At 46.7% G+C, this 144179-nt stretch overlaps 4 protein-coding genes across 6 annotated transcripts in view; 3 read left to right on the top strand and 1 right to left on the bottom strand.

Annotated features, from left to right (window-relative positions):
- Positions 1–24344: 24344 nt before the first annotated feature.
- Positions 24345–45127, top strand: LOC119431428 (serine/threonine-protein kinase haspin). The gene is made up of 9 exons (XM_037698916.2): positions 24345–24611; positions 27372–27517; positions 28029–28184; positions 29247–29309; positions 31284–31378; positions 34520–34593; positions 35786–36023; positions 41352–41451; positions 44262–45127. Exons 1-9 carry the CDS (start codon positions 24480–24482, stop codon positions 44371–44373), a joined length of 1116 nt encoding a protein of 371 aa, XP_037554844.1. The 5' UTR covers positions 24345–24479; the 3' UTR covers positions 44374–45127.
- Positions 45128–48837: 3710 nt separating this feature from the next.
- On the top strand, positions 48838–68659 carry LOC119466536 (ras-like GTP-binding protein Rho1). Its single transcript, XM_037727060.2, has 5 exons — positions 48838–49080; positions 55800–56019; positions 59375–59575; positions 62683–62865; positions 67867–68659. Exons 1-5 carry the CDS (start codon positions 49067–49069, stop codon positions 67915–67917), a joined length of 669 nt encoding a protein of 222 aa, XP_037582988.1. The 5' UTR covers positions 48838–49066; the 3' UTR covers positions 67918–68659.
- Positions 68660–69410: 751 nt separating this feature from the next.
- LOC119466537 (ras-like GTP-binding protein rhoA) lies at positions 69411–127030 on the bottom strand. Of its 3 annotated transcripts, none has more exons than XM_037727061.2 (5): positions 126256–127030; positions 77981–78135; positions 76154–76357; positions 72773–72955; positions 69411–70071 (listed from the first exon to the last, which is right to left on the bottom strand). In XM_037727061.2, exons 1-5 carry the CDS (start codon positions 126257–126259, stop codon positions 70024–70026), a joined length of 594 nt encoding a protein of 197 aa, XP_037582989.1. In that variant the 5' UTR covers positions 126260–127030; the 3' UTR covers positions 69411–70023. The 3 variants fall into 3 exon arrangements, with proteins under 3 accessions (XP_037582989.1, XP_037582990.1, XP_037582993.1); XM_037727062.2 differs by lacking the exon at positions 126256–127030 and adding an exon at positions 103176–104310; XM_037727065.2 differs by lacking the exon at positions 126256–127030 and adding an exon at positions 93230–93472.
- An 11768-nt stretch (positions 127031–138798) lies between these two features.
- The window catches only part of LOC119466111 (ras-like GTP-binding protein rhoA), a 6688-nt gene continuing 1307 nt past the window's right edge, over positions 138799–144179 (top strand). The window contains exons 1-3 of the mRNA XM_037726597.2: positions 138799–139257; positions 141777–141977; positions 142868–143056. Coding sequence (XP_037582525.1) covers positions 139093–139257; positions 141777–141977; positions 142868–143056 — 555 coding nt within the window. The 5' untranslated portion in view covers positions 138799–139092. The remainder of the gene's footprint in view (positions 139258–141776; positions 141978–142867; positions 143057–144179) is intronic.

The raw sequence follows: 144179 nt of genomic DNA, 5'->3' as shown, positions 1-144179 counted from the left end.
GCTGCTGAACGACGTGGACTCCAAGATACGATTCTTTGCGAATTGCGATCAATGCGAATTTCAGGAAGAACAGTGCAGCGGTGAGCGCAAAATCTTTTTTTCCAACACGCTAAGCGAAATATGCAGGGTCCCGTATACGCCCATTGGAGCAAAAATTGGGGCGAGGTACTGAAATTAGTCGAAACTCTCTTTAAAAATTTTACCAGTGAAGCTTGCTGCCCATTTGCGTCAGAACAAAAAAATAAGAAGTTCCCTAAAAAGTCGCTAAGACTCCAAAAATCCTAAAGTTGGTTGTCGTTAAGGGGACCGAAAACTGGCTACGTTAAGCAATTTCCTCGCTAAGTTACCGACACTGGATTACGTGCACCTTGACACCAGATACCATACTTCGTTCTTACGTGCGCAAGGATGCTCCGCAAGAGGAGTTCAACACACGGTAATCTTAACGAGCGGAGGGTGTAACCAAGGAGGTTTAAAAACCTCCTTGGGTGTAACCCAGTCTGTCACCCGTGTGGAGCGGCGGAAGACATCGCAAAAGGTCGGAAGGTATAATACCGTTTTCCACGTCCAGTTTTGCGCATGTGAGTCGGTGAATAGGCCAAGAGCCCAACGTAGACACTTACGCCTACATATTTGATCAAGGAGTGAAGGACCAACGCCTCAGAAGGACCATTAGGCGTCGGCAAACTGTCGACCCTGTTTTGAAGGGTGCCGATAACCCGTAATTTCTTGAGTGATTTATTTTCTTTAGCCAGTTCCGAAGCAAGCGCCCTGGAAACGAAGCAAAAGCGATCGTTATTGCTACGAGAAATTCTGAAAAATTTTAAGCCTGCAGTCGTCTCGGCGTACAAAAACGCCATGGGTGGGGTGCCTGACCTCGTGTAGCGAAATTTGTTTTATCTTCCACTGAAACACGCCTTCGGCTACGACGAAGACTTGTCGTGTCATACCGCCCATGGCAGGCAATGTTCGAAGTAATGGACGGGCCGTGAAAAATGAACCAGCTCGAGGCAGAGTGGACGAAAGTCCCCGGGGACGTTGGCGTAAGTATGAACGACGTGATCAAATTATGGTCAACGCCTGAGCCAAGAAAAGCCAACGATGAAAAAAAAAAAATTCGCTGAACAATTTCGCCCGAAATGTTTTCATTGCGTCAACAGTGCGAACAAACATTCGGCCAATAATGTGAACGTACGTGCATTATGTCAACATAAGAGCGACGAGGTCCTGAACAGTTGTGCAAGAGCGTATAATTCGAACGCGAGTTTTTGTTGCTAGAAGTAGGGTATTCGCACACTTGGAACTGTTTGAGAATAAGACTGACGGACACATTGGTAAAATGACTGTCGTTCAGGCGGTATGTTTGTGAAGAACAGCCATCTCGCAAATTCACTTAACTGCCTATATCAATCAATTGAACGGTGTGTTCGTACATTTTTTCACCACAATGCTCCTCGAGATCTACTTTAAAAATCATAAATTTTATGCCTATCTCGTGAATTGTGAAGAAAACTAACATTTTTTTCTGCTTGAGCGGGCCTTCTCCCAAGATCTAATATAGCGTACTGCGGTGCTTACACGTTGATATTGCATTCGCTCATGAGTGCCCCTCTACCATACATATAATTAAAAGGGTATAACATCCCGTAAAGCTTTTTATCAGATGAATTTGTTTCCATGTTCCTACCTCGTCTACTTTCTGGCTTATACAAATGAAAAAAAAATAGCTCCTTTCGTATTTCATGCTTTATTTATTACTGCCTCTACCTCTCTTTCCCCCGGCTAAGCTATGCTCTCTGCCTGCGTCAGCAAAGGCACTTAGATTGCAGGGTACAGCTCGAAGCGCTGAATGCCGTTATTGAATGAATGCGCATTGCTTGCGCAATCGGCACCAAGCAATATTACCACCGCGTGACTACTACGATCCTTTTTTTTTCCTTTGTTGTTGTTGTTTTGTTTTGTTTTTGTTTTTATCAGGCAACTAGGCACACAGTCGCACTCTTCGCGAAAGTTAGCCACTCGCTTCTCTCCTCGCTTTTTGTCTCATCTTGCCTTTTTAGTAGCACGCCGGCGTGAATGCAATGTTAGGATGCCCGGGCCTTTCCATCTCTCCACCGATCGGCAGCAATCGCAGGGCAGAAAACGATGACGCGCTGCTGTCACAAGTAGCTTGACGAGTCTCTCGCTGAGTGCGAAGCAAGCACTCCGCTAAGTGGATGCGCGTCATTGCTCGCAGGAGTCGCGCAGCTTGGCGTTCCCGCCGCGCCGTCCCGGCCCGTTTCCTCGCTATATACCGCGTCGCGCTCTTTACTCCATCGCTCCGGTGCAGGCGTGTACACGCCATCAGCCGGCTTCATGCGTTCGTGACAGCGCCGCGCCTCGGATTTCTTACACAAGTGCTGACAAGTCCGCCACGCCCTCTATACTATACGCGCATTGCCCGGATGCGACACGCATTGTCGGAAGCCTGACATGCCTGCAGGGCCAGGCCGGCCGGCGTCATCTGGAATGGCCTTGCCCTGGTCGCACGCTGACGTCGCGCCTGCGTCACAACGAAAGTCCCCCCCCCCCCCCCCCTGTACGCACTTTGAAAGTGTCAACGCGGACACGCGGTCGAGCGGAGTATTTTGCATGACGTCACGCGCGCCATACTGTTGCGATATTCGCAACTTCCACTGTGATGCTGGAGGTAAGGCGAACCGAGAAAACGCGGAGAATTTCACCGTGCTGTCTGCACGTACGACAATATGGTGGCATCGATGACGACAGTCCGTACACTGGTGGTGTGTTCGTTCGTGATGCGGTATGAGCACAGCGCAGGGAGGCATATCATAGGGGGCAGGCAGAACGCGAGCGCTGAAAAATCAGCAGCTTTGATTCTTTGCTGCTTCCTCATTCTTCCATTCAATTTGTACCCGTGACCTCGTGGTGCCTTCTGAACCTTAACACTTGTGTGAGGCTTGCGCATTATTGGAGATAGTGTGGAGCTCTGTAAGCGCATGTTTTATTGCGATAGCAATTATATGGACACTTCAACCGGATTTCTGCCGTCGCCGTGAGGTTCCCTATAGATTCCAAGGGCGATAAAATCGTCGCTGCACGCCGTATGCGCAAGTGAAAGCGCGCGGGGGGCGCGCGCTGTCACGGAGTGTCAACGCACGGCGGAAAGCAAACGCGACCGTCGCGCGAAAGGCCATGGGGGTGCGGGAGGCGGGGCAACGCTGTGCTTGGGCACCAAATGCGTATCTTGCAACCGAGCGCAAGGGGAACTGGCCGAGCCGCGATACATACCGCTCGAACGGACGCCTCTCCGACACCCGGCAGCACACCGAGAGACATACTTGAGCCACAACGACTAGGAAGACGAACCAAAGCTCCACCTCACCCCAGGCTCAACAGGCGACAGGCGAGGTACTGGCGCCGAATACAGACAAACACCTACCTACATTTACATAGACTCCACAAAATATTTCCTAACAAACACAGCGACAGATGTCCATGGTGCGACTCCACCCCGACACTAGAACACATCACTTACCAATGCACGCAGCGTCCGGCAGGCGCCGTCTCACCGCTACTTAACGATACACTTAGCAATTGGTCGTGGGAGGCGCGACTCTCCGAACTGGACTTGGGAAGCCAATTGGCGACCCTCGACCAGGCCCGGCGCGCCGCAATAGCCAGTAGGGCCCTGGAAGAGGGGCTCCACCCACAGTGACCAATCACGATCTTTATTTCAATAAAGTTGTTTCTCTCTCTCTCTCTCTGGCAACGCAATCTCCTACGCCAAAGCAAAAAAGCGGGAAGGCAGCGCGGGAGGGAGGGGGGGAGCAGCTTCTACTCCGCCAACAAATACGCTTGCACTGGCTGTGGTGGCGGTCGCCCGCACCGTCTCTTATCTCCACACGGCTCTGACCTTTGTATGCGCTGTGCATTCGCCGCCCAGTTTCCGTTGAAGCGATAGACCACACGATTCTTCGCCCGCTGCAGCGCCTGCGCTTGCTGCCAGCGTTTTGACCGTCGTTGTCTGCGGTCATTCATGTTTGCTTGTGAGCGATGACACCACGCTTGTCAATTCAGTTAGAAAGCGAATGTGTCCACGTTTATGCAGCGGATAAAACTACTATCCCTACTCCGAATAGTTCTCTACCAATATGCTATCGCAATTGATGCTTCGCCTTTCGGGCGAAACTACGACATTTTTTTTAGGGGCGAAGCTCCTTATAGCGGCACCCGTTCCGTCCCCGTCGTAGTAGTAGTAGTAGTAGTGTGTAACCAGTCTGAGAAAAATGAGAAAAAAAATTGCCGCGTATCTGCGTGCTTCGCTGCAAATGTCGTCGAAAGACTATAGTCTTCTGCCGGCCGTACTACATGAGTGCTGGTCTGATCCGCGGCCACCCGTGATGCTGTTCTCGTACCATTTCCGTCCTGGCATGATAAATGCAATGGAGGTTTGTTAGAACAGATTTCATTTTACCGCATTATTCCATCAAGCGGCCATTTATGTTTTGCCCTTACTCAGACAGCGCTTCCTTTATGTTGAATCGGCCGCATCTGGCTGGCATTGATAAAATTTAGGAGGCGCTGCGTGAGACATGGACGCCATCTGGCAATACATCGGGAAACATGAGCTTGTGCAGAGGGTTTCCTTCCTCCATGGCAGAGGGCGCTCGTCGGCGCGCAGTCGGGGAACGTCGTTCGTCGGCGCGCATAGCATGGCATTTTCAGCGCAGCTTAAGCAACTAGGGTCTTTAGAGTTACGCATCTATGTATTTTCTATTAAAGGAACACACCTCCTAATACTTACCTAGTGATGTTGCGCCTCAGATATGCGTAATATTTACTTTGTGATCGATAACGTTCACAAGTATGAACAGGCGTACCAGTTTAAGTAGTGTGGGCGGTAAGCAAGTGGTCCAACTTTGGCCGGGTGGCTGAATCGGGTGACAGACAGACACAGACAGACCAAATTTTCAGCGTTTAAGTTCCCTAAGAAAGACTATCGTCTTTAAAATTCCGAAGTTGTGTCCGTAGCGCGTAATCGAACCAGGGACCCCTCGCTTCCGAGCGCGCGGCGTTAGCCCACTACGCCACGAAGCGGACATGGACAAACGCACCACGATGGCTATAAATACCCAACATTAACGAAAGGCCGCGTTTCTAGCGCGTTTCTAGCGCGTTTCTAGCGCGTTTCTAGCGCGTTTCTAACGCGTTTGTGCTAGCGCGTTACGGCCCGTGTAAGAAGCTGGTGTAAGACGCTGTGGCCTCTCCACATTACCTTCAACGCGTTTCGAACGCGCTGCCCAAAGCGGTGGCAAGTCAAGTTCAAGTCGAGGAGCGTTTATGAATACGGGGGGTATACTCTCTCAGCAGTCATGTGATGGCGTGGGCAAACGCGGTGCACGTTCCGGCATGTGTAAATGGCTGCGTAAGACGCTGTGGCCGCTCCCCCTTACTAGAGAGTACTGCACGTTTCTAACGCGTTTGTGCTAGCGTCCCCTTAAGCGGGAGATCCGATGATTCCCTCCGGAGCTTCGCCCACTCATCATCATTCACCCCGTGGATATGCTGTGATTTTTTTTTTTTTTTTAGGGGCAATCACCTAGTTTCAGGGAGACCGGGGGGGGGGGGGGGGGGGGGGGTTGTAGACATTGCTCCTGGACACTTATGCACTTGTGATATTTTTAAATCACCTGTCTGTATTTTGCAGCAGAACGCGCTTTGAGACAGGATGTCAACGGTTCATCCAAATTCACAATCGCATTCCGCATTAGGTTCCGTAACGTTGTTTGCAATTTGGCGTTTTGAACTGTAAAGTTGTGCAACAAAGCTGGCCACCTGATACTTTGTAGTATATCTTTCACATGTTTTCACCACTTAACAAACAAGAACGACAACAACAGTGAACGTCTCTGTAACAGTTTTTATGTCTGACCCAGAAATCGTTGTCCCGGGGTGTAAAGCGGACAGCCGGGTTAGTCGGACTGTCGACATTTCATAAATTTCCAACGCTTTAACGGAATAGAAAAAATTGAGAGAAGAGCTAGGAAAAACGAAAGAGGAGGTAGGGCGCTGGCGAACGGACGAGACAGCAAGAAAGGAATGCCCTACCTGCTCTTTCGTCTCTCTTCTTCTCTATTTTTTTTTCTATTTCTTTAAAGCTCTGGAAATGCATGAAATGTTTTAACGAGGACTACGAGGCACTGGGGGTCGCCAGCTAAACTCTTGTGAACAATGGTCGCGCTGTGTATAGTGTAAGGCTGTAACAAATCCGAAAACCTCATACGTTGTAGCCATTTTTTTCTTTATTCTTTTATGTTTTCACTACTAAGCAAATCAGAATGTGCACCACTGTAAGCGTTTTTGTTAGCGATACTGCGAGCGCTTTCGTTGAAAACTACGAATCTTGCTTCGCCGGTCCAACTCGTCACGGCTTGTCGAGTTTGCGTCACCGCGCGTCTGTTCGCTTCTTAGCAACAGCGTCGGATAACAGTGACGGTGATGGGTTGTGAGAGGAGCGTCTTCCGTGTTCCTTTTCCCATGGCAACTCGGCGCTTTTTTGTTTATGCGGTGCTCACTGACTGAATAGTGGCGCCAGTAGACGTCGTACAGACCCGGGGGGCCGAGGACAAGGCTAATTCAGTGCTTATAGGATCAAAGGTCAGTCATGGCGGTGCCTGGTCCGACCATACGAAACATGTCAGAGGGACGAATAGGCGCTTCCAAGCGAAACGCTTCTCGGATCGCACTTTGCTATTTCTTCGCCCGGGTTTCTCAGATACGACGCTAATGCAGGACGAAGAAGCCGAGGTAATATATCGAAGCTATTAGCAAAGTGGATGTGACCGTGGTATAGTGAATGAAGGCGTTCTTAGTACACATGTAATGTTAGTTGACTCCAGTATAACGTCATCTTTCCTGAGAGGGTCCCAAAGCCATTTAGCTTAGAAGATATCCTCGTTATACATATACCCTGAGGCAACTGCGCAATACAACGTCATGCCATAAACAAAACTTTTTTTACTAGAGGGAATTCGAAAGGCGAGAGGTATGGGTGAGCGAAAACTGGAGAATTTCGAACACGAATCGAATAATCTTCGCTGTTCGGTTCGTATTAGGCTCGTATTCGATTCGAGAATTCACTCGTATTCGATTCGAGAATTCAACCTTTCTTGTCAAACTATACGAATCGGTTGTCTCGATATCGGTCTCACAAAACCTTTCTTCAGTCTTACCATGTTTGGAATCCCATTAAAACTTGTGCGTTGCTGTAGCATTACGCTTAGCTCTTTTATTTCGTTAATTTCATTTTATTACCATAAAACACAACGTAGGGGTATCACGTAAAGTGCGTGCGCACATCATTATAATTTAGTTGGAAATCGCAACATATAATTGAAGTCATAATGAATCCTTTCAATGAACCCCAACACCCCATGTGCACCTGGGGCCGTGCTGTTCCCGTATTTCACAACACACTGGTGCACCCTATAATTGAAAGCGGCTGTTTATCCCGTACAAGCTCCCCTGTTGACCGGATGGCCGTATATGAACGGCATTAAAATGCATGTATCAAATAATGTAGCCGTTCCTTCGCCAAACGGAATCCACGCATGCTTCAAATTTCACTTTTTATTTATTTATTTATTTATTTATTTATTTATTTATTTATTTATTTATTTATTTATTTATTTATTTATTTATTTATTTATTTATTTATTTATTTATTTATTTATTTATTTATTTCCTAGAAATGAGAAAGCGTCGTGTTTTCCACTCGATATTCGAAGGTCATTTCTCTCTAATATGCTTGCTCGATTGGATTCATGAAATTTAAGCACTCGATCACGACCCTAGTGAAAACACAAATTACAACGACAACGCATTTTCACGCCATCCGACGTGGAGCTTCATCAGCAAGACATCTGCGCTTTAAATTCTGAGATTTTCCGCGCCAAAACCACGACGTGATTATGCGACAGCCGAGGTTCCCTTAACGTGAATCTAAACCTAAGTGTACACGAGAATTTTTTGCACTTCGCACCCATCGAAATGCGGCTGCCGCGACTGGGATCCAACCCTCTAACTCGAGCTGAGCAGCGCAATTCCGTAGCTATACTGGGCTACGGCGTAGGGTAAGACGCCCGTGCTATGCCAACGGGTGTCTGCACCCCCATCAGTGCAATTCTGCACTCCGAATCCGCAGTTAAAATTGCGGCGACGGGACTGAGTACAGAAGCGACTTAGCGTGGAATCTTGGGCGTGTTGCTCTCTCGTGTCCCTGTCTTTTTTTTTTTGCGCTGTGTTTTTTTCCAATGAGTCCAGAAAGCACCATGCTGTGACCGCGTGTCCCAGAAGTGACTGGAACCAGGGATCCGGCACGTGCTAGCACCTCTACAACGAAAGTCTCTATACAACGAAATGACCTGTATAACGAAGGAATGATTTAGTCCCGATTTTATTGTGAACTGTGTGGTGCGCGACTTTTACAACGAAGTTACCTGTATAACGAATTATTTAGAAGGTCCCAAGCACTTTACTATAAAGGCGTTCGACTTATACCACGCGAAGGCGATACTATCGGCTTCGCGTGACGTAAGGCTCAACCAACACCACCTAGATAGCACAAAGAGGGTTCACTCCGATCCATGACGTCATGCTAACTGGCCCGAAATTTCCATGGCCAAGCCCGGCGTGACGAAAGCAGTGACGTCGAAATCACCACTGCTTACTCTGGAACAACCCCATTAAATTCTACGGCAGTCGGTCCCGGTAGCCTGACGTCATGGATCGGAGTGAACAGGAGTTGTGCTATCTAGGAGGTGCTGGCTCAACTATAGCCGATCGGCTCATCCGATCTCGCTCAATTAACAAACCAACCAGCGCGCGTCTGATGGCGACACTATCGCTGCAAGTGATCGCCGCAGAATGCGTCCCCTGATCACTCCCTTTGCGCAGCTGCGACACGCGGCACTTTCGAGCATCTATGCACAGCGTGTCTCGGCCAATCGGCCTAGATTTTATGCTGAATCGATGCTCCAAGGTTAGCGAAATCAAAACTGCAGGCTCGTCCGAACATTCAAAAGCGTTCGCTTTAATCCCAGGAAAGATTTCTCCCCCGCTTCACCGCCCCCGTACTTTCCACTTTCCCGCAGCCCAAGATGGCCACGAAATTTAATGGCCTCTTTCTGCGCGTTTTTTGTTTTTTTTTCCTACCATTCCAATTTTCCCGGATACGCTTGCTTCTCTCTTCGAACTCTCTTCAAAGCTAACTTTCCGGTTGTCCATATATATATATATATATATATATATATATATATATATATATATATATATATATACATAGCCGGTGGATAACGGCTTTCGTTTTATGGAACGGCGAGGAGGCGCAGTCGCGCTCGGAGCTTGATTTACGTTCCGACACTGTGCTACGTGCTAAAACTCTGAAATTGAAGCCTCCTTGAATTTTTCTTTTCATGTCGCAGCCTTTATTTTCTTGCTGTTGCTGTACTTTCGTAATTCTTAGTCTGTAATCGATGCTACGATTCGAGGACATTTCCCTTCCTTCGATTCAGCCGACCATGCACGCTACCGGCACGATGCGGCAGTTGCTTATAGCCGCAACCTCTGGCGTTTGAAGTTTGAAAGTGAAGCGGAGATATTTGCAAGATGGATATTTTCCCTGCCCAAAGAACGAGAAAGTGCAAGAAATCTCATCGTAGTTTGAGCGGGAAGCGCATTTGACTTTGGTTTTTGACGACCAGCAGGCTTGTAAGCTTGACCACTTGATTTGACTTGTCTCGACTAGCTTCACTTGGCTTGATCACTTCTGTCGAGGAGCGGCGCTGCCATCAACTGCTCTGTTTTTCTTTTTGGTATGGTTGTTTATTTGTATATAACGCATAGACTAGGTGGTTGTGTGTCCACCCGTATCATCATCTTCTTCTCCTTCTTCGTTACCGAGTTGATGTGGAGTTTCGTGGGGAGAGAGAGAATAAAACATTTATTATGGAAAATTAATAGCCGTTTTGTGGTCGGACCTCCTAGTCCGGAAGACCATTGGCTTTTGCCGCCGTCCGGGCTCGGTTGACCAGGGCTTGTTGCTGTTCTGGGTCCGAGCTGGACAGGGTCGCCTCCCACTCGACTGTCGTCGGATTATGTTTGGCAGATATTTGCGGATTCTGTTGGCACGCCCAGACCATGTGGTATAACGTGGCCGTCTGGGTACAGAATTTGCATTGCGGATTGTATGTCATGGAATCTATCTTTGATAATACATAAGGATTTGGAAAGGACAATGTTTGTAAGCGTCTCCATGCTACCTGCGTTGCCTTATCTAATTTGGGATCAGGCGGGGGTAAAGTGCGTCTACTCAGCCGGAGGTGTTGTAGGATGTCAGAATATGAAAGAAGGGGCTGAGGATCGTCCTGGTCAGCGAGAAGTTGTGCTGTGGAGGAATCGGCGGAGCCCCGGTGTAGAAGTTCTCGGGCGGAGGCATGAGCAATCTCATTGCCTCGAACTCCCGCGTGCCCTGGTACCCACAGCAGCTGTTTCCACTGACCCTCTTGACGATTGGCCGCAGCCTGTTGCAGTATTGAGTGTGCGAGGTGGCCGACTTGACCTCTTGCGAAATTGCGATACGCCGCCTGGGAATCCGTGAGAACAAAGGTGGCTCTTGGATTACGCATGGCTAAGGCTATTCCGGCCTCTTCCATGGCTGTGATGTCCATTCCGGTGGCCGAGATGCAGTCTACCACCTGTCCCCTGTGTACAACGGTTGCCGTGGAGCGGTTGTGCAGGGGTCCGGCGGCATCTACAAAGAAGGCACCTGCGTGATCCGAATACTTGTCGTAGGCTTTGGCTCTGGCAGTTCTCCTGTTTTCATGGTGGACGGGGTGCATATTACGTGGCAACGGGCGAGTGATGATATCCTGCTGCCATTCTGGTGGTAGTGATCGCTTTCTGGCGACATGAGTGGGTGGATTGATGCCCAGTGCTTCTAGCGTGGTGCGACCTGCTTTGGTGCGTGCGAGCCGAATGACTTGGTTCATGTAATGAGCTTGGAAGAGTTCTGACGCTGTATTATAGATGCCCATTTCAAGGAGCCTGTCATTCATGGCCCATGGTGGTAGAGTGAGGGCTTTCCTATATGTAAGTCGGAGTAGACGGTCCAGTTTGAGTTCGTCCTTTTTGAGAACGCGCAGGTACGGGAAGCTGTAAGTGACACGACTGATCACAAAGGCCTGTACGAGACGCAGTATGTCCGCTTCTTTAATGCCACGGTGTCGATTGGCAATCCTGGATATCATTCGGGAGATATTGGTGCAGGTAGTGCGGAGCTTTTGAATTGCTGCGTTGTTGTTGCCCTGATTATTAATGATTATCAACGGAAGCGCCGCAATCCGCTCAACCACGGGTGCACTGCGAAGCGCCGCGGTAGCGAGCTCCACGAGCGAAGGAAAAGGTACGTCGTTCGCCCTTTAAACCCGACGAGTTCCACTGTGTACTAGAGAACTGGGCAAAGTGCGCTCAAATTGAGCATCCTGTCCACATCGGAGGTGATTTGACATCTGCGAACACCCGATTCGACAGACTAATAATCATTTAATTAATTAATGTTTCGTGGGGAGCAACACGTTCTAGAAAACGCGGGTATGTTGGTGGGCCAGGTGGGTTTCAAGCAGCGTTTCAAAACTCCCACTGGCGTACCCACTATGCTACAGTTTTCCTAACGAAGTCGCGTAAGGACACATCACCGTCAGTGTGCTTACCGGACTTCTTTAGGAAAACTCTAGCATTGGGACCAAAGTTCGCAGCCAGCGCTCGTTCTCGTCTTTCCTGTCCTTGTCCCCGGTGTACGCTGTAATCCACCGTAACATGGAACACCAACTAGACTGGTCTCTAACCTTGTACCCACCAAGCCCCACGTCCGGGATTTTCCGCAATTATTACAAAGAACATTACCACACAAAAAAGCTAGCAACGTAACAAGCACTGGCTCAATACAATGTTCACTCCCTTTCTCCTTAAGCCTCTCGTGGTGTTTCTGTATACGTGTGCATTTGGCGCGAAAGAAGAGGACAACGAAGATGGTCAGTCTGGGCGGCTGCGCTGGCAGCACGCGCGGTTCGGCGACGTGGGGCCCGCCAGTGGCCGCCGAGCTGGGCCTACATTTTCATCCCAGTTCGCTGCCACTGGGGCCGCCCGAATCAAGCCCCCCCTTAACATCTGCCCAACACAGGTATCAACGGAAGCGCCGCAATCCGCTCAACCACGGGTGCACTGCGAAGCGCCGCGGTAGCGAGCTCCACGAGCGAAGGAAAAGGTACGTCGTTCGCCCTTTAAACCCGACGAGTTCCACTGTGTACTAGAGAACTGGGCAAAGTGCGCTCAAATTGAGCATCCTGTCCACATCGGAGGTGATTTGACATCTGCGAACACCCGATTCGACAGACTATACTTCCCCAGTGGGAGTGTGCTCATTGCATGAACTGTGTCCTGGTGCAAAGTGTCGCGACAGCAGGGAACCGGCGCTGAGCTGTCCTGGACTGCTACCCTTGGCCAGTGGTTTCGCGTCTTCGAACGGTGTTTTGCTTCGTTTTGAGATGATCCGCAGGCAAGACCTAGCGTCATCCTAGCGAGGTTGTCCCGAGTCGCCGTGTTCACGCAGTGTCCTTCGTTACATAGGCAAGTTCTCGAGCCACGATATGATCATAGCGACCTTGCTGTCGACGCTGGTGATCGTCGTCGTCCTCAACTACTTCTGCCGCAAGCTGCAGAGCAAGCAGGACGGCTCCGAGTCTCGCAGTGAGGATCAAGGTGCGTGGTCAACTGTCGCGCTCACCCGTTCTTCGCCGGTGAAGCCGACCACGACGACGTACACCGTAACCTCGGCGCTCTGTTCTGTTCCCGAGGAGGTCAAGGCCTGGATGGCGGCACCTAGGATGGCCACGGGCGACGTGGCCCCGTTCGAGCCGGCGCTGCAGCGGGTGCCGGACCGCGCCGGAGGCCCGGCCTTTGACAAGGACGAAGACAAGCACGACCCCGAGGTGCTGAGCCAGGGCGAAGGTCTCCAGCAGCAGCCGAACCGAGGTTAGTAAGGGAGCATACGCTGACGTTGTCGAGGCCAGTTAACTTTGTGCTGCATTGCATAAAACAGCGTTTTCCTCCAAAAGTTAACTGGAACGCCTATGCATTTCGTCGGACACTTTGAAAATTGATATCTCGAAACTGGTTCAGCCCTGAGAATTTGTTCCAAGTGGATACGCCTTGCGAACTCAGCGGCTATAATTCGTAGATTGAAAGATGTGCCGTAAAATAATTAATTAAAAGTTCATTAGGGTAATTATGTTAATTATTCAAATAAGCATTTTGATTTCTCGTGGGAGTAATGAGCACCTCGTAGAGTAGTTTAGATCAAGGATTATTCAACTACTTCTGCCGCGAGCTGCAGAGCAAGCAGGAAGGCTCCGAGTCTCGCAGTGAGGAGCCTGCTATCTGCCAGAGGCAATTTAAAAAAATTTGGTGCAGCTAAAATGAAACACCCTGTATATATGGACAACATGGGCGCTTCGGTATGTACTGATTACTGCCTTGCCCAGCAGAGAACTTCGGTCACTGCGATATGTGCCATTGGGTACGTACCCGAACACACGACTTCGCCACTGATTGTGTTCCCATTGCTGGCCAATCCCCCAGAATGCATGTGCCACGGTCACTCAAGGCGAATACGAGCCTTAGATGTATTTAGATATGTGGTGCACTTCTCTGTGCCCCATACACCCCTCAGCAACGCTCTTCCCTCAAAAAAATATCACAAATGTCATTCACTCTCGTGACGCGTATTCCCTTGACAAACACCATACATCGCAATTCGATTTGTGACGCAGATAACCAGCAGCTACAGGCGATGACGCTGTGCGCGTGTCAGTGTTGCTGCCTCGCTAACTCAAACAAGCTTCGCGTCGTTTAGATTCCAAGCTCGCGTTAAATCTGTGCGTCTGTCTTTTATTGCGATAGCAATTATATGGACACTTGAACCGGATTTCTGCCGTCGGCGTCGTCGTCGGCGTCGTCGTCGCCGTCGCCGTGAGGTTCCCTATAGATAAAATCTTCGCCGCGCGCCGTATGCCCGAGAGGAAGCGTGCGGAGACGCGCGCTATCACGGAGAGCGAACGCACTCAATCTCCCACGCGCAAGCAAGGAAGCAGGAAGCCAGCGCCGGAGGGAGCAAGGGGGGGGGGGGGGGGGGGGGGGGGGGGGGAGGGCGCACTTCTCTGCCAACAACCGCGCTCGTCGCTCGCTCGCACCGTCTCTTATCTCCACACGGCTCTGACCTTTAAGTGCATTCGCCGCTCAGTTTCCGTGGAAGCGATAGACCGCACGTACCTTCGCCCGCTGCGGCGTATGCTTGCTGCCAGCGTTTTGACAGTCGTTGTCTGCTGTCATTCAGTGTGATCTCTTCGTGTTTGTGCGCGCTCACACCACGCTTGTTCATTCAGTTCGTAATAGTCGGGCCACATTTTCCAACGCACGCTACACACGCAATGCTGCCCGGATCGGCAGTGCAGCGCTACAGGTGTGTCCCTTCGCACGCGCTGCCCACGGGAAGCGCTTCTCATCAACACCACCGTTTCACACGCGCCTTCTCGTGGTCATCGAGTCTCTCTTCATGTCGGTCTACTTACGCCGCAGCACACCTGCTTACTTAATCAGCTCATGTTTACTACACTTCATATTGCTACCAAAGCCGTTCACCTTACTTCGTATGACCTTGCTGTGTTGCTATCGCATTCATTGCTTCGCCCTTAGGGCGAAACTGTGAAATTTTTTTCTTTAGATCCCAGATTGTAGGCGCCCGTCCCTTTGGCGAACGTCAGCATTGTTCCTCGTAACCGAGCGAACAAGCACAACGAAGGACGAAAGAGAACGCGGAGCGCAGCGGGGAATGAAAGACGGCGATAGCGAAGAGAGCGCAAGGAGAAAAGCGGAGGAGGAGGGTATGGCGAAGGCGTGAGAAGAAAAGCGTGGCGCCGCGCAAAGTGGTCGTTGCGATGACGATACTCACGAGGTCACGCCAGAGTAGCGCGCGTCGTCTCTATATGGAAACAAAGCGCTGCATGAGGGGAGGTCTGTCTGCGGCGCGGCTGCTGTGAATCGCGCCCACGCGCCACCCCCGTGCTGCCTCTCGCGATCCATCGCGATTAACGAGGCAGTCGCGCCACACTTCGCACCGTTTGCAACATGCCGCACGAGACAGATTGTCTCGTGCGGATTGTCCCGCGCCAGCCAATATATCGCGAAATGAAACCACCCATCGAGCTGCGCTCAAAATGCGCATTACAGAGTATCGTAATCGTCAGTGAATTGTTTCTTTCTCTTTCTTTAACGCGAGAACAGTTATATCGTGCCATATAAGAGGAATAGGTGGGCCCTCGGATCCGATATGAGAGAAGGATATAGAGGAAATTTATTGGCGGGCACTAGTCCAGGCAACGAGGAAGGGTCTCTGTGGCGGAGAGGATAGCTGGCCTCCTCGCCCCATTGTCTTACGACATTTTATTCCTTGTATGTCGCCAACTTTTCAACCCTTCTTAGATATTCTTACGGTAGAAGTCTCTCGGTTGGATGGCCCATTGCAACTAGTGGTGCATAACCGTAGCTTCTGACGGGGCTTGGTGAAAGGTTTCTTTAATTTCCAATTGTACAGCTAAATCTCACTGAGGTTAAATGGATGCGAATTAGTAGTATGTACTACGGTAGAATCTCGTTGATACGATTTTGCATAATACGTTTTTGGGGGATAATACGTTTCTTATTTTTTTCAGCCAACGTGCCATAGCAACCATGTATTTTCATACCGCTATCGCGATCGCGTTTTCAGATGAAATTGAATAACACTACTGCAGAAGTGGGCTTTTACTCGTATTTCTAAGACTCGTAGCTTTATACTCCAGTGTACTAACTTAAATAAAATTCCAATGACGCGGCGGTGAAGCGCTGTTGCGGCAACACCGACTGGCGGTGCGCCGCTGTTTGGTCGAGTGAGGAAATGGCGGCCTCTTAACTTCCACTAGAACTTTTACGGACATTAAAAAACGAAAGTTCAGCGCTAACTAACGAGCGATTTCAACGTTGCTGAAGAAAGTGCGTTGGCTGTGGTTTGTTTGGCGTGGAGTGATGCTGCTCCGCATAACGTGTCATGCGGAGCAGTATCATTCCACGTCACACGAAACTTTGCTACGGTGTTTGTTCACCGAGTAGGCCTATTTTCATCCATTTTGGAGCTTTCTTTGGATAATACGATTTTCGGATGACACGCGTTATGTTACGGTTCCCGTGAAGATCGTTTTAACGAGATACCACTGTATGTAATCAATCTTGACAGAGCTGCAGGGGCTGGTAATTGTCATTTTCCTCACTTTTTGGCCAGCTAGCACAAGCAGATGACACGCGAAACTTGGGCTTAGAGAACGGGACGTACGCTCCGGCTCGTCGCCTCCAATATTATTCAGCGTGCCGAGGACGCCGCCTAATATCTGAGGTCATGCGAGGGAGCTGCGCGTCCTGGGTTGTGCGTGACCTCCGGTGAGCGGTAATGGCGAGCGTTTCTCTCCTTTTATTGAGTTTCGGTAGCAAAACTTTTTTAGCTAGCTTTTCGTGACACATGCGCTGCTATTTGTAACTCAAAATGTTTTCTCGGAGGCTCCCTTACATCTACACTATCTGAAACTAAACTTTTTACGTGGTCCGAAATTTGGTTGCAATTTTCTTTAAAGACGAACCCGGTTACTCTGTTGAGACTGTTTTCTGTGATCTAGCGCAGATCTCCATTCATTTTCTTTTTTTTTTCAGCTTTAAGCACGTCGGGGTAAAAAAGCAAACGATATCTTTAGGGGAAGGTGAGGGGGGTCATCGAATAATTTACTCTGAAGGAGTTACCTTGTTCTCGACAGGCCTACCACACACTACGGCTGTGGCATCCCTGCAGAAATATGCCTTTGACGCGAACGTGGCGTCCCTGGACACGGCGACATACAAGTGAGCCTATTTTGTCGCGTTATTTTCGGTTCTTAATTATTCGTTTCTTTCCAGTCTGCACCGGTCGTTCCCAAGAAACAACGGAATGCGCAGCGGTATTCCCGGTCGAATCACTTTCGGAGATACGATCACTTTTCGAGAGATTTCGCGTGACTTGGCAACGGACCCTTCAGTCAGTAGGCGGGAGACAACGTTCTTCACATAGTGTTGAGTATACTGTCATGGCCCAGTGCCAGAAATGCTTATAGATGCCGACATATCCGGGGCCAAGTAAGGGCGAAATCTCGCTAAGGTGATCGCCCCGAAAATGGTTCGACCGGGAATACATCCCCTGGGCACGTAATCTGCGACGATCCACTTCAGCGATACTATCGCCTTGGCCACACCTTGGCCATCAGGCGCGCGCTTATTGGCTGGTTGAGCAAAATCGGATGAGCTGATTGGCTGATTGAGCACTACGTCATCTGATTTTCCTCAACCAGCCAATCAGCGCGCGCCTGATGGTGATACTATCGACGAGACGACACTTTCGCCGAAAGTGATAATCGCAGAATACGTCCCCTGATGTACCCATTGCAAGGTAACGTGGCGGCGGGAGCCTAGCCGCTGTTATGCACGAAGAAAATGTGCACGGTCCAAACGGAAAGCGAGAACAACGGAAAGGCATTTGTTGCACGCATATATAACTAAAGTGGAAAGGGAAACGTAAGAGGGAAATATACAGTCAGGGCAAACTTGGTGTATGCGCACTAAAAGCGAGTGCATGAAGTAGCGGGTTGATACCACATTTTGCTACTGGTTCATTCTGTGACACGATACGTTATGTCGTCATGTGTGAACTACGGTGTAGGAGTGCGCGACGTTGGGCTTGATGGTGTATATGGCTTCTGAAGTGTGAGCTAGCGTAGTAAGACGAGAACAAAGAAAAAAAAACAGCGCTTGTGTTGTTTCCGTTACTGCCCTTGTCTTGCTGCGCTGTCTCGCACTTCATGAACCACGCTGTACTTTACTATTGTTACGCGACAGAGCAGGCGGTAGGGATGCTAAGGTTTGCAGTTTTTTGCCGCACAACTGCTTGAATAACGCAAATGGTTGGGGGCACTTGATCAAAGGTGCCGTCAAGTGGTCGTGGGTAAAGTGGGGCCGGATTCGCTGCTTCAAGCTCTCGGCGAACTATCCGCATGGCGTTTTCTTGAAATGGTCGTGTCGCGGTAAGATCGGAGCAAGAGGACGTGGCAGGTGTGTTTGGGAGCCGGTAAAACTGTGGGACGACGCGGCGGCTGTCGGCTACCTCGAAGCGGCGGCATTCTTTGACAATGGCGTCGACAGTAGAAACGTCTTTATAGGTGAGGAAATCCAAGACGTCGTCCGCGATTCCTTTCAGTATACGTCCCCCCTTGTAAACATTGGCCATGTGCTCATCGACTTTCGGGCAAAGCGCGAGCATTTCCTCTATGTAGGAGACATACGATTCGGTCGACTACTGGACACGGGTAGCAAGCTCTTTTCGCGCAGCCGGTTGGCGACCTGACGGGTTGCCAAATAGGTCGCGAAGACTCCCTCTGAAAATCTCCCAGCTGGAGAGCTCGGCCTCATGGCTGTGACACTAGACAGGCGGTGTCCAGTCCAGATAAAAGATCACATTGGCGTTGTGCTTGGCGCCGCAGATGTAGGTGGCAACGCGGTGTTTCCATCGGAAGCCATGGCTGAGAAGACGGTGCGGCCGCTTCGGAGCTCCGTGGCGAGGACGGGGAACGCTCCACCTCCACCACAATGTTACGGGAAGGACGAATCAATTGAACGAGAAACTATTTACAGATTATATTTACAGCAGCGGTTGCAGCGCTGACTGGTTGGATTCACAGCGCGAGCCCCAGTTCATTCTTCCTCCTCTTTGCTCGAGTGATGGCGCCCGCGCGCCTCGTTCAAACGACCAAATACAAGTGTGTAGCAATGTGCTACTCTTTTCTACGCGTCGTTAGTTTTCTCTGATTTGCTGCGCTGTGTTGTATTACAATGTATCATGTTAAGCTGCGCTGCGCTGTGTTGTGCTGGGCATATGCTACTGATATTTCAATCATTCCAAATAACGTCTGTGATGCTATCAACGGACTAACAAGCACGTGCACCAGTTTAAACGGTTGTAAAAATACGACCTAAAGTAAACTTCAATTCGCGTAACAGGACGAATCGTTGCTTTGAAACGGTGATGGTGCGTCACGTAGGTTGACGTCAGCGATAAGCACCAACCTTTTCACGTCGGTGACCACCGCGGACCAGGCCAAAATTGTAGATCCTTTTCACCTTAAGGTCCTGGGCCGCTATCTTGTCCAGGCCGCGCCGATATCGCGGCCTAGGCCAATCTAGGCCTACCGACGTCGGCTTTTCGAAAGCGTACAAGATGGCGGCCCTGGTCGCTCACAGACGCGCATTCGGTGCAAAGAACCGCTTCAGGCAATACGGGAACGGACGTCACTGTCTAACTGCTAGAGGCCCGTAATGCTACTTATGAAGATAACTTTTTTTTCGATCGAAACTTGGCGAATGTACTCCTGTTTATTTGAGACACTGCAACAGAATGTACGAGCTTGAAATGCTGACGGCTGCGATTAGGTGAGAGCGGATTTCAATATGGGCCGTGCGCTGCGAAAGATTTATTACAGACTTGAGACATCATTAACTAGAGCGAGAAAGACAAGCAAGAAGCACACAGGACAGAACAAACAGACATTGATTCTTATTAACGAATGGCGGCGGAAGAAGTTGTCATCTCACCATCCCTGGATATTACGTGACTCGTATCACCGGCGCAAGTTTGGAATGTCGGGTCAACCAACCTGTGACGGTTGGTTGACCCAGTTGGTTGTGTACACTTGCAAAATCAGTAGAGCCGACTATACTAGGACGGCCACGGCTGTGTCGGTGTACATTGTACATAGCACGTAAACACAGCACGGAACGAAATTTGTGCGCTCAACTCACCCTGCTGCTCCGAGTGCTACGTTGCCATGACTCGCAGATGTCGATGCACCATGGCCGAAGCGACTACTGTTCCGCCAATGCGTCCTATAGACCAGAATCTGTTGCTTCTCGCCCACCCGTTAAGAGCAAGCGCATTTAATCTCGACCCATGTCGTCAGCTGTCAGCCGGCGCTGCAGGCTTCCTATTTGAATGAAGTACGTGCAACTGACGACAAAGTTACGGCCAGCTTGCTTTGGCCGTGAGCATGAATAAAAACAGGCTCAGGGTTTTTTTTTTTTTCGCCAGTTCTCGCAGTCCCGGGCAAAAGACGGCTGCCCCTTGAAAAAGCTGCACATCCTGGTCTATATACTGATGTTGCATAATAATCTGGCTCTGCAGTTGCCACAATAAGCTGCGCTTTGGCGCTCGGAACTGCACGCTAGTCTGAGCAGCCGGCACTCCGAGATCAGGGAACATGCGGGCCAAGGCCACGTGCTTTCGCAGGATCGCAGTATGCTGTGTGCGAACGGATAGCTTCAACTTCCACTAATGTGCTAACGGGTTGCAAAAGAGCATGCAAGTTGCCTTCGTGTCATGAGAAAGGACGTCATCGACGAAGGTCGACGGTGCCATTTCTAGTATGCTGTACTGTTCCCTCTCTTTGCTTTTTGAATTTTTGTGTCCTTAAATCCCCCCCCTCCCCCCCCCCCCCCCAAAGGGGTATTACATAAATGGTAAACTATTGGTAACTGTTGGCTGACATTACGTGTTTACGGTAAAGTCTTTAACGTATTTTATTGTATATATATATATATATATATATATATATATATATATATATATATGTGTGTGTGGGGGGGGGGGGGGGGGGTGTTACGTGTTTCTTGAAAACACGGTGCGGAATTCACAGGAGGCACATTTCTACACCGTAGACTGGGCATAATAAAGAGATGACTATTACTTAGGGCAACAGATCCCGAACGTTAGGTTGCGGTAGATGATGATTTGCTGCATGAAAATAATTAAGATACTTCAACTAGAAGAGTAAGAAAAATGGCTGCTCGGTGCTCTGATAATGTAACAGCCGTTTTCAACAAGCCGTCACCAACTGGCAAACCTAGTAGCGTCTTACGGCAGCATTGCTTGGCATTACTCTACCCAGTGAAATAACTTACGACATTGCCTTTCATTCAACATTCATTACACTCATCGCTATTTTTTGCATTCTTTTCCTGATCCCTACCCGCCACCAGCGACAACATGTACACACCATGAATATGAAGGGGCTATTGGCTGTCGCCTTTCCGCGAGAAGCCGACCTGGAAGTCATGCAAAATGGACTGCTTGAACAGCCGTGGTGCGGCAGTGGTTACGGCGTTTTGTCGCCGAGCACGATGTCGCGGGTTCTTTCTTGGAAGCGGCAGTTTCATCATCATCATCATCAGCCTATATTTATGTCCACTGCAGGACGAAGGCCTCTCCCTGCGATCTCCAATTACCCCTGTCTTGCGCTAGCGTATTCCAACTTGCGCCTGCGAATTTCCTAATCTCATCATCCCACCTGACTTTCTGCCGTCCTCGACTGCGCTTCCCTTCTCTTGGTATCCATTCTGTAACCCTAATGGTCCACCGGTTATCCATCCTACGCATTACATGGCCTGCCCAGCTCCATTTCTTCCGCTTAATGTCAACTAGAATATCGTCTACCCCCGTTTGTTCTCTGATCCACACCGCTCTCTTCCTGTCTCTTAACGTTACTCCTAAGATTTTTCGTTCCATTGCTCTTTGTGCGGTCCTTAACTTGTTCTCGAGCTTCTTTGTTAACCTACAAGTTTCTGCCCCGTATGTTAGCACCGGTAGAATGCAATGATTGTACACTTTTCTTTTCAACGACAGTGGTAAGCTCCCAGTCAGGATTTGGCAATGCCTGCTGTATGCACTCCAACCTAATTTTATTCTTCTGTAAATTTCTTTCTCATGATCAGGGTCCCCTGTGAGTAATTGACCTAGATAAACATATTCCTTTACAGATTCTAGAGGCTGACTGGCGATCCTGAATTCTTGTTCCCTTGCCAGGCTATTGAACATTATCTTTGTCTTCTGCATATTCATCTTCAACCCAATTCTTGCACTTTCTCGATGAAAGTCCTCAATCATTTGTTGTAATTCCTCTCCCTTGTTGCTCAATAGGACAATGTCATCTGCAAACCGAAGGTTGCTGAGATACTCGCCATCGATCCTCACTCCTAATCCTTCCCATTCTAAGAGCTTGAATACTTCTTCTAAGCATGCAGTGAATAGCATTGGAGAGATTGTGTCTCCTTGCCTGACCCCTTTCTTGATAGGTATCTTTCTACTTTTCTTGTGGAGAACCAAGGTAGCTGTGGAATCCTTGTAGATATTTGCCAAGATATTCACGTATGCCTCCTCCACTCCTTGATTACGCAATGCCTCTATGACTGCTGATATCTCTACTGAATCGAATGCCTTTTCATAATCTATGAAAGCGATATAGAGAGGTTGATTGTACTCCGCAGATTTCTCGATTACCTGATTGATGGCATGGATATGGTCCATCGTAGAATATCCCTTCCTGAAGCCAGCCTGTTCTCTTGGTTGACTGAAGTCAAGTGTTGTCCTGATTCTATTGGAAATTATCTTGGTGAATATTTTATACAATACTGAAAGCAAGCTAATGGGTCTGTAATTCTTCAATTCTTTAACGTCTCCCTTCTTATGAATAAGTATAATGTTGGCGTTCTTCCAGCTCTCTGGTACACTTGAAGTTGTGAGGCATTGCGTATAAAGGGCCGCAAGCTTTTCAAGCATGATATCTCCTCCATCTTTGATTAAATCTACTGTTATTACATCTTCTCCAGGCGCTTTTCCCCTGGTCATGTCTGTCAAGGCCCTTCTAACTTCATCGCTAGTTATAGAAGGAGCTTCTGTATCAGGTTCATCACTATTTCGAATGGAAGAAGCTTGGCTGTTTTGGCTACTGTACAGGTCAGTATAGAATTCTTCTGCTGTTTTTACTATGTCATCGAAATTGCTGATGATATTACCATGCTTATCTTTCAGTGCATACATCTTACCTTGTCCTATGCCTAGTTTTCTTCTTACTGATTTCATGCTGCGTCCATATTTTACGGCTTCCTCAATTTTTCCCACGTTATAATTTCGAATATCTCTTACTTTCTTCTTGTTGATCAGTTTTGACAGTTCAGGAAATTCTATCTGATCTCTTGAGTTGGACAATTTCATGTTTTGTCGTTTCTTTATTAGGTCCTTCGTTTCTTGGGAGAGCTTCCCTACAGGTTGCTTTGGTGCCTTACCTCCCACTTCAATTGCTGCTTCTGAGATCAGCCTAGTTACGGTTTCATTCATTAGCTCTATGTTATCCTCATCTTCCTGTTCTAAAGCGGCAGTTTATTGCATACTAATTGTGTGCAGAAGAAAAAATGCTTCCGTCCTGCGCTTTGCGCTCCCGTTAAGAAAATTACTTCGGAGCTTTCCACTACGGCATGTCTCATGGCCCACTATATTCCTACAGGTACGTTAAATCCAATCAACCAATCAACTGTCCTGTCTATAAGCGGGCTGCCTCCTCAAACCATTATGATCGGGCCAGGAGCAAGTTACACCTCAGTGGAAAACGAACAAAACGGTGCTTGTTTTGTGCAATAAAACCTAGCTTTAGGCTTATTTGGTTCATTCCGAAACTATACACTGGGCTTCACATAAAAACGCGGACGAAGGAGGGACACGTCAAACAAGGACTCTCTTTGTTGTACAGTACGGTCCAGTCCTAAAGGGAACATCTAGCTGGCAATGAAGCCTGCATAACGGAAACACTTTTACTTCATCGAGGAAACAAATGGTTGATCGGACACGCTATCTTGACGTCCATGCATTCAGCTGTCATTGGTCGGTAGAAACTAAATGCGTGTTCACTTTAATACTGGGCTTTACTATACGTGTCCCTTCTTCGGCCCTGTTTTTACGCGCAGCCCTGTCTACAGATGGCTTGCACTGACATCATCGTAGTCGCAATGCTGGAGCCTTAGCAAGGTGAGAAGCTTTGCCCGTGACGTCATGTGAAAGGCATCAAAGCATCGCGCGGAGGCGTTCTGCCGTTAGTCTGGCTCAGACTTCCCAACAACGTTCGGGCCGCGTCTTGATGACGTTGCAGCAAGTTACCCGCAGCTGTGAACATTCTGCATTGACGTCATCGTAGCCGCCACGTTGTAGCACCAGCCCGGTGAGAGGCTGCGTCCGTCGCGTCACGTGAGGGCTATCATCCAATAGCCTTTCTCTGCGCAAACGTCGCGCAGGTGGCTCGTACAGAAGGTGGTGGGCCTGCAGGCGATGGCCAAGGGAATGCTGCTCCGACGCTCGCTAGTCCGAGGCCCTGCGCAGGCGTCACGCGGCCGCCGCGCGCATCCAGGCCTGGTGGCGCCGCACGCAGTCGCGCCGCATGGATGCCACGGGCGACGCATTCTTCAGCAAGTACGAGTCGATGCTGGACGCGCCCATCTACCGCGTCTACCAGTCCGAGGAGAGCGAGGTCACGTGGTCCGCCGACGAGACCGACATGCTGATCGAACACGTGCGTATGTTCTCGTATACCGCATGCCACGTCGATCCCGTCATACTATATAGACAGAATCCGCAGTCTTTGTGAACAAGCCAAGTGACGATACGTACTGCAGGAAAGAAACGCCGGGCAAATATACCGTTTTCGCTCCTTTTTCTCTTCGCAACTTTCAACGACAATTTAACAGCGAAGCTGTTTATGTGCCGTCGTTGTCATTGCGTTAAAAAGGGGCCACTTGACCTAGCGGGAGAGGAGAGGAAAAGAAGAGCTCAACAGGGGAAAGGGGTTTGGAGTGACCCCTTTCCCCCTGTGAGAATGCTGTGAGAGGGTGCAGATGAAAAGGATAACAGGGAGGGAGGTTGACGTAAGTCACGCCGTCCAATACTCGCGTTGGAGGGGGAGAGCGTGAGGCACGCCATCCAATGTTGGTGTAGGAAAAAAAGTGGGTCAACGAAGAAGTGGGGAGTGACAGGAGTTCGCGTTAGCGTTGGTTGTATGTACGGAGCTTTGGTCAACGACTCTAGTCTGGGAACGTCGTAGAAAAAGCGTGAGGAAGGTGCTAGGAACGCCGTCGCCCATGGACGCCGACGCGTCCCATCCCCCGCAAGTAGCGCCGTTCACAGCTTCGCTGTTCGGCCATCTTCACGGAGTGGTAGGGGCGGTGAGTTTTCCTAAAGCAGTTCAGGAAGCCTCCCCAAGTATTGCGTGTTGCGTAAATACGAGCGCAAGATTTATATGACTCTTCCAGCAAAACCGCTGGATGATTTCGACTCATATTTCTCACAGAGATACCACTTTGCTGCAGGCTCAGTTTATTAGCCTGTTATCAAGCATTACTTGCTTCGTCTACAATAAAGGCAAAGTGGGCGTCGAATATATGCGATGACGCCACTCAAACCATGTTGATTTCTCTGCAACGTAACGGTGGTGCCATCTGTGACCGTTGCAGTGAACGGTGCGCTCCACCATATCAATGACATTTGGCGATACGATTCCGTTACAGCAAAATTATTTTTTTCAGTGGCGCTGTCACCGCACACGAAACGCACTTGAATTTTGTGAACAAAACGTGCAAGTAACGTTCGTAAGCGCGGTATTAAGCCAAACCCGCAGCACGACGCTGCGTCTGTGTGAAATTTGAGCAAATATGAGGCACGTTTTAGCTAAAATAATCGTGGAAGCTTGACGCTCGTATTTATTAAACATACAGGACTAACCTCGCCTTCTCTGCAAATTCGCATTACTAGACTTTGTTATTTTTTTTTCCTGTGTGTGGTGAATATGATTTAGTGCTGTCGAATTTTGGTGACGTGACGCTCAGCAGGCTGTCTTTAGAGCTACAATTTAATTTATTCATCTTGCTGCTACCATATTCTTAAGATATGTGCTGTAAACGCATGAACATCACTGCTGACGACGAGGCGGCTTCTTTGAATTTGCTCACGCATCGTCATCGCCGTCATCAGTTTAATTGTCTCGGGACAAAAAGGTCCTCCGACAGAGATTTACAATTAGCCGGGTCCGGCTGTAATGCGAGCCCGCCCTTAGGTGGCAGCTTTCCTTATCTCATGATATGACAGTGTTTACCAGCCACTCATCTCCACTGCATTTCTTTCCTTTCTACGCACGCTCATTTATCATAGTCGACTACAGGTTACATGATCGCCTACCCTTTCAGGCGGCTCATTTTATCCTGAATCTATAATATCATACGTGCATACTTGTGCCTGACACCTAATATATACTGCTACATTTCTCTTGGGTTGTCTGAGTCACATGCCGTTGCTTATTACGCGGTGCTGTGTCGCTTCCCCTGTATCCTAATTGTTAACCCCTCTTTTCAATAACAATGACTGGTACTGGCAGAATAACTTGGTTTCATATACTTCAGTAAAGAATATCCGACAGTTTTCAATCAGTGTGCGCGTTACCATTCTTGCGACTGGTAGATCCCGTGTCTCAGAAGCTGGACATATTGTGCACGAACTAAAGGCCATCGCCCAAAGCCGAATTCGTTTCCACAGGCGAAAAGTCTCTGTTTCAGAGATTGTGGCTGGGAAAGGACGAACTTCGAAATACCAACTCCCATTTATTTACTATAAGGTAACGATGTGCCCTAGCGGGCATCGTAAACGCTATAGAGTTCATCTGATTACGAGGCACGCCGTAGTGGGATACTCTGGAATGATTTGTACCACCTTGGGTTCTTTTTAACACGTGCAGCTATATCTATAAAGTTGGAATCAGCTAGCACAAGACACGGGTAATTGGAGATCGCAGGCAGAGGTCTTCATCCTGCAGCGGAGATAAATATAAGCTGATGATGATGATGGTGATGATGATGATTATGATGATGTCAATGAAGTACACGAGTGTTTTTTGCATTTCGTCCCCATTGAAATGCGGTCGCCGCGGTCGGGATCGAACCCGGGACCTGGAACTCAGCAGCGCAACGCTATAGCTTTCAATGTAGAGAGAGAACTTGAAGGAAAGATAAGCGAAAAGTCTAAACTACAATAAATGCAGTGAAACCTGATTGAAGCAGGCTTATTAGATAATTTATCAGCGTCACGTTTCAAAGGGGATCCCAATAGAAATCATCATCATCATCATCATCATCATCATCTGTCTCTCTATGTTCCGGTATTCCGTTAGCTGCGAGAACTTTACCGTAAACTGCACTGCGTTTACAAGTAGGCTAAAGCTTACTGGCGTCGAGCAAGAGGTTCGAGTCTGGTTGTTTGTATAGATATACGGTGTACACGGGCGCAGAGCGACGACTCCGGCGCTGAGAGCGAGATGACGCTGCATCCGTCACCGGAGCAACAGACGGAGGAGAGTCGCCTCATGTTCGGCGACTTGATGGGCGTCACTGGCCAGAGCTCGCCGCTCAAGTTCGCCGACCTCATGGAAACAATGTGAGTGCATGCCCTCTACCCACACCGAAGGTCTCGTGGCACACTGCTTATTAAACACTCTAACGCCTTCATGGGTGTATAAAGGGTGCTTGTTTTTGTCCCACGGCTAACACCCTCACCCTTTAAGGTGTCAGATCGAGTCGTTGATAAGGACTTTATTTTATTTTGTTTAGCGACTTTTTCTGTGGCAAGTAAAGAATGACAGCTGCGACAGACGACACGAAAACAGCCTTAAGTAAGCGTTATCAGCTATCGCTGTCATTTGCAGCTGTCGCTGTCATTTGCTTGCACGTGTGAGTATACACTCGGAAAAAGTTTACACCCTTTGAGGGTTATCTTCTCCCACAACGATAATCGTGATCTGCCTTGCTTGCGCTTCCTTTCATGAAAGCTCGGCGCTCGCCACTTTCATGTCGAGAATGCTCACACAGCCCTATTCATCTTCAAATGATCCATTCGTCTTCCTTGGATTTGTATGAAGCTTTGGTTATGAAGTGGACGTCGCTTGCAGGAAAGAGCCGCAAGGTTTCGTGAAGATCGCCGAGGGCACACATTGCGACCTGTTTCGGGTGCACTCGAGAGAGGGCACGAGCGTGCTCAAGGTGGTCAACCTCGAGTTCATCGTCAAGTACTGGGACACCCTGTACGCGGAGGCGGTCATCAGCTTGTGAGTGTATGCTAGTGCGTAGGATGCGTAGCATGACCGCCAGTGGGCGCTCACAGGAAGGAAGAGTTGTTCAAAGGTTTAGAGAAGACAGTTGGGCTACTTGGTGCTGATTACAGACTTGAGACATTGTCAACTAGCGCGAAAAAGACAACGGACCACAGACGCCAGTGGGCGCTCACAGGAAGGAAGAGTTGTTCAAGGTTTAGAGAAGACAGTTGGGCTACTTGGTGCTGATTACAGACTTGAGACATTGTCAACTAGCGCGAAAAAGACAACGGACCACAGTAAGAAGCACAGGGGAAAGAACGCTAGATTTCAACTGAAGAATATAAAATCTAAGCATTTCTAAGAAGTTCTCAATACATAAGAAGAATTCTGGAAAGCAACAGGTCCGGAATCTTCTATGTGCTCTCTAACAACACTAAACAGCTCAGTTTGCGGTAGTGAAGTAAAGTTTAGCGTTCTGTCCTGCGTGCTTCCTGCTGTCGTCCATTGTCTTTTTCGTGATATAGTTAACGATGTCTCGAGTATGTTAAAGGTTTAGGAACACACCCGACAGTTTCGGAAAAGGAGTTTAATCACGTGGGTTGCAACCCGTTTTTGAAATGGTGCGCTCAAATAATCATCATCATTATTAAAATGGAGGTACACTAAGTTTGTGTGTTAGCTGACGGCATAAAACTTGTTTAATGTGTATCCGTTTTGGTAACTATCAACCGCGGATTGCAACGCTAAGGAGAATACGAATGGGTGCATATTCTAAATGTCTGCATATCAGACTGATGTTTCTCACATAGAGAAGCCCCATGGGCACTGATTTAATTGTGATGTATCTGCCCGCGTTGCCATCACACCATTACACGTTAAAGAACCCCAGGTGGTCCTAATTATTCCCGAGTCCCCCCACTACGGCGTGCCTCATAATCAGCTCGTGGTTTTGGCACGTAAGACGCCATATTTTTTTTAAGTCACTCGATTATTTCGATGAGACCACTTATATCATCCATCGTTTCGTCCGTCCACAATAATTTACTTAGATCTCTCGATTCGTCCTTGTTCCAGGGAACTGGCGAAGTTGCGAAAGTCGGGCGACTACCATGCGGCAGGTTTCTCCGACACGAAACGGTAAGAAGGGGGAAATGATTGAAAAAATTATCGAAGACCTATAATCCGGTGCCTTCAGGCTTTGAAAGAGCCCTGCCTTTTGACACGGGAAGTTGCCCTGGATGTACTTAGCTGAGGGCAGGACGGGGAATGAGCCAGCTCCAGATGGCATGTGGGGCACAGGCGGCGAGGTATTCTGGACAGGAAATCCTTGAGCATGGCCTCTGAGATCGGGCGGTGATCTCGGAGGTGATGGTTTAAAAAAGGACGTTTGTGAGTGAATGCAGCTTTATTAAATATGGGCGTTATAGGGTTAATCGTCACAGTGCCTGCATTGTGGGTGTCTCGCAGCATACCCTCAATATAACAGGCGAGTTGAAGAGTTAAGAAGGAATAAAGTCTGTGCAGCCCTTCAGGAAAGTTTTTTGGAGCTCCTGCATGCACGATGACTCTATTGTTAGAGTATTGATTAGGACTTCTCGAATCAAATATCGGCTAGATACGAGCCATGCCTGGAAACAGATTTCCATTTATGTGCCACAAACATCCACGAGCTTCAAACTCGCATATAGTGCTTGAAATGGTTACTTGTTTTTATTGGGTGAGATTATACCACCTGCAACGACACATAATAGCGCCGACGAAGTATCATACATGCATGTTTCCGTAAAGTCCCTCGCACGCCAGAAAGTGAATTTAGTTCTCAAGTAGCACCCCCTGCACAATTTTTTCAGTTGGTACAGTTAAACAACGCAATAGAAGCTTTTCATTTGCCGTGACAAAAAAAAATATTCTAATCTTTTTTTTTTTTTTTTTTTTTTCACAGTGCTAACTTAAAATGTCTTGCACAACAATTTTCCAGCGTATTGCCAAGAAACTGCAGAGTCGAGATGCCAAGAAACTGCAGAGTCGAGATGTAGAGCCCGACAGGTGGGAAAACACACTGTGAACGAAAAAGGTACAAATTCCTCTGATACACCAGGGTACAAGTGCATCGGAGAGGCTGGCCAACCCATTAATCGGTGGCCCAATTATTTGTCAAATCCAGCCATATCATCCCCGGAGTGTTGCAGTCTCCAAAGATGATAGTGCAGAAAGCACGTCCACTTTATTAAACGGCAGCCAACCGGCGTTACCAATCAATGAACCGTGGATAGCACTCAGGTTGCTGGTTCGTTCATCCATGTTTGCTGCGGCAGCACGTTAGACGGTTTGTCGCGGGTTTTCGTGTGCGGTCACTTCGTGATGATATGCAGCGAAAGCATTTGCACAAGAGTTTCAAGTGTTCCCTATAGACATGGGAATTCAGATAGTAGGGTGTAACATATTGCACATATGCAGTTAGGAGTGCCTACGCTCTCAAAGTGAAGTTACACTTTTTAGGGCTTAATTGCCATGACAATCACTGTCCTCACTCTTGAGTACGCATCCTTTAACTCTATGTTCGCTCCTATTCTACCAGGAACGGTATGTCATGCTGATACGAACATACCGGGAGCGCAGCATTGAAGAAAGGAAATTTGCTTGAAAAATAGACGACAAACAATGTTGGTGGGCAAGACATGCCTCAAGCGGTGCAAACATTTTAATGAGAGCGCACGTAGAATCGGTCACAGAAGTTCACATGACATGGGTTTACCGACAAGTTCGGATTTCAGCTCTGTCAAACACATGACGGTTCAACATAATGGGGTTGCAACTGTAAGTCGTAAAAAACAACTACAAATTCAAACGTTGAATTCGAGCTAGTGTGCCCAAACTATGGCGGAAATTAATCTTTTTTCGCAAATCCCGTGTCACGGATACTTTTGCGACAGACTTCATGTAAGGTTCTTTCAGAAATATCAATCCCTTAAATTAGCAATTTCAGTGATTTCAACCCATAGCTTCCGGCCACATGCACCAATTTTGCTGCTTGTTCTTGCGCAGCCCGCTTTTTTTGCATTACATTCATCACTTCCCCCACCGTCGTCTTTCCTTGTTGTCCCAAACCAGGATATTCTGCGTCCTGGATCGGTATCCTCGAGAGTTGATCCAGGCCTGGAAGGACTACACCTCCTGGAAGCGGACTGACCATCTACATGGACCCGGTAAGAAGCCGAGCCGATGTGCGATGACGCTTGCAGCAGTGCAGAGGGCACGTAGATCGCGATCTACGTCCGCACTATATGAGCCCAAGCGTCCCGTGATTTAAGATAGCGCTGGCCTGACAAGTGAATGGGCAGCGCCTTGGATGCGAGACATTCCCGAAGTAAGGGAATTCCTAACATACGCACCACTGCTGTTGAGTGCTGAGGAGGCTTTTGCAACTGGGCGATCGTCTACAATGGGAAGGGGAAAATACGTTATTATCGTGTAAGTTTTCGGCAGCGACGCGATCATGCCACTGCCGAAAATTTACGCCAGCAGCGAAGTAGAATACACTTGGTTGCTGCAATATTAGGCTCTATGCTTGTCTGGTTGAGCTCTACACCTCCGGGTGGCTGGGCAACGTTCAGGCCATCCACGTTTGCGCCTCCGCTCATCCGGTAAAACGCCCAGTCCGCTTGCGTTTACCCGAATACCGGACACGCTGAAACTCTGTAATGAGTGCTGGAGAGGTTGACATGGACACATATGCTAGTCAGCGTACTAGAGCGAAAGATTAGAGATATACTGACATAAAGTTTTTCTTATTTTTATTTTATTGTTTTCGTGAACGAAAGTTCTGGACCTCGAAACCCAAAGAAAAATTCTGGCAAGCTTCGGAGCACTCACTGTAATACCTTTTCTACGAGCCAGTTTGGGTTTCGCTTCTCAGAAGGCGTATCGCAGGCAGGTCACATCGCAACGTTTTGGCACTCGCTCCAACTCGCTCGCTGGTCCCTTAGGCTGCTCTACATCGGGCAGCATCGAATTACATCAAAGCGCCATTGATGGACATACCAATTGGCTTCAATTCCGAATGTGAGGCATAATTGCCTTAAGCTGATTCAGACAATTGCCTTAACAGTGGGGGTGACTGGAGACAACTGACTGTCAGTGCCAGTAGCCTCCAGTCAGTGCGTAATTTTTTTTAGTCCTACCACGTCGCGAGGAAGCCAGGTGCAGTTGTTGCCTTGGTAACATAGTACCAATACAAATAGAGGTCCTGCGAACGCTCAGTGCCTACAGCAGAACTAGAACTACGACAAAAACGAAACCGCCTTTATCTTTATGGCTATGCAACCAGGACAAGAGATAAGAATGTAGAACCGATCGATCTAGCTGTCAGGCATTATAAAAAGGTAATCTGGCGTACTTATTGTTATTCCCTAGAAAAAAAAAGAAGTCTGGACATTTGGCCGTCCAGACTGGGTCAGATCGAGACTCGGGACTTTCCCTCCAAAAATTAGGGACCGTCCCGGTAAATTCAGGATGATTCACAAGCCCTAGGTTGGACAACGGTGCCTAGATATCTCTGTATAGGGCTTCCTTCGAGGTGCGAGCATCTGCAGGTAGCCGAGCACCAGGTCGGGGAAGGGGGGGGGAGGGGGGCGTGCATCTGTACCCATTAGAAACGGTGGGTTCATGGCGACACCGAGATTCAAACCCAGTGCTTCTTCCTGCATTGGAGGCACATGCTCTACCACTAGATCACCGCTGTGGTCACAAGGCCAGGAGGTCGTCGGGTTGGATTCCCTGCCGCGGCGGTCGCGTTCGGACGAGGACGGAATGCAAGAACACTCGTGTACCGTACTTTAGGACGCACCTAAAGAGCCCCAGGTGGTCCAAAATAATGTGAAGTCCACCACAACGTCCCTTACACCTCACCTGCAGTTTCGGTGCTTTAATCCTCACAATTTCTTAGATCTGGTTCTACTTAGGATATCACCCCGTATATTGATCCATTGCACGACCTTCTTGCAACGTCAGGTAAGAACCGTTACAAATAGTGCAAGCCTTCTTAAACGCATACATCATACACTAACTTTCATTACCAATACTCACCAAAATACCCTCGGCACACAATCTAATTACTTTCTTTTTTTTTTTCAAGGCTCGCACCTAGCAGGGTATTGAATGCCAAGGCCCGCGCGATCTCGATGAGCAGCGAAGCACAGCTCAAGTCAGCGCTTTGCCCTTGCGTATATTCGCTGGCCTTGTCGTTATTTTGATTATTTAACGACCCAGTTTCGAGCTTCCTGTTCCGCGCTTCCCGCACGTGCCTCGTAACGTCATCGTTAATTACTTCCCTGCTTTTACGCCTCATTAAACTCGCTTCGTCGGAGATTCCCTGTATTCACAAATGTATGCTCCGCCCTTTCAATACCAAACTTTTTTTTTTTTCACTTTTCTCGTTTTTACAGGTACAAGGCCGACGCACGACGATAGCACGTTCAAACAAATGTTCTGGAAAGAAACAATTTACTAGCCCCAGGGGGCCTGCGCTAAACCGCAGCTTAATTGCTGGTCATCAATATTTAGTCATTACGCGTGATGAAGGTTCGCCGAAAAACGGCCCGGCAATAATTCGACGAACACGGAAACTGCGCGGTTGAGTTGAGGGTCATTACGTGCGGGCGCTGTGTAATTATAATGTTTAAGTAACTGTAGTTTACGCAATTACCATTCAACGTGTATGGCTTTCCCTGCCTATTCGCGCGCTTTTCACTGCGGCCTACGCTAAATAAACCACATCGGCTACCTCTCTCTTATAGTGCTCATAATTAAACAAAATTCATTCAGGGCATTTGCCACTAGTAGCTGTCGTGGGGCCACTAGGCGTCGTGGGGCCACAATGCTTATGTCACTCCGCTGTCAAGCGCGAGGCCTGGTTTCGGTATTCGGCGACCGCATCCCGATGTGGAAGCAATTCAGAAATCTTCGTGTAAGCGATGCATTGAGTGCACGTTAAATAAAAAATAAATAAAGTACCCCGGAGTCATTTGCACCACCCGCTTCTACTGTATGTGTCATTGCTTTTTAGGGCGTTCAGCCCATTCATTTATTCATTCGTTCGAATCAAGTATTCAATCAATCAATCATTTGGCACTCGTGTTCTGTATTCGAGAATATCCTTACCTGGAAGTATAACGCCCTACTATCATGTTTTTCAGGCACACTGGTTGCCCTAGAAAATCCCGTAGCCCAATCAATCAATCAATCAATCAATCAGGCAATTGTCATTCGCGTGCACCAAAGTATTCGTACAGCGATGTATAACCATGCAACAACCATTCTTTCCTTTGTCTTTTCATTTTTTTTTTCAGACACCCTGGATACTGCGCAACCATACCTGATCTTTCGTTTTGCCTACGCTGGCGTCCCTCTGACTCAGGCTAAGGTGAGGACGATGCATGAGTACGGCTGCTTTGCGATTCACTCGAAACTGAAAAAAAAATGAAACAAAAAACTAGTTCTCATCTTCAATTTTCTTTTGACGAAAGTGAAACCGCACAGATGTCGAGCAAATTCGCGTAAAGCCAAACAGCAAATGCTTGGCAAAGTCTCAGAGTCATCCGTCCGGATGACACAACACTTCATCGCAGCCAAAATAAAATTAAATACGAATGAAAGGCATGACGTCACACAATTACGCAGACGCAAGTATTGTGAATCTGTTTCACACCCGCATATTGTAAATGAATAGCCGTATTCGATAAATACGAGATCGGAACCTACGGGCAATACCGGTCGTACATTCAACTTCAAATATTGAAATAGATGTATTACACACAAGATCTCACCAGAGAAAGAATGGCTCATACCCTACGCTCAATTTGAATTTTTGAGTGTCGTTGACATTGAAAGAAGTTCTGACGTAATAAGGAAGCACATAGAGCATACAGATACCGGTTATGGCTACATTAGCCGTACATTACTGTCGTATATCACGCGGAAAAAACAAGTGTTTAACTAAGTCGGCCCCTCTATTGGAAAGGTGTCGGCACTTTCTCACCGTCTGTCGCTGACGTCAGCGTCAGCGGAATACAGCGACCATCTCGAGGCGAAAAAGCGTGGCGATTTGTAGTAGGTAATCTTCTAATAAATGTTCATTTAGACAATCTACAGAGAGTGTGTAGACATTTGTCTATAAGCTCAAAGACTTCGCTACGAACAATTTCCTGAGACTTGTCCATACAGTATGGTCCATAGGACTTATGGCCTCGCACTTTTTCTCGACTGCCGTCAACAGACTTTCATAGACAATCTTATAGACAGTCGATGGCAAATCCTGCGACCTTGTCTTTACAAATCCTGAACACTTACGAGTTTATTAACTTTTTTTTTGTTGACCGATGTCAACACACAGATGCATAAATGGCCTACACTGAACTCTGAACGATTCCACTTGGCATGATCTGAAAAGTAAGCCAAATAAATTGAATAGGCATATCTACCGATCTGCAAGAGCCTAAATATAAAGGTTCGCGTCTGTAAACCTTCAGTTTTGCACTTTTTAACATCAAGCCCGTACCGAGTAGGTCCTGCCTCCTGTCATTGGCGCTGATCACTTTTCTACGCTGTCTGTGCAGCTGGACAACGCGCTACAGCTTCGCAGCATACTGCAGCAGGTGGCCCTGTCGCTGGCCGTCGCTGAAGGTGCGCTGCAGTTCGAACACCGCGACCTGGGGCTCAACCACGTGCTCGTGGACGAGACGAGCTTCCAGCTCTACCAGTTCTGCATGGGCGGCAAGAGCGTCTTCATCAACAGTTGGGGCGTGCGCGCGACCATCATCGACTTCGCCGCGGCGCGCGTCAGGAACGCAAACAGTGAGCGTCGCCATTTCCATTGCTGGACATTTAGAGAGATACTAAGAGCAACTCACGTTTACGTTAAACAGTTCTGCTCGTTGCTGGTGCTGCTGCATGTCCAAGTTTATACAGCTGGTAAAAATACTATCCTTACTCCGTACAGCTGTCTACTAATTTGCTATCGCAATTGACGCTTCGCCTTTCGGGTGAAACTGCGACGAATTTTTTTTTAATCGCAGTCGGCGTACATGTTGTGGTTCTGACGGCTCTCAACATCGCGATATTGTAACACAGGGCCTTGAATATCGCGGTTTTGCTCTTTAAGTATTTGCATTAGTCGCGTTGAGCTTAAAGGCTTTAATTGCCGGTAGAGAAATTAACAAAAGCTATTTTGCCGTTGTCCTTATAAGACAGTGAAAAAAAATATTTGTCAGAGACTGACTAAAATTGCCAGAACAACTGCGGTGGTTATGTGTGATAACATCTAGCGTTAAGGGTGCATTCTTCGGCTCGAAGGAAGCCCTGCCTGGTATGATTCACTCTCAGTAGCTGTGGATTCAGTCGAGGTGCCGCACCCAAAAGCGGCACAGTACACGACGAAACTTGGCTCAAGGCTGGACATGCGAAGTGAAATGTCTGGGAGGACGTGAACGTCGTTACACGCGAGGGTGCCTTTTGGGAAGGTTTGAAAAGAGGCCTTCGCGCACCCAGCGGCAAAGGCGGCAGGCAGGCTGATCCTATTACACACCGGGGGCGAGGATGGCTTCGTAAATGGTGCTTGCCTCGTTTTCCAAGCAGAGAAAGGAGCTGGTGACTACCACAAAGAAATGGATAGGCCACGGTTTGAAAAGTGGTTCTCTGAGCTTCTTCTACCAAACATCAAACCACGCATCCTTATAGTAACGGACAACGCACCCTACCACAGTGTTCACCTCGAGAAAGTTCCTACAGCATCAACACGAAAGGTTGATATTCAGCCTTGGCTAACCGAGAAAGGCATCGCGTTTTCATCCGGGTCAATTAAAGCCAGAGTTGCGTGAGCTCGTCAACCAACACAAGATGTTTTCGGCCTATCGCGTGGATGTGGTTGCTAAGGCTTCCGGTCACAACATTGTGAGGCTTCCTCCGTGCCTCTGCGAGATGAATCCCATCGAACTGATTTGGAGCCAGGTGAAAGGTTGTGTGGTGGCGTGGCTTGGTGCTGGCATGGAGCAGAGGTAGAACACCCGGCTTCTAATCTGAAGGTCATAAGCTCGAATCTTCCTCCAGTCCACTACATTTTCAGGCATGGAGTGGCGCCTGACACCGGCAAAAAAAAAGTATACATTGCCGAGAGCTAGTGGGGCTATACTAGTACAGGTGCAACCAAATTGGGAAGCTATACTAGAACAAGTGCAACCAAATTAGGACGGCCCAATAAGCTTCACCAAAGTCACTCCCTCACCAGAACAGGAATTGGCCTCCCTGGTGCAGTATTCGGTCACTACCTCCCTCATGACTCCTACAAATAACCCATGGCCCTCAGTCCCAGCGGCTTCGGAGCACCTGACCAAGGCGGCGGTCAGACCTGCGACGCGGCAGAGGGCGCTAAGAATCTCTCGGTCCGGACAGGCCGCCACTGGAAACTGGACCGGGCAACGTTCAACACGCGCACCCTATCGCGTGAGGCTAGCTTTGCAGGGCTATTTGAAGAATTATCAGGTATTGCCTGGGATATTATTCCCCTTAGTGAGGTTAGAACTGGTGAGGATTATACAGTGCTGACTAACGGCCACGTCCTCTGCCACAGCGGTCTTCCAGATAAGAGAGAATTCAGAGTAGGACTTCTAGTCCATAAGGACATAGGCGGACAACATTGATGAATTCTACAGCATAATTGAGAGGGTAGCAGTCGTTGTAATAAAGCTGAATAGGTGGTATAGAATGAAGGTAGTACAAGCCTACGCCCCAATCTCCAGTCACAATGATGAAGAAATAGGACAGCTTTATGAAGATGTTGAATTAGCAATGAGAAAGGTGCAGTCATGGGCGACTTCAATGCAAAAGTGGGGAAAAGGCAGGCTGGTGAGCAAGCAAGTGGCAACTACGGCATCGATTCTAGAAACACTAGAGGAGAGATGTTGGTAAAATTCGCGGAAAGGAATAGGCTTTGAATAATGAATACCTTCTTCATGAAGCGCAGCAACAGGAAGTGGCCCTGGAAAAGCCCTAATGGAGAAATAACGCATGAAATAAATTTCATACTCTCTGGCGACCCCAGCATAGTGCAGGATATAGAAGTGTTAGGTAGAGTAAAGTGCAGTGACCATAGGTTAGCGAGGTCTAGGATTTCTCTCAATTTGAAGAGAAAAGCAATAAAATTAGTGAATAAGAAACAGTCCAACCTAGACGCAGTAAGGGTAAAAGCAGGCAAATTCAGGCTGGTGCTCGCAAACAAATATGCAGCTTTAGAACAGGAAGATGAAGACAACGTAGAATTAATGAATGAAACCGTAACTAGGCTGATCTCAGAAGTAGCAATTGAAGTGGGAGCTAAAGCACCAAGGCAACCAGTATATAAGCTCTCCCAAGTAACAAAGGACCTAATAAAGAAACGGCAAAACATGAAAGTGTCAAACTCGAGAGATCAGATAGAATTCACTGAACTGTCGAAATGGATCAACAAAAGAAAGTAAGGGATATCCGAAAATATAACGTGTAAAATATTGAGGAAGCAGTAAAATATGGACGCAGCATGAAATCAGTGAGGAGAAAGCTAGGCATAGGACAAGGCAAAATGTATGCATTGAAAGATAAGCAGAGTAATATCAGTAATTTCGATGACATAGTAAAAGCAGTGGAAGAATTCTATACTGACCTGTACAGCTCCCAGAACAGCCGAGCTATTTTCATTCCAAGTAGTGATGAGCCGGATACAGAGGCTCCTTCCATAACTAGCGATGAAGTTAGAAGGGCCTTGAAAGACATGACTAGGGGAAAAGCTGCTAGAGATGATGGAATAACAGTAGATTTAATCAAAGATGGAGGAGATATCATGCTTGAAAAGCTTGCGGCCCTTTATACGCAATGCCTCACGACTTTAAGTGTACCAGAAAGCTGGAAGAACGCCAACATTATACTCATCCATAAGAAGGGAGACGTTAAAGAATTGAAGAATTATAGACCCATTAGCTTGCTTTCAGTATTGTATAAAATATTCACCAAGATAATTTCCTATAGAATCAGGGCAACACTTGACTTCAGACAACTAAGAGAACAGGCTGGCTTCAGGAAGGGATATTCTACGATGGATCATATCCATGTCATCAATCAGGTAATCGAGAAATCTGCGGAGTACAATCAAACTCTCTATATCGCTTTCATAGATTATGAAAAGGCATTTGATTCAGTAGAGATACCAGCAGTCATAGAGGCATTGCGTAATCAACGAGTACAGGAGGTATACGTGAATATATATCTTGGCAAATATCTACAAGGATTGCACAGCAACCTTGGTTCTCTACCGGAAAAGGAGAAAGGTACCTATCAAGAAAGGGGTCAGGCAACGAAACACAATCTCTCTAATGCTGTTCACTGCATGCTTAGAAGAAGTATTCAAGCTCGATCTTAGAGTGAGAAGGCTTAGGAGTGAGGATCAACGGCGAATATCTCAGGAGCCTTCGGTTTGCAGATAACATTGTCCTATTCAGCAACAATGGGGATGAATTACAGCAAATGATTGAAGGCCTTAACCGAGAAAGTGCTAGAGTGGGGTCCCAGATTATTATGCAGAAGGCAAAGATAATGTTCAATAGCCTGGCAAGGGAACAAGAATTCAGGATCGCCAGTCAGCCTCTAGAGTCTGTAAGGAGTATGGTATCTATATGTCAATTACTCACAGGGGACCCTGATCATGAGAAAAAAATTTACAGAAGAATAAAACTGGGTTGGAGTGCATACGGCAGGCATTGCCAAATCCTGACTGGGAGCTTACCACTGTCGTTGAAAAAAATAAAAACTGGACAACCACTGCCTTCTACCGGTGCTAACATATGGGGCAGAAACTTGGAGGTTAAGAAAGAAGCTCGAGAACAAGTTAAGGACCGCACAGAGAGCGATGGAACGAAAAATGTTAGGACTAACGTTAAGAAACAGGAAGAGAGCGGTGTGGATCAGTGAGAAAACGCGGATAGCCGATATTCTAGCCGACATTAAGAGAAAGAAATGGAGCCCTGTGCGTAACATTTATACCACAGCAATTGAACACCGATTGGCTGAAACAGCCCCGTCGACACTCGACGACCTTAGCAACCGCTGTGACAGGAAGCCTGCATGCAACGCTGCGGCAAGTACCCTTACAAAGGCTGTCACTAACCTAAAACAGCGTTGCATGTAGTCTCCCTGCGATGTGAGAGTACGCCGCGCCACCTAACGCCTTTTACGCAAACCTAACATAACCTATCGTGGGCGACAGGCAAAGGCAATAATCCTCACGGCGTGACATCAAAGCGTCGCCGGCGGCTTTTCAGTCAATCACGTTCAACCGCAGTTGCTAAGGCGCTGTGTCTTCCAAATGTTCAATGTACGCACCTGGGCCAACTCCCATATCGCTATTCAAATACATGTAAAAAGCAGAATGAATTTGAGACAACCGCTCGACCGATGTGAATGAATTTCTTTTTTTGCAAATGAGAGTGAAAATTGAATTCTAGTGACTAATAAACAAAGCTTTGATTTAGGGTCTGGTATTTTTTACGAAAATTTTCTAAAATTGGTATGTTCTAAAAAAAAAATCCGTAACTCTTTCCCAAAGCCAAATGTTGAAGTTTTCTAAAAGGCATCCGTTAGACCATTTTAAGTTCTTGGTAAATTTAACACCAAGAATTCCCACATGAGTGGTGTATCTCAGAGCAGGCGGAATATTACATTAAATTTGTCCGCTTTAGATGTACTGTAAGGCCTAGTTTACAGAATTGTAGCATCGTTTTGCATTGCTGAGTTATCGAGTTGTATACTTGATAGTTGAGGTTGTTGAAATTTTGCAATTTTGAATATTTTTTTTAAAGTTTGATGGTCTAAATAAGAAATGTGCTTGCTACCTGCACTAAATTTAAAATGTATCTTATAAAAGCAACAACCCTCATCAAAATCGCTGCCGTGGTTGTTGAAGGAGGACTGAAATTTGCGTTTCAGTTTGCATAGATTCACACCGTGATGTCGTAGGCGCCATTCTCCGCTCTCTTCCATTCGTATTCTGCTGGGCGCATAATAAGACATTACGATGAACTTGCAGCCGATATGACTGCATATAATTACTGCTCAATTAACTTCAATTTATCGTTTCTGCTGGTTTTCGTTTCTCCGCAGCCGGCCACGTCGTGTTCTCAAACCTTAACCACGCACACCCATGCGAGTCCAGGCATTCGAATGTGTACTCCATCTACAAGGAGATTGGAACCATCACAAAGTAAGCCATACGGGGCGTCTCTTTTTTCAAGCGAAGCTTGTATTGCCTCACAAGTGTCAGTGCCGTTGTAGGTGTGACCGCAAAAAAAAAACTCACTCTCAAGCCGCGCGACAATGAAAATTGCTCGTCGGGCTGCGGATTCAAGCCACCCACCTCCGGGTTGCGAGACCACCATGCTAACCGATGCATCATATGCTCCCTTAAAATCGGGGTTTTATGTGCACAGGTGGTCGGCACGCGCTCGTGCTCGGCACGCGCTTCGTTCCACAGCACCCGCGTTCGTCGTCGTCGTCTGCTTTCACAGCTGGCTGCGTTACCGCTAATCATTCCAGCGTAGAATTTTACTTCTGTCGTCGTAATGGAGAGGCCGCGTTTACGGGGGTATGAGCCATTGCTTAAAGGGGTATGAGCCGTTCAATGTATTACGTAACGGACAGATTTATTTTGAAGAAATTTCACGGAAATCCATCCAGAATGAACGCGCTCGGGAAAGGCCTCGTCGTCGACGTGGCGATTCTAGCGTGAGGGCCTCCGAAGCCCAGGCGAAACGTCATCGAAGAGCCTTGGACCCCGAGTTGAGGGAGCGCGATGTTGAGGCCAAACGTCATCGAAGAGCCGCCGATCTTGAGTTGCGGGAAAGCGATGCTGAGGCCACATGTCAGCGTCGTCTAGCCCTCCAGGAATCCGACGAAGGTGTTGCACGCATCGGCGAACTAGCGCCAACTTTCCCGGGGCGACGGCCAGGTTTCAACGCGATTTTCTCAACCGGAACTTCGGAGCCAGCTGCAGTTCGTGTGACCGGTTGTGGTTCGAGCACAACATGGTACTCGTCAGTGCAATTCGTTCGGAGGAACACCGAAGAAACACCCGACAAGCTTCGCTTACTTCCATTTCCTTGACAGGGGAAGGGCTACTAATTGTCTTTTTTTTTATGTAGTGCTCTTTTTTGCTAGAAAACAGCACTAAAAAAATGGCACTATCGTCGCCTAGTATTCTTTGTCCCCTGCCATTTTTTACCGCTCTTCGCTTCCAAATCATGTACGAACCAGCTCAGCTAGTCGCATTATTTCTTCGCGAACCACTCTGTAGTTTGATGCCGGCTGACTTTTTTTCGATTTCTCGCTTTAAGGGTCACGCGATTCACGCTCCAGAACAGACAATGTGATGTTAATGAGCGTCCCCTTGTCCCGCATAATCAAACTATAAATCACGAATAAAGTCCTGCACGTATTGTGTCAGCTAGGTATCTCTAAAGTACACACCCCACTTAGTGAATTAGTGCATGACGTTCAGCGGCTTCTTTGGTCTTCATAATTTTTCCTATATTAGGGCTGGCCGCTTTGAGCCATTAGGCACGGAGCCATTCTTGGGTAATCCTCTAATAAGGGACTGTTTATGCTCAAGCCGCCCATCGCTTGCCGCGATGGGCGGCTCGCAGTGTACGCAGTATACGCGATGTACGCAGTGTTTATAAACCGTACACATGTACACAGTGTGAACCGTACACAATGTAAACCAAAGTTTGTGCACAGGTGTTCGATATGTGCAATTTTTCGCACGACCACACGCGTGCGGTGCGGCTTGCGGCGATAAGCGGCTCGAGCGCAAAGAATCCCTAGGACGGTCATGTGCACTGTGAAAAATAAAAGTGGTATGGAAGTGTTAAATATATATATATATATATATATATATATATATATGATGTACCTCTCTCTGCGTACATCTTTTATATCGCCATTCTTCCTTCGAAAAGCATCGTACATCGTCATCGTCTTCGAGACATCGCCGCGTATGCGACTCACACTCAGTGCATCCACCTTATTTGGGTGCTTGCATTTCGGCATAGTCCGTGAATGGTTGACAGCATAAACATTGTGTGGCGTTAGACGGTGCATATGGCATGAAAATATCCTGTACAGGATGTTTCAGCGAACACTTTCAAAATTTTTTAAAGGTTGCCTGTGGCAGATAGCCCAATTCCAGTTAATGAGTTTGTCTACTCGAAAACAGTTGGTTTTGTGCTTCAATGCATAAAGCGACGTTTTGTTAAGCAAGTAACTGGAACGCCAAGCACCGCAAAGTTCGGGAATTGATATCTCAATCCCGAGAACGTTCCAAGTGGATCCGCTTTGCGAGCTCCACGGCTACAATTTATAAATTGCAATATGGGCCATCGGGTAATTAGTTAAAAACTCAATTAGTGAATGTGAGTTAATTAGTCGATTATACCTTTCAATTTATTGTGCAAGTAATGTTCGCCTCTTCGAGTAGACCAGCTCACGAACTAGAATTGTGTTATCTGCCACAGGCAACCCTTAAGAATTTTTTTAAATGTTCGCTGAAAAACCCTGTATATATATATATATATATATATATATATATATATATATATATATTTAATTAACCACTTAACCAAACATTGCTTTATATAGATGCCAACATGTGTCTTGGATCTGCATAATGTTTTGCACCACATTTTTAAAGTTAGAGCAAGGTAATTTTCGGGAGCTTACGTTATCCTAGCAGTACGGGGGATTTGGACTAGATGGAAAGCTGCAGACGGCAGCTGTGTAATGTCTGACACCTAAAACGACTATACAAAAAGAAAGGAGGAGGGGGGGGGGGGGGGCACAGTGAGGCAGCATTCACAGTAGCATTCGTTGTCCTTATCGGGGCTGGAGATAACAGTAATAAACACGGAAATAGCGTTATATCATGGGTCGTTAAGAGCGGAATTTGCGTATCGCTTCGGCAACGATTGAGCCTGCCGGACTTCTCGATGTCCCACCGGGCTTTCTCGGTGTGTCCAGGGGCAACTGGGCCGGCTACTACCCGAGGACGAACGTGGCCTGCCTGGCGCACCTGACGAACCAGTTGTACCAGGCGTACCAGGGCAAGTTCGCGCGTCTCAGGCGACCGTAAGGAGGCCGAGGCCTGGAACGAGATACACACGTGGCGACTCGCACTGCCCGAGTACCGATCGGTGTCCGACTTCGTCGCTGCCAAGTTTTGAAATTTGAGAAGCGAGACGAGCTCCTCTTTGTATGTTAACGGTGTCTTCTTTTTTTTTACTGCTTTCCTCTTTCTCTCAAATAAATCTTCTTTCCTCAGGGGGCCCTACAATTGTTTCTCTTCGTGCAGACGCTCGTGAAACTATATATAGAGCTTGCAAATAAATCTATAGTCCTAATACTATAGGTAGCCTGTTAAAGTATTACAGTAATTTGTATAAGGCGGCCCGTTAAGTTCCTTTATACTAGGCTTAATTAAGGCATTCCACTTGACGTAGCCCCCTTGCGAACCTAATACGTATTAATACGTATATGATCGGCATCTTTCAGACATTGCTGTATTTCCACTGCATCTTTGTTGTGCACAAGGATCTCAAAGAATCTAGTGGTTTTTGTTGACAGTTTTGGTGCTGTAAAAATTGGCAGATTTTGGCATTCCTAGGAAAACTGTACATTTACTTCTACCAGTCCCATATGATGCAGTGCCTGCGCGCCATTAAAGGACTTTTCAACATGGTCATTCGTTCGCGTTTAATTAAGGCCCATACGCTCTAAACCATAGTACGGAAAATTTAGTTATGGGGTTTTACGTGCCAAAACCACGATTTGATTATGAGGCACGCCGTAGTGGGGGACTCCGGAAATTTGGACAACCTGGGGTTCTTTAACGTGCACGTAAATCTAAGTACACGGGTGTTTTCGCCTTTCGCCCCCATTGAAATGCGGCCGCCGTGGGCGTGATACGAACCCGCGACCTCGTGCTCAGCAGCCCAACACCATAGCCACTGAGCAACCACGGCGGGTAAAACCATAGTACGGAATACAAGCATGCGCCAGCGTCCTAGCTAACTTAGAGTAGTCTTTACACGATATAGTTTCGGTTTCGGTCCACTGGAGGTGGGGGCGTCATGACATCACGATACGATGCCTCGCGCCGTTTCTTGCAATCGCTGCGCCCGCGGCACGCGAACGCAGTCGGAAGAAACGCACGCAGAGCCCTTGTCTAATTTTTCTTGTTTATGAGCAACATCATCGTACTTAGCTTTGTTGCTACACAACGTGAGCAAATTTCGCTCCGTGTCATATCACGCCACACACGATGTCGATGACACAATTTCGAGATCAACTTCGACATGAAACTAAGATATTGTAAGCGTTTCCCTGCCTTCACACTTGGCAAAAGCTTCTGGGGTTTCGCATGCACTCTAAAAACAGTATACGCACTTTTGGGCGTATCATCGCCTCACGACAGTAATCATTATCTCTTGCTTGCGCTTCTTTTTTTTTTCTTTTTTTTTTTGAAGCCCTGCGCGATCGTCAATCTCTTGTCAGGAATGGTATGTCACGGTGATAAAGAGAGTGTCCTTCATGATCTGGAAGTACCGGGTGCGCAGCGTTAAGAATTTGCGAACGAGTGTTGCCTACAGGCAGCATTGCAGAAGCATAAAACTACAGAAAGTTGAGATAGCTGGTATGGATTCATCGTAAAAGAAGGTAAGGCGTACAGATAGGGACACAACAGAAGAGAACCAGACGACACAAACGCTGTTTGGGTTGTCTGGTTCTCTTCTCTTGACCTTCTTATATCAGAAATACATTTTATTTTCGATGCCGAGCTTCGGCATTGAGTACGAAGTTGGTTCAATGTCTTCCACCCACACTGAGTCACCGGCAGCAAGCGCTATTTGTTGGTTTAGAGAAAGTGCAAAGGCCGAGGAAGAACAAGTTTGGCACGCGACTCGCCCTTTTTTTTTTTCTCTCTTTTTTTTTTTTTTTTGAAAGCCCGGTCAGAGGAGTCGGACCGATGCAACTTCACCGGCTGCAGTGGTGTCCCAAACGCTACGTAAATCAAATGAAATGTACACCTATTGTTCCTATGTAATGATAGAATTGTGTTCAAATTCCAAACGGAGCCATGTGTGGCTTGGGGTGAAACCCACTTCCAGTTTTCTGTCTGGTTTTTCTCCCTATCGATGAAAAAGTTCCCACACGGATAGAAAATAGAAAATATTTCCAGGTATTTACATGTCTCGTCTGTGAAGAGTTAAGGAAGATCATGATTATTGCTGTGGGACAAGGAAATTCCCCAAATGGTGTAAATTGTTTTTAGAGTGTGCGAGAACTACGGTCTAATTTATGAAGCCCGCCCTAGATCCAAATTTATTTTGATCGCCTGGGTTCTTTACGTGCGGCTAAACTTAAAACAAAGCGTTTTTTGCATTTCGCTTCCATTGAAATCCGACCGTCACAGTCGGGGGCCTAACCTGCGACCTCGAGCTCAGCAGCTTCGTACTTTCTAAGCGTCATCCTTTTTCTTGGGAAAAGTGGGTGGTAGAGCTTCTAAGACTGATTTGATTTGATTTGATTTGCTTTATTTGTCTTTCCAAGGAAGAAAGGAGCAGTCACAAAAAGCTACTGCATCTGCAGTCACATAAAGCTACTGAAAGTATGATTAAATTACTTCTTTTTTGAAAAGCACAGAGCTGATCTCAAGTTGCAGAAGAGCATCGGCAGTGTTATTCAAAACTCCGACGAAGCTTTCAGGTACTACGTCGTAGACGAATTGCTTTTCTCCGGTGAAAGTGAAGTCATCCTGCCTATTCCGCGTCAATTAATAGGGCTTTTCCAGGAAATCGTGCACCCAGCACCTTAACGGTGGCCCTGCATGCAGTCCAGCCTCTGCACCCGCGATATTGTAGATGCTGTTTACCCCGGAATAAAATGCAGGTATATATACTTCGAAGTTTATTAACCCAGGTATCCGCTCGCAACGTGAAAATTCCGAGTAAAGTCGGCGGCAAGAGTTTACGAGGCAGCGACACAACGGAAGAATTTCGATATTTCCGAAGCCGGCTACGCACAGCTTGGAACTTACAACTGCCCGCCGCGGTAGCTTAGTTGCTACGGCCGTTGCGCTGCTGAGCTTACATTTACATGCACTTTAAATAACCCCAGGTGGTTAAAATTAACCGGCATGTCTCATAATGCCGGTTAATTTAATGCATGTCTCATAATTCCATTAATACGGCGTGCCTCATAATCAGATGGCGGTTCTGTAACGCTAACTCTTCTTTTAGACCAGCAGCCGGGGCGGCATTTGTGACCAGCACAGTGCTGTGCTATTAGCGACTGCCGTCCAAAATATGAGCGCGAATATTTATCGTGAGACAAGCGAATCGTCCCGCATATACCGCGTGGGCGGCTACTCTACGCGCATATTACGCAGAGTGTATGTTCACTTTTAAAATGGAATTCGTGTACGGTGATAAATTTTGTCGCCTGCTAAGCTAGTCGGTCGTGAAGTCGACCGAAGAGAAGAGCGCCGTCTGTCGTTCCGGGTTCTTAGTCTATCGAACATGTGCCATTCAAACCAATAGATGGCGCTTGCATCCAATCACCTAACCCAAAGGCTGTTTAATACACAGCGTAGTGTTTGGAACTGCGAGCTGCAGTGCCTGTATATCCATTCATCTAACGTACTGACGCTCCCTCTCCTATCCCCTTTAATGAGGGGCATGGAAGCGGCGGGGCATTGCAATTCGATAAGGCGCGTGAAATGCCGTTGGGGATCCCGTTAGAGTTTCGTGCAAAAATTACTACACGACTTATCGTACAGTGTATGGACTCGCCCAATTTTCATAGCTGTGGGCTTCAGAAATTCTTGCGGCGTTAATTATCACGCTTTGTATCTTTCGGAAAATTCACTAAATCGTATTACGTACGGTACTCTAGACGAATGAAGGTCATGAGTTTCTGCACACATGCATGGTCGCTGCGCATTGTTCCATTTGTAACGTAATATAGCACGATACGGAACAGTTATAAGCGTGGCGCCGAATGTGCAATTCATTGTCAACAAAAAGGTAAAAGAAAAACAATTTGGCGGAACAGCCTGCAAATGGTTTTGGCGGCCATCCTGATTATTATGCATCCAGCTTCTATGTAACCTGTAAATACACCTTTCTTGCATAATCGCTATGTTAAATATTTCCTCCACGTCACGATATTACTGAAAATGATTGATGTGCTAGATCACAAGACCGAGCCCAGAAGGACGAAGTTTAGGCCAAGGGTTAGTGTACTAAAACATTATTACGTCATAGAGAGGAGAGACTTCCTCCACGATTTCCAATTTTCAATTCTGGCTTACGTATACGAACCACCGCATATCTTGCAGGTCCCGTCGATGCAATCGCCAGCGTTCCCTCTAGTAATTTTTGTACGAAACTCCATAGTGCGATCCCACTTTCTGCTTCTCTCGTATGCCAAAAGGTGTCGCCACAAACGCCAGTTTTCGAGGCGCTTGACCCTACAAACACACACACATACACACGTACGAAGCTGGGGGCGGGTACTTTCAAAAAGGCTTATCTGATAGCAGTAAAACAATCCGCTGTCCCCTTATCGGACGAACGCGACTTGCGCGGCGGCCTTGAAAGAAGCCGGCGTGGCCCGCCTGCAAGAGCGCTCTTGTCTAGTTTTCACGTTCAAGAATCGCCAGCAAACATATTTTGTTTCGAGAGCCTCGAGGGGAAACTCGGGGCAGGAACGCCTCCAAAACTGCACAGCTCTCGGATCCTATATGGCAGTGCCGAGGATTCCCGATGTCGAGTAACGAGTAAGTAGGAAACGAGGAAGTGTTTTGTTGCAGCACCGGCGGTATTGTGCGCTGGGAATGATGCAGTGTTTGTGTGCTATTCATTCTGGGCGAATAATGGTTTCAGTGAAATCGGATCAACGCTGTGGCGTTGCAGCTTAAAATCACTCGTGACAAGCGCTTGACGCCGACAAAATTGATCGCGTAAAAAAAAAAAAAAAAAAAAAAGGTGCATTTCTTGTTCCGTAAGTATAGGCCCAAGTTCAAACGAAAGAAGTTGATGCCCAAAGGTATTTGTCGCATATTAGACATTCCAGGCGGAGGTAAAGTACTTCATATTGAACGAGTAGCATCGTTACCCGTAAAGTGCCATGATCTAGCTACCTTTTAGGATTTCTTTCGTTTTGTTCTTGTTTTTTTTTTTTTTTTTTTTTCATTTGTACACATTGTAGACAATCTCGGTGCAAACATTCGGGAAAACCGTAAAAAACTCCAATTTTGAATAGTATGTCAATAATGCGCCTTTAGGTTCCGACGGTCGACGCATCGAAATTGAATGCTAGCGCACCTAACATATCAACACGGCCGGGGGCGACACCTCGTAGTCTGTTTTTCATAGCGCGAAAGTTTAAGAAATATCAAATCCGCCATTGTTGCTTAGTGCACCAATTTCTTAAGTCTCATCCTAGTTGGGCTTGAACTTTGTTTCATCCGTGATAAAATGTATAGTACAGATTCGCTGGAGCATACTATCGCATCGCGCACGCGCATACATGCATACACATACACGCATGCATGCGTACACAGCCACTATAGCGCCTGTGCTGTGTTCTTTCTTCTGTCCTCGTCTTTTGCGCTGTGCATTCATGTCGATATTGAATCGCAAACTCGTCCAAGCTTCCACTTCATCATAAAGACCAAAGCTTTAAAAATCAGCGGTACCGTATATCGCAACGAGCTGCCGTCATTCGCGCCACTAAGGCTGCACGCAGATTATTCCACCAAATGATAAGCACATTCTAAACCCGGTCACTTTAGTAAATGTGCGAATTTTCACAATTCGTGGGCAAGCTGCGCTCATTACCGTAAGTAACGGGCTATAGGACGCTTTGGTCTGTTATATTCACAGAATGCGTGCCAAGGGAACGTAAGCGCAGAGGACTAGGTGACGTGACAAAACGAGGGAATTGGCAGGCATAGGGTAGACAGTCATCTGACGCAAGACACGGGTAATTGGATATTGCTGGGACGGAACTTCGTCCTGCAGTGGACATAAATTCGGTTGGTGGTCGTGGTGGTGGTGGTGATGATAGTATCATGTTAATAACGTTTAGTAATGACAATGTACATTAAACCTTAGCGCCACGCATCTTGATATACACGCACGCAGTAACATGGCACACGGCACTGCAATTTATATTGTTGTATACTGGACATGTTATTAATGCGAAAGCATTATATTTCCCATGAGGCAGAAAAGCCGGCGTTGCCCTCAAGGAGTGCTGGCAAATATCATCAGCGTGGATTAAGGTGGATTAATGTTGGTACAAATTAGAACAAGGTGGATTAAGGTGGATTAAGGTTGGTACAGATTACAACAAGTATGATTAAGGTAGAGTTGTGAAGGACAGGTGACAATGTATGACGACACGTATCATGGACGTAACCAATTAAGAAGTCGTAATGCTTTCGCATTCAAATCATGTGAAGATGATTAGGTGACTGACAATTTTTTTCTAATGGTGCAAACCTTAGGCCTTAGATTACGTCAGGCTTCACATTGAGATTATTTAGCGCAGGTCAAAATTACTTTTCGCGAAGAGTGACGGTTACCGACAAAAATTCGAGAAACGTGCGTCCTTCATAATAGTTGTAAAAGTTATCTGTGTAGTGTAGGAATGCTTGTTCATTTGTCGGGCCTTGTTCGAGGGAAGTCTTTTGGTGACTGCGGCACAGTTGCTGACAACGCCCGGAACGATAAGCAAAGATACTGAAGCTCTGCTAAAGAATGTCAGCAGCTGGTCCAGAATCAAGGGGGCGATTTTGAAAAAGACAAATTGATCTTAGTTTAACTGTCTCGTACTTTTCATTCTCCTGCTAAGGTTACACTTTTACCATCCCGTCAGCTTCACTAAATCTAATAATGATAGAAAGCAATAGAAGATTTCATAGCTTACGTAGTCTTCGTGGCGCGCTGGGATCGAGGCACCCAAGGCATTTCAAACTCTGACGTGTACCACGGCTCAGCCACAATACTGCGCCGGGCTACTGAGCCAATGCCTTCTATTAGCAGGCCTGTACACTCTGTTTTATGATGTCATGCTACTCGGACCGAAATTTACATTGCCAAGCCGGGCGTGACGAAAGCGGTGACGTCAAAATCGCCGGGGCTTACTCGGGAGCGTCCCCATTAGATTCTGTGGCAGTCAGGCAAGGTAGCGTGACGTCACGGATCGTAGTGCACAGACCTTGTGCTATCTAGGAGGCGGTGGCTGAGCAACGCAATGTTACGTATAGTGGTGTGCGAATATTCGGAACTTTCGAATGGAGAATCGAATAATAATTATTCGGTTTGACTCGGTCTACGAATCGAATAGTCATTATCAGTGAATTCTAATATTTCACGAATAGTTTTTGAGTATTTTGCGTTGTCAACTGTGCCCCATCAAAAATATTTGGAGCAACGAGTGCGATGAAGTTCATCCCGACGACCATAGCAGTGACGAAACACGAGAAGTTACAAGCACCTCACACGTCGCTCAGGGAACCGGGCGTCTCCGGCTGAACACCAATCATTCGCACTCGCCGAAAAGTCCCGAAGAACGCGAACAATTTACTGCTTATTCGTTCCTGATTTTCCATTGCTGCATTTAGTAAACACTTTCTAACCTGCCGCGTAATGGCAAAAGCTGGCAAACGCTGCGAATATACTAGGATATGAACGTCGTTTTATATTATTGGTGAAAAGTGGCTGCTCATTCAGTCGAAAACACTTAAAAAGCTACTACAAAAAAATCGCGACCCGATTTCTTGCCCCTTTTATATCGCGCTGTTCTTCGTCAGTATTCGATTGACTCTAAAAAATTACTATGCCCGCACCCCTAATGTTACGGTTTGTATTCCAGATATCGAAGGTCGCATTGCGATAGCGCAGTACAAAAAGCCCAGGTGGCCAAAGTCATGCCCGGAGCTCTCGATTCTATGCGTCCTGCCATTCAGGTGCACAATTTGGACACAAGTCCCAGTAATCAGTGTGTCTTGCAAGTCAGTACCCAATTATCACCTGGTGTATTTGCTGCATGCAATAATCTTACCATGGCTATAGCTTCTACCAAACAGCAGCCGAGGCTGAAATGTTTATTTATTTATTTATTTATTTATTTATTTATTTATTTATTTATTTATTTATTTATTTATTTATTTATTTATTTATTTATTTATTTATTATTTATTTATTTATTTATTATTTATTTATTTATTTATTTATTTATTTATTGTGTATTGTATCGTTTAGCGTCCTAAAGCAACACTGCGGTTATGAGAGCCGCCGTGCACTCCTAATCTCATTCCAGGTATGTTCCAGCTATAAGTTGAACATTCTTACAAATATTTGTCACATTCATAACTGGAACGACCTTTCGCATAAAACCACGACACATATAGAAGGGCGTTTTATATATGAGAGCATTTTAACCGAAATAGTGTTCCTTACCCACATGTCCCAGATACTTAAACGTAGTTTCAGTGGCAGGTGTGAACGAATGAAGTTTGCAAGATAAAAGGTACAGGTATGCAAAACACTGCTCCGGACAACAGTGGGTGTTTCACTCGAACGTAGTGCGGCATAGTCATTGTTATGGGAATGTAAAAAGTAATTAGCTTAAGTGGTTAAGTTTGGAACGCCGCCGATTGGCGTAAAATACAGACTGGGGTATTCCCCCATTTAAATTTGCTAAATGCCATGTATCCCACTCGTTATAGGGCCAACTGTCCTTGGTGCGGTGGCATACCTACCCTAATTCACGTAACTTGGGAGTGCGCTAAGCACCCTCATAGACCAAATACCAGTGACACAATGGAGCAGTGGGAGGCACAGCTCGCCCGCTCCGACCTGGCAAGACAAAAGTCTTTAATTAGCCAGGTCAGGCAGGCGGCAGAGGCCAGTGGGGCCCTGGACTGAGAGGCTCCGGCCACCCCTCCTTAATATCTTTTCCATTACAATAAAGTTTCTATTAAAGTTTCTATTGGAACGCCGCACCGTTTAAGTGGAAAATATTTTCAAAAATGTATGCTTAAAGGTATAACTATAACCTAAGAGAACAAGTATTCGGTCCGTGGCACTTTCAGTAATACGGCGCCTCAATTTGTACGTCACAAAGCATTCTTAAAAGACATAACGCTTCGCGAAGGCACCATTACGAAGAACGACAAATGTAAGCACACCCTGTCTTTTTTTCTTCATGGTGTTTTCGCGCTGTGTTACTTTTGTTCTTAAGCAAGCCAGCCGTCCCATCAATGTAACCTCCCAAAGCATTATTCTTTTCTGCTGATCAAAAGGTGATCGCCCTCTCGATTACGAGAATATGCTTGGTTTGCGGCGCAGAATGGGGCCGTGTGCAAAGCGTGGTCCGAGCCGTGAAACGCGATTAGATGTCGTGCGAGTATCGGACAACAGCGGGAAATCGATTCGTTCCAGCTTTAGCGACCCTTTCGCTGCTATAGCGATGGTTTCCGAAGTTGCACGTCGGTTCCTGTTGCATACGCTTCTGGTTCTATTGAATCCACATACTCACAAATAAAGAAAGAAAAAAGAATATGCCAAATTGAAAAAAAATGAATCTGTGCAAAGCTGTGAGCTTCATTAATCGTGTCTATATGATCACTGACTGGTCCCCTATACAGTTCCCATCCCTCTAAGATTCAACCTGTCACTCTCTATAGTCGTCGCGCACGTCGCGTCCTTTAAGAAAATATTAAGCTCTGAATAAGTCTGCACGATTTCTTATGCTCAGCATCTACACCACAACCGCCAGACCTACATCCACTAGACACTATCAAGCGTTGCATACATCTTTTTATCTGCGGCGTGAAACCTTTAAACAAAACATCTTTTTTGTCCGCATTATACAACAGTGGAATGGTTTCCCTGTTTTCATACCCGATGTGCATCTCCAGCGTTCCTCTGTTTCAGCGAACAGTTTCAAAGTGTTTCAGCGAACACTTTCAAAAATTTTAAAGGTCGCCTGTAGCAGATAGCACAATTCTAGTCCATGAGCTGGTCTACTCGAAGAGGCGGACATTACTTGCACAAGAAATTGAAATGTATAATCGACTAATTAAGAAAGGTTCACTAAACAAGTTTCTAACCAATTACCTTATGGCCCATATTGCAGTTTACCGTTTCTAGCCGCGGAGTTCGCAAGGCGGATCCACTTGGAACGAATTTTCAGGATGACACTAGTTCCAAGATATTAATTCCCATATTTTGCAGAGAAATGCATTCGCGTTCCAGTTACTTTCATGACAAAACGTCGTTTTATGCATTGAAGCACAAAAGTAACTAATTCCGCCGAATAAAACATTCAGCGGGAATCAGTTAGATTCATTTGTAATTCTTCTCCCTATCACACATCAGTTAGCACTCTTCTGCTGGATGCGAACCTCGAAACTCTAGAGGTAAGGCGGTATCGAGAGAGTCTAAATATGTTATACTTTATTAATCGCTCAACACGTAAAGATAGAAAAAAAATGTATATGAAACCATGTAATCGGCACCAAACGCGTTCATCTCGTTCACTGAGGCTAAACGAGTATTCATGCCGAACGAACTTATTCAAACAATCGTTTTTCCCCCGATCAATTCATGAATGGAACTCGCTGCCTGATACTGTACTCGAAAGCTCAACCACATCTTCATTCGTGCACTCACTCGCAAAGCTATGAACTAAACTGTTTGCCATAGTATCTGCTACATACTAGATAGTGTACGATATAGATAAATAATGCAGACATGCAAATGTACTTCGCCTGATACGCTCTTTCTGCTTTGTGCTTTTGTTCTTTGCGCTTTTATCGCTCATTTGTGATGAAGTGCTTTCTACTTGCCGTTGTGCTTACACATGCCGTGATGCTTTCTACCATGTCATTGTTTCTGCTTGGGCTTTTGATTTTTTTTTCTAATTGCGATATCCTACCTTCTTTAATGAGATACAGCTTTTTCTCGATTTGTGCTTGCTGTTATATTTTCCTACATATTTTGTATTGAATACCCACTATTTTTGTACCTTTGTACTACCCGTTACATATTTTTGTACTACCCACTCCTGCCTATGGCCTCATAATCAGGCTGGCAGTAGGAAATAAATTTTTAAATATACCATACTGCACGATCCTTTCACTCCTCTCAACAACGGTCCCCGAAGCCGTGGCATTGGTGGTTATAGGTCGCCAGTCTAGGCATCGGGGAAGTCGCTGGTTCGAATGCCAGCACCACCAAGAAGCCGCCGGCAAAAACGGGTATACAAGTGCTCTCCCCTAACATGGAGCATGACTCCTATTAGAGGGTTGTGCAGTTGGGGGAGGCGCCGATCAGTCTTCAAACCGCCTTCAAAGTGGTCCGCCGAAGCAGGACGCTCTGCGTTTGTAAACGTGAACTCAATCGGCTGCAAACCAGAGTGGCACGTCTGGCAAAGCCGCGACTTTGAATTTTAAGTTCGACTACCCGCAATGCGCCATCGCAGGATAGGAGCACGCGCCTCGTGGACGTCGATGAAAGGCGAGCAGCAGCAGCAGCAGTCCGAGGTGACCGTCGACTTCTACAAGAAGCTGGTGGCCGTGGGTGATGGCGGTTGCGGCAAAACGTCCCTGCTCAGCGCGTACGTCACCGGGGTCTTTCCGGAGCACATGCGCGCCACCGTGTTCGACACTGTGATCACAGAGGTCACTGTCGGCAAAAAGAAGGTAGTTTCGCATTTGTCCTTTATTTTACAGCGCAACTCTAAGGCGCCCGTTCCTGCTAGCGTCGGCGTCGGCGTAACCGAGCGAACGATCGCAGCGAAGGATGAAAGAGCGAACGTGGAGCGCCGCGGAGCGCCGCGGAGGATGAAAGACGCGAGGAGGAAAGCGGAGGAGGAGGGTGCAGCGGAACCATGAGGCGGAAAGCGGAGGAGGATGATATGGCGAAAGCGTGAGAAGAAAGGCGTAGTGCGGCGACGATAGCCACTAGAGGGCGCCATAGTAGCGCGCGTCGTCTGGGAGGTCTGAAATCTGAATGCGGCGGTGGCTGTGAATCGCGACCACGCGTCACCCACGCTGCTGCCTCTCGCGATCTCCACATTAGCGAGGCATGTGGCGCCACACTTCGCTCTATTTGTAACGTGCCGCACGAGACATATTGTCCGCGCCAGCCAATATATCGCGAATTGAAAACACGTATAGCTGCGCTCAAATTTCGCCTTAGGGAGTATCATAATCGCCGGTTAATTTTGTTTCTTTTTTTTTTCATTCGTTTTTTAGTGCGCGAGAATAACTACGTAGGCGTATACATGTCCTGGACAACACAATGTCGAACTAGAAAATTAACTTTTTATTATTCTTCTGCGTGAACATTGAAGTACTAGCGATGGTACTGACGCGCGATAGCTGGTATACCATAATACATCACGTAACAACAGCGCAATACAAGACACTGAGACGAAGAAAGGCCACGGGATGAGCGCTGACTCTCGAGTAAGCTTTATTCGCACGCGACAATCAATTATGTGCACGCACATATATCAAAGCAAGGTCCCGTAAATATGAACAAGCCTGTCGCCACCTAGTACAGTCAACCGCAAAATACCACGGACCGTGAAATCTGAGAAAAAACTTAATATCTCCGCAGCCTAACAACGCGGCCTGGTATTCGCATTTCGGGCCTCGACTAGAATATGCCAACAACATCGGCGTATGCAGTTTTACTGGCTACTGCTACAGGCTGCTCGGGAATTGAACGTTTTCTGCGATCCCGTTGTCCGTAAGCTTTCGTGGTTGACTGTACATACTTTCGCCCAGGTGTGCCAGTTACTTTTGCGAGGGCGATATCGAAGACTGTCTAATGCAGTCAGTGTACCTTTTCGTGCGGTGGGAGCGGCTTCGGCTATCACTCTGTCTCTTGTGATCTCTGTGTTTGAACAGTATTAAGCCTGTCGGCAAATGTTGGATAGCACTTGCAAGCAGGGAAACTGGCTAGCATAAGCGCATAATCACTTTTGTTATTCTAAAAATTCTGCTCTGCAAGTATAACATTAATGCATCGGTTCGTCTGGCTGATGCACTCGGCTATACGGGAAAGCACACCACGGTGACTCGACCACGGGAAAACAGAAAACGCGTACACGACATTCGTTTAGCGGGAGACATGCTTATTACCACATTTTACCTTGCGGCCAACATGTTTTTCACTTGTTTGTGTCTCTTGTTTTCTGGCGCTGTTACAAAATGCAGTCGACCAACTCGCATAACTTTCAATCCTTTTGTAGCTGGTAACTACGTCCGAGTCAGACCAACGCACGAACATGGGACGAGAGGCGAAAATTGCAGCGCTGGCCTCCAACAGGCCTTATAATTATTAATTTTTTTTTCTGCGCGCTACGCACGGAATATAAGTACACTTGAAAAAAGGAAAGCAACAAACGCGAAGAAAAGTCTGGGAGGAGATAATTTCATATGATTGTTTAAGTTAGGCACCTGCTAACCTACCCAAGCAAGTTGACGCCCATTCATAAGTAAGATCTTTTATCAAGCAGATTAACTAAAGGTGCAATAAGGGCTAGCTTTGCGAACCCGCTTTAAGGGCTAGCTTCGCGCAGACAGTTTGCAAAAAGAAAAAAAAATAGCTAGTGGTATAGGCTAGACTTTTATTTTTATTTCACAGGAACACGCACATATAGGGGCTCACGTTTACGAATGTGCATAACAAATCACACTTACATCCATGAGTAAAGAATGTCAGACAATCAAACCTAATTCGTAGATTTCCACTATGCGTCGCTCACAGCTTCATTGTTTCTTGGGAACGTTAAGCAGCGCGAATAACTCAACAAATAAGAATTCTGCTTCCATCTGTTTCAAATGGAAATATAAATAAAGGAAAGTGGAGATATGTTTATTTTTATTTTTTGGCAACGCAGCAACGGCGGACATCCGCGAAGTTTGATAATCATGGAAATAACAATTTTTTAAATTGTTAATTACAATTTTATTCATTATTTTAGTGCATATGTGATGATGGAATTGAGTCCAGTCAGTTCTTGAGGTGTGTCCACCTAGAACCAATCCTGAGACTAACATCAGTCCTAAGATGTTCGCCCTCAAACACCGCCCCAAAATTTATTAAATTTCAACTTAGCTTTGTCCCAGGTTGCTAAATAGAGTCAGTGTAGACGAATAACATGCAAAACGCTATAGCAATTGTCAATAAGGCCTATCACGCACGCGGTTCAACTTTCCCGAAACTCTATGTTGCCAGCAAAGGTGACGTAAAAATTACGAACTGAGTTTACCCATAGTGTATAAAAGATGGCACCACATAACTTAAATGAAATATTTCGGTGACTACCTCCCAATCAATGTTCCTGAATACATGGAAGTGCTTCCGTCTTAAGCACATCGATGGACAGCAAATCTGTATTCATGCATGGCGAAATCCGAGAACCTGAGTCTGATATCAAAGCCCTACATCAGACATCAATTTGGGAACCAATGCTTCAGTTAGTCCAAGGTGTTTCACACCTTGACAGCGAACACACCTTAAAAGGTTAAGCATGATGAAGTGTAGTTATGTGCCGAAGGCGCTTGAAGTCACATAATATAAACACACTTACATGTACAGGCTACTTTTACAGGCGCGCACGTATTTTCACACAAACATTTACGTTGCATCAATCCAGGAACAATTTCTTCAAAAAAAGTATGTGCGTTCATTTCATTGTAAACGGTGCTCTATACCGCCCGGAGCGCTCTTGAAAAAGTTTGCACCCTTTGGAGCTTGTCTTGTCCCACAACAAAAATCCTCATATATGCCTTGCTTGCGTGTTCTCTCTTGAAAACTCTGCGCTCGCTATTTTCCTGTCGAGAATGCTACGTCACGCTGATGACGCGCATGTCGTTCGTGTCCTAGAAGAACCGGGCGCGCATCGGTAAAGAAAGGAAATGCGTGCAAAACAGATGATGATTATTGTTGTGTGACAAGATAAGGCCAAAGTGTGCAAATTTTTCTTGGAGTGAGGCAAAAGCTTGACGACCCTTCAGACGTGCGTTCTGTTCTCGGTGGCAGGTTCGTCTCAGCCTGTGCGACACGGCCGGCCAGGAGACGTACGATGTTCTGCGCACGCGCAGTTACGCCGACACCGACGTGGTCGTCATCCTGTTCTCCATCGACGCCCCCGAGAGCCTGGACAACGTCGAGGCCCGCTGGAGTCCCGAGGTGAAGCACTTCAGCCCCAAAGTACCCGTACTGCTCGTCGGAAACAAGAAGGTGAGAGACCGGGGTGCCGGATGATGAAGCTGAGCCGACACGCGAACAGCTGTCTCCGAATGAACACGCGTGACGTGTCCAAAACAAAACGGTCTATCCACAATACTGATGCAAAACTGTCTGCTATCAGTAAATGTTTATCGATAATATCGATAGCTTTTTAAGCTATCCGTAGTGCAAAAGAAGAAGACTATCTGTAGTATTACTATCGATAGCACAATCGATAGTATTACAATATTTCACCGTGAAATTATCGATGGTGCAACAAAAAAAAATCACTGCTACGGTCGATAGTACTGTCGAAAGTACTAACGATAGTGTTGAGATAGGTCACTATAGGCATTGCTATCTATAGTCTTGCAAACCTAAGCTAGTGATATCACCAGAAATTTTGCGATAAGTCACTATCAGTAACACTCAGCCCATGCTATTACGAACAGGAAAACGTCGCCAAGCTTATGTTGCAGTGTTACCGTAAGGCACGTCGCATGATTTTACATTAACAGTGCAGTATCGATAGTATAGTACTTTCGATAGTTTTGTACTATCAGTGGTCAATAATAATTCTACTATCGATAGCATAAATAGTACTATCGACAGTCTTGGATCACCGCCATCCACTCGCCTCCTCCCGAGGAAAAACAAAATGGAAGAATATCATCGAAAGTGATCTCCTTCGTAGAACCACGTCTTTCTACGTATTTTTACTCATGTTGCTTTTAAAGTGCAGCGCAGTTCACTTCAGCATCTTTTATACCACTCTTCAATAAACAAGAATCACGTAGGTTACCTCGTGGAACATCGCCAACAACGCCTAAAACTATTCGCTACCCTCTGTGCGATAAAATTTATAAATTCCGTGAAAGAGGTGCAAAAGTCCATAGTTTTCAACGACTCTCGGTACGGCACAAACATCGCTTTGCATGACGAAAATGAAAACGTGTTATGCTGTTATAATTTACGGGGCACTCAAACAGCTCACACAAAGGCAAACCAAGCGCAGCAAGACGTATTTTAATGGATACCGGGACTATTTACGCAGTAGCGCAGAAGCACACCGATGGCGAAAGAAACAGACGGACACAGTCTGTTTCTTTCGCCGTCCGTGTGCTTCTGCGCTACTGTGTAAATAGTGCCTTAGCAGCTAGCCCACCATTCTGTCATTTTGATAGCGGGACATTGTAATATTCCAGGCAACACAGTAGCCGATACAGCAGCACGACAAACACATTGCAAAGATTCATACGATTTCCCTCCCAACCTCGGGAAGCTGTTGGCGGCTCTACGCCACTCTTACGAGTATCAGAAACCAGTTCGTTTAAAAACCGGAGCTTCAGTGAGTGTGATTTCGTGTGATGAGACACGTTCAGTCTCGCTACGATGTTTTCTTTTTTTAATCCTTCCCTCCCCCCTCGACCTTCTTTGAAGAAAGGATGTTGCGATAAGACAACCGAGTGCGCAGACACGATATCAGAGCCGGCTGCCGGATAACGATAAACAAGATAACAGCTGTTCCGGAACTTTCTGCACTCAGCAAATTTTGGCACTGACTACGAAACGACGAGCCCTCAGTACGCGGCCCGACGTATAACGACAAGATCACAATGGGTGACGAAATGTAGCGCCGCTTCGCTTTCCACGGCTTGTACGCATGCGCCGACAAAGCAATACAATGTAAGGTTCGTTACACCAATAGAAAGAACGAAAGCACTCTTTTGCTCAATTGGTGGAAAGCGTAGCTTCCACAAATCAGCAAAATCAAGAGATTTGTGTGGTTGAAACTGAAAACCTCCATCGACCTCGCATACCCAGCGTTCATATTCGCGTGATAGTAGAACGTTCGAGGACAAAAATGAAAGAAAAGAAAGTGGGAAAGAAATGATTACTATTGCCAGACGCGGATGTTCCACGACTATGACGTTGCTCTGCTGAGCTTCAGGTCGCGGGTTCGCTCCCAGCCGCTGCGGCCGTACTCCAATGAGAGCGCATTGGGGAAAAAAAAAAAAGAAAGAGAACAAAGGAAAAAAATGGTCGTGTACTTGGGTTTAGGAGGAATAGATTTTAATGAAGAGAAAGGAAGAGAGGTCGACCTGGAGGGCCTGTGTCTAGCTGCTGCAGACGATGTTCTGTGTCCGATCGTGGATTCAGGTCCACGTTAAAGAACGCCAGGTGGTCATCAAAATTAAGCCGGAGTACCCCACTGCGGCGTGCCTCAGAATGAGATGGTGGTTTTGACACGTAAAATGCCGAAATTTAGCTTAACTGATTACGTGTATATTTGTTACTTCCTGCTGTAGTTTTGTATACCAAAGAAGACCTGTCCTCGTACCTTGTGTGCTCGATTATTTTCTTCAATAGACAATGTTCGCTGTCTGGAAGTGTCGAATGAATGTTGAAAGCCAATTAAGCATGAACTTATATTTGGTGTTTGTTTAAAAGGGCACTAGAGGGAAGAATGATTTCAGCTCTATTGGTAAATTGCCTTTCTACAATATATCAGGGAAAAGGCCTCTCCCAGCGATTTCCAAATACCCTTTCTTGCGCCAGCTGACTCCATCCTACGCCTGCGTATTTCGTGATTTCATCACACCAGCTAATTTTCTACCGTCCTCAACAGCGGTTCCCTTCTCTTTGCACCCACCTTGTAAATCGAATAGACTACTGGCTTCCCGCCTTACGCATTACTTGGCCCGTCCAGCTTCATCTAGTATAGTACAATATTATATCGTAATTAATTAGTAATTTATTTTCTGAACAATCCACAACTGATAGCTTCTTCCATCGTTTCAAAACGCTACTATAGACTAAAGTAAGGTTTCCTGAGCTGAAATGGAAATGCCGAAGCATCAGACTCGGTGTAGCATATGTTTTACATGAATACAATACGTTCGGCGTAAATGGTTTCCAAAATATGGCGTCTGATACCTGTTTCCGGCTCCGCAATTACTTCCGGCGCGTGCAGTTAGCAGAAGCATAGCCTTCGAGATCTGTTTCTGTTACTGAGAGGCAACCATCGCTGGGGCGTGGATTTGGACACTGCCTAGAATAGGGTTAAACAATGAGTCACAATCGGTGACTGAAGGGGAATATATTCGTCCGGCGCTCAGGATCTCAGGAACGACCCGGACACCATCGAGGTCCTTCGCGAACGGAGGCAGAGCCCGGTCTCGTACCAGGAAGGACTGGCTGTCGCCAAGAAGATCAAGGCCAAGGGTTACCTCGAGTGCTCCGCTAAGGAAGGCACCGGCGTCACCGAGGTGATCCAGAAGGCCTGCCGTCTGGCCATCGGGGTGAGTGCGACTTATCGTCTCTTTCTTCGCTATACTCATCGCCCCAAACGTTTTGGGGCCCCAAAGAAATAGCGTCGACACCACTGCGCATGCGCGAGACGCTAACTGCGTTTGGGTTTTGCGTTGGGCACGCTATTTCACCGATTTAGCGGGAGCCCCAAAAGCAGCCCCAAAAGCTTTGCGTCAACAAACATGGCGGCACCCATCGAAGCGACGGCTCTCCGAGTACCAAACTCGGCTTGATTCTTGGTAACGCGTGAAGTTCGTAAGCTAGGAGAATTGACTGCGGTTATCGCTTTCTCTCAACTAACGTGTGTAATGAAGATTGATTCATTAGACGCAGCTGATTCCGAATTCGATTGTCGATTTCATCGCTCGTAGGCCTAACGTGGATTAGCTTGACTGGTGAAGGCACGTCAAGTTGGTTACTCAAAATTAGGCGCAACAAATCACTTGCTGCTGATAGAATAACCTCTCAATTGTAATTAAACGCAAAACCACGAAAGTCAAAATTACTCTTCCTATCATAAAATGGTATAGTTTATTTTAATATTTATAATAGTTTTTCTTTGACACCGTAGTGGCGCTGCAAGCGCGAGACGCTATTCGCAAACGCAAAGCCCTATTCTAAAACTCTTCACTCTTGCATGCCCCAACGCTAACACCCGCAAAGCTCTTTGGGGCCCCAAACTTTTGGGGCCCCTATTCTAAAACTCTCTAATTCTTATAAATTGAGCACCCCAGCCTGAAGTTTTATAAACCTAGCACACCACTCCCAACTTTTGTTAAACTGATCACCCCACCTCCAACTTTTATAAACCGAGCACAATTCGCTGCTATTATTCATGAACCGAGCACCCCACCCCCATTCCCTTCGGTTTTCCCGACTCTAACCCCGAAATAGTTTCACGTTTCCGCGATTTTATGAGTACTGCCAAAGATAAGAAATGGCGCAATATAAAGGACGGAGAGCAAGACAAAACTACGCTAGCGCTGACTTGAAGCTAAACGTACAATGGGAAACCCTCGCTTCGTAAAATGGTCCCGCATGCGTACATTAGGCCTTTTTCGCACTCAATTCTTTTTTTTTTTTTTTTTGTGACTGTCTCATAGTAAAGGTCACTCTTGCCGCGATATCGTCAGATTGTGTTCAGTTGCGCGCTTCGACCGACGGGTGAACAAGAGGAAATGCATGCAAGCTGCAAATACACCGAGAGCATGAAGCTTTTTGTTTTTCTTTTCTCGCTTTGTCAAACAGTCACACATCCGATACATCAAACGTTTTTGCAGATATTTTTTGATGTCGTTGTTACTGTCATATAGTAAAGGTCACTATTGCAGCGATTTCATCTAACCATGTTCTGTTACCCGCTTGGACCGACATTTGAATGGCAGCAGAAAATTACGCGCAAGCTGCCAGTAAACCAAGAGCATGCAGTTTTTTTTTTTTTTTTCTGTGAAATAATAGCATCTGGCAGACAGCCGATTGATAAACGCAGTTAAGTCATGCCATACCTTCAAGGCCTGCTTAATCCTTGACAATGCTACACCAAATTACGTGCCCGTCTGCACTTCTCAAGTTATATGTACTGTTCAACCCGGTTATAATGAACAGGTATCTGTGCTGAAAATTGTTCGATATATCTGGTAATTCGTTATACCCAAACTCGCCTATACCGAATTTAAACGAACTTTTGTGAGTTGTTATATATACGGATTTGCTATCTACAAGGAACACAACAGCAAGAAATACCTCCCCCCTTTATTTTCTTTTTTTTTATGACAAAAGTGCGCGTAGTGGGCAGTAATTCTTGCCTGTGCTTCAAACTGTTTCTCAGGATCACTAAGAATAGCGAACCGATAAGATTTCGCTTAGGTACTGTTGTGGCACGCTTTTGGCATGCTTTTGCCACGCATCCGAGCATTGCAAAAACGGCCGCGTACTTATATTTACGTGCACTTTAAAGAATGTTCCCAGATGGTAAAAATTAATCTGGAGTCCCCCCACTACGGCGTGCTTCATAATCAGATCGTAGCTTCGGCACGTAAAAGCTTAGAATTCATTTCATTTTAAGACAGTCCAACTCGGATATCAGAACAAGAACAAAAAAAATGCGTACCTTTAATAAATTACCGGTGTTTCATGGGCATAGGCTCGCTTCCGTCGATTATACGAGACCTGCTTAGACATCATCTTTACACTAACACCCTTTGTCAAAAGTTCGTTGGCCACTCCAAGTGTGACAGGGGCAATCTACGGGTCACGTAGAATGCCTGATATTGTATAATTAAGCGTCGCAATTATCTGCACGGTGAAAGGAGCTGCCGTCCTCTCCAAGCAGAGCTTTGCAGGGCTAGGATTGCTCAATAGCAGCCGCTTTTAGCCCTGGCCACATAAGCAGGAGGAAGTGTCGGATCGCCACACAACCGAGCAACGGTTCTGATCATACGCACATTGTTCTGTATCCTTTTGAAATAGTCTGTACTTGCAAATGATTAGAGCGGCTCAAACAAATCTGGGAAGATATTTGATAGAAGCCAGGCTAAAAATGTAGGAGGAGGAGAGAACCATGGCTCGTAGGTCAAAGTCTGTGTTTGACGTGGGCACATGCCGGGGGAGGGTGACTCTTTCGGGACAAGGGGTCTTTCGCGGAGCTAGACAAACAAGGCGACACGGTATCAGCGTAACCGCGGTGTTATTCCGGCTACGCGCAAGGTCATCGTTCAGCGATGTCTGCCCCCCCCCCCCCCCCCCCCCCCCCCCACCGAGTGCCAGAAACAACTGATAACTAACTGCTCGTCCATTGTTTAGTAATTCCACGCTGCTCGTTTACGTCCACGACTCCGAAATGATAACGAACACTAGCAACGTCGCGCTGATTTCTATAGGCACGTAAACGCATTGAGGTTTACGGAATGTCGTAACACCGCAGGCGTCGACGGAGGCATTGGCGCTTGCAGTGCAATTTCGTGGTTCTTTATTCCCGCAATTTAACAAACCCATGCCTAGAGCTTTATAAGAAGCGTATTCTGGGCATGTTTATAATCTATACTTGAAACTTGAACGCGAAAGACACGCGAAAACATAAAGCATCGTGACCAATATGCGCGGTGTAATAAGGGCATTGTTTATGACATTCCCTCCGTTGCGGAAAGCGCTACATTGGTCACACTGAACAATCGTCTGAGGGAACAGTGGGCTTCCTTGAAGGGCCAGCCATCATCAAATTTCTCCTTGCATTGTAATGAATGCGGCTGCGCTCCACGTTTTCCGGACACCAAGGTAGTAGAGAGCTTTAGAGTAGCGTACCCAAGCCACACACCCAAGCGTGTGGCGACGCGAACTCCATTGTGGGCCCTTCGCGCTCTCTTGAGCTCGCTGTGCGTTCCCTTGGTCGCCCGGCGGTATGCGTCCCCCAAACGCTTAGGTACCCTAATCGCAAGCTATCTAGTATCTAAACACAGGGACAGGGCGGCATGCCCGCGAAATAGCGGAGGCAGTACTATATACATTCAGAAGGCAGGTGATACATGCGTCGCGAGGCCATCTGTCACGCTACGAAGGTTGGCAATAGATCACCTTGTAGCTAATCTCTAGCAATAAGTGTGGTTGTCATTCCAGTCCTCATGCTTTCAGCAAAAATCCTCTGTTCATAGTTCAGCGTCTTGTATCGCATGTCTGCACCACTGACTGGAAAGGTTCTATTGGGACCTTCGCCTGATCCCCGTTATCAGCCTGATTGTCTGAAGGTTCTCAAAAACTTTTTGCGTGAGAGTGGGCTGGACAAGAGACTTTAAGGAGTCTTGGACTGTGCAAGTTCCTCACCACCATCTTCATTCTCATAATCAACGTCTTCTCTATTCTTTTTTTCTATACCCATTTCCCCTTCCCCCAACGCCGAGTAGCAGGTCATAACATTGATTCAGGCCGACCTCTCAGCTTTTCTCTCATAGTAAATCTCTCTCTCTCTCATGTCTTCTTTTCGCCCGGTGTAGTTTCCGTACTGACGCTTTATAATCATACCTGAAACTGACCAATCATGTTTGTATGCGCTACATCGGTATACAGCGTGCGCCCTCTGGGTACTTACAATGGAAGCAGCGCGCCTGCACCTATACGCAGGGCTTCAGATGCGTCCCGCGTGTTGAACATCAGTACTGGTATTTAAAACCAACGCTGGGGTCGTGGATGCAGCGTCGGGTAACTGAACGCCTTCCTTTAATTTGATCACGCAGTTTCCATTTTTATGGATTCGATTAAATGAGGTTTCGTGGCAAAACAAATTTAAAAATAAAATGGCGCAGTTCAGCCCGAAAGACAAAGCATTAACCGCGATAGCAAGGGTATTAGAATAATACACGAAGTAAGGCTCGTATATTCATAGGCAGGACTTATGATTATTCCTGAAAACATGTAACTGACATACAAAAAGAAAAAAAAGGAGCAGGCTGGCAACTCCCATAGGCGATTTCGGCGTGACCCCTTTCGTCACGCCGGGCTTTGCAGTGAAAATTTCAGGCCTAGTAGCATGACGTCATAAAGCAGAGTGCACAAACCTTGTGCTATCTAGGTGGCGTTGGCGTGTCCGACAACGTGTTAGCGTTTGTGGAATACCGGACAGGCGTAGGACCACAACAACGCTGGGAGCAACATCATGTAACAGAGTTTAACCAACATAGCGCGCAAAGCTCATACTGCAGTGAGCTACAATATCTATAGTTACCTGCTGGTGTAAAGCGTTGTTAGAGACAATAGTTAACGCCCGTTCTTTTATTATTTTCCTTCGACGAGAACACTCATGCGACAAAAAAAAAAGAATTCATACGCATTGTAGTTGGACAAAGCGTTACAATAGGTCGCTACCAGCTTTGCTACTGCCGTCACGGCTTTGTATCACTTTGTGTGCGAGCGCTGTGTACTGTCATTTTATTATTATTAATTTGTTCTATGTTTGAATGCTTCCTTACGCACTATTTTCTATTCGACGCTCTCGTTTTCAGCCGAGGAAGTCCAACTTCTTCATCAGGATCTTCTGCAGCTCCTGCACCTGAGGTTGGAACCACCATGCAGGATACAATTCGCACGTCCTGGGCTAGTCTAGCGTCACAATTTCTTCTCTGCGAGCCATCGACTACACAATCGATTGTGCCGCGAGTCTACAGAAAAAATAAGATGCACACGACTCTTGCGCATGCGCAGCAGATAGGCGGCCCATCTGAAAAACCATCGTACCGAAGATCAACACAGCTAGTTGGGCATTATCGATCGCGATCAAGCCAGATCGAGATTGAGAGTGGCCCGTGTGACACCGGCATAACACACGTGGACCAATAGAATTGAAGCATTATGAGCTATGCATGTCTCGTCCTAAAGGTATGACGCATTCCGCACTGACTGTATTTTAAAACCATCTGCGGACCATGCACCTTAGTCCAAGATAGTTTTTTTCTCTGAAGACCGTATGTACTGAGGTTAAGAACTTAGGACCTGAGCACGAATTGGCAAGGTAATATCGACCATATGTTTGAGATTGTCGCAGCAACAAACAATTTTCACATGACAGCAGCATTACGAAGCCTAGTACTTCACACAGTACGTGGGCCTCGTTCATGTACGAACGAAGTATGCGCATGAAATTTGCACACTGTCTTGATTGACTTTGTTCCCTTTCCCCATTTTTACTTGGCCGTTTGGTGCAATAACGCTTTTACCGTTTTTAAGACAGGAACCTATCGAATGTATATATCAAATCACTTTACTTCAGTTGTGAATAATAAACCTTCTGTTTTGGCATGCTGTTCCATATCATGACTGCTGTGGTACTGATCTGTATAACAGTGGACCAACACAGACACATTGTGTTCTAGCATGATGTTGCATATTATCGGTGTTACCATAGACAACCACAATGCGCTCTCTAGGAACATATCTGAGGGGGAGATCTTACTTCTTCAGGTGCAACATGGAGATGAGAACTCGTTTTGGAGTATGTTGTGAGAAGTTTGCGCTCTCCGCTTAACATCTTCGTCTCGACTGGTGGAACTACCTATTTTAGATATGAAAACGTCCCGTCGTATGCACAACACGTAATAGCGTTGGAATATTTGATATTACGTTCGTCAGAAATTTTGCACACATTGAGGTGGACTCATGTGCATGTTACCTGTCGGTGTCGACAGTCTCGTGTATTGCATAGTTTTCTCATGGCGCAAGTTAAAAACTTCAAACCAGCCATAGTCATAGGGCCACCCGTTTACTTCAGGGTAAATCAAAATAGCCATTAATTACGACCCTTGCAAACATTCAATTGACTAAGCCCACTTTATTAACATCTTATACTTAACCGTGTGTGAGAATGTCATCACGTTGCAAGTCCACCAGCAGTGCTTGAAAGACCGTGAACATCAGCCAAAATGTTAAGAACACCGTGATCGTCGCAAATATTCTTCTCAGAAATCGTTAACGTCCCACCTGGGATGTGTTGGCTTGAATTCAACATCACAAGTTCATGGCGACAAACAGTCGAGAAACTCAACACACCATGTGGTCTGGGCATAAATACATGTTTATGAACAACACTCATTTAAAAACATCAACGTGCAAGCGTCTTGTCATTTAACTCTTCGTCAGCTCGCGTAATTGGTCCCGAAACTTGTATAACTACATATCACATCCCTTCCTTATCAGAACTTCTCTCTTACGCGAAAGCTTACGTCATCTGCGAGAACCTGTCGTGAATCTCGTAACCGCTACAACACACATGGCTCGCATATCACACCTTCGATCGCTAACAAACGATAAACAACGCTATCTTTGTACCCTGCTGATATCGTTTGGCGACTCTCGCAAGCAGAACATGCCGCAACAGAACGTGCTCTATAGGCTATAAATAGACTTTCCTGTCAAAGATATGTTTAAAATATCTCCTCTAGAAATATCAGGTCACTTGCAAAATAAAGGCACATCGTTCGCAAGAGTACACATCCCCCCCCATCCAGGTTGCAGCAAGGCGTGCAGCGGCATCGCGTGCATGCATACGTGAACGTCGATTGGAATGTAGCTGAAAGCCTGTCTGCAGCCAAATGCCACCGTTTCGATTCTTTGGCCCAACGTGTCGTGTGACTAGATACAGAGGAATTGTTCCACGCATGATGACGTCAGCAGCAGCACTTCCACCTTGACTTCTTCTGTCGACTTTGCGTCGTCTACAAAGAAAAGAAACACACACACATTGGCAAGATATTAGCCGCACTGTAGAGAGGGTGCAGAAGGTAGCTGACGCGTCATTCCTGACAGCTGAACTGACACGACAGTGCGCTGTTACTCTTCAGCCAGTGAAATGTCACTTTTTTTTCAATTTTAAAGGCAGCTTTTAGGGTCCCGTACGAACCAGCACAGCGGAGGATGAAAGACCGCGATAGCGAAGAGAGCGCGAAGAGGAAAGCGGAGGAGGAGGGCATGGCGAAAGCGTGAAAAGAAAAGCGTAGTACCGCGCAAGACGGGCTCTGCGGCGAAGATGGCTACGAGATCGCGCCTGAGTAGCGCGCGTCGTCTGTTTACCTATGACGCCGCCGATACCATATATGGAAACAAAGCGCTGCATGAGCGAAGGTCTGTCTGCGGCGGCTGCTTTGAATCGCGCCCACGCGTCACTCATGCGCTGCCTCCCGCGATATCCCGATTAGTGAGGCAGTTTGCCACACTTCGTTCCGTTTGCGACGTGCCGCACGACACAGATTGTCCGCGCCAGCCAATATATCGCGAAGTGAAAACACGCATAGATTTCTAGATAAATTTCGCATTAGGTAGTATCGTATGTAACTGAAAAAGATTCCAACAATTATTTACGATGTGCCCAATTAGTCAAAAATTAAATAAAGGGGTACTGAACCACTTTTTATCCAAGTGGAGAAAGACATTTCAAGTGAAAATAGGCTATTTCAGAAATACTTTGCCGCAAAAAGTACTTCAATGCGTTCAACAGAAGCGGAGCTATTGGTAGTCAAACACGGCCGCCCTGTTCTCCCGTTCCTTCTTCAATGCCTTGCACTGCGAAGGCTAAAGCGGAGTGGGGCGTGGCCACGAACGCTCAGCCTTCTCAATGTCACCGTGCTGCGCAGTTCAAATTTTGGATGTTAACGTAGACGCCACTATTACCGATTTTGGTGGCTACGATGCGCTAAACGTAAGCCAAACGCGGTTGTCCTCAGCGAGCCGCAGTGCGCTTAGCCAGTGGACTCGTGGCAGCACCCCGCGGCGGCCGCGGTATCTACGCTACGTAGCCGACCGCAGCTACCAATAGCAGTGGGTCATAACGCTACAAATACAAAAAAAACACAAATTTACAAATCAGTGACGTCACACTGACGCACCGTAGCTGGTGGATTCGCCACCAAATTCGAAAAAAAAAACAAAGCTTTCACCTTCATTTTCTCTTGTGATAGCCAAGTGCTCACTGCGAAATTAACAAAGATGGAGTTTTTAAAGAATCCTTTATCAATCTGACTTATAGTCTTGCTCTTAAGTATCCTTTTTTAAATACCCATTTTTCTCTCTTTCGATTTCAATTAATTTCTAGACAACACAAACTACAACGAGCCCCCAAAATTACCATTATAATGGCGATCTTCGTCTAATCATCTGCCGCCTAATGAGTTTCGATGCCCTCATAACCTCAAGACCAGTACCGCCTCACGCACATGCAAAGCTTCAAAAGAAGTTCATTGTTGTGCGTTCGTGCCAAGTTCGTGCTTTGTTACAAGTTACAACACATACTGGAGCAACGAAAGACGATAGTGCTGTGAACAATGAAGGAGCTAACGACAACATGGTTAATTTTTTTTTTTAATCGTAGCGCGAGCACACATCAAATTGACGAGATGGCAAGCCTTACATGTGAAAGGAAGAAAAGCTACAATACATATGTACTTTCTTGAGCAGTGGCAGAGGGAGCGCGGTGTTCATTTTGAAACAGCAATCACTCGCGATGTGTGAAATAGAGTCCGACGTCGTATAATATGAAGGAATTAGCTTTCCCGTCCAGTACATCTAGTGTAACTGAGAAGTCTCATGTGTGGATTGTGTGTTCAGCCGCAACGGACATTTGAATGCAATTTCGGCATCGCCTTTATATTGCTGAAAGGGATATTAACAAATAACGGGTGTTTCGGGAAACACTTTCAAAAAATTTTAAAGGTTGCCTGTGGCTACTAGCACAATTCTGGTTCGTGAGCTGGTCTACTCGAAGAGGCCAACATTCCTAGCAAAAAAATTGAGACGCATAATCGAGTAATAGAGAAAAATTCACTAGTTTATTGTTTGACTGATAACCTTATGGCCGACCGTGCAAGTTCTAAATTCTAGCCATGCAGTTCGCAAGGCGGATCCACTTGAAACGAATTCTCAGGATGACACCAGTTTCGAGATATTGATACCCGAACTTTGCGGAGAAATGCATTGGCGTTTTAGTTACTTTTGTGCTTCAATGCATAAAACGACGTTTTGTTAAGAAAGCAACTGGAACACCAATGCATTTCACCGCAAAGTTCGGGAATTAATATCTCGAAACTGGTGTCATTCTGAGAATTCGTTCCAAGTGGATCCGCCTTGACAACTCCACGGCTAGAATCTGTAAATTGCAATATGGGCCACAAGATAATTAGTTAAAAACGCCCACTCACCTCTTCGACTGTACTGTCTCCGATATCAGCGCGCTTCATTATGCGTTGACAAGAACAAAGAAGGTCGGTAAATGACTTGTATGATGTAATAAGCATGCAATGGCATCGTGCAGACAGTGACACGCAACACAGCTCTGGTTTTCTGTTAGAAAGCTCGAAAGTGGGTGAAGTCCACCTATATTGGTATAGTACTAATGCAGTAAGAAAGAGAAAGAGCGCTGCGCACCCTGAGGCAGGTGTGTAGCACGCTCTCGAAGACCTTGCGCACGCTGGCAAGGTCTAGCGCCGAGCACTCGACGTAGTGGGCCGCTTGGATCTTCTGCGCCAGCTGCAGACCTTCGGCGACGCTCGACGGACGGCACTTGATCTGCGCCAGCTCCTGAACGGTCACGGAGTCCTCGCGAAGGTCCTGCAATGCGACGTCACAGAAAGAGCGCGCGATTTAAAGCGTCGCGTGGTTGAGTGGAGCAATGAACGGGGCCGCCAGTTGCTGCACATTCACGGTTACCGTACAGACTCGTGTAAGAGCCACACCCCCAACTTGGCAGCCCGAAATTTGAGAAGGGAACATTTCCAGCGGCGAAGCAATGGCGTTCGGTGCACCGATGTCGCACGCTGCGTACTTCCGCGTGTCAAGTAGCGGCGCTTAGAAGGGGCGGAACCCAATGGTACGGTCCCGTGTAAGGGCCGCACCTCGTCGAGAGAGAGAGAGCAAGGAGAGGAAAGGCAGGGAGGTCAACCAGAAGAGCATCCGGTTCGCTACCCAGCACTAGAGGTGACGGAAAGGGGGAATAGAAAGAGTAAAATAGGGAGAGAATGCGTACTGAGCTCCTCGTCGAAATTGTGAAAAAATTGCGGTCCTTACACGACTCTATACGGTATGTTGCGCTGAGTTTCAATAGTGAAAATATAAACGAACACGACAAGCAAGGACGAAGCCCAAGTTACCTCTACTTCTTGCTACTTCCCATGCGTCATTCCTATCACCATGTATATAAACGTGTTCACTGACAGGATTAGAGAGTTGGTAGTCTGTGCTTCGTGCTTCCTTGTCGTAGTCTTTCATATTCCCCGCGTTAAAACTCCGCGCAACATAATCATACATCGCGAATTCCCGACGGAATCAGTGCCGAGTGCATGTGTCTTAACAGCAAGGGTATCCGATATTGTAGCAATGCCCGTGCTTCTACTCAGCCTGCTGTGCTTCTACTCAGCCTGCTACGCATGAGGTCACCTTCCTGTGGATATTCGTCTCTGAAGATGGTCTAGAATCCATCCTGTATATGCGCAGTTCCAGAGAAATTCAACGTCGTAACACGGAAAGAAATACAAAAAAATGCTTAATTGCGCCAAGCTTCTGTATAACATCCTACTGTAGAAAACAGCATTTAGTCAAAAGAAGGGGTTGCTGAGGTAGCCGGTTCTGTACGCTGTTAATGTCCAAGGGAACGAAGATGAGATACGCTGTAAGAAAGACGTGTGCGAACAACGATCTCATCAAAAGCAAATGAGAGGTTTCGGGATAAAGCTGAGGTTTGAAAAAAAAATGGATCCCGAAAAGTGTTTCGCGCATGTATCACCACTGTCTCGAAATAAGCTTCAAAGTTAAACATAACTTATCACTCAACTTATGGGGCAGCATGCCAAGCCGTCTGCCGGGCTAACATCGGAGATATGATAAAACCGCTATCGCCGGGACTGTGCCCCCTGCAGTGAGTTTTACAAGCACTAACTGAATTCGCATGACCGTTATCTGTCGGCGGCTCACCGCCGATGTTGCCGCGACAGGGAAGGGCTCGGTCAGTCAACTGATTCTGCATGCGCTATCATGTGTTTTCTGACGATATACTAATCAGAAACATTTGTGTGTCTTGTATGGGAACGCTTCTGTCAAGTGACGTTTGTGGCTTTGTTCACGCACAAAATTCAGTGGACGGACTCCTTAATTTCTCGTGCGTGCAATGCTCGTGTTCCTGGTACCTACAGCGACTATTCTTCAGATAGACATCTAAGAATGGTGCTCGCGACCGCGCTTCAAAAACTGGACGATCGACCCTTGACAGAGTTTCGTTCTAGGACACTGGTCCAGACGGGTTTCGGCACTCAAGGCCTGAAGAGCTCTGCTCAAGTTCTTAATAAGGGCTTGTGAATTGTGCGACCGACTTTGAAAGTTGTAGCGCGTAGCATTGCGTTATTGTGTGGACTTTCCTTACTTTACTTTTTTTTTCTATCACCTTTCATTCCCCAGCACAGGGTAGACAGCCGGTACTTACACTGGCTAACCTCCCTGTCTTTCCTTTCCCTTTCTTTCTCTCTCCCTCTCTCTGTCTAAAACATGGGATACATTTGCACGAAAACTCAGGCCTGGTGCTGCTGTAGATTCTAAACCTGTGAAGTAAATTTTTTAGTAAGCACCGCGTTCGTGCATTGTGCGCCGCAAATGCGATTCTAGTCCTCTTGAATGTTGCAGGTCATAACGAGACCCCGTGAATATATGTTTCGTGTAAGTGCGCGTCTAGTTCGTGCATGTGTCAGTTTTCCGTTTGAGTGTTCACGGTGTGCACTATCTCTTCCTACACCCAATTAACACCTGCTGCAGCATTCCGTGCCTTCAGTGAGACTGGCATCTCCAGAGACGGTAACAAAAGTAAAGTAACTGCAGAGATGTAAACCAGACGCACGTCCTATTTGCTGCCCTACACAGAATAAAGCGTATAATGGGATAAAAATAAACTAGGGAGAGGGACTGAAAAGAGGCGGAATGCACACAACGCCTGAAGTTCCCCCCCGTCACCGAGACCACTCCATTTCCGCTATTGTGGGAATGCCTGCGTTACTTCTGAGACTGCCTCACATGAGGTCACTGTCCTACAGGTATATGTCTCTGAAGATGATCTAGAATGATAGACGGTATAGCACAGTTCGCAAAACTAAGTCTACGTTGTAACGAGGGCAAAAACACAAAGGTGTTTGATTTCCTCCTCACAGCTTCACGAGCCGCACATGAGTGTGCCAGCCCCATTAGAATGAGGAATGAGTACACTTTCGTATAAGCTAACATGTTCAGTTTCTCATCAAAGTCAGCATCTCTCTCACGCACACAAACACACACAAATGAAAATTTAGTCCGAGCAGTGCATATACTTGTAGCCTCTCCTGTGTTGCCCGGGTGCGTTCGGGCTATGGAAAACGAGCACTGTAACTTCGCACGCCAACAACAGGCTGTAACGCCCAGCTCAGTGGGTGGAGAAACAGTTTTTAGTATAGGACAAGTTGCGATTTCGCGTCAGCAAATTTACCAGCGTCTGAGCGGACTCTTGACTGCTTAACGTCCCTGCCTTCCTTTTATCTCTCTTTCTCTCTCGACCTATCTTCGACCTTTGATGAAGATTGGTCCTCCTACTTGTCAGCCTTTGATGAAGATTGGTCAGCCTTTCAGAGGCACCATGTCCCTGTTTATAACCTTCACTCCATGTTAGTAGGGCACCCAAAACGGCTGTAGCGCCCCCTAGGTAGCGCTGTTTCCCTTATACGCCAATGAGATGAGAGCCTCGGCTCGAGGCTATCCCCACTAAGCGCATTCACAGGACACCGAAGTCGCGCCCACCATTTGCGTGGCGACCAGCAGCACGGGCACGTTGGGGTTGAAGTGTCGCACTTCGGTCGCCCAGCGCGTCGGCACCTCGCTGCCGGCGAAGATGTCGCGCACCGAGAAGCAGACGAGCACCACGTCGGCTTCCGCGTAGCACGAGGCCCGGTGCGGGTCGCACAGCAGGTCGGAGTCGCCCGTGTCCCAGATGACCAGCCGGACCTGCGCAGCAGTCGGCGACGACACGTCCATGGGCGCGATTCAGCTGATTGATACAGGCCGCACAAGTTATACTACTAACAATGAATACTATAGCAAGTAACACTAGCAACTATAATGCTAGTAACAAGATTGTCGAAACGAAATGGGGTACACGTGTTTACCGAATTATCCAAGTAAAAAAAAAAAAGGCCTGATATAAAAAGCGAACAGATAATCATGCTACATGTGAGCAAGTGTAATTCGATCGAATTCTGGTGCCATATCGTTGGGTAAAACCGGCGGCCTTTACTGATTTCTTCCGCCATCATGTACCTGAGAACAAAATTAAATATAATAATGAGTAGTAGTAGTAGTAGTAGTAGTAACCACTGCCGCCGCTCCTCTTTTCACATGCCGCTCTACGTCATTCTCCACCTGCTTCGGCGCTCCATCGATCTGGCCCCCGTCAGTTACTCTGCCGAAGCCATACAACGCCACCTTAATATCACAACGCCTGTGCACTCTTGCTTTATGACGTCAATCTACTAGGGCGGAAATTTCCATTGCCAAGCCCGGCGTGACGAAAGCAGTGCGTCGAAATCACCACCGCTTACTCGGCAGCATTCCCACTGGATTCTATGGCAGTCGGCCCTGTATAGGATAGCATGACGTCATAAAGCAGAGTGGACAGGCCTTGTGCTATCAACGCGGCTTTGGGAGATGCCTCCCTGCATCGCCGCAGATCGAAGGCCACATTTTGATCTGTGTAATGCTATCGCGTTACAACCTTTCAGAGGACACAAATCGTGCACCTATATCGTGATCGACCCTTGCGAGGACATACATTGTGCACTGGTGTCAGGATCAGACCACACGCGTCATTTACACCGCCTCCGAGATCGAACCACATTAAAACACATTTTCAACTCCAACAGCCCCGTCTTTAAGGCGAAGCCCGTTCTTTGCGAGCACACCCGGATTTTCCTGACCGTGGCTGCTGGATGCTGCTGCTGTCCAAGTGTGAGCCCAATAGCTCACACTTAAATAAAACTGATGACGATTATCGGATGTTATTGGCGCAACACTTAAATAAAATAATATTTCATTAAGTGTCCGATTCTGGGATCGAACCTCGGTTCTATATGCTACCTCACTTATAGAAAAAAAAAACTTCAGAAAATGGACTCGCAGTCCGGAATACAAAACTGCATCTACAGTGTAAAAAAAGGCATTATGGGGTTTTACGTGCCAACACCACGATCTGATTATGCGGCACGCCGTAGTGGGGGACTCCGGAATAATTTGGACCACCTGGGGTTCTTAACATGCGCCTAAATCTAAGTACGCAGGTGTTTTCGCATTTCGCCGCCATCGAAATGCGCCCGCCGTGGGCGGGATTCGATCTCGCGACCTCGTGCTCAGCAGCCCAACACCATAGTCACCAAGTAACCACGGCGGGTAACTCAATTCTTAACGCCCTTTCTGGGTGTAAGAGTACGAGTTATAGGCCAATCTACACCCTTTTTTCCACATTTAAGGGTGTAACTTATTTCGAAGTGTGTCTGCCTGCGAGATTCCTGTTTACGCGTGGTGGTGGTAAACGTGCGTAGAGGCCAACCTCCCGAAATAGCATGAGCGTCGCACCTTCTTGCCGTCCTGCTGCATGTGACCGACGTAGACTTCCTGGACGGTCGGCGCAGGCACGGAGCCCCTGACGTCATCGCGCAGGAAAGTCCGTATCAGCGTGGTCTTCCCGCAGGCGCAGCTTCCGACCACCACCACCTTGAGCGTGAGCATCGCTGCGAAGGTCGGAAACGGGGCAACACAGATTATTGGCACGCGCGAATGTTACGCCAATGGTCAGAACTGATTTAATCGCATGACCCCCGGTCAGAAATGCTCCCGTGAGAGCTGCGGCACGTTTCAAAATACGGCATACTGAACGGCGAATGGTATCATCTTGGTACATATGACACGAAAAGAAGACGACAGGTGAGACAATTTGTGACACATTGTGGCATTGATACCAAGAGGGACGCTGCACTAACTAGGACAGCAAGTCCTACTCAAGAGAATGGTAGTTTACTCGGACGGTCAGAATTATTTAATCGCACCTGTCAGAAACCTGCCATTAGAGCTGCGGCACCGTTTCAAAACATAGCATGCTGAACCGCGAGTAGTATCGTCTTCGTTACACAAGCGGCACAAAAGAGCACGACACGTGAGACAATTTGTCACACATTGTGGCATTGATACCAAGATGGACCTTGCATTAACTAGGACGACAAGTCCTACTCAAGTGAATGGTAGGTTATTGGACGTTTACGAAATCAAAATTGTTCAAATCCCACGCACCGCGGGAATAAATGTTGCTCGAAGCGTTTTGCAGGTAGCCGGTTTATCCGGCGTGGTTTGGTGTTCTTCAAAGCGTTACGAGATGGATCCACATGTTTGCGTAGGGAGAGCAATTGCGTATGTGTCGACGGCAGCAAGGATAAACGGCGACCGCGACAGTGTGACGGAAGCGGCGACGACCGATTTATTGGGGTCCGGCGAACAGACGTTACCGCACGTTTCGTTGCGCCTTGGGCCGATCTCGAAGGCCGTACAACGTGACACAGCATCTCGGAGCCCTAGCTGCCACAAGGCACTACAAGTGTCACCTGTCGTTTCAAAGAGCCTGCTGCCACGAGCAAAAGAAGGGGGGATTGGCGCAGTGCCCGTTTTATAAACAACTCGTTGCTATGCACGGGACTGTAGTAAAGGTCGACGATTAATCGCGCCCTTTATTCCTGCGTTCAGCCTAATGGACGCGCGAGTGTCATAGTTCCCATTGCTTTTTAAAGCACATTTTAATGCAACAATTTCATTTTTAAAGCAAATCACTGCTATGCGACCTGACGCACGAGTGAATATAGTCTCAAAACGCTCGTTGGCGTTCGCAGGAGATGCGTATGCATGCGTGTATGCAATTCGTTTCCGGCCTAATGATAAATAAAAGTTACACAGGCACTTAAGTATCCTTACGTACATTGACTGCGAAAGCATTCCGACTCCTCCGCGCTATACTTTTCACTTGGTCAAGCGGTTCGGATTGCACAAAGTCAATTTTGAGGGTGGGTTACCAGGAGTTTGGGGGTGATCCAAGTCAACTGTGGGACGCCTGGCCGGTTTTGAACTTGGGTCAGCTCAATTTTTGATTTGGGAAAAGTCAACTTCTTATTTGTGTGGGGGGGCACGGCGTCCGACGACGTGACTATGGGATTTCGCAGTGCAAGCCATATCAGGTCCTTCGCCGCGAACGTGACGCCATCACTAGGTCACGTTGGTTGTGGTAACATCGGATGTTAACGCCAGACGCCGGATTTTCCGCTTCGTGGGGCATATAATGCTTTCCCATTAAACAGAAAAACATCTTCCAGTCACAAGTTAACCGGAACGCCATGTTGGCACGTTTCTATAATGAGACGTTCAACGCTCTTGAGTGCGTTTTACTGGCGGAGAGCGTAAAGGCGACAGTCTATACGTGGTCTAAATGGATGCAATAAGTGCACCGTGCAAAGTACAGGGTTGTTTATGTAACTCCCGGAATGAAACACGACAGGGAATCCCAAACTAGAACTTTTCATATGTGCAATTATTTGAGAGTGTCATGTCACGTCGCTACCAATCTGGTCTCTAAAGGTGACGCCGACTCTGATTAACTGAATTGAATTCCAGGGTTTCACGTGCCGAAACCGCGATTTTATTATGAGGCACGCCGTAGTGGGGTAGTCCGGGTTAATTTTGACCACCAGGGGATATTTGACGTACCCCCACTGCACGGAACACAGCCGTTTTTGCGTTTTTGGCAACTAAATAAAATATCAATGAACTGGAGTGTGTCCAGAAACGTGCCGCCCGGTCGGTGACGGGCAATTACGACTTCACGAGAAGCTCAAGCGAAATTGTCAACGCATTGGGATGGCCTTTGCTTTCATCAAGGCGTAAATATCTCAGATTATGTCTCTTCTAAAACATATTATACAGGGATCGATAAACATAACTACATAAAGTCACCTAGCTACATTTCTTCACGAAGGGACCATCCTTTGAAAGTACGCGAATATATGTGCCGTACAAACGCTTTTGGAAATGCATTTTCTGCTAGAACAATACATGAGTGGAATAGCCTCCCGGTGCGGATTGTTACCTGCCCACTAACAGCGTTTCCTTCACTTTTAGAAGACCGCTGTTCTTGATATCAAGGGCAATTGTCCTGTCTATGTATTGGTACCATGCATTTATCGGATGCTGATAAATTGTTTCATTTGTATTGCATGATGTCGTTTAGGTATTTTGTATAGTAAACCCCCCTACAACAATGCCCCTAGAGCGCGTTGTAGGTACATGTATAAATAAATAAATAAATAAATAAATAAATAAATAAATAAATAATAAATAAATAAATAAATAAATAAATAAATAAATAAATAAAATTGCGCCTCATCGAAATGCGACCGCCGCGGGGCCGGGATTTGATCCCGCAACCTCGTGCGTTATCGGCGGGTGACTGATTAGGTGCACACGCCAAAATCGATATTGACAGTCGCTTAAGTATCTTTACGTGATTTGAACGCGAAAACATTTTGACTTCTCTAATTTATCACTTCTGTTGTTAGACTTCTGAAGTACTACAACCGTGTTTGCGTTCCTTTCTTCGCTTTCGTTTCTCTGCGGTAATTAATTGTGGTTAATTGCATCCTACACTGTCACGTGCCCTTCACAGCTGTACCTTAATCCACCTTAATTCACCTTGCTCTATTTTTTGCCATAACCTCAATCCATCTTAATTTACTTACTTTACCTTATTTCATTTTACACCACCTTTGGTTGCCTTACTCTAACTTGATCCACATTAATCCACTTAATTCACCTTCATTCACTTTATTAACTTCAATTCCCTTTAATTCAGCCGAATTCACAATAACTAAACACAATTACTGCTAATTAACGCTGTTATGCCATTTACTATCTTCTGTATTACTGCTGACGTCACACAAGACGCTGATGATGTCACATTAACTTTTGGCGCCACTCGTGGCGTACAACACCGACTGGTATGCCTCATGGGACATATAATTAATGACTTTCGCATTAATAACGCCAACCAATGCCGCCTGAAAGGTTGCAGGAGGAATTCATAGGATTCATACGATACGAGCGGCGCAGCAACAGCGAGTCGACAAGGAATCGAGGAATTGTGTTACAATTCGCAGCATAGCACGTTACAAGAGCCAGTTTCCTCAAAAACGTTTAGCCTATAGTTGTTTCACCATACAGCACTGCATTGCATTGCGCACAGTCACACCTGCCATCGCTATCGCAGCCAGAGTAAGCCAGCACTACGCCACATGTTATCGTTCATAGTCCCTGCGATCGTTCTGGCAATAAAGTGTCAGTTTGTAAGAATACTCCTTCACTGTCCTAACTTCAATTAATCAAACCAGACCATTTTTAAGCCGCTCCGCCAGCGGCAAATATCTTTTAGCTGAGCATGCCTAACAGAAAATGATTAAAGAGCGATACTATCGCTCTTTAAAGATATTCGGTTGCATCGATATTTAATGTCTTCTCTTGCAAAATGGCAAGTTAACGGCGGTTGACATCGAAGAAAGAGAAGGCCTTGTTGGGCGCGGACTGCACTACCACGGCCGCATGTAGAGGCCGTGGCACTATCTTCAAGCTCAGCCCTTATTTTAACGCGGTATAGCGTTAAGGGCCCCGTGTGGCAGAAAATACGGCGTCGGTGTCGGCTTTGGCGCCCGCGGCCGAGAAAGTCATCCCCAACCACGCAGGCCCTCCTAATATATTGCGAGAGCAATTATATGGACACTCAAAGGATTTCTGCCGTCGGCGTCGCCGTCCCCGTGAGGTTCTGCGTCAACGGCGATGAAATCGTCGCCGCGCGCCGAACGCTGTATGTGCGAGTGAAAGAGCGCGAGGGACGCGCGCTTTCACGGGGAGCGAACGCACGGCGGAGAACAAACGCGCGTTCTGCGCCGTGCTCCCTGAAGGGCTGCAGAATTAAGCGCCTCTTTCCTCCTTTACAATCACCATACATAGAGAGCAAACGCGACTTCTTCCGTCGCGCGAAACGTCGTGGGGGGACGGGAGGGAGGGGAGGCGGCGTTTAGCTGCGGCACCAAATGCGTATTTATATAAAAACGGTGCTACGCGAGAAGGTGGTAAAGACTTCCGAAGCTGCTCGACGAGTTTCCCGTTGTGATCTCGTCGAAAACATCTGAGCCGCTCCCAGAGGCCCTGGCACAGTCACCAACGCCGCGCGCGTTCGGTGCGAACGCGGGCAAAATGCCGACGGCGTCGACAACAGTTCTGTGCGTTGCTGGCGCTGCTGCATGTCCAAGTTTATACAGCTGATAAAACTACTATCCTTACTCCGTATAGCTCTCTACTAAGTTGCTATCGCAATTGATGCTTCGCCTTTCGAGTGAAACTGCGACATTTTAGGGCCGAAGCTCCTTATGGCGTGGCCCGAGCGTCCCGTCGTAGGTAACCGCCTCCGGAGTAGCGGAGAGTGAGTGGAGAGGAAGAGCGCGCTCTGGCGTGTGAGGGGGCTCGCATCGCGGGAGCTCGGCGGAGCTCCCGCGTGTGTGGAGAGAGTGTAGGAGAGGGTAGGTGCAGTGCTTCGCCGCTCCTTCTCTCGCCGTTCGCTCTCTCTCCTCCCTTCGCCCCACTCTCCCGTTCGCTCGCTCGCACGTATATATAAATGGAGTGAACCGCCAGCGTCCGCGTAGCGAACGCGTGCTTGAACTGGCCGTAGAGGGCGGTACTTGTACTATATAACGAATGCATATACGCTGAAAAATGCAAGATGGTACGATACTAGAGGGCGTTACTTGTAGTATGAAAAAATAAAAGGTTAGTTTTATGAAAACAGGAATGACGTCACACGTACGGAAGGAGAGAGACGATCGCGTGTTCTTCGGCGGCGCCGTACGCCAGGGGGTGCTCTATAATACAATAAACGCGCCGTTTTGGCGCGCGCGCGTTCAGAGGGTCTGCGGAAGATGGACAAGGCTGCTGAGCGGCGTGCGCGCAGGGCGGCGGCGGCTCGCGCTCGAAGAAGGGACCCCGACGTGCGGGCGCGCGAGGCAGAAGCGCGCCGCGAAGCTGCGCGGCGGCGCCGACAAGATCCCGGTGTACGAGAACGAGAGGCCAAAGCGGCGCGGCAGCGGCGCCAGGCCGCACGAGAAGATGATCTCCAAGCCGTCCGGCAACGAGAAGCGACGAGAAAGCGTGCCTATCGACGGGCGAACGAGGAGGTCAGAGTTCGAGAGGCGGCTGCAAAACGTGCCAAAAAGAACGCGAAGGTGCCGACGCCCGGTTCAAGAGAGACTTTCTGGACGTTTCGTTCGGCCACAGTTGCGACGTGTTGCGACCGGTTGTGGTTCTCGAACAATCTAACCAAGATATCGTCCATTAAGAACGACACCGCTCGAATAACCGCCATCACCTCGTTGCTGCGTGCCTTTCCCGACCACGACGCCACCACCGTCGGTGATGCTTCGCCCCACTCTTCATCATTCACCCCGTGGATATGCTGCCATTTTTTTTCTTTTAAAAAATTAAATCATTGTGTTAAGGCTTGTTGGTGGGTTATATGGTTCTGATTCATAGTGAACAAATAACCGCGCAAACTGACCGGGACGAGGCACGAAGGTGACATGCACATACGCTGACTTACGTATGCTTTCATTTTCTTAAGGGTAGAAGTATATAGCACACAGATGACAAACTAAACTAAAGAAGCAGTTAAAACAAGCCCGTGCCTGTGTTGTGCACCTGATCATAACTACTCATTATTTTCATCACGCACACCAACGAATCGTTTTTCTTTTATTGCGATAGCAATTATATGGACACTCAAAAGCAGATTTCTGCCGTCGGCGTCGCCGTCGCCGTCGGCGTCGCCGTCGCCGTCGCCGTGAGGTTCCGTATGACGTCAATGGAGATGAAATCGTGGCCGCGCGCCGCCGAACGCTGTATGTGCGAGTGAAAGGGCGCGAGGGACGCGCTCTTTCACGGGGAGTGAACGCACGGCGGAGAACAAACGCGCGTTCTGCGCCGTGCTTCCTTAAAGGGACACTAAAGATAAACCGGAAGTTGAGCTTAAATGGTAGATTATCCTTTCACGATCACAGCCATACCATTCTTACTGCAAACAGATGTTTAATAAGCGAGAAAATAGCGAAAAACTGAAGAATAGGTGCTGACGCCCCTTCGAAATTCCCGCACTACGTGATGTGACGTCGGAGATTACAAACGCAGGCCGGTCGCGATTGGTCGAGAGCGATTTATCGCTGTTAATAAAATGCAAAATAAAATACACCTTAAACGTACATAAACAGCATTTTCCAACTTTTTAAACCGTTTCAAGCGAGGATGTACAAGTTTAGCACAAAATTAAATAAATAAGAAAAAATGGCATGGTGATACATGCGGACGTGATAGTTTCGTAGTTTCGTTTTTGGTCAATGCTTCGTCGCGCGCGCCTGTTCCGCTCTACGGTGTTTGGTTGCGTGTTGCGTGGCTCGAAAAACGTTGACTTCGCGGGAAACAGTCAGAGAATGCCTCGTGTGTGTAGTGTTGAGGGCTGTATAAATGGCCCAAGGCGCTTGATCAGGGGCAGCGGCAGTGTTGACTCGATTGTGTCCTTTCATGTGGCGTCGCTCGGAGAGCCCCGGCTCCACGGCGTTCGCAATGGCTCAGTGCTCTGCCGATGATAAAGTGGCAAAAGAGCCAGAGAAACCGATGGCGTGCTCTCTGCATTTCTCGACCTCGGATTATGTGTATAAACTTGCCCTCGGAAAGTATCTTGGCGTGCCCCAGAGGCCAGTCCTTTCTCGAGAAGCTGTTCCCTCAATGCGGCCTTCATCAAACCTCCTACCGGTGCCCCTGCAGCAGCAAACTGGCGGCTCGGTGAGTGCTGAATGTCATTAAATAAAGCCACGAAATAACCATACCGAGTACGTGCACAACTTTCTACGCTTGTTCTGTCGGGAACATCGTCGCCTGGCGGACCGGACGCTTCGCCTTCCATCGACGAAAACGAAGCTCTGCATTCCGCCGGCGCGGCCGGCGGCTCACCGCCATCGCACGCGGAAACACCTACTGCTCGAGCACAGAGGATCATTTCGCGCTCCGTTTCACTGAATATCGCTGAACTGCAGTCCTGCTTTCCTGGCGAGCTCTTTGTTGCAAGGTTCAGCGGCAGCTACGGTATCCATCGCGGCGAACGCAAACGCAGCGACCATGCATGCAGCCATGATGCATCCAGCCCAGCGCCTCGGCCGTTTACGCAAGCGGTGACGTATCATGGCGCATTCTGATTCGCTGAGAGCAATGCAATCTGTGACGACACTGCTTCAGCGCCAAATCTAGGGTGAGAGAAATTGAGGAAGAGATATTTGGTCTTTGTTTACGGCGCTGAGCCGTGCTCCCTCAAGGGCTGCAGAAGATAGCGCCAACCTTTCCCTTTCCCTCAAGAACCACTTACTACTGGTCTTTGTTTACGAATTTCTCCGCTAATAACTCATATTTTTGCACCCAACAAAAACGGCATGCATTCCTGAAGGTCCCTCTTTTATTCCAGCTGAACTTCCTATTTCTCTTTAGTGTCCCTTTAAGGGCTGCAGAAGTAGGCGTCTCTTTCCTCCTTTACAATCACCATATATGTAGAGCAAACGCGCCTTCTTCCGATGCGCGAGAGGCCGTGGGGGAGGGGGGGAAGGGGGAGGGAAGGGAGGCGACGTTTAGCTGCGGCACCAAGTGCCTATTTATATCAGAGGCTCCGGCAACAGTCACCAACGCCGCACGCATTTTGAGCGAACGCGGGCAAAATGCCGACGGCGTCGACAACAGTTCGGCGCGTTGCCGGTGCTGCTGCATGTCCAAGTTTATACAGCTGATAAAGCTAATATCATTACTCCGTATATCTCTCTACAAATTTGCTATCGCCATTGATGCTTCACCTTTCAGGTGAAACTGCGACAACTTTTTTAGGTATGCCACACCATTCTATCATTAATGTTGCTCATACCTTGTCTTGCATTCTTCGCAAAGCTATTCCGAGGAATTTTGAGAATGACAATCCACAAACAAATATCATGAAACAAAACACCCACAGCGCATGCCTTTTATGTTAAATCTTCTCAGACTGAAATATTAGAAGTACGAAACAAAAACGGAAACCTGAAAATTATGCAATTTTTTTGGCGCAGCTATGCAATATCCGGGATCGTCCCACGCAAGAGGCCGCGTTTCTACCAGGAAGCTCGCCTTCGTGCATAGCGTTCGCCGCCAGTGTTTCCCTGTAAACATTACGATAGCTTAGGCTGCAGTTGTCGGGAAGCGTGAGCAGCAGTCAGGGATCTTTGAACGCTATCGCGTTTCACTCTTAAAAGCGAAGCTTAAGCGTCCTCCCAATTTTTTGAGGGGAGGCGACGTGTAGCTGCGGCACCAAATGCGTATATATATATATATATATATATATATATATATATATATATATATATATTAATGTCGCAGTTTCTCCCGAAAGGCGAAGCATCAATTGCGATAGCAAATTAGTGTAGACTGCTATTCGGCGTAGTGATAGCAGTTTTATCGCTGCATAAACTTGGACACATTCGCTTACTAACTGAATTAACAAGCGTGGTGTCAGCGCGCACACGCAAACATAAATAGATCACACTCGATGACCGCAGACAACCACTGTCAAAACGCTGGCAGCAAGCGAAGGTTCGTGCGGTCTATCGCTTCAACGGAAACCGAGCGGCGAATGCACAGCGCATACAAAGGTCAGAGCCAACGTTCCTAGACCAGGGCAGTGTGGATACCGCTTTCAAGATACGGTGCGCGCGGCAGCCCGCACCGGTGCAAAGTACAAGCGCACTTGTTGGCAGAGTAAAAGCTGCCCCCCCCCCCGTTCCTCCCGCGCTGCCTTCCCGCTTTCCTGCTTTCTCGTGGGAGTGCCAGTTCCCCTTGCGCCCTGTTGCAAGATACGCATTTGGTGCCGCAGCACAGCGTCTCCCCCCCCTCCCTCCCATACCCCCACGGCCTTTCACGCGACGAAAGTCGCGTTCGCTCTCCGCCGTGCGTTCGCTATCCGTGATAGCGCGCGCCCCCGCGCGCTTTCACTCGCACATAAGGCCCGATTTTATCGCCCTCGGAGTTAATACGGAACCTCACGGCGACGACGACTGCAGAAATCCGCTTGAAGTGTCCATATAATTGCTATCGCAATAAAACGGTGCGAGCCGAGAAGGTGCTAAAGACTTCCGACGCTGCTCGACTAGTGTCCCGTTCTGATCTCGTCGAAAACCTCCCAGCCGCCGCCAGAGGCACCGGCAACAGTCACCAACGCCGCGCGCGTTCGGTGCGAACGCGGGCAAAACGCCGACGTCGTCGACAACAGTTCTGCGCGTTGCTGGTGCTGCTACATGTCCAAGTTTATACAGCTGATAAAACTACTATCCTTACTCCGTATAGCTCTTTACGAATTTTCTATCGCAATTGATGCTTCGCTTTCGGGCGAAACTGCGGCATTCTTTTAATAGCGGAGCTATTAATGCAGAACGTAATCTGTCTGTCATCAACAAACTGTGGGCCGATCCTGGCGGCAGTTCAGAAAGGGTCCAAGCGCAAAGGCACACCCCTGTGAACTAGCGAAGCTGAGCCTGGCTAAGTCTAGCTAAGCATGGTTGGGATTACTTAAGCTTAGTCAGTCATCGATAGCCATTTATTAGCTAATTGATAATCGATCAATAATCAATAAATTCCGGGAAATGCTGGGAATGACTTGGTAGTGCTTAGCCTAGCCCAAATATGTGGTCAATACCTTGCGATAGCCAATTGATAGCCAATCAATAGCTAATCAATAATCAAAAAATAATAAATGACGAGAAATGCTGGGGATGATTTGGTAGTGCTTAGCCTAGCCCAAAAGCCAGCACTAGATAAGTGCCCATCAGCTCCGCTGTCTCTTTAGCATTGCGCCTCCAGTGCAAGCTACGCAATTTTTTTTTTTTTTTTACCAGCGGAGCTGTTTAAGCTTTTGGTTGCGCCGCGTGGTGCCAACAAAAACTGCTCCTGGTGATGACGACACCGCGCGTTGTCTAGCAACCACCTCGCGGAGCGGCGTGTGCTTCACCTCCTCTCTGTGCCGTACACATGTTGCCTTGACATGGGACATTAACGAAAGGGAAGGAGAGCATGCGCGCGGCGCGCGCTATGCTCGCGAGAGAGAAAGAAAAAGATGAGACCGAGGGTGAGAGAAAGAATTTGTAGCAGCACCAACGAGGCAACGCGCAGAGCTGCTGCCGACGCCGTCCGCGTTTCCCCGTTTCCCCGCGTTCGCGCCGAACGCGCGCGGTGTCCGTGACTGCAGCAGGCGCCTCTGGCGGCGACTCGCCAGGTTTCGACCAAGAAAGTTTAAAATCAAATTTTATTTTAAACCTCCTTGGTTTCGACCAGCCACGCCCCGGCAAGTGCGAAGGCGCAGCTTGGCCGTGACGTCACCGGGGAGATAAAGCTCGGAGCCGCCGCAACGGCCGCAGAACTCTCGTTGATGTGGTGGTGGTGGTGGTGAATTGTAGCTCGTTGACTCTGTGGCGAGTACATGTAGCGTTGACATGGAACGACCAAAGAAGATCCGGACACCCGAAGAAGAAGCCGCTCATCTTGAAGCGCGTCGCGCGGCCAAGCGAGAATCTGCACATCGGTGGCGAGCCGATTCGGAATACCGTGCCTAGCAGCACTTAGCATTTCCTAGCAAAACTTAGCCAAGCCTTGTAAAACGTGGAAGAAGCTAGGTCGATCACCAGCTCCGCTGTTTACTCCAGCCTTACACCACTAGTGCAATCTGCCACATTTTTTTTTTTTTTAGACTGCGCTGTATTTGGGATCGGCCCACGCTTACGATGAGTAAAGCCACACTTCCCTTTCCGATTCTAGGGGCACGCAGTTTGAACGAGTGCACATGGATTTTATTTCGGCCTTTTCGCGCTGATGACGCTTTCTTGCTGCTCCCACACATGATAGTTCTGCGCCAACTCGGTGCCCCTTTAAAGTGCTTTCTGCCGAGCTCCAGCGAACATCTATGCCATGTATGTACGTCACGAAATCATCATCATCATCACGCAAACGAAGCCTGTACCTTACCAAGCCGGCACCCGGTATCGAACCTACAAGGTCATTGCGCATGCAAGGCCGGCACTCTACCATGATACGAGGGCCAATCGGAAAGTTCTTGCCCAACTTTTAGGGGCGAAGCACCTCAGGGTCGAAGCTTGTCCATCCGTCCACGTTGTCCGTGCTCTTGCAGTGGGCCGATCCCGGAGGTCGTGCACAGCCGCGCAAAAAAAATGCCTAATTTCGAGATCCCATACTAACGAAACCACCCGTCCTTTGCTTTACCGAGACGTGGAACGCGAGACCACACATCAATGAATTATTCCCCGTCGCCTGCACAGAAGAAGCCGAGCGTTCGGCGGGTGGGTGTTGGGATGTACGTGAAATTGCCAGAGACCGCGGTGGATCTCGACCTACCAATAACGAGCCAATCTCACAACGGCGAACACTCTGCAATAAAACTATCCAACGGAACCGTCGTCATGACAGTGTACTTGCCCCGAATCTCTCCCGAGGCAACGTAGAAAAGTACATCGATCTAGCCATGCGCGAATACGAAACAAAGTACAAGAACAACCCCTTCGTACATCACGGACAGCGACTGGCTTGTGCAGTATACGTCTCGATACGCTCTACGATGCATTTCGTATGACTGGAAACAACCAACAGCCACCAGGGGAACGTGCACAGACCTTGTCTTAGCCAACTTAAGGCTAGATCCGATCGAAGAACCATGGGCTCTACATTTCACGGACCACAAAGCAGTGATAATGAAGGGAAAACGGAATCCAGAACTCAACACGACATACGAGTTATGACAAACAAAACATTGTATATACTGTACACACGCGTTGTCACTCATTTACATGCATTTACATGCTGGTGGGCAATGTCACGGGTGATTGACGGTTAGAACGATCCCCAGTGCTTCGCCCACTCGTGATGATTCACTTCGTGGAGATGCGTGGATTTTTTTAGCCAAATTACGGTCGTAAACGCGAAGTCAACATATCTGTTCCCAGCGGCGGACCTTTCTTGGACCGGCCCGGCCTTATCTGCCGGTAGCTCCGCGGTGCGGCGCTGTCGTCAGTTGTTGAAGGTGGCGGTTGTGCTTCACACGTCCACGGCGTACCAGCAACGAAGTGCGATTGGTTTTCTATGGAGCAAGGGACGAACGCCCATCGAAATCCACAGGGAAATGTAGCCCACGTATAGGGAAAGGTTTTCGGTTCACTGGAGAAGTTGCTTGGCTTCATCGTGCAACGATGAAGCCAATTAAGATAGCCATCCGACGGTGATTCCACAGTCAGCCGGACGAATTCTACCACAGAGGCATCTCAAATATAGTGTTGCGATGGGACAAACGCGTGAACCGGTGTGGGGACTGCGTGGAAAAATAGTGTAAGGTACGTAGTATATAACGTATATTTGTAATTACCTGTATGTATCTTATTTTGGCTAATAAAATATAGGGGTGAAGACTTTCTGATTCGCCTTCGTGCAAGCTCAGACGAACAGCGCCGGAGAAAGCATTCCACTCAATTGTACCTCTTAACGCGCCATTTCCTGACATTCCCGCAATCTTTTTCATTACGTGTTTAACAGGCAGCCGCTCTGCAACTATTCCACGTCGCCGACTGCGTCGGCGGCAATGGCGCCAAGCAAGAAAGCCGCTGCATTAATCGCCACAGAAAGACGTCGACGGGCGAATCTCAAGAGAACTGATCGCGTTCGACTAGCGAGACACACGCCAACGTCAAATCCATCGCATTTGCAGGTACAGGGCGGAGCGGACCTCTGCCAAAGGCACTTCCAAGCCGGACAACGAGCGCGAAGGCAACATAGTTAAGGCAGAAAGTTGGGCTAGTCGGTAACGATTTGCATAATAAAACATGATTACTAGCGTAACAAGACAGAGACTACAGAAAGAACACAGGAACACGCTAGGAGAAAGAACACCGGACTAGCATGGTCCGGTGTTATTTCTTTAGTCCCTGTCTCGTTACGCTAGTAATCATGCCTTATTACGAAGGCAACAGACAGGCTTAACTCTCGCCAATAGGACGCCATGCGCAAAGCAGCGAGAACACCGCCGACCCGTAAAACGTGCGCCATTGACAGCAGTGGACCGCGAATTCGCCAAATAATTTACGGACAACCCGTTCAGCTTCGCTTGTATACGGTGTGCGAACGACTATGGTTTCTGGCTGACTTGCGCAATGCGGGGAGGGGCTATTCTGTAAGCGTCCAGCTAGTGGACATGTTCGTTTCGTCTGCTGCCGAAGTGCTGATTGGCTGGAGGCGCCTGCCTATACTTCTGACGCGTACCCCAGCCCAACCAATCAAACCTTCAGCAGCAGACGAAATGGACATGCCCACTAAGCGGACACTTACAGAATACACCCCCACCCCCCAGTACAGTATTACGGAATATTACGTGAAGCTCCAGCTGTTGCGGAAGCTTCACGACGGCGTCGCCACCGTTTGTCCTTTCTTGCGCCTTTTCTGGCGACCAAACCGCTTCTGGAGACAATATTGGTGTTCTTGGTATTGTATATAAGGGTCATTTACTAATACAGGTGAAATCACATTTCTCTTCAATGCGCTAAAGTAAGAACGGGCACAATGGTTTTCTCTTTTTTTTTTTTTTTTTGAAAGCGAGAACACTCGTCTATAATTTTTCTTTTTTTTTCTTTTTTTTTCAATTTGATGACGAGCTGTGCCAGCGCAGCACCTGAATTTCACTTAGCCTTGAAAACCCCGTCAAAGGGCAACACACGAGGGCCGTTGTTTCTTGTTTTTTGGGTCAGTGAAGTAATTTTTAATCAATCAGTCAATAAATCAATATTTAGCTGCCTAAGCCTTTTCTTTATTATTATTATTATTATTATTGTTGCAAATGGATATTTTGCATTGGGGTGCGATCACCGCACTACAGCAGCAATTATGAGCCACACAGTGAAGTCCACAGATTCCTGCTGGACTCACTACACATAAACAGTGCCTGTACAGTCTTTGTCAGTAGTATACGGGCTACGTTGTATGCTATCGCCATGCTCACTACAGGCTGTTTAAGGGGGTTCCTATGGAATGATATGATTTCCAACGCTCTGAGGAATTAAAATAACTCCCTCCCGTACTTGTCATCCAAACAGAGGTCGAGACTGTCAGGAGCGCCATGGAAATCACAGCTTATAGTCGAACGACATATATGGTGAAATTCGCGGAGTAGCCGATATATTTTTTGAAAAAGGCTGTACTAGTAAGGCGCTTCACTCGTCTTACGCCGCTGGTCAAACTTTGTAATAAAAAAATTTTTTTCGAACTATTTCACTTCATCGATGATCATCCTTTGTTCCTTCAACAATTGACCGTCGTGAAAAAGCTAGCGACATGTCCCACTCTCGACCGACATTTAGAATTCACAGTAATTAATTAATTCATTCATTAGTAAGTTCTGGGATTTTACGTACAAAGAAACGATCTGATTATACGAGGCACGCGGTTTTGGGGAACACTGGAATAATTTTGACCACCTGAGCTTCTTTAACGTGCAACCAACGCACGGTGCAACCAACACACGGACGCTAGCCCGCGACCTCGGGCTTATATCAGGCGACGTCATAGTCTCCGCTAAGCCACCACGACGGGTATACCACAAACGATTAAGCAAAATCAACGACAACACGACGAACTCACGTAGACCAGGAAAGCTCGCGTCGCCGCCGACGTCAACGATTTCGCGCGGAGTCCGCTTACAGCGCAAATGGTGGCCGCCGGCACAAATCGCACGGGACGGTTCATTCGGAGAACGCGTGTGTGTAAGCTAGCGAGGCGCACACTGCCAGTCATATAACGAGGCCTATACCAGGCGACGACGAATCACCCGGGGAAACTGTATAGCTGCTGCTCGGCGGACGATCGACTCGATTGTTGTTCGAGCGACTATAAATCCTTATCGGGCTCGACGTCTGCGTAAGCCGTTTCTCGGGCGGACACGTCATGCACGGCGGCGGCCGAAGCGCGATAAAAAAAAGAAAAATAACTGCGCACTAGATAAGCTGGGGCAGACGAAAGCATATAGACAATCACTCGCCGCGTCCCTGCTTTTTTTTTTCTTTTTTTTTTTTTTTTGCACCTGCGCATGTGGTTACACGACACACCATACAAGGAGACATGTGGGCTCGTCAGACGCGGAAGCATCGAGGACAGTTATCTGTAAAGGGAGCAATGGGAATGCAATGAACCGTACACCTTCAGAAGAGAGAGAGAGAGAGTACCGCATGCAAAAGTACTTTGACCAAGGCCCCTGGATGTTTCCTTTTGGGAACGGTCTGTGCAAAACAAAAATGCGAAGAGACCCGTTCACCGATGATTGTCAATGTAAGCTAACAGCACGAACGAACGAGCGAACGAGCGAGCGAACGAACGAGCGAGCGAGCGAACGCGAGAGAGAAAGCGAACGTTTTCCTTGCCGAGTCCGACCACCGACCGACCGCGAAAACTGCCGAAAGACCCAAAGAAAGCTATTCCCTTCAACAAAAGATGAATGTGAAAGAACGAACGGTCGACCACAGAATGCTTTCGATTGGCTACCCTACATAGAGGAAGGGGGAGGACAGAACAGAAAAAAAAAATTGGGAGATAAAAAGAGAATTACACGTGCACGTGCAAAGAAAATGCCATACGGGAACTTTGTGACTAACGGGCAGTTAATAGCGTACGTGTTCCGCCGGCACTGCTTTTGCGTCGTCCGTGGTTTACACCTCTTTAGGCTCTTTTGTCTCTAAATTGTGCAAACTACGGCCACAAGGAGTGGTTGCAATTTGCATGATGTACGCTTTGTACGTCTTGTACAATCCCCCAATTCTACCGGCACTAAGATATCGGGCAAAAACTTGGTGGTTAGCAAAGAAACTTGAGTAGAAGCTGAGGACCACCAAACGGGCGACAGAACGACAAATTTTAGACGTTAGCCGGGATAGCTGATATTCTGATTAACATTAACAGAAAAAAAATGGAGCTGGGAAGGCCGTGTGATGCGTAGGGTAGATAACCGGTGCTCTTTATATAGTTAGAGAATAGGTGCCAAGGAAAGGCAAGCGCAGTCCAGGAGCCAGAGAAATAGGCGGTGTGAAGAAATTAGCAATTCGCAGGCATAAGGTGTGACGTCATCTGCCGCAACAAAAGGGATAATTGGAGATCGCTGGGAAGGGCCTTCAAGCTCGCAACGAACATAAAATATACATCTTACTCGCGTAGCCGCCAACCTAAAAAAAAAACGTCTCCTTATTAGACTAGCAGCGCGTAAACCAAGGACGTAAACAGACGTTAAATGTGTGACGTGGAAATATCTAATAGAAAACACGCCGAAACGTGTTGCCTAAGGGATGAAAGCGGTAACGCAAAACTCCGCGAAGGAGCTCGTGCTTACGTCATCACGAACGCAAAGCGGCATAGCAAAAACAAAAAGAAAGAAAAAAAAAAGAAACACGAGAAAAAGACGGGGAGATAATGGCTTGTAAGAAATGCAGCAGCTGTAGAAGCCAAGAATGGGATAAAAAAAAAAGCGTTAAATCCTGAAACAGCTCCCAAAAGTATAGTGCCTGGAATACAGCGAGCTTCTTGCAGCCAATGTTTACGACGCGCTTTCGTCGTGTCGGGCATATAATGCAAACGCTTTCTTTTCCTTTTTATCTTCTTTTTTTTTTTTTTGCTGTCGTTCGTTCGTTCGTTTTCTCCCTAACGACCTCGTTCAAGGCCTCTCGAGACAGACCTTGGGAACGGTTGCCATCTCAACAACTTTGACGAGTTGAGGTCGTTGTCAAGACGTCCAGAACGCGCAAACAGGTTGTTTTGTAGGTGGAGCTGGCGTCGTGCGACGACTACAAAGACGGCGTTTTTACTCCTCGTTTTCCTACACACGCGTTTGTGTATGCACTATGCGATCTGTGATTTGCTGGAAAATGTCGTAGCTCGGAAGCTTCCGTCACCAGCACCGTAAATTGACGCCCCAGCGACCGCGATCCCTGGGTAACAACTGCTGATCTCGAAGGCCATGATTTTGCTAATTGCATGTGCCGAAAGCAATTGCGGAATCGCAAGCACGTCATAGAAAGCAAGTTTTGAAAGCCATCTGTTGCTTTCTTACAAATTACTGGTGTTTAATATCGCCTTAAGCGCATATTTGTGGAACCGCCCCGTGTTGTGCATAGGTAAAATAAAATTTTACGCGATACCTTGAGCAATTCAATCCTATACCTTATCCGTGGCACAGGCTGTATACCTAACCTAACCCAACCTAACCTAACCTAATCACGTTGCCAGGTCTGTCCTCACATAAGTATGACACAAAAATCAATCAGCACCACGCCCAACTCTTGCGATAAAATTAAAGGAAAGTTCACCTGTGACATCGCCAATGTTATCTACCCTCTTGAATGTAACTATACCTGTAATCAACAGTGTACTGGTCAGACCGACACACCTTTCAAGATATGATTTAATAATTACAGGTCACACGCAAGAACTCCTTTGCACCTTTCCGTATCCAAACGTGTCAACCTTCCTGGTCACTCTTACAATGACTTATGTGCGACAGTATTGGGATCAGATACTGGCTCACACCACGACTGGGGAAATTCGTGAGTCGTAGCTTATAAGTTTAATATCGCCGCCTCGGGTATTAATGAAAGCTCCGGGAAACACACGTGATTGCCTTCTGATTAGAACAATGTTGTTGTAATCCGAAAGGAAATCCCTTGCAATTTAACCACAACGCTTCTTTTCTTGCTACATGCCTGACACCGTCCACGTACATCTCTTTTCTTTCTTTTTTTATTATTTTTTTTTCACTGTTCCGAGCCGCTATTGTGTCGCACATTCTTCCCACGCCCCTTGAGACTGGCTTACCGCAGGTACCCACATGTTTTTCTTTTCCCTTCCGCCGCCGTAGAGAGGACGCTTTGCGTGTGTGTTTTTTCTGTTTCCCATTTTTCTTTAACCCTTCGTTGAGGATGCAGCACAACGCTGCCTTGTCCGTGACTCATCGCTGCCACCCATGTGTTGTGTTCTGTCCATACATTAGTTCCCCGTTTCCAAAAGAACTTTTATTTCAGTAATTCCTTTTTCGCTCACAGTTTGCTTGGAGCCACGTGCTCTTCCCACGCTTCCTTCTCCTTATACGACAATTTGGAAACGAACATGTTCTGCAGTCTCGTTCACTCCGATGAAGGCCGGGCCACCGGCCGAAACGTTCCTAAAATAATAGTATTTCTGTCCTTAAATGTGTGAATGCTTCACATATACGAGTATATATAAGCTGATTTCCTATATATGTGAGCTTTCATGTGTACGAACCATTCGGGCAAAAAAGGGGCGGCTGCAGCCACAGTCGGCAAATGCCGCAAGTGTTTGGAAAGAAAGATTCGCTTCAAAAATACACTGGCATTCAGCTCGGGACGACTCCATGTGGCGAGCGACATTTGTTGAGCTGCAGAGTACACCGCCGCATGTTGGATGACTCAGCCGCAGCTGTACACCACGGATTTGTTCCTTCAGTTGCAGCGAGTCACGCACTATCACCACCCTATGTGCACCTCCCTTTGCAGTACAACAATTGTTTGTCCCCAGAAATGTGTGTTTCTCTTCAGTGATATGTTTACTCCCGCGCAACATAAAGGCTTGTTGAACTGACTGGTTTGTTGAACGTAACCTAACCTCATCTAACCCAACCTAATCTTACTATATGTTAAGCATAGATTAATTACATAGTAATCTCTATTTTAAACTTGCTGTAGTAGAACTGCCTAACCTAACCTTACCTATGTGTTAAGCATAGATAAATTACATAGTAATCTCTTCGTTTCTTCGTAGATTGACAACGCGGAGTCAGAGCCCGCTTTCGTGCTCTGAACACCGTCTACGTACACGTAGCCCATAGTAGCACACGCGCTAGCTACATGGAGGCTTGGTTTTCAACATGGAGGAAACTGGCTTTTTTTTTTTAGGTCAGTGTTGGTAACATCTTTCTTTAACAATGTAGACCGGTCCTGAATGCATTTCTAGTGAAAAGTCGCAAAGTGCATGATGATGCAAATGACTTCCTTAGATTTTAGCCATTTTTTTTAATGATTTGAATGCACCTCAGACGTCTTCCTTGTTATTTTCTTTATAAAGCTTCTATACCCATAAATTACATCTTGCTGCGGGCAGTCAACCGTCGGAATTGTGGAATGGCAAAACAACGTCCCCCACTTTCTAAAACAATATCACATTTTAAGATAGCGCTTTGCACCCACTTGGCTCACTAATAAGCCTTTCTGAGCGCCTTTAGAAGTACAGCGACAAATGGAGGCGCATACAGCCCCCATCTTACAAAATCGGGCCGTAGCGTTCAAGTGAGCCAAAGTGTACTGAGGAATTCTGGCAGGGAAATTTCACCAACATTCTGTAATGGCGCCATTTTGAGCTAACCAGACAGGCCGCCGGAGGTGGAATTTATCAATGTCCAGAAAGGCACCCAAGGACAATTTATTTACTATATGGATATTTACGTCACTAAAAAAGGTCGCTAAAAGGCTGAAATTTCGTTAACATTACTGAAAACTCGGTAAATTTAGCTAATTTCATTTCACCAAATTCTGTAATGGCGCCATTTTGAGCTAACCGACAGGCCGCCGGAGGTGGAATTTATCAATGTCCAGGAAAGGCACCACGGACAATTTATTTACTATATGGATATTACGTCACTAAAAAAGGTCGCTAAAAGGCTGAAATTTCGTTAACATTACTGAAAACTCGGTAAATTTAGCTAATTTCTCACTAAGTTACCGACACTGATATGTGTGTATAACAAGTAGTCAGCCCACTGAACATTTAGCATCGTCGAACACTCTTAACCCAGCGGCATGGGACTGGACGAGTCGCGGTCGACCACGAGACCGCGGCGGCCGCATTTCGATGGGGGCGAAGCGCAAGAACACTCGTTTTCTTAGGCTTAGGTTCGCGTTAAATAATCCCCAGGGGGGTCAAAATTAATCCGGAGTCCCCCACTACGGCGTTCCTTGTTACCAAATCGCGGTTTTGGCTCGTAAGACCCCTAGAGGCTTTTATGAACTAATTTCCTAAGCTGTGGAAGTGGTTTTGGGCTTTCTTGGTGTTAAATACCGGGGTTAGGTGCCCAAGGTAGCATCTTAAGGTACGTGGACAAACTATCTGTCTCCTCATCTTTGTCGTGGCAAAAACCGCCCTTAGAAAAAAACATACGTCTAATGTTGTTTTTCCATTTATTTTCTATTGCCTTCAATATAATGTCTGTCGATATGCAATTGAATACCATGCATGCCTTCTGCAAGGGCGTTTTTCTTCTCATAAACACACGGACCAATATGTTACAATCGTTTCGTGGGTTGCCATGTTGATGCTGCATCCTGGAATTTCTCGTCATCAGTGGTGTTTCAAATGCACTTCACGGCATGCTTTTCTGTCGTCTGTGGCAAAAGAACGGCCTAGATCAAATTAGTGCCAACGCTCAAAAACGCTCAGGGCAAAAATACGATTAAGCCACTTTCATACTGTTCCGCGTGGAGCTGACTTAATATCCGGGACGAATATTTTGCATAACCGCTTCCGAGTTGATATTGAAAAGAACTGTAGACAATGTGCAACATCAGGTACAAGGGGTTTCGAGAGTATATCAATTATTAACAAAAATTATAACAATTATTATTGCAGGAAAGGCATTGATAAACTTCCCGTAAAAAGGGGTATACAATATATTTTAAGTGCTTACCTAATGCCTCAGTTAGGCGCCGTTCGCATACGATCGGTGTTTTCGCCCTTAATAGCAGACGACACATACCATAGCAGACGATAATATAGCACACGATAACCAATCAGACGATAACCTAGCAGACGATAACCTAGCAGACGATAATCGACTACTAATGCGCTGGCATTTTCTTTTTGGCTGTGCAACACCGGCGTGTGTCATCAGCCGCGAGGGTGTGACACAGCAATGTGTGTCGTGCAGACTACACATCGTCTGAGCGTACATACGCCATATCGCTCGTCCGAGACGAAACAGCACATTAAACGGTAAAGAAGCGCGCAGCCGAGAAAACTGATGGATCGACGCGACAGGTCATGCAGGTGTTCCTGCAAGATTCAGCCACGCAGGCTTAGTAATCAATCATTCCGCGTACGACCCCGTTGTTGTGCGCCACGCGCATCGACTGGTCTTCGGTAATGATCCCGACACGCACCTCATATGCGTCAGACGTACACATTGCAAGCGGCCAAAGCAGCAGCATATTCGCTAGGCGCAGGCAGCCAACCTGCGACGAACCTACGCGAAAAAAAAAAAAAAACACAGCAGACACGTTCGGCAATTCAACTTCAACGTGAATTTCTTGAAAGGGCAAGTGCTGTTGCTACAAGCTAACCATGGACGGCGATATGATGGTCTATTAAAGAGCGGCGGGATGGGACCTAGACAAAAACATTCACAACAGAACTGGCGCTTCAAAATCAACCAACTTGCCCAAATAAATTTGTGATATCGAAGTTTACAGTCGTGACCACTTCACCTTGTTCGAAAAAGAAAGAATACTGGAGACAGAACGCCAACTTTCAACAACACTTGTTGTTGTTGTTGTTGTTGTTGTTGTTGTTGTTGTTGTTGTTGTTGTTGTTGTTGTTGTTGTTGTTGTTGTTGTTGTTGTTGTTGTTTTCAGAATTTTTATGCACGCTATTGAGTGTGGAGATATTAACTGGAAAGTATATTGCGCGCCAAGAGCTCGCTTAGCATTCTTCTGAAATGAGTGCGGCAATGCATGTTATTACTAGTATCGTTGTTTTTTGTGTAATTATAAATAAACACAAAATAAACTGCAAACCGATTTGCATCCTTAAAGATGCTTTCTCTCTAAAACTCCGTTTCACCCTTTAGAACCGTGCAAGCGACTGACTCCTCCCCAAGTACCCCACACCCGCTTACTTGAAGAAGATAGAAAAGGACAACGCACACCACAACACGTCGCATCACAGCCAGAGTACGAGCACTATACACACGACAGTCGATCCCCGTATAGTTGAGAAAAATTCTAGCACAGCTTTGGGAGTCACGCATCGAGTTGAACCACGACATTTCGTAATATAGACATCACTGAGCGCAGTTCGAGAACGATCAAGTTGCTATCAACTCAATCCGGGAAACAGCTAATTAACACACTTCAGCGATGACACGCGAAATGCAGGCTTGCGCCACCTACTGAGAAACTCCGGATCTTTATCACTCATCATCGCACGAGTGGTGTTAAGAAGCACTCAATCTGACCAGATTGTTGAAACGATGTCGGCCTCAATAATTTCGCCCTTGTCTACCGCGGTGTCTCGGCTATTCTTTCTTGTTCCCTGCAATCACGCGCTACCATCATCCGATTAGATATCGAAGCTTACTCGGTTTGGGTGGTTTGGCTGCAAACCTAGCTATGCTTAATATACATGTACTAGCTACCATATACAGACTATATAAACGCAGTATGCCTAAAAAAATCACAGCCCCTTTCTTAAAGAAAGATGGTTGAACGCGAAGCTTTCTCCCATGCAAACTGAATCAAAGTGCAAAGCAAACGACCACGCAACGAACCCAAGAAATGCTAAGCGACCCTATGCCATGCATATGTGATTTGATTGCTTGTTTAGGATTGTATTTTTTGAAAGCTGAATTTGAATGAAGACACGTTTCGTTAAGTTGCATAGCGTTTATTTTAGATCATGTAGCCGTTGATTACACGCACACACTCACACTTTCACTGACTGCATGCCGTTGCCGATACACGGAATCGGCCTTACGGGCACGAACGCGCTTACGTTCGCGTACGGCAGCTCTTCTGCCGTGCGCTGCACCCACGGCCTACCCATGGTGACAGGCCGGGAATGCATTGCGTGACGCTTATCGGTACAACTGCATATGTAAACTGTAGTAATGTTCAACGATTGTGTGCGCAGATGCGCAGCCGTTCTTCTATTGTGTGCGCAGATGCGCAGATAGTTCCATTGTGTGTGTTGGCTTTCCTGCAGCGCGTTTTCGGCGCTCACGGACGAACCAGTGAGACATAGAAAGCTTCTATTTGAAAGGATGCGTAAATGCACGCGATTCCACGCGCACAAAACAGCGCGTTGATGGTGCTGTGTGAAGCGCTTACGTATCGCACATCCTTACAACAGTTGCTGTGTTTTTTTCGCTCTATTTTACTATAGATCAGTTAAATGCGCCGTCCTTGTGTTTCTTGCACGCTTCGAAAAGTATTCTTTGTGCGTCTTCGCGCCTGAACTTGACCTTATCTTTATGCGGACCACATACGCGCTGCGTTTTCTGCGCGTCGACAATTTTCGTAAGCGCTTCCTATATTTCAATTTTTATTTTCGTAAATCTGAACTGTTCTTTCAAAAAAAGAAGACATAAATACAGAAGGTGGTATCACAGTCATTATCTAAGGTTGAATGCGAGAGCTCCGTTTGATACGTACATTAAAGAAAAATAACTATACAATGAACAACATCAGGTTATTCAGAGCAACTAAGATCACGCAATGTAGAAACAATTTTCAGTGAATACAATACAACATTGCAAGCAAACTAGAATTATGAAAAATACACTATCTACTCTGCAATTATAATACAACAGTAATGTTTATTTTAATTTTGCTGTAATTACGCAGCAAGAAGTGGACAGAAGCACCCCCAGGCGCTTGTATCTCATTAAATTCACGCAAGAAAGAAGAAAAAAAGGTTCGTGGCCGACAACAGAAGAGCTACGTTCGATCGACCACGCATATGTTTAGAACACACAGGTTTCAATGTAGATTTCGGCCAGAATCGCCGAATTAGCTTCACAACAGTTGTGCGAGGATATCAAATAGGGGATCTTGCCTTCTATAATATCATAAAAGAAACCTGCACTTATTACGTATCATCATCCGCCTATATTTTATACCCACTGCCGGAGGGGCTCTCCTGCCTTACGTTAGCAGGCTTTCCATCCTTTGTCAGCAAATTTTATCAGTCTAATCGCACGACCTAAACCTCTGCCATCCTCGGCAGCGTTTCCCTTCTCTTGCCACCCATTCTGCACATTCCAGGTAGACCACCGGTTATCTATTCTACGCATTACACGACCTGCACGACTCAGCTTCTTCCTTATAACCTGAACAAAGATATCAGATACGCCAGTTTGCTGTCTAATTTTCGTGCGTAACAAAGTCCGATCGTTTCCGGTCTTCGTATTCCGGGTCATTCCGCAGAACCATATCGCCACGCAAGGTATACGGACCAACCCTCGACGCTAAACTATCCGACTGTATCGCTTTCAAAATCAACTATCTCGCATCACGATCGTTTAAAATTTAAACTTTATTGAAGGGCGTGTCTTCACCGACTCTTCTCGGCGACGACGCGTGGACATGCAATGGGCATCACTACGATTGTTTTCGGAGTGCGGCCAGCAGCCGACGCGTCTCGTGGTGCAAGCACACGCCCTACGTCACCGAGCACAAGTAGCGAAGGCGTGACGTTTCGAATGCACGCTGTAATTACGAGGTCTATATATAAGAAGGCGGCGAAGGTCGACTCGGTGACTCACGTTAGGAGAAAACCCGGCCACTGGTCATGGTGGTGTGCCGACTACGACGACGACGCCAGGTAATACGGGAAGGCAGCGAACGAGTCCGGAACGTGGAAGCCGCGAAGTGCGGCAGCGGTCTTTCTTTTTGTCTTTTTTTCCGCCCCCGGTCGAAGAAGCGAGCGGCGGCCAAATCCAGCCAGCACAATGCTCGAGGGTCACGCAACACAACACTTGCCACCGCTGCCGACGCCAGCCACGTGCGATCGGCGCGCTGCAAAAGCTTTCACTTCCGCCTGCCTCCTCCGCTTCGACGATCGAATGCGTGTATCCGTCTCACCGCGGCGCACACCCCCCTTTGTAACGGCGGCGTAATCTGGGAACCACAAAGACAGGTGTGCAGGCCTCCGCCGGAACGTTTTCACAAGACACCGATGTGTTCCGCAATTATTATTTTTTTTTACCTCACTCACGCGGTAAGGAGTGCGAACACTGGGGCGCCGAACAAACAGTATCGTATTCCGCTCGTTTCTCGCGTAGTACACTGAGAGCGCTGGTTGGTCACCACGACGTATGTCCTTTTGGGGTTCTCATCGGTGCCATAGAGTTTCGGTGTTCGCAACGAGTCACACGAAGCTCGCGAAACACTGTTGAAGGACGGTTAGTTGAGAAAGAACGCCGATCGGCCGATCGACAGCCGTTCTCACCGCGCTGATAGCAGAGTCAATCGTCTCAGAACTGCGTGTCGGAGAGCGTCGTCTTCCGTCGACCAGGGAGAGGGACCTTCGCATCACACGTGGCTCGCAGATCGCACTAACCACACACAGGAAGCGGCGTCGATGGAGGTTTCACCCTCCCAAGCGGTTGTCGGGTGCGCAGTCAGTCACAGTCGATCGTCGATAGCGGCGTGTGGCGAGCCACGCCGCGGCGGCCAATAAACTCGTTCCAGCGCCGCGGAGCTTCACAATCGCGCGTTCGGTCTCAGCGGGAGACCCGCCACATATGGCTGCTGTTTGCAAGCCGCATGCCGCCGGCGGTGTATAGTACGTATGACACGCGCGGTTGGATCGGCGCGCCGCAGCGGTGAACGCGTTTGCGGACGAAAAGCGCAGTTCCCGGCCTTGCCTTTGCCTTGCGTCACCACACCGCCGCTAGGTGCGGCAGAATTCCCTATACCGCCGAAGGGGGTGGGTATAGTACGCTCACTTGCCGGGGGTACGCGCAACAAACGTATGTAAGGAAAGGAGGAAAGAGGACGCGAGAAGGAGGAAGAGGGTGAAGGAATAGAGAGCAGGCGCATCTGTTGGCAGCGAAGCAAAGCATCCGCTCAGCGTTCGAGAGAATATAATGATGAGCCACAGTGTGTGTGTAATAATGCAGCGCCGTCACGGTGTAGTACGGCCGCAATACTGCGGTATCGAACGCAAATGAAAGCATGGCAGTCGTCGGAGCATGCAAACCGTTAAAGATGTCGACAGGGCGCTACGCACCGCGCCCTAGCGCTCTTTAGTTAGCGCTATCTCTAACTCTCTCTTACACACAAAGGCGCACACACTTTTGTTTATCCTACTTGACAAGTTGCGGAACAAGGTCTTTCAAGTGTGTCGTGTGTGTGTGTGTGTGCTTTCTTGGTTAATTTCTACGCAAGACGATGTATTCTGCGCTGTTTTCAATATAAAACCAATTAATCGTCGACCAAACATGAATTAAAGGGTTTAGAACAATTCAAGTGATGAAATATACATAGGTTCACACAAATTCACGAATACCATTACAATAAAGTGGGTAGTCACTGCAGTCACTTTTGGCGCAAGTGGGTAGTAGTCACTGTGCAGTGACTACTACCCACTTGCAGTGACTGCCCAGTGGGTAGTCACTGCAAGCGCGCGTAGCAACTTCTATTTCCCGGAAGACCGCAGGGTAGTTCGAAAGGAAGTCCTGCGCCTCCGATCGCATTTCCGCCGTGCACCTTCCGCAATTCGACCCACTGCGACGCACGTCTCCAAAATAGCAGCTTATGGGGCGAAGCCACTTAACGACGCCAGACAGTCAGATTAATCCCTCATTTGTACCAACGCCGCTGCGGTAAGCACTGCCTCAACCTACGCGATCCTCTTATTTTTACGACCACTTCAAGTACCAAAGGATGAACGAAGAATCAAAGGAACGTGCACTCTTCTACTTAATTTCCCTTTATTTCAATGTTTTCTACACTTCTGAAATCAATTTTTAGAAAAAAGCTGCGCGAATCGATGATGATTATGATAACAATGATGATGATGCACGCGCTGGCGTAAAACGTGCTTGGAAGATGAGAGCAATGCCACAGTAGAATTGACACCACAGATAAGTTGATTAAATGATTGATTGATTGATTTATCGATTAATTGATTGATTGATTGATTGATTGTCGATATGGTATGAGCTAATTTTGTACGCCTACTGCAACGGGACGCCAGGTACGGCATGTCAATAAATGTTCATGATGTTCTTTGGCAGTACACTGTTAAATAATTGAAGAGTGAAGATACCCATTGAATATTCTGCGCCGTTATAGGCCCTTTTCCTTTTTGCTTCTAGCAGCCCAAATTAGAATCTCAAAGACGGCTCCCTGACAATTAGATCAGAAGTCCTAAATGCAAATTGCACTTCCTCGTTCGTTTGGCGCTACACTGTGCGGCCGACAGCACTGTCCAATAAGCATATAGTAGTTCGTAACTCTGCTTCAATATAACGTGTTGCCGGGTAATTTTGTTCATAATGCTTTGGAAAAGATACTGGCAAAACACAGAAGACGAGAAAGTTGCGCTAGTCCCTGTCTCTCTCTTGTCTTCATCTGTTTTGCGCAATACTTTTCATCATCATTATCATCATCAGCCTACATTTATGCCCACTGCAGGACGAAGGCCTCTCCCTGTGATCTCCAATTACCCCTGTCTTGCTCTAGCTGATTCCATTATACTTCCAGTACCTTTACTTAAGACTAACTCTATCGCCCTGATATTTCAGAAGAAGAAAAAAACATTTCACAAGTGATTTCCTGACTCACCTTCCACTACACGGGAAGGACAAAAGAGGGGGCCAGACATAATCACAAAATTCTCTTCCCCCCCCCTCCCCCATCCCCACCCACTCTTTCGTTCTTCACTTCCTTTTGGTTAAACTTCCTGTCATAGTGGCTTGAACACCTCGCCTCTTCTTCCTTGGTCCAACGTTTCCCCACCTCGACCGGTTGAAGGCAAGGTACCTTCCTGTCAGCTCATTTCCCGCCTCTATCGGCAAACCCCAGACCCGTTCCTTCTTTAGAGCGAACCTCGTTTCCTATTCCTTTCGTTACAAAGGATAAAAAGGTGAATGAAAAAGAGAGAGAATAGAGTATACGTATACTGAGACACGGGGAAGCTGCGAAGCGACCAGTTTCATTATTGCCTTTTACGGTTCCTGGCATTGAGAGAAACGCGGAAAGCGTTTATTACGCTCCAAGACGGCTTCGCTTAACGCATGCGTGAGCAGGAAACTTGCGCGCGCAGGTACTTGAGGTTTGTATTCTTCATTTTCTCTCTATTCTAAAAGAGAGAGAGAGAAGAAGCAATTCAGAACGGAATGAAACAAACGTGTACTTGTACACTCAAAGCTATGCGTTGCTTATGAATGAATGAAATAACGCCGAAGTAAATGAGTGAAAGACAAATAAAGAAGGTCAGAAAGAAGGAATTATCAAAGGCTGACTGAAAAATAGAATAAGTTAATGCAAGAAGGAACGGAAGAATAGTAGGGGCACGAATGAATGGAAGACAATGAAAAAATAAGTTAGGAAAGGATGAACGAAATAATACACGCTTGAATGAAACAATGAAAGAATACCTGAATGAAGTGCATAATAAATGGATGAAAGAAATCAATGAATCAAATTATGCATGAATCATTAACTACTTAATTAATTAAAATCAAATGAAAAAGCGATTAGACCGCCAGATTCCTGATATCTGCCGCCCCTTCATGCAAGATTTAATCTAATCGGAAGTCTTAGCCACAAATAGTGTTTCTTTGTCTATGTTCAAAGATGTTAAGAGAGGTCGGAATAGGGCACATCGGGAAAAAATGCCGTTTGGCGTGGTCCTAGCGTTTGCGAATAGCGCTCTTAAGCGCTTCCGATTAAAACCGTCGAACCACACAGACGGCATTATTTTTTTTTTCGTCGAAGTCACGTGGTCTATGTCCAACCAACTACTGCTATAGTTGACGAGTTAAAAGCGTTCGAGACCTATTCGAAAAGTATTAGTACTTGTGATTTCGTACACGAAGTTCGTTATTTACGACTTCGTTAGATATTCGTACTACGTCTACTCGATTCGAAGACCGAATCAAATATAAGGCAATATGCGAATGATTATTCGAAAGTTACGAATATTCGCACACCTGTACAGCGTTCGTGTTCGTTTCCGCGCTTCCTGTGCCCGTCCAGTATGGCGCTGCGAGTTTCTTTTACAGCAGCGGCCTATACATTAGAATTGGAGCAGTAATCGTCAATACCATTCTTAACTATAAACATCTCACTAATTATGTTTTTTTAATTGACGACATTACGGAAGAGAATATTTCCTTTGCAGATTGAACGAAGGCAGCCAGTACTCAAAGTAAACACTTTGCTAAAGACTTCGTGCTCCTGTAGATTCGAGAAATGCGGACTCAAAATTTTGACACTTGTCCGCGCTGAGTTTCTTCCAAAGTGCGGAAACCAACATAGTATACTTATATAAGGTGAAGGGCAGAACTGTGCTTTCGTTAGAAAACCACCCAACAACTTCAAACAAAATTTCTTGGAAAAATTAAATAAAGCAGTCAATTTCTAGAGGATGTTGGTAGCTAACCTCTTGGTTCAGACCTTTAAACCTAGAAAAAGTTGACGAAAATGGGAAAATTCTCAGACAATTCAAGTGTCAAGTGCACTCCTATGCTAAGAAAAAGAAAAAAAAAGGCACCAAGATTGCGTAAAACTGTACAACAGCATTTAGAGGAACAAAGCCGGTGCATTGATTTATGGTAAACATGTGAATTGTTACTTCATTTGTGAATGAGTGGCGCAATTAGTCGAGCTAGAAAGCAGTGGTAACATTTGAAGCTGGGTATTATTATTAAACAGGCCGCAATTGAACAAGTACAATTGAACTATACGTGCTCTTGTTCCAGGGTTAAAGAACTGCAACTCCTATTCGGTTCAGTACAACTGTGCTGTACTTTAAGAGTTAACGTATGCACTAACCTTGGCGCTGATGTCGTGACGTTGTACCGGGTGCGAAGAACGAGAAATTCTGCCAAAAGTAGTGAGTTGAGACTCTAACTCCTTATTGGGCGAACTTGTGCCCAGCGAAAACAGCAACACTCAAATCAATGTTACGCAGGGGCAATGTATCTGCGTTTCTAATTTCGTGTGAAGTTCTAACCCCAATCCCTTCCGCAAGGCCCTTACTAACATTATCTGATACAACTGACGTGTATGTGTTTAGATGCAGTTACGTTTTCTTTTCTTTTTTCCCCTATATACAATCTTATTTTTATTGTATCTCCTTAAACTGCAACAACTGCCCGGCTATGTTGCATGTCTATTCTTTCCATAATTATGCGTCTATCGTTTCACTGCAATTTTCATTATATTCTTGCATTTTACAATGCAATATTATTTGATTGTTCGTCACCTGCATTTCCTATTTTGCTAGTTACCTGTACATATTAGCCCCTCCCCCCTGTATGCTTTACTGTAAGCCCTAGCTGAGATACGGTAAACAAACCAACAACCGGATAAATAAATAAATAAATAAATAATAAATAAATAAATAAATAAATAAATAAATAAATAAATAAATAAATAAATAAATAAATAAATAGGTCTAAACAGATGCAGCTCACAGAATTGCTATATATTTGTTCGGTACCTATTCCGGAATTGCAAAGCCGGAAGCCTGATGTAGTCCAGTGCATCTGTGCTGTCATTTTAAGAACACGCAGGGGAAAAAATGTGCATGCACAAAAAAAAAAAAACACGGAAAGAATATTAAAATCAAGTAGGCAGGTTCGCCATGTTCAATCGCACCTGTGTCGCTGTACCCTTCGCCTTGTTTACGGTACCGCATCCGTGTCCTTATCCCATCATTCTTGTTTTTTTTTTATGATCTTCAATTTTGTAAATTGTGCTGTCAAGCTTGCTTTCCTTCATCTTTACACAGCTGTTCTCTATGAGAATAAAGAAGTAAGAAACAAGAACACTTTCGCCTTCCGTTTCCGCTTCTTCTTGGAGCAAATTCGGTGTAGCACTTCCTGATCTTTGTAAACATTGTACTCGATTCCCTCTCGCTATATTCACGCATGTTGGCCTTCCTGCTTCGGCACTGTGTTGATTCTGCAGTATTGTATAAATTAATAATAAATCCATTGAAATGTTCGTTAAGCCAAGTGTGCATGAAGTCAATGTGCTTCGATAAAAAAAAATCAATTCGCTGCCTGCGCGCAGCCAAATTTCTAGGTTCTTTATAAGCGAATGGCTGGTAGGAAATCATAGATTGATGGGATCCACTAAATGCTATCGCATTGCATCTTAATTGGGTAATAGCACGAGGAATCCCTGAATTCTATATTTGCTTAAACTCGACAATCAAGTATTTTTGTTGTTATCGAATACAGCCTAATTAAGTATTTCAAAATTCGAAATCATTACAGACATCACCCTCCCCCCTCCTCCCGACACACACTACAGCTAGCGTTTCGCATAGTCCATGAGTTGCTTGCTTTGGAACGTTAAAAAGGACACTAAAGGAAATATTAAGTTAGTTAAATCAACACATTATTCATCTAGAAGTCTGCCATCATGATCGAATATATGAATTTGTTGTGTAGGAAATCACCACCGAAGCCTTCCCGCTGCTTCATCTCAATTTGAAAAGGCCGAGCCAAAATGTATGAGTGACGTAATACCCACGTGGTATCCCTCTCTGCCGCTGTCTGCGAATCAGCTAGTGCTGACGCCAGAAGAGGGGTACCGTAGTCCAAAATAGGTCACTCCAATTTTCCCATTTTCGTCATATTCTCGCTTACAAAATAAGCTCTGTTCTCGCTACGAATGACAAATTAGTTTTTACAGAAGACAAACCTTTCATTGTCTATAGCTCGACTTGGTATTCTGCTTTAGAATCCCTTATAACTCCACGATTTTTTATTTGATTTTTTATACAACTATGTGCACAGAGACAGACAGTATAGGCACCGACATATAAGCTAAACACTCAGACTGTGTTTATGACGGGACGGCCTATTTTTTGTGTTTCTAACTTTGGAACCTTCCGGGCGAATGCCTAAGTTTGATTAACAGAGGGCGTGCAAAAAATTTTAACCTGACAGAGCTTTTCTTCGTTACGACAAATGCACAAGTCTTGCCAATGCCAGCACACAGGTTGAGAATCTCGACGTCTAAAACAACGTCTAAAATACAAAGCGAGCGGCTGCTCGCTAAATGTACATAACGTTGTATAAATAGAGGCGGTTCATCTTCGCCGAGCCCAGACCGACCAGCTTCTGTCAACAGCAAGGCTACACCTCCTAAACCCGCACTCATGCCCGAGCTATAAGTGCCCGGCATGCCCGGCCAGAGGTACGGCCGAACATCTTCTGTGAAGCTTCTCTGCCTTTGACACGATCCGGGAAAGGACACTTCACTCCCTGGGCGGGAACCGACCTGGCACCCTGCCGGAGCAGCTCGACCCGCCATCGAACATCGGGCCCAAGGACTCACTCCAGCTGTGGCGTACTTTTCTGGACTTTTTCAGGGAAAAAGGAAGGGCCTGGCCACCAATTTGCGGAACCGACCTCGGGACCACTCCACATCGAGGAAGAAGAGAGCACCGGTCCCCCTCCCCCACCCTGTAGAGCACACCCCTTTTCTGCCGCACGGTTTCATCTCTTAAATGCAGAAATAAAGGCGTTAAAAAAAATTATAAACGTTGCACTTTTTCAACTTCATTTCAGTCGGTTGTTGAGTACACGTCTTATGCGTTCTCCTTTGTGAGTTGTCCTTACTTGACGTTACGTTCCCGCGTGTCTCTTTCTTTCTTTCTTTTTTTTTTTTACGTGAACTCTGTCGGTGAGCAGTGTTTAGCGCATTTACGTAACCTGACTTCAAGTGCGACTTTTTCGTTCTTGTTAACTATTCCTTCGTTCCGTGCCGGCTTGTTACTTTACTTTTAGAATATATTCCTTCCATCTGAAACGGAACAGCCGGCGCCGCTTCAAGGCGCCAACATCTCCTAAACATTAAGGAGCCTACACGCAAAAATGCGCTTGCATGTAGGCTCCCTACTAAAAATCAAGTAAGACGGGAAAAAAAAACAGTTGTGCAGAAATCATCGACGACGATTGTCAATGTAAGATAACAGCCGAACAACTCTGGTAAGCAATTCGCTTGATCAAAGAAATTATGCATTTGACTGTGTGTATTTCTTGCAATGAGAATATTTAGGTAGCGCTTGATGTTTTTATTGCGTAATACCGCAGACAACATAGCGGTTAACCAGCACATCTGTGGCAGAGTATAGTTAGAAACCACGGGCTTCTCAAAGAACTACAAATCGTTGCGCGCTCGGCGACCCATGTGCTCCGCAACACGCTTGAGTGCACGCGCCCCTTTTGAAAGTCCAAATACAGGGTGTGTCAGCAAACACTTTCAAAAGTGTTTAAAGGCTGCCTGTGGCAGATAGCACAATTGTCGTTCATGATCTGGCCTACACTCGAAGACGCGGACATTACTTGCACAAAACATTAGAAATACATAGTCGACTAATTAACAAAATTCACTAATTAAGTTTTCAAGTAATTACCCTTTGGCCCATATTGCAATTTACGAATTCTAGCCGTGGAGTTCGCAAGGCGGATCCACTTGGAACGAATGCTCAGGATGACACCAGTTTCGAGATATTAATTCCCGAACTTTGCGGAGAAATCCATTGGAGTTCCAGTTACTTTTGTGCTTTAATGCATAAAAACGACGTTTCGTTAAGAAAGTAACTGTAACACCAATGCATTTCTCCGCAAAGTTCGGGAATATGGCCCATAACTAGGGTAATTAGTTAATTTTTGTTAAACAGTCGATCGTGCATTTCGACTTTCTTGTGCAAGTAATGTCCGCCTCTTCGAGTAGGCCAGCTCATGAACTAGAATTGTGCTATCTGCCCCAGGCAACCTTTTACAATTTGTGAAAGTGTTCGCTGAAACACCCTGTATAATCACCAGCCTCCCGACCACGAAAATCGGACAGAAGAGCCAAATAAGATATCCGCTTTAATAATACAGCAGGGCCAAAACTTTCGCTTCTGACGCTATACACCGTTCGTAACTTAAGACCCGAGACCGACCACCCCTCCGCCCTCAACTCCAAGTCTCCCGTCGCAAAATAGAGGAACCGAGAGGACAAAGATACAAAGGAACCAAGCAGACGTTGCATGCTGCACAAAACAGCCGCGAAGGAAATGACCCTTCTCCGTCCGTGCGTACGTCATACGCGGCGATCACGCTTAGGCGGCGTGAGTCCCCCGGGAGTGCATTGCGCGCGTCGTAGCGCACGGCGGTGTATAAACAAGGTCGCCAGCTGCGAGCCATCTCTCCGCGGTGTCGTCCGACGGCACGCCGCGTACTACGTGTCCGGGGGCGAAGGAAGCGCGTGATAAAGCTGGCCCGCGCGCAGAATCAGTTTTATACGCGGCCCATCTCCCGTTTCGTTTCGCAATTGCCACCGCATACTATAGCTGAGCCGTCCGCGAGCCGGGTCAACTCCCTCGCCTCACCCCCCACCCCCCAGCTGTTTCTTTTCTTCATCTGCATCTTTCTTTCTTTCTTTCTTTCTTTCTTTCTTCCTTTTTCTTTCTTTCTTCTTTCTTTCTTTCTTTCTTTCTTTCTTTCTTTCTTCGCTTAATGTCCGCGCTACTTGCGCCACGGCTACCTGGCGCACAGAGTTGTTGTTTGAAACGTTCATTAAGCAAAAAGAACACCAGAGGACTTTTGCCAATGAATCAGGCCTCTTGGAAATTACGTAAGTTTGGGCATGTTTGTGTTCAATTTCTGGATGCAGCGCACAACACAAGACAAGGACAGAGTGGAGTATTCGTCGGTTGTTTACTCTGTCCCTTGTCTTGTGTTGTGCGCTGTGTGCAGAAAAAAGCGTCTTGGAAAGATTGGAAGGGAAGAGGGTTATGTTGGCTTTTGTGTCCGGAATAGTTTAAGCGGACAATTGACTGTATGCGGCAATGATACGAAGGCTATAGCTCCCTTGTAGAAACAACGGCGTTGCACTTCTGCAGAAAGTTTATGGAATGTTACTAAAAGGTCAATAGAAACTCAACAGACTTTCTATAGCCCATTTTGTAAGGCTACGCAGGCAAAGCGTGCACGAAGTGAGTGCGACTGTGAAAAAAAAAAAGTTTCACATTCTCATCCGCGCTGAAGTTTAGGCTGAGGAAAAGAAAACGTAAAACATATTATTTAAAAAAAAGATAATAAGGAAACATATACACCATGTGATTGGTAAACAAGACTTATTTTTCTGCGTTGGGCAAATAGGCAGAATACGAAGCTTCCCAAAACACGGCGAGGCACGTACAAGCGTAACCTTTGTTTGAACTACATGTGTCATACTTCTGGATAAACAAACGGCGCAATACAGACATGGACCAGTAAATACATACGTTTACGACAGGGCTGGTGCCAACAACCAACTAAAGTTTATTAACGAAGAACGTGTCCCAAGTCACTTGTGCCAAAATTTAAAAAAAAAACCGCAAGTGCCACTTAGCTGGGACAGAACCACAGTAATGCTGTTTGCCGTCGCTTGGAGCACGTCAGACTTTTTTTGTATTTCGCCTAATACCATATATAATTAGTTATTATTATGACTCATAATGATTTTCGTAGGAAACTCCATGAGGACAATGGCCTCACAAGCTGTTTCCCTTCTTCTTCTTCTGTCTTCTTCTTTCTTTAGGCTTAATGTCATGAGCGGGATCATGTGGAAGGCTACGGCGGCAAAGGCACAGTGTTGACGCAACCAGTGGTTTATGAGCGCGCGTCTTTCTTCAGAACAATGTGGCAATGCGTCCGGCGAAATGTGGAAAACGAGGATGTCACGTGGACGCTCAGGTCATTTATGCGGCGGCATTTCTGTTCTTTACATTTTTTCCCCACTTTTTCTTCGTTTGTTTCTTTCCCGCAAAGAAAAAAACAATTTGATGTGACAGTGTGGCAATATGTTTCCAACGGAATGTGGAAATGAGGATGTCATATATGTGGACGCACAGGTCAGCTTTGCGGCGGCATTCGTGGTTCTTTCTTTTCATTATTATTGCGAGAGCAACAAGCAGGAAAGAATTAAAGAAAGAATTTAACGCGAGAAACACGCGAGCGGTTGTGTGCGGTAGAATTTATCGGTCTTGTCGGTGGTGCGCTTTTGGATACACAAAGTTCCGCTCACTCACTATTACTTTTTTTAATCTCTCTCATGTTTCGTCTGCTTAGTTGTCTTCTGCCTTTGTTGCGATGCCATTCTGCCTCCAGAAACGTTGTTTACGCCGCGCCTTTGAAGTGTCGTCTGTTTCTCTTGTGAAAAGCAGACGGCATACTAAATAACCACACGAACCAGACGATAAACCCAACGTCGTTAAGTTTGTAGAGTAAAGCCGACGAGAGAACCAGACGGTCTAACTCGCCATATAAAAAAAATATTTGTGCAATTTGCTTTGATCTGATTTATTTGATGACACTGAAAACGTTGCCTACTTTCGTCGCCAGCTTTCTTCCATGGCATATGATTGCCTAACGAATATGCACAAATAACACAACAAAACAAGCAAATGAGAACATATATACAGACATTCACACACAGGAAGAATTCCGAGCACTTAATTGGACTAATGCAGCGCACTTGAATTGACGAGGATTGCATAGAGGGCGCGACATAATATTAGATACGATGCGCTTGCAAGTGACCTTTACGTTTCTTGCCCGCGATCTGGGAGAATACCGCATTGGTGGCTCTGTATTAAATTTTGACACACCTGGGCTTCTTTAGCGTCCGTCCTTCTTTTTTTTTTTTTTTTTTTTGCCTCCTCCATAGACGAAGTCAGTCAGGGCTATTTCGGCAATGCTAACTCGAACTGTAAATGCTGATTTTCTTTTTCTTTTTCTTTTCTGTTCCTTTTTTTTTTTTTTGAACGGTGTCTCTTACTACACACCATTCATCTACGTTTTCCGTACTTGTCCTACGCCTGGACAGGCTAACTATAAGTGCGCATTTTTTTTCATCGCTCGATGGATTTGAATTGAATTGATGATATTACAATCGACTTGAATTGAATTGAATCGATGCTGTTACATCCTTCCTGAGCATGCTCAGTCGTTCCTGCAATATTTTCACGCACGACGCAACGAATCGTTTTCATCTACAAATTTTGTATTATAAATCCGCGTTTTCAGAAATCCCGAACTTGATTCGAATAGAAAAGCACTGCCCTGCGGTAAAAATATTTTTTCCCCTTTGTCACCGGCAGCTTTAAGCGCAGAGAATCCTGTAGTGCAGGTACGCAAGAGCGCATGCGCACCAGATTGTTGTATATACTATCTATTGTTGCAACAACATTCACTACCTAGGTATAATGGCAGTTGGTAACGGATAGAATTAGCCACATTACTGAATAAAGATAGGTAGTCACTGTTATTAAAGGATCTCAGCTACCAATTCCAAACGCAGTTAGCACCAAGGGACACAAAGTTTCTATCCTATGACGCATTTAAGTCAGATGCGGGGTTGCCTACCGGACGTCCGTCTGGTTCACCTATCCACTTTTGTCTCCCTCTCTCTCTAAGGCTATACCATCGATTACCAAAGCAAAGAAATCCTTTGAAGAATGGCGCACTTGTCATATCAATAAACCGCGCCATCGTTATGTCAACGTCCCGTGTCCAATTGTCGCCTCAGTATTTGCGTCATGGCAGAAATAATATTTTTTTTAAATAACAGCTAGCAAAAAAAAAGAATACAAGCCCAGATATATTTCAAGGATCCAGTGATCCCGTAGACACAGTCTTTAACGTGCTCTATAAACTGCGATTGTGACAAGTGAAAATGTAATGAGAAAGACTTACTCCGGAGTCTTGTTAGGCGCTGAACCGTCGTCTTGGGTTCCCTTTCAGAGACTGCCTGCCTATAGCTGCCTAGTAAATTAACGTCTTACACATTCGACGCCGACTCTGCCCCGTACGAGCTCGAGACGCAGTTTCTCGACGGACTGGTCACTCACACCGCATTACTCATTCATATACGACCAGCCTAATTTCGTCACGGCGCGTATGAAACGTTGGCATCAGCTCGATGACGTCACCTGTTTCGCATGCACGTGTACTGGGAGCCTCGCATAGTCTCCGTTGCCCGCGCCTCGACGAGCACGAGAGATAAGCTATAACGTGGCTTCTACGGTTATCTCAATGACAGAGCGAGCAACACTTGCATCTTTGCGGCAATTGTTCCGGGTTGCATGTGGACCGGATAAAATGGTCTCTCGAGCGTTCTTTACAGACTGTCGGGTCCATGTATTGTTGTTTGTCAAAGTAAAAATCGAGAATCATACATTTAGAGAGGCACTAAAAAGACACGCTAAATCAATTCAGACGGACAAATTACAGCAGTCGACCCCCGATTTATCGAACCCGCATATAACGAATTATCGTGTATAACGAACAGCTGTAAAATCCCCTGAAAATTTTTGTATAAAATTTTTATTTTATATATCAAATTATTGATACATCGAACTATGTAGCAATCTCCTTCGAGTTCGATATATCCGGGTTCGACTGTATTTAAAAACTCATTTTTCTTTATTTCGCGGTAATATATAGGCTGATGGCTACAAGAGAAAATGAAGGTCAAGGGTCCATTCTTTTTTGTTTTCAATTTCGCGCCTAAACCCCGGCGCCGGTACGTTAGTATGACGTCATAGATTTCAAAGTTGTATTTTGTTTCGTACGTTGGCCGTTGTGGCCCAGTAAGAAGTTTCTGTAACCTTCTAGGTTCAGTCTTTGTCTCCATTGGAATACAATTTAGTCCATCCTTATATATAGATAAAGAACTTTATTGAAGTCCTGAAGGAATCCGCCCCCGTTATATATCGAGAAAAAAAAATCAACTAGGCCCGAGCAGCCACCGTCAAAAATCTATCACGTCACAGCCAGCTGGTGCGGGAACTTCAAGGTGGTGGCGCCACCTGTCGTTCAAATCCGTATCCTTTCTGGTTTACGAAGCCGTCGTCTCAAGTTAACAGTGGTTTTCTTGGTATCTCCGAACACTAATTTACTAATGCAGCTCAAGTATATTTTCTAGTTAGCGTCCCTGTAAATAAACAATCATTAATTAATTAATTCATTCATTCATTCATTCATTCATTCATTCATTCATTCATTCATTGTAGAGAGGAACACAATGTCCGAAGACATGTGTACCAGAAATTACAACCGGTGGGCTCCTGGCGTATGATTAATTACTTTTGTGATGCTCTCGCAAGGTGGATGCGATCAGTTTTTGAGGGATTGTCTGCGTACTAGAGCGCCGTACTTAACTCAATTAGTTTAACCACAAACCGTAGACTACGTTTCAAAACATGGACACCGTGACGTATTTCGGGCTCTTGCCAATCACCTCCGCCGCTTACAATACACAACAGATGTGGCCTTCGAGATCCCCTACTCCGAGGGAGCAGTCGCTGAGTGCGAGATTTGGACACCGCATAGTCAGCTCCCCAGATCACCTATCTAACTTATTAACGTCAGTCGTGCATTCTACGCATGTATTTCCGTCTTTGTATGTAAATCACAAGCGTATATGTCAAACTGCAACAGTGTCACCGTTGCAGTGCATAACTTATAACGCAGAGAACACAGTCGCAGAGAGTACAATGCTTTCAATCCTGCCTAATGCGGTCGAACGCAGAGGCATGGTAAAGAGCGTCGTGTGCCACTCGCACATGAGATAAACCAAACAAGTCCTCAATATCTATGTCAGAAAAAAAGCACAATAAATAAAAATTGCAGTTTAAGATAACTATGCGTTTAAAAGGTCATATTAAGCAGCAAATTGCTTGAGCATTCCGTCACTGTATTTCAATTCAGTTTCATCCTTGACTGCATATTGTTAAGTTGCGGCGCGTAAAACGCGTACACTTATGAACAAGCAAAGCTGCACACAAAACTCGTGGCACGAGAGAACAAGGATGAGGCTTTATCCGCGTTTTATCACTGGGATAAATAACAACCTGCGACATAAAGCCTCGAGTTTTCTAAGGTCGAATTTGCTTACTATAGCAACAAAGCCGACAGACACACGGGTTGGAGTTCGTTTACACGAAACCTTTGTATAAAAGGAAACTATATGCTCGCTATGTTGGTCGATTTCACATTCTTGCTATAATAACATCGTTCGCTCAGTCAAAAGTTCCCTCTGGAACTTCGCTTAAATGTGACTACGACGAAGATTCCACCACAGCAGTGAGTCTTCAATGTTCCACATTACATTCTAGCAAGGAGCTACTCATAGCTGAGTAAAAAACAGTTCGTCTTTCCACCGCGCGGCTTAAGCTCATTATTAGCTAAATAGTTCTGAATCAGCTTGAGCCGTGCGACAGATTTTAACAACAGTTGGCTACTATTATAGTGGAAGCAAGGCATATCAACAGCAAAGCGCACTTCCCCAGAACAATGGGAGCAACATTTGGTCTTGCTTCAAGTTATCATTGATTGATTGATTGATTGATTGATTGATTGATTGATTGATTGATTGATTGATTGATTGAACACATGGTTTCCGGAATACTGCGTTGATTGATCTAGACCTCAGGCCCTGCAGACGACTACACGAACTATGATTATGATGAAGAGGAATTAGCGAAAGGGGATAATAAAATTGATTGATTCATTGATTCATTCATTCAATCATTCATTCACAATTTTGGCTAGACATCTTGCACCGGTACCTCCACAACGTTAAATTGTTCTATGAATGAAAAAATTATGTGACTTAAAGCTACTAAGTTCTTACAGATATTAAGCAGTTAGCTACCATGGCGGTCATTTGCAATAACAAAACAAGCAGTACAAAAAAAAACGAAATATAGGTAGAAAAGGTGATTGCCTCAATCGAACATTGCACCCACTGGCGCCACTCTTCCCATTTTTTTTTTTGAATTTTTGTCAAACCACCGCAAGTACAGCAAATGCATTGACTTTCTAAAAGAAGAGTTGAGCACTTCGTTATCAATGCAAATAGATCAAACTCACCGACCTAAAGCAAGGAGTCAACCACTTCGTTATCAATGCCAAAGAAAATAAGGCAAAAGCCTCGACTTACGCTGCACGAAGACTTCTCGACTTCGTTATCAATGCCACCGCAAATAAATAGAACACATCGATATAAGGTACTTCACCACTTTTGCGTAACAAGGAGTTTATCACTTCGTTATCGATGCCACCACAAATTCATCAAACACATCGAGTTTCGCTGAACGAAGTTCATCACTTCGTTATCAATGCTACAGTAAATACAACAAAAACCTCAGCTTGCGCTAAACAAAAACTTCACTACGTCGTTATCGATGCCACAATAATTAAATCAAACACAACAAAATCATCGACTTACACTAAATGAAGATTTCGTCTCTTCGTTATCAAGACCGCCGTCAATTTGGCAAACGCATCGAGATAAAACCCGGAATTCACGGCTTCGTTATCAATACCACCGCGAATACATCGCACACACGGACTTACGCTAAGCGAAGTGTTCATCACTTCGTTATCAAGGCCACAGCAAAGGTCTCACACTTATCGAATAAGTTGATTAGGTCGTTATCAACATCACCGCAAATACATCACACGCATCGACTTAAATAAACCAGTTCGCCACCTCATCGTCAAGGTCAAAGCAAATACGAGAACAGCATCGACTTAAAACAATGAATTCGTCATTTCATTATCATGGCCACCGTAAATACAAAAGGAAAAAAAAGCCTCCACTTAAGGCTGAAAAAAAGAGTCCGCATCCCCGTTATAAATTCCCACCGCAAACGCATCAAGTTCATTCACTTACACGGAACACGAAGGATGAGTTCTCCACGGAAGACCTACGAGCACCTCGTGTCAATCTGTGCACTCCGGCTGTTTACGGAACGAGCCCGAAGAAGAATCGGCTTTCCCGGCAGACGTCACGTCCTCTCGAGTCGCATACCTGGAAGGTTGCGTCGACCTGTCTGCCGCAGCATCGCGCGCACAGCAGTGTGTGTGTGTACTGCGGGAGCTGCGGGGTTTCCACGAACGGTACGGGTTCGGCAGAAAAGAAGCGACAGAGACAGCGGCTCGCCTTACCGCCGGGCGTCGCGTTAAAAACTGGAAGTCAAAAAGGGTGTTTAACTCCGCTAGTTGGTTCATTCTTCGAGGATGGTAGCAGCATAAAATTGCAGAGCACAGACACGGAAAGGAACAAACAAACTGGAAGCGTAGACAGTAGTCGGGCATGCGTGCCCCTCTGCTTGGCTTCTGTCGCCCACGTTTAGTTGCCTAACCTAACCTAGCGTAAGCTAACCTAACCTACTTAACGTAACCTACTTTCGGTGTGCGCAACTTTATTTGCAACGGTGCAAAAGAGAGCTCAGACATCGTCACACCTTCACGCGACCCCTTGTATACAATATGGCACCCATTGTCTTCAATCCTCCGCAAAGTTGAGTGGTAACCACGTGACTATGGCATTGCGCTGCTGAGCTTCGAGGTCGCGAGTTCGACCCCGTCCGCGGAGACCGCATTTCAGAGGGAGTGAAATGCGAAAAAATCGCTCACGCGGCCGCATTTCGATGGGGGAACTAAATGCAAAAATATGCTAGCGTACTTAGATTTAGGTGCACCTTAAAGAACCCCTGGTGGTCAAATTTAATTCGGGTTTTTCCGAGTGCGGCGTGCCTCATAATCAGATCGTGGTTTTGGCCCGCGTAAAATACAGAGACTTAATTAGTTTTTTTTTTCTCTCCCTTCAATGTTAGCTCGCGGAAGGGACTACGCAAAATATTCGTTCAGGACATGAAGTCGAGTGCAAGCGCAACTGTATATGGAAGTGGTCTTCTAGGCATATTCTTGCCACCACCTGTTGTGAAAAGTGGCAGTGACTTGATCTATACCGTTGCGTCGTCACAGACGACGAAAAAAGTACCCGCGAAGTGAATTTGGAATACAGCGAGCTGACACGAGAAATCCAGCACGCAGCAACAAAGTAGCACCCTATCAACCTGATGTTACACCTTCCCTTTGCGTTTATTTCAAGAAAAGCGGTTGGTAAAACGAAGCTTTATTTGCCTTTATAACGCGATGAAAATCACCCGGTGGCTGGCGACCAGCGCCAAACAAAAGTCAATTTGTTGTTTCTGCGTTTCCTTTTCTTTCTGTGTTTCCGTGACTATTGTGCGCGCGTTAAAAAAAATTAAGGGGTTTTACGTGCCAAAACCATTCGAATAGGTGGTCTTCGTTTGCTTGTGGTGCTCGGTTAGCGTCCATTTCCGGCTGCATTTCGCTGTCTTCATGCCACGGGCATTCCAGGAGCAAGTGTGCCAGGGTGTCGGGAACGTTGCAGAGTGGGCAGAGGTAGCTGTGGAGCGTCGGTATTAGTGGGAGACTTCAGAATAATTTGGACCACCTGGGGTTCTTTAACGTGCACCTATATCTAAGTATACGGATGTTTCGTGCATTTCGCCCCCATCGAAATGCGGCCGCCGTGGCCGGGATTTGATCCCGCAGCCTCATTAAGCGCTTAGCAGCCCAACACCCTAGTCCCTAAGCAACCATAGCGGGTTAGGGTGCGCGGTCGGCTAGCGATGTGTTTTATGTTGTTGATGTTCAATAACGTTTCGACGACGCTGAGGCTTATTTATACGCTAAACGAGTTAAGTTTGTTTACGTAATGACAACTTTGGCTGCAAGAGGAAAAGCTATCGGGCGCGATGTTTCTTCTTTGGGCGTTTCGATTGCTTCCGACCGCCGGAGCTTCTTTTTTGCTTGGGATCCCCCCTCACGCTTCTTTGTTTCGTCGTCACGACGTCGCTTTGTCTTCCGAAGGAGTAATGCGAGACCGGTTTCCCCGGATGAAATGTAGACCAAGGTCACTCAACGACCTTCACCTCCTCGCGGGCGGGGGAGGCGGTTAAGCTTCACGGAGCCGATGAGTACCCTTCGTTTGGTGAGGTGCGGCTGTGCGCCGGTGACGACCCCGACGACGAGCCGAGCGACTGGGGAATTGATTGTTGGAATCCTTAACGTTTCAAATGTGTCGCTCACGCGGAACCTCGTTTGCACACCTCCACAGGAACATTTGTTGTTAAAAATGAAGCAGGTCACTGACCAAGGTTAAAATAAAAATACGCTTCGGGATCCGTACGACGTTTCGGGATCGTATCCGGAAACGTGTTTTCGTTTTAGCGTTGGTCAGTGACCTGCTTCATTTTTAACATTGCTTTTACCTGACCAGACAGTGTCCCATCGAACTCTTGAGGAATATTTGTATATTGTGAACTGTCAAAGAAACAATTCTTTTTTGTGTGTGTGCATATGTGGGTAAGCGTGTATTTTCCCCTTTCATGTGTGTTGTAGCTGTAGCATTAATTTTAATACGTTTTTGTATATTTGCTTGTAACATTTGCATCGTTTTGTGCGCATCTGTCAAAACTAGGGAAGATGGGTATCAGGCGCCGCCTGCAAGCACTAACACCTCTTCAAGCACAGATAATTTTCTAAACGCTATTATGGAGTCTGCGACTCGTAAGATGGAGGGACGATATAAAGAACAACGTCAATTCAGTTTATATTGATAGAGTAAATAGCAAATAGTAAATTATTAATTGGTAGTAAACGTGGGTACCGCGAGTGCATTTACGCCTACAGAATTATTTGAATCTACGTATTCACGATAGCGGATTCGGTGAACATTCTCGCCTTTTGATTGTTGTCTTTCTCCTGTATTTTCTTTTTCTCCCAATGTCTCATTTCGGCTTCGCTACTATGTACTCATTATACTCATTCGCGCTAATGCTCACATTATGGTCATGTGTTTTTCAATGCTTATGACGCTTCGATTCCTGCTTTCTTCAAGAAAACTTTTCAGTAAATGTTTAGTTCCTTTTATTTTATTTAAGAGTGAAATAGCTTCCTAGGGACCTGCACATGCGGCCGGCGGTTTCTACTTTAAGAAGTTTAAAAAAAGGAATAATTCTAAAACACGATATTTCATTCGTTCGGCAGAACAAAGTTTATTATGTTAACGTAAAAAAATTAACAGCAATGCCTCCCTTTCTTGAAATTAGCGCAGTAACCTCAAAGCTGGCGCGTCAGTCTAATGAAATGGATTGCAAGGCATTTTCTCGTACTTCGGTCGTTTTTTGACGCACTAAACCTTTAGAAAAGCTTCAGAAAGAAGAAAATTCGTCTTTTTTTGGTTTAGCCAGCCTCCTATTCGCGCTAAGAGTAGCTGCCTCAAACGGATCGACTTGTGATAAAAGCAAAGGGTTGCCCAATTCGTTATTAAGGCCACCACAAGTACGTCAAACGTCCTTAATGACTTGAAAACCAAATGTTTGCCACTTTTTTCCGTTTCCCTTTAGTCGGATGTAGTACTTTTGTTGGGATGTTCTACAGCGAACATTTTAGAAAAAGTAATTTGAAATTAATCCAAACACCATCTGGTGCCTTGATGTGAAAAAATGACAACACATGCAGTATGATCTCATTTTCCTTTGTTCGTATGCACAGTGTTTGGAGAGCAGGAATGACTGAACGGAATGCTGAACAACCGCGTACAGCAAGGACCATCTTTCAGGAACAAATAATTCACATACGTGGGATATATAGGGACACTCTAGCAATGCTCTTGAATGGTTTTATTGATGTCATTCGTGTTTAAATTTGTCTGATCATTGACCTACGATATGTTTAGTGTAAGTGCTTTGATACTGCTTCCCCGTAATAAAGAAAGGGGGGGGGGGGGGGGGAGGATGGTGGAGCGGCTGATCGGAATGCAGAACCAATTGTATCTTCGCAATCACATTTCATTCGGATGACTTCACAACTGAAAGACTTTTATGATCAAAGAGACTTCCAACCAGACTAGTATCCATTGTTGATGCATCGTTTTAGAAAACTATTGAATGTAATAATTGTACTGTGAAGTGTTCGTTTTCTGCTTGTAGACGCAGCTATGACTGTTTCGGCCGCTATGTAAATACCTTACGCAAGTGCGTTTTATGTTCGTAATAAATACCAGGGAAAAAAAAAGAGAGGTGAAACCTCTGACTGCTGCTCTGTGGGACCAGAGGACCAGAGCTCGAATCCACTCGGGGCACTACACATTTCTTTTTCTTTCTTCTATTTTTTTTTTATTAATTTGCAAAGCACTGTAGCATTCCTGCGATATAGGCTGGCGCACACCGGAAACGACAAGGGCCCGGGAGTGAGCTGATAACATAATTTCTGTAATAGCTATATGCCCGAGTATACCGTCGAAATATATGACGTCACAGCGACCTGGTGTGGGAACCCCGAGGTGTCAGCGCCACCCGCCAGTCGCTTATGCGTTTTTTTTTTTTTTGCTTTCTTCCTTTCTTTTTTGCTTTTCTTTTTCTTTTTTTACAGCCCTGCCAAGCCTTCCCTCTCGTGATAAGAGTGACCATGTCGCATCGGTTTAGGCACGGTTACCGTCCGCGCTGTAAGACGGTGGATTTCGATGGCGTTTGCACTTATTATCATTCATCAAGATAAGCAGACAACGAACTGAGCGGTCTTAAAGGCGAGCAGGTTTTTCCTGTCCTTTCCCCTGAGTATAATGGTATGTACACTGTACAAATGCGTTTCATTCTTAAAAGGAACACTCTTAATGTGCGGTTCTCACTTTGCTGGCGCTCTAGCTGCAAGTGGTGGCTCATCCAAAAAAAGATCACACATGATATTCAATTGCAACTCAATATAAAGTCCATAGAAGGCAATAAGAACTCAACAGAAATACAACTGAATTTATATAACAATTTCTGTAAGGGGAGCTATGCGAATGCATTGTATAGCCGGCCGAATCTTTAGCTAGCTCATGTAAATGCGTTCTTTTTTTCTGCTGTCCAGTGCGTTACGATGGAACGAACTTCCGAAACGGTCCAGGTTAACTAATGCTCACAAAGCTTGTGAAGATAGCATAGTCATTTGTAAGTTTGTTCCTAATTTAAGGTGCCGGCGCATAGAAAGTCGCCGCTCGCGCACGCTAGTTAAAAATTTGAGCGGCTGTACATGGCAGAGCATACAAACAAGACACCTGCTGCAAAGCCCCGCGATTGTACACTTGCCAGAGATAAAAAAAATAACAACTCAAGTGCTCTTAACTCATGTGTTCCCTTTAACAATTACCCGCACTGTACATACAGTGTCGCTTACCTAAACACTTGCCTAAGATTGTTCACATGGCGACACGGTGTTTAACTAATAGGCGTACTTGTGTTCCGGAAAGTTGAAACAAGCGAAAATTCACACGGCATGGGCTATATATAGGAAAAGAACGACACGAGGAGAAAAAAATCCCACGCCTCATGACGTCAGGCGATGCCATAGAGGTCGGAATGAAACCTGTTTTTTTTTTTTTTTTTTTTTTCTTTCTCCGTGTTGTTTGCCTTCGAGTGCGTCTTGTCATTTAGGCGTAAACCATTTCCTTCTTGTTGGCTTTCACATTTCCAAGGTAGCAGGTTACTGCTTGTCATGCATGGCATGAATTGAGGATGTTTCATAAATAGGTACATAAATAAATAATTAATTAGTGTTGAAAACACCAACAATTCATCACTACGTGAGAGTTCTCGAGGAACTCATCAATAGCAATCATAAAGCAACATTTTCTACATCGGCTGCACATGTGCCACAATAAAGAACAAAAGAAAAAAAAAGAAAGAAAGATAGGAAACCAAATGAGCAGAGAAGAGCACAATGTCATGTTGAAAAAGAATCAACATCAACTCACCCATGTTTGAGCTGACCTAGCTATATCACAGTTCAAATCACAGCGACGGATGTCTCGCTTCTTCAGCTGTAGGCGGAGCAACGTTGTCGGCTTCGAACATCGCCAGCGAAATCCATGCCAAGAAAAGCACACGGCGTAATAAAAAAACAAACAAAGCTACGTCTTCTTACGTCACAGATGTTTAGTTCCAGAGTAGGCTCCCCTGTTCCGGTACCGACGCTGTCACGTACGCCAGTCAAGTCTTCTCCTTCAATGCTGCGTCAGATTTGGTCCCGCAATGTGACTGTAGAGACTGTTGTAGGCCTGCCGCCGAAACGCCTTTCTGGTTCAAGATATTGCGTTAAATTTAGCCCTTTACTTATGGGCCTAAAGTTTGCTAGCCTCAACAAGCAGGCTGGAGAGAAATGCCTTGAAGAGCGCTTGACAGAATCGTGTTCAAGACGTGTTCAACAGCTCAGCGGGTCGGGTGGAAACACCTAGCAAGACACTTCAGCTCTGTCAAAGCCTCAAGCGAGATCTCGAGGCGATTCTCAAGAGGAACCTCAAGCGTAACTGAAACGTAAGTCGTCTAAAATTCAGTCTCAAACTTCTTCCTCAAACCTGGTCTCAAACGTGGTCTCAAAGGTTCTCAAACGCAGCACGCTTGCTTGTGAAACGTGGAACGCTTTCTTTTTCTGTTCTCTCAAAGCAAGCCCGAAGGGCTGAACCAACGTCGTTCTCACGCGCCGTTTTGTCTCAAGCACAGCCTCTAGCTTGCCCTCAAAAAAAAAAAAAAAAAGTCGTCTCTCAAAGGCTGCCTCAACACGTGGTGCACCTGTTGCTAGGCCAAGCGGGACGTCTTCCAGACGTCTCGACAGGATCGGATAAACATGAGTCACTTGAGGCTCGCTCGGGCTCGCGACGAACCACCCGCGACAAGACACCCGAGAGAGGAAGAACACCTGAAGCGCGGCGCCAACGGCTTCTCAATCTCGGCTCCCTTCGGCGACGACGGCGAAGGCGGAGGAGAAGACACGGCGCGGACGGTCTCGTTACTTCGGCGACGGGTAGACGGAGAGAATCGTCATGTAGTCGTCGCGCGCGGCGGTGTACAGCGTCGTAACGTTTCTCCGTCGGATCCGGCTCGGGTATACGAGATCGCGCGTCACGGGTTCACCTCCTCCGCTCTCGACGTCGACGTCGCCGCCGCCGGTGTGAGGTAATCGTAGGGCGCGAAGAGAGAGAGAGAGGGTCGCCTTCCCTTCGCAACACAAGGAAACTTCACTTCGCGTCACGGAGAGTCCCTGCGCGAGGCGACGAGACTACGTGAGCGCGTCGTGAAATGAACGTTGCCGCGATGACCAGAGGATGGGGGAGAGGACACACAAGAGCTATAGAAGACATGCATAATTCAAGACTGCGACCGCTTTCGCTAATGAATCGCCTATAAGCGAGGGACGTGAGATGAGAGACGGGACCACGGTCAAGGTGTGCCCTGGGGGCGCAATATGTAGCGAGCGCGCGCTTTTTCTTTCGCGATTGGCGACGGCCGCAGCGTGAACACCCGGTACTATAGCCGTGTCGGTCGTGGCTGCTACTGCCGCAACCACTACTTCTACTACTACTACTACTACTACTACTACTACTACTACTAACTACTGCTGCTGGGTGCTACTGCTTGACACTACTGATACTGCTACTAAAGCTTCTCGTACTACTACTACCGCTGCTGCTATACTGCTGACACAACTGCTGCAACTACTACTGCTGCTACTACTACTACTACTACTACAACCTACTACTGGCTGCTACTGCTTTACACTACTGATACTACTACTACTACTACTCGTACTACTACTAACGCTACTGCTACTGCTGACACAACTGCTGCAACTACAACTGCTACTACTACTTCTACTACTAGTACTAACTAGTAGTACTGATAACGTTGAGACAGAAAGAGAAAGTGCACACAATAGAACCATCGCGAGACTTGCGCAGCTGACACATGTTGCGGGAATTAGCAGTCAAGGGGGGAGGGGGTGTTCCGGATTAATTTCGGCCACCTGGGGCTTCTTTAACCAAAGCACGGTACACGAGTTCTTTTTTTTTTTTTTTATTCCACCCCGGGTCGGAACGCGGCCGCCGCGGACGGGATCGAACGCGCGACCTCGCGCTCAGCAGCGCCAAGCTAAAGCCGCAGAGCGTACCGCGACCAAGCGGGTTGTTGGGAGTCAGAGACGGAGCATCGGTGGCGCATCGCGGTGGAATCCGCAGGAAATGAAATCACGCTCGCTGCGCGGGGTGGAAGGAAGCGAGATCGCAAGAGCGCCGGAGTATAGATCAGCGTTCGCGTCCTGTCGCGATCCTGCCGTCTGCGAAGGCGCCGGCCGACGGAGCGCGGTGCCTCGTCCGTGCTTATCGGTCGAAGCCGCAGCACGGCGGATCTCCGATGAAGACCCTGCCTCGAGTTTCTTTCTTTTATTTTTTTTTCTTTTTTTTTCTCAGCCGAGCTCTTATCTAACAAAGCACCGCGCATGCATTCACGGGAACGACGACCGGACGGCGCGTTTCCGAGCGATGCACAGTTGCGATGAGTAAATAGTCGAATGCTGAGAGAACCAGTGTGTGCAAAAAAGCATAGTTCGAGAATAGCGTAGATCTCGCCGGCTACAATTCGCAGATGGAAATATGTCATTTTTTACTCACTCCCGATGAGCTCAGGTTGAGTTTAATGAATTATACCTATACTATGGCTGTGTGAGCTCTCTCAAACGCGGCCCCTCCTGCTCGGATCGACAAACGTACTGCCGATCTATACGCCTCTCTGATCGCTTAGCAACACCTAGGCTACATTTAGCTCCAATTGCGCCCTGCGTGTAGCGGCAACAGCGCCATCTGTACACGCGATACATGCATGACTGAGTAAGAGTTTATCGATCCTCTACATAACGAAACCAAAGTGAGGTGCGTGGGTAGTATACGGTTGCATAAGCGATAATGCTATAACACGTTTTCGTTACATCAGTTTCAGCAAGCGACCCCCTTGGACCATTTTAAAGCGAGAGCTTTAAGGGCCCCTCTACACAGAAAGCACGGCGTCGCCGGCGTTGACCGTGAGCGAAAATTGTCTAGCAATCATAGCGCGGCGCGTTTCTACCAATCACAGAGCGGCGCACGCCGCCTGCGACGCTCGGTTTCTTGCAGCACCACCAGACGGCGCTCGCCTCAGCGTATCCGCGACGGCGGCGGCGCCGGCCGTGCGGCGGAAAGAAAAAAAAACCAGAAAGTTCACCTTCAAGCATAGCATTCGCCGCAAGCGTTTCCCGGTAAAGATCATGGTTGCATAACCTTCAGTTGCCGGGAAGTGTGAGAAGCAGTCAGGGACCCTTTAATGCTATCACGTTCTACTCTTAAAGGCGAAGTTTAAGCGGCTAAAAAGTTTTTAAAGACGTTTCACGCAAAAAAAGAACACATATTTGAGTCGCAGACGTTACTATTTATGCATAATATCATTGCCTTTCGGTGGTTGTGAACTAAAGACAAAAGTGGTAAAACAGCATGGTGAATTTTCAACTACAGATCTAGTTCTCTACAAAAGTTGCAAAAACAAAATGTGCCGCTATAGAGTTTACATTAGCCGCAAGCATGGCGGTTGTCAGAGCGCACTAAATATTTTACTATAATATTTTCTTACGAACCCGTTCTTTCTTTTCTTTTTGATATGAAACGTCTTCGAACCCGTTCAAAGGCTTGCTAAAAATATTCAGAAGCATAACACAGCCAACATAGCACAGTACAACATGTTCGTGTTTATACTATTACGGAGTACCAACTAATAATTGTTCCATGGTTTCGATATCCAGGGGCTTCACTAAAGCGCAAAAAAATTAAAGGTGAAAAAAGTCACGCTGGTACTCCTTTAAAGGAACGGAGACTAAAGAGATCAATAATTTTAGCAGCATTGGTAAATTATCCTTACAACCTTCTATCCTTATTATTATATTATCCTTCTAAAACAACAAAGAAATGCTCTCTTACCGCGAGAATAGGATCGGTAAGCCAGAAAGGACACAAAACGAAAGTGTGAGTGGCGACGCCACCTTGAAGTTCCCGAACCAGCTTGCCATGACGTCATGGATTTGCTTGGCGTGACGGCATCGATCAAAGCCGAGTGATTTTTTATTTCTCGGTGAAGATTGACTACATTGTGCTCTAAAAAGAGTCACAAACTGGACTTGATTAGTTTCGAGAAGTTTTTACTGGGCCACAACCTATACGGCCTAAATGCAAGAAAAAAAATTACTTCGGAATCCGTGACGTCACAGTGGCGTAACAGTGATGCGGTTGCGGCGCGAAGTTCAAGACATGAAACCTTGAGCTTCGTTCTATCTTCTAGTAGTCAACCTATGCTATCACAAAATTAATGAGAAAAAAATGACTCTCGGAAGGCTGCTTTCTCGGTCGAAACTTATTTAGAGTTTCTCTAAACAGTTTCACGAGTGAAAGGGAAATTTGGTCATCCACCCAAATTGTCGCACGAAGCCACAAATGAAATCCGTACGGGGTTTCTCAGAGAAAAAGCCTCGGAGTTGAAGAAAAAATTGGTCCCGGTCCCGGACGAATCTTTCTTCACTTAGCGGGCTTGCGCGGAACTGAGATGCCAAATTTACAAACGCCGCGGCAAGTTTTACGAAAAATAAGTTCTATTCGCGAGAAATTTTCACTCATCAGCCTCCGAACTTTCTGTTGGAAGCTTTCTGGTGGCGAAACGACACCAGGGGGTCGCTTGCTTCGAGCAAGTTTATACAGACAAGTTCCAGAAGGCGGCGCATTCGGCATCAGCAAATGTGCCGGACATGTCACTGTCATCATTAAAAACAACGCGTTGTTTGCCAGTTACTGAGTTACCGCTGTTCCAAGTTTTACGGAGCTTGTGGGTCTGCGGCTAAAGATAAATGATCGTTAATGAAGTGGTGTCTCTCAACCGACGTCAGACGAAGTACTGCCACCGCAACCGACATTAGGTGACGTTAGACAAGTGCGAACACCACAAACGACGTTAAACAACCACAAACTGCTGCTGTGACACTTCTATTTCGACAGTGTTTGCCATAATGTCGATTAAGCTGCGTATGTGCAGCTTACATACTCATTCCTCTAGGCCCCTCCGACGAGCGCAAGTGCCTTATTGAACTAACTGAATTTTCAAAGTAAATTGCGTCAGATAATTCGCAAAGTACGACGTATACACACAAGCTGCAGACATGATAGCTTCGGAATGTCATTCCAATGTGCGAGAAAACAAATCTGCTACGCGTGAACTGAAAGACAAGCCCTTTCTCCAGCTGCCGTTTGAGGTATTGTGAGTGGCCGCGGCCGCTAGGTGGCGGTAGTGTTTTTGGGTCAGTGCACACGAGCCCATCATCGTACACCCGAACCCATCATCGTACTCCCGAACCCATCATCGTACTCCCGAACCCATCATCGTACTCCCGAACCCAGCGGGACACCCCAAGACGCAAAGAAGAAAAAAAGATTTCCTTGTCACTCGGTTAGTTCTACGAACGCGGCTCAATGTTTAGACAAGGCCGGAGTTGGCATATTTTTTTTATAAACTTAAACTGATCCTTTGCTCTCCGTATACTCGATTGTACCCCTAGATTTATCGTAGAATTTCTAGCAATTATTTTGGTGAGCAGAAAGTTGGGTCCCCAGCAATCTAAGGTAATATATATAATTACTGTAGATGTTCCACCAGTCTGTATTAACTTCTACTAAGCGGTCTGTCACCTCGACTGCGGATGTTTTCGGCACTTATGCCAAGCAGTTTGTGTGAAGCGTGCTTTTTTGTTGGTTACTGGATAGACTGGAAGCTTGCAGAATAAGTCCGCTGATTCTCAGTGGGCCGGTTTAAAATTTTCTTCCTACGTTTCTTTTATTATAGGCCACTCGATTTAAACGCCTTTTGCATTTCCGAAGTGCGCTGCCATCGTTATCCCCGATTTACTTCGACGATTTCCGACACCTACGATTTTCGTGGATCTCGAGCCAATGCCATTCACGACAATTCGAGGTGACATCGTCAAGCTCCCACTGTAGAATTTCTATAGTCTAAATAGTTACCTTCGTAACTCTGGTCTCTCTATCACTAAAAAAAACCAGAATAAAAACTTATCTTTCTTTTTAACACGAAAGTGTTTTATGCCGGGGTCCACCAAGACTTCACTGACGTATTTCCGTCACGGAAATACGTCAGCTTACAATGTACACGAACATAATACAAAGAAAGAAACCAGAAGAAAAAGTTCCACAAACATGCAAAATTTGGAAATCGAACCCACGACCTCTCGGTCCGCGACGATAGATCGCCGAGCGTTTAACCCATTGCGCCACAAACGCATTTGCAGAGAGCTACACAGACGCGCCTTATATATCTAACACTCCTCCATGTACCCGCGCTCTTGCTCGGGGCGGTGCCGCCGCCTACAAGCAGAAAAGAGAAGTACTGCATTATGACACTAACGCGCACCGACAGTGAACGCTTCGGTGGTCTCAGCACTACGACGCCTCGATGCCAGCATTCGAAGGGACGCTGGCATCAAGAAGCACTACCAACGCCACCTAGGTGGCGTTCACCGTACTCAGCACAGCGGAGCGTGGCCTCCGCAATTAGCTCTGAAAATGTTTCTGAAGTTGATCGCGGAGGCTGCAATTACGACGCGCTGTACGCGCTGATTTGACTCGGTGACGATTCAGTTACGTGCTTTGTCTTGCGCGTTGTATTAGTGTGTCAGTTACGTGCTTCGTCTTTCGCGTTGTGCTAGCGTGTGCAGCGTAGTGCAGCTTCCATATGCACGACGGTTGCTCATGGTCATCGACGTTGGTAGTCGTGATGGAGGAGACGTGCCACCAGGCGTCAGCGTGGGTGCATCAACGCCTAAGGGCGCTTTAGCCACAAAACACCAATAGACATTATATATCAATGTGCAATAAACATTACACTACTTCTGTGAAGACACGTTTCACTTTCGTGTTCTATACCGATTCCTATATAAGAGGGATCAACCACATTTTTTCTTTTTTTCCCGTCTTTGCCGCCGCTTCTCTTCCGTTCGCAGAATGTTCCTGGTATTTCCGACTAGTAATCTAGGTTTCCATTTATCGACGTCAAACCTATTGCTGTTTGGTGCGTGTGATTCGGGAGCCAGCCACAGGTCTATTATTATACCAGCTCTCCGTAAGTTCTCGAAGCATCCGGAAGGTCACGCCGCTAGTGGTACTGATCGTGGTGCAAATATTTGTTGCTGCTGTTTTTTTTTTTTTTGTGATGCATGAGCAATCATAATTTTTCTGTCATTATATCACCGAATGTGCCATATACCGTATACCAATATCACCGTGACAAACCCACGGTCTGATTATGAGGCACGGCATAGTGGGCGATTCCGGATTTATTTCGGCCACCTGCGGTTCTTTAAGATACACCCAATGCACGAATGAAAGAATTCTGGGGTTTTACGTGCAGAAACCCCGATTTGATTATGAGGCACGCCGTAATGGGGGACTCCGAATTAATTTTTGGCCACCAGGGGATCTTTGACGTCCCCAGAATGCGCGGAACAATTAAGGACGATTTTGCATTTCGCCTCCCATCGAAATGCGGCTGCCGCGGCCGGGATTCGATCCCGCGACCTCGTGCTTAGCAGAGTGGCGCCATTGTCGCTAAGCCACCACGGCGGTGGTTTCATTCCTTGATTGTTTCATTTGTCCGTCTTGTGAATACAGTCTCCAGCTTTTTATGTGTGGCCAATCTCTCCGTGCCAATCACCACGAAATATTTCGCGGTTGCCCAAACCAACTGACCAGCTCATTTCCCTTTCGCCATCGGGATGATGAGCCGCACAACACCTGCTACGGACTTTGCCGGCAGCCACCATTACTCGGCGTCGCCACGCCGCCCAAGCCGGGATCAGCACTTAACCCGTACAACTTAACCCGTACAAATTGGCTAAATGGCCCATCCTGGCTCTTGTCTATCATACGTACATATCAGTGGCGTAGCCAGAAATTTTGTTCGGGGGGGGGGGGGGGGGGGGGGGGGGCTGAGGTTGCAGCGCGGCCTCCTCCTAATAGAATTTGTCGAGGGATCAAATGCATGAATAATAACTGCATTGCCAATTTCATTCTTTATTATATGCTGCAAACGAATTATTGAAAGCTATGCACTGTCCAATAAAATATGTATGTTTTCATAAAAGAATATATTCGTATGCGTAAAAAATTGTGGCAGAAATCAATGCTTCCGCGTTTTTTTTTTTCTAATTAATAAGTAAAGAAAACATCACATGAACTTTAGAACTATTGACGCTTTTCGCGGAGCAGTTTGTTTTAGAGAAACGAGATGGCGCTCACGGCGGCGCGCCATACCTCTCCTCAGCGACCGCGCACGAATACGAAACCATTACCGCTTCTACCTTGCTTCTGTGCTATCAGCTGTCGGAAATGCAACTGAGTTTCCGCTATCACACTGTGCTCCAATCTTGCTAGATTGAATAATCTGGATTGAAGACGTGTGCAGTAGTTGGCTGCAAAAATAGTGACTGGCATGTTAAGCAATAGAATGAATCTGTGTGGCGAAGTTCGCGGACCGCTGCTGCAACTGTCCGAACGTGTTACCGGCACTTCGTGATGTATGCATTTCCTCGAGGATACATAAATTTGCTCATCCGCCAGCCTTGTATCGCTATAACCTTCAAAGAAAGGGCTTCATCCCCAGAACGTCGGCAAGAGTGAATACCACTCGTTAAACAATGACAGAGGGAGTAGCGCCGCTTCCTGCCATAGTAAGTTTCGCGCGCGTTATCTATACACATCTGTCCCAAATGGCAGGAAAACTTACGCCCACTATATCGCCGACGTATCAAGAATAAGCGAATGGACGCACAGTTTAATATATGCGCACTGTATACACGCAATAAATGACGGACTACACCTATGGCGCACCAATGGTCAAAGCTGAATGTTTCGTGACGGCCCACAAGAGTAAGCAAGTTACTAGCTGTAATATATATATTTGCTACAAGGTATTACAATGTACAAAACAGCTACGTTTCAAGCCTTGTGAGCAGCAAGAACAAATCTATCGGATTCGGAACTGAGCACACCAGCGAGTGATTAGGCAGAAAATAATCAGATAGTGGCGGCACCGAGGAACTGATCACTGAGTCAGAAACTGACAAGCCACTGCTTCAAAATATTTGCGAATAAAGAACAAAGAGCAAAACACACTAATCCTGACTGAATTCATAATAGGAATGCTTGGAATGCATATTTAGCCCCGCTTTTAGAAGAAGCACCATATACACTACGTGAGCCGTTTGAACATAGCTTAATCAGCTCCGAAAGCGCTTTTGCATGTTCCCTGAAGCTGTGATCAAAGCTTCGTTTCGTCCACCTAGTCACCGTCTACGATATCTCCGAAAACAGAGGTTTTCTAAGCCGCGCCGGCGTCATACACTTCCATTGTAAACAAGGAGGCAACGGAGGCAGTTGAGGCAAGCAATGGACGCGTCACCACGTGATCAAATATGCCAGCGCCCACGGGATCGCCGCGAAAAGGGTCAATATCAGTTCCAAACCAGCAAATCAGTGCATGCAGCTTATATGAAAAACGTAAAGGCCATGAAATGAATAGGTTGAGGACAAATATTTTGATGAATCTTTGTCATTCAATAACCTTGTTTACATTTTTCTACATATGCAACGGCCAGGAAGAAACCTCAATGACGCTATTCCTCGTTGCAATCGATTGCGCAGGGGCAGCTGTAACTCGTCGTGTATTGTAATTACACCGAGATAATACTCGCAGCAGTGAGCACAAATAAAAAGTGGGAGTTCTGCAAAATATATACTAGAAATGCGAAGCTAGAATGGAATATACAAATGCGAAGATACAACTCGCTAAAGGGCAAAAAAAGAGTCGCTGGAAACAAAGTTCACTGCTTGTATACATAAAACCTTGCAATACGATATTTAAAAAAAAACGTATGAGTCTCCAATAAATCTACGTATTTAAGCAAACGTCAGTGTATATAATGCGTCAAATAAGACAAATAAACATGTTGCTCAGTCACAGAGAGTAACTTTGCGCACAGAAATACAGATGATCTAGGCAAGAACATAACTATGATCGCAAAAATTGTGTTATGTACTTGGGCCATGCAGCGGTCGCGACAGCGCCATGTTGGTAGAATAATAGAGGAATAATGCATAAATAAGTACGAAAATGTGTAATTTAACTGCCTGCACAACGCCAACAATTATTCTGCACCCAAAATTAAAGGAGGGTATTCCTTCGTTTCAAAAAAGAAATAGAAGCAGGTAGCTAAAAAGGAAAGGACAAACGAAGTCCACAGATGATGCGGCAAGTTGAACTACCCAATATCCGAGTGTGTTTTTGGCGAACGCCACGTGGGCCGGGCTTTCAATGAGCAAGGTCGGTCAAAATTGGTTATTGGTATTCTCGTAATTTTTGTATTCGCGTGATAATTGTGATCATGATGCTAACTGCTAGAATAAACGGCGAAAATTTCTGCGGTTTTAATAGCTAATGAACGGTCATACGTTTTCATATTTAAGAACTTATGAAACTGAAGGAACAGTGCTGTTTACTTGCATTGATTTTTGCTGCTTCGCTATCTAAAGGACAAACTTCTCTCGGCGGGAAAGTTGAGCGAAGCGGTCAATGACTTCGGACACATTGATGCCGACGTCTCTGTGGGTGTATAGAAGCGCCAGCCAAACCATGCGTTCCACAGACACTGTAGAGCGCAAGTAGTTTTTTTAGTAAACTCTTGCTAAAAAAATATTCTCTCTGCGCTGGCAGTGGTCACTTAAAGGGTGACTAGAAGCTGCAGCAGTATTTATACATTTACATAGAACCTGCTGTCGCAATGAGAGATGGGCATCTATTCCGGTGCTAAAACGTAAAACACTCCCTTGATGTCGTTGGGATCCTTGTTTAGGTACCTTGCACAAACAATAGGCTGTTCGATTCCAGCCATGTCCGTCGTTTCGTCAGGAAGTATGGAGAAGCAGCCTGCTTTTGAATCTAGGCTTTCTTTGATAATGTCACCACAAATTTCCATAATGTAGTTTTGTGCGTCTGGGCTTAATTACGAGGCATTACTGGGGCAACTTTCCAAATGGTTCTTCAGATGTGTATCTCCACAATCAGCTCGCATGCGAAGAAGCACTCTGAAAATGCCTGTATTTTCAGCAGGGGCATTGCTTAAATCCATAGGGCCCCTGTCCCTGTAGCCACGGAGAGCCAGACCTTGAAGCCCACAAAAAAAAAAGCATTCTCAATAATAAGCTGTTTACTTTCTTCTGTTTTCTCATATTTTACTTTGCCTGCCCTGGTCCAGCTGATCAATCACATTGGGCACGCTTCCTGAAAATGTTTGGAGAAAAGTATCAGCTGGTAGCTGACAGTCCCGGTGATATTTAGTATTTTCGTGTGTGTGGAAGATTGCAAGCGCGTGCTTCCATTTCTGGAAGGGCTTGGATGGGAGGGCTCCAGTGCGCGCATGTTGGCCCAAGTTTATAAGATCATTAACCCCATAAAGTTCTAGAATTGAAAATCTTTTAAAGCATGCCTTTGGAAATGTCTGCGCACCTTTCGCGTCAAAAAAGTTATGAGAATTTTATACCTATAAAGTTTCGTAATTGAAATCCATGCGCTCCGTAGATTCCGCGGCCGTTGCGAGATGACGCAACGCGCCCGCTCGCTATCGAAAAGCCGTTGAAAGTTTGTGCTCGGATGGGGCTCTTTGCGTTACGTGACTCCAGGTGCAAGGGCGTTGTCACGAAATCCAGCCCGAGTTCGCAATGTTCGTGCCGAAATGTCTTTTCGAGCCTGAAAAAGACATTGTAGACACAATCCAGAATGATTGCCGGCGTCGGTGGTAGTTTTGGTCGGCGGTGCATGCCGGCACGAAAAAATTTCGGGGGGGGGCTGAAGCCCCATCAGCCCCCCCCCCCCCCCCCCCCCCTGGCTACGCGCCTGGTACATATATAGAAGAAGTCAATTTGGACTCCCTGATATCAGACGTGCGATAATTTGCCCTATCCATTCATACTGTAAATCCCTGTACATAAAGACGTTTTGACGACCACCATCATAATGCAGTCGGGAAACGAACCCGCGACCTCGTGCAATTGGCACGCAGAACGTCGCAGGAAAGGTCTCACTGTGGCGGCTTGACACGATAATTGGAATCACTTAATTGGCTAGAGAAGAAGACCCTGTGTGACTCGTTTCGCGAGAACGTCCAACTCCCGCGACTGCATCCATATATATAAGATTCGCACGACACGCGTGCTTTTCATTTGCCAGAGGAAACACGTGATCCGCGCGACCGACCTTGCTCCGCTGAGGGGGGAACCGCGGTTCTCTTTATCAGCGGAAGCAGCAAGAACCGAGTCGCTGCAGCGCTGGCGCGCCGACCAGGAAACGAAAACATCGACGGACGACGTCACGTGTGAGCAAACGGATCAAAATCGGATCCTGCAGCCTGGTTGGCAGAACTCCGCTTTGTCTCCGCGGAAAAAAAGTGGTAAGACTTTTCATACGAACGCGGCGGACGCTCCTTCGAGATGAACCCCGTGCCTCGCAAGCTTCTCCTCAAACGCCTCATCCGGAGCGATGGCCAATCCGACAACGACTGAGACTCTCCGACCGTCTCGCTCGAGACGTCGCCGCTCCTTCGGCTTGCGGCGTCTATAGTTTTGCCGAAAGCTGGGAGCGTTGGGGGGACCCGTGGGAAGCGTGTTCTGGAAGACGTCGGGAGTGTCATGACCGGGAAGGACTCCGTCGACCGGAAGCTCGTCGTGGTCGGCGACGGCAACTGTGGCAAGACCTGCCTTCTCGTCACTTACTGCAGCGACAGCTTCCCGGACGTCTACGTGCCGACCGTGTTCGAGACGTACAGCACCTTCGTCGAGTGCAACCAGCAGAGGGTATTTACATATACGTATACGGGTGCACCTGCCATATACATCTTCTCGTGTCTGTTATAACCTCCTCACTTATCAGGTGCAAAGGCATCGCGGGCACGTAATCGTTTTTCAAAGCGGCTCTTAAACATACCGGGTGGCTCAGCTAAAGTTGGCGAATGTTCAACGAAATAAATTATTTTAAAAAAAAGCACGATACAAGACGCAATTACAAAACCTGCGGTGTTTGGTTATCAGCGTTCTGACAACCGAACATCGTAGGTGTTAAAATCGCGTTTTTCAGCGTTTTTTTTATTATTATTATTGCGATAGCAATTATATGGACACTCAAAAGCAGATTTCTGCCGTCGGCGTCGCCGTCGCCGTGAGGTTCCGTATGACGTCATTTGGAGATGAAATCGTCGCCGGTGGTAAGTGGTTCTTGAGGGAAAGGGAAAGGTTGGCGCTATCTTCTGCAGCCCTTGAGGGAGCACGGCTCAGCGCCAACGGGGAGGGGTAAGTGGGAGCGAAAGAAGGGATAGAGTGGAGACGCCATGGCTGGGCGAAGCAAAACCGGCAGGCATAGGCGGCACGTATCAGGCCGAGATGGAAGGCCTTGGTGTGCTGCAGAGTCTGCAGGGGTGTTGTGCCAGGCCGGTCAGGCCCGGGGTGGAGTGGGAGGCCGTGAGGCCTTACGTCGCCGCGCGCCGAACGCTGTATGTGCGAGTGAAAGGGCGCGAGGGGCGCGTCTTTCACGGGGAGTGAACGCACGGCGGAGAACAAACGCGCGTTCTGCGCCGTGCTCGCTTAAGGGCTGCAGAAGTAGGCGTCTCTTTTCTCCTTTACAATCACCATATATGTAGAGCAAACGCGCCTTCTTCGGACGCGCGAGAGGCCGTGGGGGAGGGGGAGGGAAGGGAGGCGACGTTTAGCTGCGGCACCAAGTGCCTATTTATATCAGAGGCTCCAGCAACAGTCACCAACGCCGCACGCATTTTGAGCTAACGCGGGCAAAACGCCGATGGCGTCGACAACAGTTCTGCGTGTTGTTGCTACCAAAGCCGCTCACCTTACTTCGTATGACATTGCTGTGTTGCTATCGCATTCATTGCTTCGCCCTTAGGGCGAAACTGTGACATTTTTTTATTTTTCGTTGAACGGCTTGAATAACGTTAGCTGGGACACCCTATATGTATATAACTGTTCAATTAAATTATGGGGTTTTACGTGCCAAAACCAGTTCTGATTATGAGGCACGCCGTAGTGGGGGATTCCGGAAATTTGGACCACCTGGGGTTCTTTAACGTGCACCTAAATCTAAGTACACGGATGTTTTCGCATTTCGCCCCCATCGAAATGCAGCCGCCGTGGCCGGGATTCGATCCCATGACCTCGTGCTCAGCAGCCCAACACCATAGCCACTGAGCAACCACGGTGGGTATATATAACTGTTGGTATGTTACGAACGTGATAATCCAATTTTCTTTTGAGGTACCACGTTAAATCCTAAAGGGAACATCTCCGTAGCAAAAGTATATGGAGCAGGAATTCCGCGATAAAGCCGATTTCCTTCACCGCCTAGGAATGTGACTTGACAATGAGGACCGCACTCAGAACTTAACATTGCGGACTTTCCAGTGCACTAGTGAATTTCACTTTGTGCGTCTGCATTGCGTATAAATTCATTCTTCCTATCGTTGTTTTTTTTTTTTGTGCATTTCGTGTTCGCTGTATTTTGAGCCTGTATTTTCTTGTCAACTCACGGGTAGTCCAAACGCACGTCATGACTGTTTTCTCTCATCTGCTACTACATTCTTGCTAGTACTGTGCGTGACCTGTACTACTGTGTGTGTGTGTGTGTGTGTGTGTGTGTGTGTGTGTGTGTGTGTGTGTGTGTGTGTGTGTGTGTGTGTGTGTGTGTGTGTGTGTGCGTGTGCGTGTGCGTGTGCGTGTGTGTGTGTGTGTGTGTGTGTGTGTGTGTGTGTGTGTGTGTGTGTGTGTGTGCGTGCGCGTGTGCGTGTGCGTGTGCGTGCGCGTGCGCGTGTGCGTGCGCGTGCGCGTGTGCGTGTGCGTGCGCGTGCGCGTGTGCGTGTGCGTGTGCGTGTGCGTGCGTGCGCGATGGACACGGGCACAACAGAAAAAAGCCCGCCGCAGTACGCAGTATAGCTCCGTGGCGTAGCGCTGTGTAGGTTTGAATTTTGAACTGTGTGTGTTAATTAAAGGCTAATAAAATTGCTAAGCTTTCGTTTTCTTTGCGCGTTTAAGAGGCGCTATATGAAACGTTTACAAAGTTTCCCGATTGTTCTGACAGAATCGGCCAATATCTGTTTCCCGGTGGGCTAAGTAAAATCTTTGTCGTTTGTGCTCTGACTTTGTCCCTCTATTTCGCCCTGCTACGACTTCAAGATGTATGTACCATGTGCTTTCTGACCAAGCGTGTAAAGTTGGTGCCCCAAGAGGTTCGTCGCCCGTATGACTGCAGTGTTATGCATCTGCTATAGAATCTTCGCACCCCGCGATGCCGGAAATTTCGTCGGTCGCAGGTTCGACTGTCGCTTTGGGACACGGCCGGCGAAGAGGATTACGACAGACTCCGGCCCCTTTCCTACGGGCAGGCCAACGTGGTGCTCATGTGCTTCACGCTCGACAACCCCGACAGCCTGAGCAACGTTGAGTACAAGTGGGAGCCCGAGATACGCCACTACCTTCCCAAGGTTCCGATCGTGCTTGTCGGAAACAAAAGGGTATGACTTTAGATAGATAGATAGATAGATAGATAGATAGATAGATAGATAGATAGATAGATAGATAGATAGATAGATAGATAGATAGATAGATAGATAGATAGATAGATAGATAGATAGATAGATAGATAGATAGATAGATAGATAGATAGATAGATAGATAGATAGATAGATAGATAGATAGATAGATAGATAGATAGATAGATAGATAGATAGATAGATAGATAGATAGATAGATAGATAGATAGATAGATAGATAGATAGATAGATAGATAGATAGATAGATAGATAGATAGATAGATAGATAGATAGATAGATAGATAGATAGATACAGAACACAACGTAGCTTGCGTTAATCGCCTAAGAAAGCGTGACCACATTTTTCTGTGAGCAGACGACCTTCCCGGGGAGTTTACAAGCCGTTCTGCTCAGCCTCCATCATGTTTGCACAGCCAAGTAGCCCGCATAGTTATTGACTTCGATAGGCTGTCTCCGCGAAGCTGTCTCTTTTGCTGGCTTCGTCAGAACTGCAACAACCCTTAGGTTGGCCGCTGTCCGCATAGCTGTCTACTTACCCGTCTACGCCGGGCACTATCATTGGACCAGGCGACGTATTCTGCTACGATCACTTTCGGCGACAGTGTCACCTCGGCGATAGTATCGCCGTCAGGAGCGCGCTGATAGGTTGGTTGAGCAAAATCGGATGACGTAGTGCTCAACCGGCCAATGAGATCCATCGATTTTGCGCAACCAGCCAATCAGCGCGCGCCTGATCGCCAAGGCGATAGTATAGCCGAAGTGGATCGTCGCAGAGTACGTCCCCATGAGAGGGTTAAACGAGGTGACGGCTCGCGTTACCGGTAACTCTCGGGCACCCGCCCCGTGCGCAGGACGTCCGTGACGACTACCGGCCACCGCTGGTGCTGCCGCGCAACTACAAGCCGCCCGTGACGGCTGCCGAAGGACGAGCAGTGGCTAGCCGCATCAGGGCAGCGGCCTACGTCGAGTGCTCGGCCCTGAAGAGGATCGGCGTCAAGGAGGTCTTCGACGCGGCCATCAAGGCGTCCCTTCAGCAGCAGGTCAAGACACCAACTATCCTCATTGCTTTATTGATTGATTGATTGACTGATTGATTCCTATTGAAAGATCCATATGGCTCGTAATTCCCATATCCAATAATCCGATATGAAACACACAGGATCCCATGTAAAAACCTGTTTTCTCCGTATGCCATATGATGTTATTGGATATAGGAGTTATGGGGACTACGGATTTCTTTCAGTAGGGATTAGTTGAGTGAATGATTAATTTATGAGAAAAAGTGGCAACAAGCATATAGTTTGTCGCCGACTTCCCCGCAACGTTAAATTGTATGAATGAAAAATGATGATAGGTGCAAGTGAAGCCTTTGAACTTTTATACCACATTTAGCTATTTAGCAGTTCGCTACCAAACGCGGGTAAGTAAAATAAAAAGGCAGGACATGAAATATGTCACTTACGTATAATATTACATTAAAATAGCCTTTTAGCTGACTCCACACTGTACCTGCAAAGTTCCTAATCTCATCCCATCCACCTAACCCTCGGCCGTGCTCGACTGCGTTTACGTTCCCTGGGCACCGTTACTCCAACAGACCATCGATAGACTTTAATTTTTTTAACAGCATCAATACGTGGTCACTTCCTGCTATCTCCTTCGTGTTATCTGTGGTGAGATAGCGCAGCACGGTCGATGCCAAAGTTCCACGTATTTCGGATGTTGCGGTTACCTGTGAGGGGAGGGGAATGCTGAGTTCTTACATCAGCCATCGCTAAACAACGCAAGATTTCCTTGATTGATATCATCATTATCAGCCTATATTTATGTCAACTGCAGGACGAAGGCCTCGCCCTGTGATCTCCAATTACCCCTGTCTTGCGCTAGCTGATTCCAACTCGCGCCTGCGAATTCCCTAACTTCATAACTCCAACTAGTTTTCTGTGCGCTTCTCTTCTCTTGGTATCCATACTGTAACTCAAATGGTCCACCATTTATCCATCCTACGCATTACATGACCTGCCCAGCTCCATTTTTTTTTTCTCTTGATGTCAATTAGAATATCGGCTGTCCCAGTTTGCTCTTTGATCCACACCGTTCTCTTCCTGTCTCTTAACGTTAGGCCTAACATTTTTCGTTCCATTGCTCTTTGTGCGGTCCTTA

The sequence above is a fragment of the Dermacentor silvarum genome, chromosome 10, assembly GCF_013339745.2.
Source record: "Dermacentor silvarum isolate Dsil-2018 chromosome 10, BIME_Dsil_1.4, whole genome shotgun sequence".
In the NCBI taxonomy this organism is placed as follows: domain Eukaryota; kingdom Metazoa; phylum Arthropoda; class Arachnida; order Ixodida; family Ixodidae; genus Dermacentor; species Dermacentor silvarum.
Note: the sequence above shows the minus strand (reverse complement) of the source record. Positions and strands in the feature narration are given on the sequence as shown.

Bases quoted from the DNA above. Each gene is read 5' to 3' on its own strand.
- LOC119466537 (XM_037727061.2), bottom strand. The intron at 72,956-76,153 runs GTGGGCGCGACT...GTCGCATTGCAG, and splicing joins TGCTGGTCGCCACGCAAATG to GACCTTCGCGAGGACTCCGT. The intron at 70,072-72,772 runs GTGCGCAGCGCT...TTTTCTTTGTAG, and splicing joins TGCTACACACCTGCCTCAGG to ACGACGCAAAGTCGACAGAA.
- LOC119431428 (XM_037698916.2), top strand. From the start codon at position 24,480: ATGGATGCCACGGGCGACGCATTCTTCAGCAAGTACGAGTCGATGCTG. The intron at 24,612-27,371 runs GTGCGTATGTTC...ACACGGGCGCAG, and splicing joins CCGACATGCTGATCGAACAC to AGCGACGACTCCGGCGCTGA. The intron at 31,379-34,519 runs GTAAGAAGCCGA...TTTTTTTTTCAG, and splicing joins TGACCATCTACATGGACCCG to ACACCCTGGATACTGCGCAA.
- LOC119466536 (XM_037727060.2), top strand. The intron at 56,020-59,374 runs GTAGTTTCGCAT...TCTCGGTGGCAG, and splicing joins TCACTGTCGGCAAAAAGAAG to GTTCGTCTCAGCCTGTGCGA. The intron at 59,576-62,682 runs GTGAGAGACCGG...TCCGGCGCTCAG, and splicing joins TGCTCGTCGGAAACAAGAAG to GATCTCAGGAACGACCCGGA.